Genomic DNA, 135,346 nt, shown 5'->3' on the forward strand with positions numbered 1-135,346 from the left:
GTCGCCACAGCGGAATGAACCACCAACTTATCCAGCACGTTTTTACGCAGCGGATGCCCTTCCAGCCACAATCTCTGGGAAACATGCACACACTCATTTATACACACACTTATACACTACTGACAATTTAGCCTACTCAATTTACCTGTACCACATGTCTTTGGACAGTGGGGGAAACCGGAGCACCCGGAGGAGAGCATGCAAACTCCACACAGAAACGCCAACTGAGCCGAGCAGAGGTTCGAACCAGTGACTTAACAACTTTCTTGCTGTAAGGCGACAGCACTACCTACTGCGCCACTGCGTCACCCTATATTATATTATATTATATCATATTATTAATTTTTGTCCACTTTTCCGGGCCGGGACGAGGGACAGCAGTCTTAGGAGAGAACCCCAGACTTCCCTGTCCTCAGACATTTCCTCCAGCTCCTCGGGGGGATCCCGAGGCGTTCACAGGCCAGCCGAGAGACATAGTCCCTCCAGCTTAAACTTGAAGTTGTTTTGTCTGAAATAATACAAATGTTATTTAAAAAAACCCTTCAATTATTTCTCAATTATACTAAAATAACATCATGCCATATGACACTTTATGCCAGGCAAAAGTATGCAAGGCCATGCATTCCAGAATAATGTCTGAACAATTCAATTCATCTACATAACAAACTAGTGGTAAAACTTATTTCATTATCTTTATCTAACACACTGCTTCTTTTCTTCTTTCTTTCACTTTTTTAATTAACCATTGCTGCCCAGGAATTGCAGCCTAGCCTACATATTTTGCAATCATATTTATTACTCTGAAAGCACTTAACAAATTGCTTCAATAAAGTTTGTGCCAACTTCCACAAACCTAATGATTAAAATAACTGTCGTCCAAAGAATAGAGTTCAAACTTTTAGATAAAACCTGTTTCCATTCATGAGCTGCGTTAAACTGACATGCCAATCAAACAGTAGGTGGGCTGGACTAAAATTATAAAGGACCACTCCCTGTTACACCGTTACCCCCGCCTTCTTCTCCAGTGTAGAACTCCACAGTCCAAACCCAAACTCTGCCATTCTCCATAGCCCGGAGTTACAGGCACACTGAGAGAAGAGAGAAAAATAAACAGCACGAAAGTGAGAAGAAGAGAGAGAAAGAGAGCGAGCAAGTGATATAAAGTAACTTAAACAAGACAAATATAAAGAGAGGTTCCACGCCTCGAGAACGAACGAGAGTACACGAATAAGTTGAGTTCAGAAAGCGTGGTGGAAAACTTCTGGGCTGTGGCAGAAAGCTGTGGACCGCGGAGGATGCCAGAGCAAAGGCGTTGAAGGATTCAGGTAAGTTTGTGTGTCTAATGAGGTTAGATTAATGAGTTATGAACTTCTTACGTTTTACGCTTACGTTTTAGAGTAGTTTTCTCTCAAATCGTTTTATATTCTAGAGCTTTCGTAAATCTTTAGTTGTTTATTAACGCGATATATTTGGTTCTAATGGTAATGTACTATGTCTTACCAACTTTATAATCCTTTGGATGGGTGAACATGAAGGGTGGGTGGGAGTGTGGGTGTGTATCTGCTCTGCAATTGTCATCTGTTGCGCACGTTTTTTCCCCCAACAAAAGTTTATCCCAATATTATTACTAAAGTTCGCCATTGTTCAGCGTTTCGTAAACTTGACCTGCTCAATCACTCAGGATTCATAATTAACGCAAATTTTATTTGGATTTTTGCATGTTATGCAAAAAGATAAACCCAAGTTAAAAGAGTGCAACGTGGATAAGAACTGTGTCTGACTTTGGTTGCATGACTGTAAAATAACACGTATATGTATATACACATGTGAAGAAAGTCATCTGCGCACAGTAGTGTTCATGCGCATACTGTAACTCATGCCACGCTTGCATAGATTTTTTTTTTACTTTCCTCTCAAAATGGGTATAATCCTCCCATACCAAATCTGGTCATTGCTCAAGATTTTTTTGGACAACGTCAGCACATATTCTGCACTGTGGGTGAATTATGTTTCCATATTTTTATCCATACTTATTTTTTATGTGCAAATTAAGCTCGTTTTTAACATTCTTATTGTGTTTTAGAATAAAAAGTGAATTTTTAGATTTATTTGAGAAGCCTGTCCCAGTTTGCCTTGATTTTCGTAACCTGGAGCCCTGGCCAGGGTGTGGGTATAGTGAGTAAGAGGGGTGAAGGGAGGAGGGGGTAATGGAATGTAGTGGTTTGGAAAGACTTACTAATTGAAACCAGGTTTGAAGCACAGAGGAGGAAAGTAAGGCTTGCTATGGAGAAGAAAGAATGAGGTGTTTTATTCACACCCGACTGAGGCGTGAGTTTAGTTATGGAGTCGTTTTGCCGTAGGACAACTGATGGTTTGTTATATAACAGAAAAAGAGAATGAATAGAATGGATAAAAGAAAATGAGAAGGACATTAAGAGGAGAGTTGTTGATAAGTGCTGACAGATTTGAGATATGCATGGAGTGTTGACATACAAAAGGCTGTTTTGCAGTTTGTCTGATTTAAGATAAAAATGTTCCTGAGCAGATTTTTCATCAGTGAAACATTTGGAGCCCATCCCCCTCCTCCTGCCACACCCAAAGCTTTCTTCTGTTTTGTCAGAACAGATGACTCCACAGCAGAATAAAGCATACTGTAACACCATACAGTATTAAATCTGCACCTGATTCATATCTTATTTTGAAAGTCTAAATGCGCACAGCATTTGTATTCTCTGTTTTATGTTCTTTATTAGTAGTTGTGTAATGTTTAGTAGCGTCTCAACCTTGACTGTATTTGAAGCTTTCATAATGTTTAGTTTATAAAAAAAAGAACAGGGAGTTTCTTGCTTATCTCAGAAGATTAAAGATTTGGATGTTGAGTAGAAACACCGTTTGGGGCCCTCTGTGTCTTTATCTGATGCGCAGTTGTCCTGGAGGTTTACAACGGAGGCAAACTTTCTCCTGCTGTGTGTTGATAGGTCAGATTAAAGTGTGCTTCGTAGAACTCTCTATTCCACTGTGAAAACGGAAAGAGTCTGGACTTGCGCACACTTCCTTTGTCGTTTCCTTACACGCTTGTTGAAAACTCCATGGGAGGTGTGGCAGGCTTCACATTTGAGCATTATGTTCCTTGATTATTTGTGTTTTTCAAAAGTGTACAGGATGACAGAAATAAATTCTTCATGAAATTGTGATGATTATCCATCACAGATAAGTTGGCAGCGCACTTGTTTTTATAGATAATGCCTTACAGGATGTGGGGATCATTTGAAATGTTTTGTAATATGAAGTCTGAGCTGAAGACTTTGTAGCATTATCTTGGTACATGCCTTTCTGTTCAGACAGACTCTGGAGTTATCATTATTCCATGGTTGAGAAATATTGGCGTAACGCTAGCACAAAGTTGGACAATGCTGTATGCCTTTGCCAATATGGCTCTGAGTCAGAGTCAGGCATTCTTCTTTCATCATTTTTCCATATTGACAGAGTTGTGTTGTAATACCCGGTCTGGCAAACATATGCCTTAATGACAGGCATATTTGTAAATTTTACTTGAGGTTTTCGTTTAGCTCTTAAAATCTCTAATTTATTTTTTACACAGTCATTTTATTTTTACCCAGTAATCTACTTTTAATAATTTGTGTTTCAGATGATCCTGTTTACCACTTCGATTTAAATGTTACTGACAATAAATAATTTGACTTTTTCTGCAAATAAACATGATGCATACGTTTTTGAACATTATATTGTTTAAATTATTATTTTTTAAAATTATTATTTTAATTTTGGACTTCGGGTCAAGTTTTGCCTATGATAATATGTAATAGACTGTACTTTCATTGTATTTCTGCAATCCAGTTGGATTACTAGATTACATTTGTTGTCTGTCTTGAAATAGAAAATACGATGTGCATTTGATTAAGGCTTAGGATCACATGACAGCAGAATGATTAGTCTGTTTATAGTTTAAAGGCCTCAGTGTCCAAGGCTGCATGTCCATTTTAGCTGAGCTTTAATGCTTCAATTATGTATGAGTCCTTGTGTTTTCAGAAACGGCTATGAAAATAGCTGTTGTTTCTGACCTTTTGGCGATGGTGTATTTTATATGCACAAACCACTATTTATTGGTTATGCTGTAACTAAGGTGAAACGCATGCACTAACTTGCATGCCATGTTGCAATTACTTTCTGGTTGCCACACCTGCCATTGCAGCTTTATATAATAAGCTAATTGTTGATTTTAGTTTGTGCATTTAATTACAATAAGTACACATTAGTATGCTTATTTCTCACATGATGCGTTTTTAACATTTACCATTAGTTTTGAATAGTTTTTTTGTGCGTTCAGTAGTGTCTAAGGTTATTCAGTTATTCTATATCTTGATGTAGACCAAACATTTGACATGCAGCTCATGCTACTTCACGCCATCCCAGTAATGTAGTTATGCAGAGCTTCTTGTTTACAACAGCAGAGGGATACAGGCATAGGTTAGGTTATTCTAGGTGCAGTTTACGTGAGTTTGTTTCTAGTTGAATTGTAGGTAGAGAAGCAAGAAGTTTTCATCTGAATTATATGGATATTTAAATCCACATGCCTGTTGACTTTTACAAAGCTCTTGGCAGTGGCATTATAGACCGAACTATAAAGCCGACTAATGGCGTTTGAAATATAATGCACCCTGAGCTGGACAGGGAACCACCTTGCCATCAATCAGCGCCATGTATTTGATTGCTGACTCATATTCTTTGACTAGGTTTGAAAAGCCTTGTTAACAGGATAAACAAGTAAGCGCATGGACAAAAAAAAAAATGATTCAATGAAGGGATTGACAGACTTTAATGTATCTAAAAGGTTTATGTAAACATGTTTCTAATCTTTCAGTGATCAGGGTTATTTAAGGTAATTGTCTACAACAAGTTTTTATGTGTTCTATTTGTTCCTCTAAATTGGTCATCTTCCACAAAAAGACAGAAAGCTACAACTTTTGCACGAGAGTTTGGTCACTTGTGGGTTTGAATTGTGTCCATGTGGAAGTAAAAGTGGAACTTCTAACCAAAGAACAGTTATTCCTTTTTATGTATCAGCTCTAAAATTGTCTGCCTGCTGCAAGAAAACATGAATGATGAGCCTTTAATGGAGAAATATGACTTGCACTTGCCGCATTAAAATCAATCCTGTAATTTGCTTTGGAAAAACGTGTCTGCTAGGGGGCGAGTAACCAGGCAACTCCTGTAAGCGAAGCCAAAGGCCACAATTTATGTCGTTGCATTGTGTAATGCTCGCTGTGTGCGTGCGTGTGCTTCTTATTAAACATTACAACACTTTAATGGAAACAGTGTGGCATTAAACACTTACAGTGGCTTTTCTATAATTAGTGGTCTGGTTGTTTGCCCGAAAATATATCATTTATCTAAGCCTGAACATTGCTGAACCTTTTTAAATTTAGATTTATAGTTGTGCAATTTCTCCCATTGACTCTGAGGCAGTAAGAATTTTGAAAAAAAACAAAAAAAACAATTATTTTTATGGCATCTTTACGGCTGTGCGTTAATGTTATGAGGGGCTTCTGTTAGTCTTTATAAATGCGCAAATTGTCTTCCTTCCTTAATAATGATAATAATGTAAAGAATTAATTTTCCTTCCTCCAATGGGTGTTAGTAAGTAGAAACCATAAAAGAGTACCCTGTTTTTGTACCCAGCTCAGACCCACTGGGTGAGTTGGGTAGAGAGTAGGACATTGCTATGGAGTTAGTCACTGCAGGAGAGGCTGGGCTCTCTTCCAGTTGGCCTGACGGCTCTATCAAGGAATGCTATGACTGGAGGCCTGGGTGGGGCTCACAGCTCACTGTGCGGGCTGAGAGATGGTGTGCATGTAGTTTCTTTCTTATTGTACGAAGGGCGTGCCTCCTACTTTGGATTTGCAGAGTTTGTCGACTGTGTTGTGCCATAAACTGTGCTCCTTTTAGATTTGCACAGTTGTTGCCAAACGACCTCTGGAAGCATTGTGGTGTCGTCTGACACATCCTAGACCTGTGATTATGGTTGTGTTTAGTTCTAGTACCAGTCTTTCTCATGCACGACAATACAAACTATATATAAGTTTTTTTTTTCCTTCAATTGAACGTTTGCTAAGTTTTTTAATGCTAAGTGGCATTCTTTAACCCCATATGTGCAGAAAGTTAGTTACTAATTATTACCGAGCTTGTTTTTTAACAAACATTTTTGTCCTGATAGCTCCACCTATAGCGAGGTGACAGCAAACTTGATACAACTAAGTACTGGGGCTCGTAGATGTCACTCGTTTGAGTGTACACAGCTGCTCTGCCAAATGTTGTTCTTTGCAAACAGTGTGACAGCATAGTCCAGACTGGCCTTTATCACAGAGAGCCTATTTCAGTCCCAGCTCAGAAATAACCATGCTAATGAAACAACAGGGTAGTGAGAGGTTCTAGCAATTGTTTCCATATAGACATTTAGAGCTGGCGAGGTTCTTACTCATTTGACCCCCCACAAACTCACAAACAAAGCTGCCCCTTCAAAATAGGTCATATTTAAGATCTATTAAGCAAACTTCTAATCAGATGACTTTATTTTCCCCCTTAGTGCAAACTTTATTTCAAAGGAAACAGAGATCTTCTTTGATTATAAGATTATTACCGTTTTCTTGGGGTGAGTTTAAATGAGCACTTTTTTGAAGTTGTTGTTTTTTTGTGAATAACAGTGGAATAGTACCGGGAAACAGTGATATCAGGGCAGGTCCCCGCAAGCATGTACCTGTCTGTGCTGATTCCGGCATTTGTTTGCAGTGCTAGTGTTACATGAAGCAATTTTTTTTCTTTTCTGCTGTAGGGAAAACCTCTACATTTCATGTAACCATATATGTGATCTTCAGTCATTTTTTAAATGATGTTAGCATCACTGAAACCACTTTTAATATATCTTTGGCAAAGTGTTCACAGAAGCAAACATGCTTGTCTTGTCATGCACCCTTGCCTTAAAGGCCTGGAAGACATTTATGAAATGAAACAAATTCCTAACATTTCTCTGGCCTTGACTGGAAAACTTAAAACAGATATCTCTTTGTCCTTGGCCTCCTCCATGCAGAAATTATCAAAAGGGGATGCTAAATTGGACGAGAAGCCACAGGACAGCTTCAAAGACCATGAAGCTTGAAGGACAATTTAACAATTTAAAGATTCAGAGACAGTTGATGGCACTTGCATAGATACACAAGCTCAGTCATTTCTCTCGGCGATGCCTCGCTCAGTCAAGGGAGTATTTGATTTGGTATTTGAAAATAAGTCACTTGACTTGGTCTTTTGAACAATTGACACTTATCAGTTTTAGTCAGCTAGAAAGGTGCATTATTGAGCAAATGTAGAGCAGAGCAAATATTGAACTACATGACAGAGAAAAGGTTTCCCACATGAACTGCCCATCTGAACGTTTTAATTAAATAAAGAAATGGACTTTTTACCTGTCTAAGATTAGAGTGAAGAATAAAGATTCACAATTTGGAATGTGTAATATTAAATAAGCAACTTGACAGCATAGTTTAGCTTTGAGTATCTTTGGCCAAAGAATGTGAGTTATGGGGTTTTTAGGAGATCAAATGAGGATTTGCTCATGTCTGCTTTTACTGTGAGAGAAACTTACATGATCTTTGTTTTGCTTCTCAAGTTTCATGGCATTGACATAACAATGAATGGCTTGCAATATTTCATGTTTTTAATTTACAGTCATTAAACTACTTAGGGCTTATGTCTAAATGTGGAATTTTAACTTGCTTTTGTTACATTTTTCATTTTAGGATGGCTGAAATTCCCATGAATAAAACAATAACATCTTAAAGTGACATTTGACTTTAGTCTGCAGTTCAAACAGTTTCCTAGTGTTCAGATTGCAGGGTGGATTTTCAACCACGTGAAGATGAGTTTACTTTAAGGGAGTGATGCTGGTAAATGTATTTAACAATAGCTACTTATCAAACTTCAAATTTAAACACAAACAAAGCTAATTGTGTTTCAGAGTTTATGAAAACTAGTCTGACTATTAATCAACAGAAATGTCTAGAAGAGATGTTTAAGCTTGTGCAGGCATGTGTAAGCTTCTGTGTTTGGTTTGGGCAAAGGATAACTCCCCATTTTGTGTTCTCATATTGTTACTGTTTCAGTCACTGTCGCCCTCTTAGGGCAAACCAAAGTATAAAACAAACTAGGGTGGGGCTGCATTTTTGAAGGAAAAGGGAAATAAGTTCTGCCTGACAAGACTAGCTTAAGGGCTCGAAACCATGTCTTTTAAACCCTCTTTGATCGAGAGCTTTCAACATTAATGCATTAACATTTGAGATTTTTCCTTTTCTACTGAAAAAAAAACATTTTATATTTAGTTTTTTAATAATGAAAATACTGATATCTATCTCTATCTTTCTTTCTATAGTTACCAGAGAGTTTGAGCATTAGTACAAGTTGATGAGTTGATGTACAGTTATTTTCATTGAACAGTCTGTAAGGAATGTTAATGGTAAATTAAAAGTGCATCTAATTCTAACATGATTTCATAAGTGGCACTAAAGCGATGCCTATACAATAAATGCACAATATGTTAATTTTTTTTATTAAAATATCCAAATACCACTAGAGCACGGTTTATGTATATTGATGACTTATGCCCTTCCTTTATCCCAAATATTTAAATATAGAAATTAGCAAATTTTACTAGTGACTTTGGCCATGTCCTGTTGCATCCTAAAGATGTCATAACCTCAATTTCTGTTTAGATTTTGTAGAGAACAAGGACACAACAAAGACACTTAAATATGGTGTGCCTTTTATTAGACTTCACAGAGCAGCATTATAGCAGAAACTTAAAATGTATTTAGTATAAAACCAATGCTTCACATGATCGTGGGCAGAAGATCTAAAAGTGGTCAACTATGGTATATTAAAATCTTTGCTGTTTTCAAAACCGCACTGCACTCATTACTTATCAGGAATTGCTTTAGCATTCTCATCTTGCTTCAACGACTTTTAGTCTTATTTTGCTTCATACTATGATTATAAGTCTTGAATAATTAACTCATCCATGTACATAATTTCTACTTTCATGATTACACAGTCAGCCACGACAGCAACAAACTATGCCTTTGTTTGTTAATTAATACATGCCCATAGCGGCAAAAACTACATAGTCTGCCTTTAGTAGTTGAGATTTACCCCATTTTTGTCTTGACAACAGACCCCCCCATCCCCCCCGACTCCTTTCTCAGGTTTGTACAACTTTGTCACCTTTTATTGTGACAAGGTCACATTGTCTTTTAGTGTTGTCAGACCGGCTGATTAAAGCTGCATGTTCTCAGAGCCACAGCATATCAAATCCCCTTTTTTTTCAATGATTTATCACAAGTTTTGCAAAGATACTGGAAAGATTGCTGAAAACATGATTATATCTTGGTGTACAGAAGAAAAAAACTGTCAGTATGCATGTCAGATGTGTGAAGTCATATCCCAGGAGGTGTGGTTAGCCTATAGCATGCATAGAAAATTATATATATAAGGATGCAATTACGTTACAATGGTGTGAAAAAAGGATTTATCTGGTATTTTGAGAATGACAACACTTTCAAAATGGTCTCACTTCACTCCGATTCATGAAAATTATTAAAACACTGTAATATAATTGCAATGTCAATTTAAAAACACTTTGCGTCTGCTCACAAACAAACCTTTATTTTTGCTTTTGCTTTCCTGTAAATGTATGAACAAAATGCATAAAAAGACTTAGTTAAGGGAGCAATAGCTTCTAGGATGAAGCTTTTGTCAATCAGTTGCTCAGTAGTGGACTGAATAAATGCAGAAATGGTCTTACCTACTTTGCTTGTCTTTGAGTAGGAATTGCTGGAAATATGTTATGTCACCTAAGATTTATGAGCCAATCTGGTAGTTGTCAGTCAGTACTTTAAAATAACTGGGGGTTTCCTTTCTGCTAGTTTTGTTTGAATCTTTCAGATGCTGCACTGTTACCCGCCATTGCTAGACCTCAAAGGTTGATGTGTCTAAAAGGTGGACAATGATGTGTTCTATCCTATGCGTCTTATGATTGCTCAATCACTGAAGGCAAAATGAAGTGCCTGCTTACATGGATCATAGGAGATATTTGGAAAAGAGCCAGTTGCTTTAAGCATTTACCCTCTAAATAATTCTGTCATAGTGACTCTGTTCATATTATTGTTAAAGCCAATGGATTTATAACCTATCCATAGAAAAAAAGTAAATTTGTTACACTTAGAGGTTTTGTGTTGATTTCACATGGTTAAAATCACAATGTCAAAATATGAACTGCTTTTATTGTTTATGGAATCATGTAGTATTTATTATAAATGTCGTATGCAAATAATAAGCAAACCGTTCAGTGGTTAGCAGTGTCACCTCAGAGCAAGGAGGTCACTGGTTCGAGCCTCGGCTGAGTCAGCTGGCATTTCTGTGTAGAGTTTCCATGTTCTCCTCGTGTTCGCATGGTTTTCCTCTGGGTGCTCCGATTTCCCCCACCGTCCAAAGACATGCGCTATAGGTGAATTAAATAAACTGAACTGGCCGCAGTGTATATGTGTGAATGTGAGTGTATGGGTGTTACTCAGTACTGGGTTGCAGCTGGAAGGGCATCCGCTGCGTAACATATGCTGGATAAGTTGGCGGATCATTCAGCTGTGGCAACCCCATAAATAAAGTTACTAAGCCAAAAAGAATACATCAATTCCTGATAGCGTGAATTTAGATTAAATCATTAATTTGAGAAAGCAATTTCACTCAAATATGTTAGGTGGATAAAAGATAACAACTTCTGTTTCATGCAGAATTGAGATAAAAGTGAAAAAATAGACGAAGAAAATTACAAACAAACATGTTTTTCTCCTCTCCTACCCTCCCACTCTCAGAGTTTGCTTGTCTGGAGGCGCACTGTGAGGAATGTGTTAGAACTGTGAGAACAACTGTTGTGTAAATAGTACTGCAGATCATATAGTTTTAACACACGGTGAAGTAACTTGACAAGCATGCATTGGTAGTGCAGGATTGTTGATAGAGAGTGCAGGGTGTGGCATCATGTTAAGAGGCAGAACACATATGTGCAAGGAATAAAAAAACAACAACCTTTTGTTTAACTTATGTGGAAGTTCTTGAGCATACAGCACTGTACAGCACGTTTTCCTTTTCTCTTTTCATAAATTCTGCTTTTAGCTTGTTGCAGGCTTTGGTTTCACCTTTTCCACATTTTGTGTCTAGCCTTTTTCCCTCTGTGGCCTTTGCAAATTAATTTGCTGAAATTACATGCAGAGACTTGATATTTCTGAAATTCTAAATATTGTGCGATATGCTTGTGCAAATAACCACAAGTTCTTATTTGAAGCATTTAGAGTTTGGGATGCATGGTGACAATCAAATAGAATATAACTTTTTAAATAAGAAACTACTTTCAGGTAAATTGTTTATTTGTTGTTGCAAGACACGTTGTTTTGTTTTCTTTATAGCGTTGTGTTTATTGCTGATGCCATTCTCCCTTTAATATTCGAATGCATTCGATAGTTCTTTAGCATAAATAAAATGTTTGGTGTACAATTCAGTTGGGCCACAATTTTGTGGACTGTGCCGTGTTATTGGGCTGTTATGTCTCCTCGAACAATGAATGGCAGATACGAAATCAAGCTAACCTAAAACTATTTAAAATAGATTGAAAAAATAACTAATTATTAAGGTATTATATTTTATTTGACCATAAATTCTTTGCAGTTCTTTTATCACATCTTAAAAATAATCACATATTTTCGTACCAGCTGTCACAATTTGCCACGTCGTGTTGTTCACATCTTTTATTTTGAGGGTTTACATTAATTCAGTAATGCATTAAGGTCATTTTTTGAGTATACTTACTTTTTTGAATCAAGGAAGCATTAAGATTGCTTGAATAACTCTCATACATCTAAATTCACAAGCTGAAGATTATTGCTATTTTTGTTTACTTATTTTTTTGAACTGCATCAGGCAATGATCCAAGGATAAAATGGGAAAACGCTGCCCTTTATGGTGCATTCTTTTTCATCTGTATGTCTATACTTGTGCATAAATCTCATAGATCTCAATTAGATTATATGCCCCAATGGAATATATTATTCTGACCTATCATCGCAACATAATACTACTTCATATACATTTTAGAAAAGAAGGCCATAGGTTAAATTGACTTAAGTTTTGCTACAATAATATGTCTTTCATTTATTTAGCATTCAGTTGTTTTTTTTTTTTTTTTACCTCAGGTTATACTGATTTTAAAATGCTAGAACTAATTACACACTTTAACTTATTACCCAATCTCAATAAGAATAGGTTAGTGTGTTAGAATGTTTCGTGAAGTATGAATGTAGGTGTTTTCCTATTCAAGAAGTCCTGTGTAATTGCAGGGTGGATGATTGTGAGGGGGTGATATCTATGAAACAAAGAACTTTGTGTTGAAAGCTGGAATGGCAGGCCCTCGAGTTGGCTCCATGTTAAGCAATGTTCATCAAGCAGAGACCTTTAATGTCCAATATTAATTTTAAGAACATTTTAAACATTTTTAGATGTTTCGGTATGTTTATCTATATATAATAACCTGATGTTGATTCATTTAATGACCTTGGAATGCAGGTTTTGTATTGATACTGGATATGAGCATGATACACATATGTAGTCTTGCTAGAAAGATGTAGTGAAACTTCTGTGAGTTCCCAAATTAATACCACGTGTTAACTTACTTTGTTAAAGAGTGTATTGCCATCTAGTGGTCAGCGCTTTATTCAGAAATCCTCACTTACAAATATGAAAAAAGTTTGAATGTCTCATCTACCTATTTATTTATACACAAATCTAATTTACATGAAGACACTAATATTCTTTTTTTCTTATTTCTGTTAGGGAACGAACAAGGGCTGACACGGTCCACACTAGGGGACAGGTGAAGAAGCAACACATTCAAAGGTAACTGTTCATTCTGCATACATGTGTTGTGATGTTAATAGCTATAGCCACTCTCTGCAAGCATTATCTGTCCCCAAAACAAAGTAAGCACTGCTTTAAACACTATTGGTATTTATTTTAAATTGTTTAGTTGTATTATATTGTTTTTCCTCATTTATTTAATACACTTTTTTTTTTTTTAAAGATGGATGATGACCAGGACACAAGGGAAGTACTTTTCCCACAGTGGATGGGCGCTGATAAGCATGGGCTCACCATTGAACAGAAAGGCCAAGGAGAGATTTTTGTCAAAGAGGTGAAAGATGAGTCACCTGCTGCTCACACTGGAAAAGTTCATGAAGGTATTAACCCAAAGTAAATCTACACTTTCTGACTAGGGCTGTGCAATATGTCTTTAGATTCTTTCACAAATATAATCTATTTACAATTGACCCTTCGCTAAGCCACATCCAAAAACCGCCACCCACCAATCGTGGCTTAGCAACCGTAGCTATGCGCAGGGGCTCTGTCAAGCTTTTAAGCGAGGGAAACAGGCCAAAGCGTTGTTCATATGGATTGAGCAGTGATAGACCAACGGCAACAACTCGCACACCTCTTACCCTAAACAGATCTAAACTGTTTCCTACAAAAATACAAAGCAGGTTATTTTTCCCAGATTTTTTTTCACTCGATATTATGAGCACTGCTTCGTTTAAGCCTTCGTCATAATAGTCATACTTATAGTGATCATATTTCCATCTGTTTCAAGCTACAAAAATTACATATCAACATAACAAAACAGAGATGTGATCACAAACTAAGCACTTGCAATCAATATACTTCTATATATACTAATATTTGCTGGTTAAGAAAACCTATTTGTTCACTTCTGCTATTTATACTTTGATTTGCATTTCAATTTATTTATTTCATCCACTTAACTGCAAATTAGAATAGAAACTGTATAAAGAGCACACAAACATACTGACAGTAATAGGTACTGTACATTGACATGGGTCAATATTCGGCACAAATCCATCAATTTCGCCTTTCTGCCTGCTCTTTCTGTGAATTATGTAAAAGCATTGTTCATGTGTGTTTCCTCGTCAGTTAGTAACTCTATATTTCATTGCACAACAATAGTTTATCAGGCTTTTCGGCTAAAAAATAGAAATCACGGTTTAATTAGGCATTATTAGATTATTTTTAAATTTCACCTCTCCAGCTGTGAATTAGCTGTTAGCGTAGGAGGCGGCTAGGCTAACCTAGCTTAAATTTTTATTAAATTATTCTCTAATCGGTTGCAATTATGTCATAAAGATGCCCCTGTAATGCATACTGCAGCATTTTTTTGCCTGGCTTTCACGGATATCTCACTTGTTCGCCAAAACTGACTGTAATATCCCTGGAAATGTCTGACACCGGTGCATACACACTGTAATAGATGTGGCAGACACGAAAGTTTGACAGGCGTAGCAACGGTAACTGAGGAGGGCGGGGCTTAGTGAAGGGTCAATTTAAATAGATTTTTCCGTCACCCAAAAAAACTTAGTTTCTTGTTATAAACCTATATAATTAGGTTAAACATACAATAATTAAATAATTATAAGAAATCAAAAATGCTAAAGTAAAGTAGCTTTCCCACAAGAACATTGCAAGTTGACATTTAAAGATCAAATTGAACAAGATCTGTTTAAACCTGCAAACAAGACTTCTATAATACTGATGATAATATCAATTTAAACCATTTTATAAAGCTACAGTAAAAGTAAACTCATAATTGTAAAATAAGGAACATTTCATGATGATTTATTTTCTTATGATTTTGTACTGTTTATTTCAACATAAACATACATTCAGTGGTTTTATGAATTTTTATTTAGCATTCTATCAGTTTTTATTAATTACACACACTAGGGTAATGGCCTAAATTGTATTGCTTTTATTTGTGTTGGGCCACTGCATCTGGTAGACTACTAGTGCACTGAGTGAGTTTTGTCACAGAACGTGTTGATATTTACAGTACTGAACGTCTTTTTCGGTGGGGGGAATAAAGGAACTCAGAGAAGAGTGACGCATGAGTGAAAAACGATTCATTCAATCAAATCGATAAAATGGATTTATCGCCCAGCCCTAATTCTGATGCATTGCATAAAATTGAGAAAACCTTGTTCTCTGTTCCTCATATGTTCTGGTTCTTGGAGCAGCATTTGGCAGGATTTGTACTTTTTTTGGTCTTGGGCTTTTATCTTAATGTCCTAATGATCTTGCAGTTCAAATTTAACTTGGCCAAAAAGTAGTTTTGTTGTAAAATTCAGTTCACTGTTGTAAACAGTTTAGTTAGAATTTTACATGTTCTCCCCTTTGTCACAGGTGACCAAATTGTGGGGGCCACCATTTACTTTGACAACATGAGTTCAGAAGAAACAGCTGAGCTATTGAAGACTCTAAACCGACATAAAGTTGGATTAAAACTACAAAACAAGGGTGGAGACAAATCACCTTGCCGCTCTCCAATGGGAACGTTGTCATGGGAAGGACGTGGAAGTTTCGGAGGATCAAGTTCAGACATTCTCCTGGTAATGTGAAATTTCTTTTAAATCATGTGTTGTATGGAACTAGTACCATGACCATTTCAATCAGGAATTTTATACAATTTAAATGTTGTTATTCTGTGTTAATATTAGGCATGGGCCAGTAAAAGATTGTGATGGTATGATAACACTGGATAAGAATTCCATGGTTTCACGTTTTTTATGGTATTGTGATTACTGCTCTAAAATAGATTCTTTTTAAATGTCTGGGAAAAAACCTTTTCCCCCTTTGAACACAATATATTAATAGGAGCATTAAATATGTCAGGCTAAATAATTCAAATACGTCATTGACTTCTAATATTTTTATTAGTTTCAAAGACAGTGATTTCTTTACAATATAAATGGCATCTTTGGATATCTTTTCTGCTGGAGATAGTGTTGTACTATAAAACTAAAACATAAAAAATATCTTACATATACCCTAGGAACAGTATCGCAGAAAATTTTGTTGGTTTTAAAACCTAGACTTTTCCAACCACGGTATACCTTGAAAACGGTTATTGTCCCATGCCTAGTTGATATCATACCTGCCAACACTCCAGTTTTTTCATAGGAGTCTCTCGTATTTTAGACCCATCTCCCATTTTGTTCTGTCTCTTGGAAAACTTGGTACAGTCCCCGGATTGCTGACCTTGGTAGTACTGACCAGGGCCCTTAGTTTAAGTTACGATCTCACAACCCCACCCACAAAATTTAAATAATGTGACAAAACAAGCAAGATACTGCTGTATACATACACTTTTTATTTAACAAAAAAACTGACATTTAAAAAATATGTATTCTCATGCATCTAAAGATCCCAGATAACCAATTAATTATGCATACAACAACATATTAAAGCAATATTATTGTGAAGGATGATTATTAAACTATATTAACAAAAATAACAGCAAGCAAAAGAAAGCGAGTAAAAAAACATTGTGCACGTTAATGAAAGGATGATGCTGCAGACACGCTTAATGTTAGGCCAGTTAATAATCTGTTCAAAGAATGGGTAAAGCGAAAAGCGACGGCAACTGCTGCTGCTTAAAAACAATCTTGAGCCCTTGAAGGACTGTGGGTGCACAGGCATCACTCTAGTTTAGTTTCCAGGCTTATAAACTAACAGTCTAATCTGTAGTGACGACGAGCCAGCACTGGCAATTTAAAAACGAGTTTTAGCCTAAGTGGCTAGTGGGAGTGGCTGTCTAACCCACCACAACCGAAATCTACCCGCTTTTGACGGGTTGGTGGGTGTTAATGTAAAGCCCTGTTAATATACATTAGAGAACAGATTTATGCCATGTACCAATTTATTATGGTCAATATTTCCCTATTTGGCTTTTTGATATTTTTTGTTTATTTGTGCATTTCTTTTTTTACATAGTTTTTATAGAAGTATTGTTTAGCACATTACAGGGGGCATCTTATGTTAGGGCTGTGCAATTAATCAAAAATCCGATTTTGATTTTGGCTTCTAACGATTATGAAAAACCATTAATCAAGATAAACGATTATTACATCATATACCGCCCCCTTTCCAGCTGTACAGATTTGTTGCTCTTAAAAGTGCGAAAGACCGCATGCTTCTGTTTGTGTGTGCGGCGCACACACACAGTCAGAGGCATGCAGTCAGCATTCGGTCTTCTTCGCACACAGAGCAGAGCGGTCGCATCTAAAGTCATCTTAACGTGAGCGCTTTAATGATCAAATAGGTGTCAAATAGGTGTCAAAACGCGGTGTTTAGTGATTATTCATATTAACCCTCATTTGTGTAATAAACAAATCAGTTATGGATTAAAAGACATGTGAAAGAGAAACCATTAAAGTGACAGCGCACAATTCCTGCTGCTGTTTGTTTTTGTCATTAATCAAACAACAAAAGAAGAAAATCCCTCACTGCTCTTGACTGAAGGACTTACCTACTTTTTTTTTTTTTTTTTTTTTGCAGTGAAGATGCTTAAAGCACAGTTTGTTTCATATTTTTTTTCTGTTGTATTTATTTCTCATTCTTTTGCAGGGTGGAAAATAACTGTATATATTTATATGCAGTTGAAGTCAAAATTATTAGCCCTCATGAATATTAGCAACTTTTCCTCCCCAATTTCTGTTTAATGGAAAGAAGATTTTTTTTTCAACTTATTTCTGAACATAATAGTTTTAATAACTAATTTCTAATAGCTGATATCATTTATCTTTGCTATGATGACAGTACATAATATTTTTCAAGATACAAGCATTCAGATTCAAAGTGCGATTCAAAGGCTTAATTAGGGTAATTAGGCAAGTCTTTGTTTAACAGTAGTTTCTTCTGCAGACAATCAAAAATATATTGCCTAAGAGGGCTAATAATATTGACCTTAAAATGGGTTTCACAATATTTAAACCTGATTTTATTCTAGCCAAAATAAAACAAATAAGCCTTTCTCCAGAAGAAAAAATATTAGAGGAAATGCTGTTAAAATTCCATGCTCTGTTAAACATAATTTGGGAAATATTTATAAAAAAAAAACGCTATTAATTTTGACTTCAACTTATAGTCGTTTTGAATAATCGTGATTATGATTTTTCCCAAAATCGAGCAGCCCTATCTTATGTAATAATGTCCTTTTTTTCTTGTAGAGTGGGGATGATGAAGACTACAAGAGAATCTATAGCAAGAAGATTAAACCTAGACTGAAGTCTGAGGACCTTGCTGAGGGTGTTGATGTGCGCACAGAACGCCACAGCAGCACAAGCAGTGATGGTTGCACCATCACTACAATCACTCGACGAATAACTACCTACACAGTTGATATGCCTGGGGGCACTAGTCAGCAGATTGATCCCTCAAGTCCTGAGTTCAAAATTCAGCTCTTGCAGCATGAGCAGGAAGGGGGTGATTCTTCACAAATAGGATTACCACACAGCAGCCTTGTTAGCAGTGAACACGGGGGTAAAAATTTAGGGGACATATCTTTTGGTGGGCCCCATGTCACTGGCTCGTCTGTGAAGCACTGTAGCACAGGATCTATCAGAGCAACAAGTGAATTAGATGGCAGTGGGAGAGAGATTACAATTAATGTGTCAGACACTGGACTTTCAGGGGGAAGAGGACAAAGATTTACAGAACATTTTGTAGGGACTGAAACTTCTCTAGAAGGTAATTTCTCTGGTAGAGTAACCACAGGGTTAGAAAAACAAGTGGGAAATATTTCTTCACCAGTAGAAGCTAGTTTTAAAGCTTTAAGTACGAAAGGAGGAACAGTAAAGGGCTCTGTTCTGGAAACGCATGGTTCAGGCTTTTCCATAATTGGAGGATCTAAGGGCAGTATTGGCAGAGAATCTTCTTCTGAAGTACTTAAGGATGGATCTGATGATCTAACCAAGCTGTCCAAGTTTAGCATAGATGTTCAGAGACCCAAAGTAAACATCAAACGTTCAGAAGCCGATATCAGCCAGGGTTCTGATTTTGCTATTCCAGACATGGACAGTAAAGCCAAGTTACCAAAAGTTGAAACTAGTGGATCAGTTGTTCACTCTAAGGAAATTGGTGGTGAATTCAAGCTTCCAAATGTGAAAGGCTCAAAACAGTTTACTGTGGAAAGTCCAAATGTAGAAGCAAATTTTAACAATCAAAATCTTAAAGATGTTAGTCAGAGAGGTTTTAGCTTAACTGGAAATCAGGATTTACCACATCCATCATTTAGAATGAAAGGCACTAATTTAGAGGACTCCAATTTGGGTGCTGATATGGACATCAGTGGTCCAGAGTTTCAGGTTCAAAGATGTGAGATTAAAGTCAAAGATACCCAGTTTGATGTGCCTTCAGTCACTGGCCAGGGAATTTCAATTTCAGATGTAGACTTAACTCTGAAAGAACAAAAAAGAGGTGTTAATGTGTGTGTTCAAAATATTGAAAGCAATGTTATGACACCAAAAGTTGAAATCAAAGGACAAAGTCTTAAAGGTGTAGAGGATGGCTTTATGATGAAGGGTCCCAATATTGATGCAAATGCTGCAAATGCCAAAATAGAGATTAAAACCCCAAACATTGATATGAAGACTCAAGAGTTTAATATTGAAGGACCTGAAAGAAAATACAAAGTTTCAAATGTCAAGGTACCATCAATTTCCGGTACATCTGTGCAAAATGTAAACATCACAGGACCTGCTGGGACAGCAGGGGACTTCAGCATTTCTGCTCCAAAAACGGAAGGAGATATTAAAGCACCATCCATTGAAATCAAAGGTCCAAAATTGATGGGTTCTAATGTAGACTTAAATCTTCCTAAAGCAGAAATAGAAAACAAACAAACAGGCGTAGAAATTAGGCTTCCCTCAAAGCCTGATATTGAGGGAGCTGATGGAAAAATCACATACCCAGAATTCAAGAAGACATCAATCACTGGGCCGAATATTTCTATGCCAGAAGTCAACTTGAACATCAAAGGTCAGAAATTGAAAGGCAGTGTTGAAACATCTGTTCCAAAAGTGGAAGGACATATTAAAGAACCAGAAGTAGCAGTTGAAAGACAAGATGGTCCTGAGAGGGGTTTTGGGATGCCAATATTTGGGTTGAAGGGGCAAAAAGTGGAGGGTCCAGGTTTTGATGTAAAAATCTCCAAAGCTGATGTTGAACTTAAGGAATCAAATTTAAACATTAAAGCTTCAAAGCTTGACACTGAGAGATCTGATGGAACAATCAAAGACAATAAAATCGTTATGCCTTCTGTTTCTGGGCCAACGATTTATATGCCGGGTGCTGATTTTAACCTGACAGGCTCTAAACTAAAAGGAGATGTTGATGCGTCCCTTCCAAAAATTGAAGGAGATATTAAAGCTTATGATATGGACTATAAAGCTCCAAAACATAACATTGACAGACCTGAGGGGAAACTTAAGAGCCCTGAATTCAATATGCCATCAGTATCTGGGCCAAATATTTCTATGCCAGATGTTGACTTAAATCTTAATGGTTCGAAACTGAAAGCTGATGTTGATGTTGATGTTTCTGTTTCGAAAGTGAAAGGAGATATTAAGGTACCTGATGTGGACATTAAACCTCCAAAAGTTGACATTAAGGTACCTGAGGTGGAAATCAAGGGCCCAAAATTCAATATGCCATCAATATCAGACTCAAATAATTCCATGCCAAATGTTGATTTTAACCTCAAAGGCCAGAAGATGAAGAGTGATGTTGATGTGTCTGTTCTAAAAGTGAAAGGAGATCTAAAGGACCCTGGTGTGAACATTAAAGCTCCAAACTTTGAAATTGAGGGATCTGATGGGAAAATCAAGGACTCTAAATTGAGTATGTCATCAATATCTGGCCCAAATATTTCCATGCCAGATGTTGACTTTAACCTCAAAGAATCGAAACTGAAAGGTGATGTTGATGTTTCTGTTCCAAAAGTGGAAGGAGATATTAAAGCACCAAAAATTGAACATGAAGGCCCAGACCTTGAGGGTGGTTTTAAGATGCCAAAGATCAATATACCAAAATTCGGATCCAAGGGCCCAAAAATGGAAGGACCAGACATGGATGTAAAATTCCCTAAAACTGATATCGATATTAAAGCACCTGATGTGGACGTTAAAGCTGCACAGCTTGACATTGAGGGACCTGAGGGAAAAGTCAAGGGCTCCAAGTTCAAAATGCCTTTCTCCGGACCAACAATTTCTATGCCAGATGTTGATTTCAACTTGAAAGGACGGAAAATGAAAGGTGATGTTGATGTGTCTATTCCAAAAGTGGAAGGAGATGTAAAGGTCCCTGGTGTGGAAATTAAAGGTCCAAGAGTGGACATTGAGGGACCTGAGGGGAAAATCAAGGGCTCTAAATTCAGTATGCCATCAATATCTGTCCCGAATGTTTCCATGCCAGATGTCGACTTTAACCTTAAAGGTTCAAAACTGAAAGGTGATGTTAATGTTTCTGTTCCAAAAATGGAAGGAGATGTTAAAGCACCAAAGGTCGAACTTGAAGGCCCAGACATTGAGGGTCCTGAGGGTGGTTTCAAGATGCCAAACATCAAAATGCCAAAATTCGGATCCAAGGGTCCAAAAGTGGAAAAACCGGACATAGATGTGAAAATCCCTAAAACTGATATTGATATTAAAGCACCTGATGTGGACATTAAGGCTCCAGAGCTTGACATTGAGGGACCTGAGGGAAAAGTCAAGGGCTCCAAATTCAAAATGCCTTTCTCTGGACCAACAATTTCTATGCCTGATGTTGATTTTAACCTGAAAGGTCCGAAACTGAAAGGTGATGTTGATGTTTCTGTTCCAAAAGTGGAAGCAGATATTAAAGCACCAAAAGTCGAACTTGAAGGCCCAGAAATTGAGGGTCCTGAGGGTGGTTTTAAGATGCCAAAGATAAAAATGCCACAGATTGGATTCAAGGGTCCAAAAGTGGAAGGTCCAGATGTCGACGTAAAAATTCCCAAAACTAATATTGACATAAAGGCACCTGATGTGGACATTAAAGGTCCAGAGATTGACATTGAGGGACCTGAGGGAAAAGTCAAGGGGTCTAAGTTCAAAATACCTTTCTCTGGGCCAAACATTTCTATGCCTGATGTTGATTTCAACCTGAAAGGTCCGAAACTGAAAGGTGATGTTTCTGTACCAAAAGTGAAAGGAGATATTAAAGCACCAAAAGTCGAACTTGAAGGGCCAGAAATTGAAGGTCCTGAGGGTGGTTTTAAAATGCCAACAATCAAAATGCCAAAATTCGGATTCAAGGGTCCAAAAGTTGAAGGACCAGGCATGGATGTGAAAATCCCCAAGACTGATATTGACATCAAAGGACCTGATGTGGACATTAAGGCTCCAGAGCTTGACATTGAGGCACCTGAGGGAAACATCAAGGACCCCAAATTGAAAATGCCTTCACTGTCCAGGCCAACAATTTCTATGCCAGATGTTGACTTTAATCTCAAAGGTCAAAAACTGAAAGGTGATGTTGATGTTTCTGTTCCAAAAATGCAAGGAGAAATTAAAGCACCAAAAGTCGAACTTGAAGGACAAGACATTGCAGGTCCTGAGGGTGGCTTTAAGATGCCAAAGATAAAATTGCCACAGTTCGGATTTAAGGGTCCAAAAGTGGAAGGTCCAGATGTCGATGTAAAAATTCCCAAAACTGAAATTGACATTAAGGCACCTGATGTGGACATTAAAGGTCCAGAGATTGACATTGAGGCACCTGAGGGAAAAGTCAAGGGCTCCAAGTTCAAAATACCTTTCTCTGGGCCAACAATTTCTATGCCTGATGTTGATTTTAACCTGAAAGGTCCGAAACTGAAAGGTGATGTTGATGTTTCAGTTCCAAAAGTGGAAGGAGATATTAAAGCACCAAAAGGCGATCTTGAAGGCCCAGAAATTGAGGTTCCTGAGGGTGGTTTTAAAATGCCAACAATCAAAATGCCAAAATTCGGATCCAAGGGTCCAAAAGTGGAAAAACCGGACATAGATGTGAAAATCCCTAAAACTGATATTGATATTAAAGCACCTGATGTGGACATTAAGGCTCCAGTGCTTGACATTGAGGGACCTGAGGGAAAAGTCAAGGGCTCCAAATTCAAAATGCCTTTCTCTGGACCAACAATTTCTATGCCTGATGTTGATTTTAACCTGAAAGGTCCGAAACTGAAAGGTGATGTTGATGTTTCAGTTCCAAAAGTGAAAGGAGATATTAAAGCACCAAAAGTTGAACTTGAAGGGCCAGAAATTGAGGGTCCTGAGGGTGGTTTTAAAATGCCAACAATCAAAATGCCAAAATTCGGATTCAAGGGTCCAAATGTTGAAGGACCAGGCTTGGATGTGAAAATCCCCAAGACTGATATTGACATTAAGGGACCGGATGTGGACATTAAGGCTCCAAAGCTTGACATTGAGGCACCTGAGGGAAACATCAAGGACCCCAAACTGATAATACCTTCATTATCCAGGCCAACAATTTCTATGCCAGATGTTGACTTTAACCTCAAAGGTCCGAAACTGAAAGGTGATGTTGATGTTTCTGTTCCAAAAGTGCAAGGAGATATTAAAGCACCAAAAGTCGAACTTGAAGGATCAGACATTGCAGGTCCTGAGGGTGGCTTTAAGATGCCAAAAATAAAAATGCCACAGATCGGATTCAAGGGTCCAAAAGTGGAAGGTCCAGATGTCGATGTAAAAATTCCAAAAACTGATATTGACATTAAGGCACCTGATGTGGACATTAAAGGTCCAGAGATTGACATTGAGGGACCTGAGGGAAAAGTCAAGGGCTCCAAGTTCAAAATACCTTTCTCTGGGCCAACAATTTCTATGCCTGATGTTGATTTTAACCTGAAAGGTCCGAAACTAAAAGGTGATGTTGATGTTTCTGTACCAAAAGTGGAAGGAGATATTAAAGCACCAAAAGTCGAACTTGAAGGCCCAGAAATTGATGGTCCTGAGGGTGGCTTTAAGATGCCAACGATCAAAATGCCAAAATTCGGATTCAAGGGTCCAAAAGTGGAAGGTCCAGATGTCGATGTAAAAATTCCCAAAACTGATATTGACATTAAGGCACCTGATGTGGACATTAAAGGTCCAGAGATTGACATTGAGGGACCTGAGGGAAAAGTCAAGGGCTCCAAGTTCAAAATACCTTTCTCTGGGCCAACAATTTCTATGCCTGATGTTGATTTTAACCTGAAAGGTCCGAAACTGAAAGGTGATGTTGATGTTTCTGTTCCTAAAGTGGAAGGAGATATTAAAGCACCAAAAGTTGAAATTGAAGGCCCAGAAATTGAGGGTCCTGAGGGTGGTTTTAAAATGCCAACGATCAAAATGCCAAAATTCGGATTCAAGGGTCCAAAAGTTGAAGGACCAGGCATGGAGGTAAAAATCCCCAAGACTGATATTGATATTAAAGGACCTGATGTGGACATTAAGGCTCCAGAGCTTGACATTGAGGCACCTGAGGGAAACATCAAGGACCCCAAGCTGAAAATGCCCTCATTGTCCAGGCCAACAATTTCTATGCCTGATGTTGACTTTAACCTGAAAGGTCCAAAACTGAAAGGTGATGTTGATGTTTCTGTTCCAAAAGTGCAAGGAGACATTAAAGCGTCAAAAGTCGAACTTGAAGGACCAGACATTGCGGGTCCTGAGGGTGGCTTTAAGATGCCAAAGATAAAAATGCCACAGATCGGATTCAAGGGTCCTAAAGTGGAAGGTCCAGATGTCGATGTAAAAATTCCCAAAACGGATATTGACATTAAGGCGCCTGATGTGGACATTAAAGGTCCAGAGATTGACATTGGGGGACCTGAGGGAAAAGTAAAGGGGTCCAAGTTCAAAATACCTTTCTCTGGGCCAAACATTTCTATGCCTGATGTTGATTTTAACCTGAAAGGGCCAAAACTGAAAGGTGATGTCGATGTTTCTGTTCCTAAAGTGGAAGGAAATATTAAAACTCCAAAAGTCGAACTTGAAGGCCCAGAAATTGAGGGTCCTGAGGGTGGTTTTAAAATGCCAACGATCAAAATGCCAAAATTTGGATTCAAGGGTCCAAAAGTTGAAGGACCAGGCATGGATGTGAAAATCCCTAAGACTGATATTGACATTAAAGGACCTGATGTGGACATTAAGGCTCTAGAGCTTGACATTGAGGCACCTGAGGGTAACATCAAGGACCCCAAGCTGAAAATGCCTTCATTGTCCAGGCCAACAATTTCTATGCCAGATGTTGACTTTAACCTCAAAGGTCCGAAACTGAAAGGTGATGTTGATGTTTCTGTTCCAAAAGTGCAAGGAGATATTAAAGCACCAAAAGTCGAACTTGAAGGATCAGACATTGCGGGTCCTGAGGGTGGCTTTAAGATGCCAAAAATAAAAATGCCACAGATCGGATTCAAGGGTCCAAAAGTGGAAGGTCCAGATGTCGATGTAAAAATTCCCAAAACGGATATTGACATTAAGGCACCTGATTTGGACATTAAATCTCCAGAGATTGACATTGAGGGACCTGAGGGAAAAGTAAAGGGGTCCAAGTTTAAAATACCTTTCTCTGGGCCAAAAATTTCTATGCCTGATGTTGATTTCAACCTGAAAGGTCCGAAACTGAAAGGTGATGTTGATGTTTCTGTTCCTAAAGTGGAAGGAGATATTACAGCACCAAAAGTCGAACTTGAAGGCCCAGAAATTGAGGGTCCTGAGGGTGGTTTGAAAATGCCAACGATCAAAATGCCAAAATTCGGATTCAAGGGTCCAAAAGTTGAAGGACCAGGCATGGATGTGAAAAGCCCCAAGACTGACATTGATATTAAAGGACCTGATGTGGACATTAAGGCTCCAGAGCTTGACATTGAGGCACCTAAGGGAAACATCAAGGACCCCAAGCTGAAAATGCCTTCATTGTCCAGGCCAACAATTTCTATGCCAGATGTTGACTTTAACCTCAAAGGTCCGAAACTGAAAGGTGATGTTGATGTTTCTGTTCCAAAAGTGCAAGGAGATATTAAAGCACCAAAAGTCGAACTTGAAGGATCAGACATTGCGGGTCCTGAGGGTGGCTTTAAGATGCCAAAAATAAAAATGCCACAGATCGGATTCAAGGGTCCAAAAGTGGAAGGTCCAGATGTCGATGTAAAAATTCCCAAAACGGATATTGACATTAAGGCACCTGATTTGGACATTAAATCTCCAGAGATTGACATTGAGGGACCTGAGGGAAAAGTAAAGGGGTCCAAGTTCAAAATACCTTTCTCTGGGCCAAAAATTTCTATGCCTGATGTTGATTTCAACCTGAAAGGTCCGAAACTGAAAGGTGATGTTGATGTTTCTGTTCCTAAAGTGGAAGGAGATATTACAGCACCAAAAGTCCAACTTGAAGGCCCAGAAATTGAGGGTCCTGAGGGTGGTTTTAAAATGCCAACGATCAAAATGCCCAAATTCGGATTCAAGGGTCCAAAAGTTGAAGGACCAGGCATAGATGTAAAAAGCCCCAAGACTGACATTGATATTAAAGGATGTGATGTGGACATTAAGGCTCCAGAGCTTGACATTGAGGCACCTGAGGGAAACATCAAGGACCCCAAACTGAAAATGCCTTCATTGACCAGGCCAACAATTTCTATGCCAGATGTTGATTTTAACCTGAAAGGTCCAAAACTGAAAGGTGATGTTAATGTTTCTGTTCCAAAAGTGGAAGGAGATATTAAAGCACCAAAACTTGAACTTGAAGGCCCAGAAATTGAGGGCCCTGAAAGTGGCTTTAAGATGCCAAAGTTTAAAATGCCACATATCGGATTCAAGGGTCCAAAATTGGAAAGTCCAGACTTGGATGTGAAAATCCCTAAAGCTGATTTTGAGGTTAAGTCACCTGATTTGGACCTTAAAACTCCAGAGCTTGACATTGAGGGACCTGAGGGAAAAGTCAAGGGCTCAAAGTTCAAAATGCCTTTCTCCGGGCCAAAAATTTCTATGCCTGATGTTGATTTTAACCTGAAAGGTCCGAAACTGAAAGGTGAGGTCGATGTTTCTGTTCCAAAAGTGAAAGGAGATATTAAAGCAACCGAAGTAGATATTAAAACTCCACAAATTGACATTGAGGGACCTGAAGGAAAACCTAAGGGCTCTAAATTCAGTATCCCATCAATATCTGGCCCAAATATTTCCATGCCAGATGCTGATTTTAGCCTCAAAGGTCCGAAACTGAAAGGTGATGTTGATGTTTCAGTTCCAAAAGTAGAAGGGGATATCAAAGCTCCAAACGTTGAAATTGAAGGCCCAGATATTAAAGGACCTGAGGGTGGTTTTAAGATGCCAAAGATCAAAATGCCAAGATTTGGGTTCAAAGGTCCAAAAGTGGAAGGTCCAGATGTCGAAGTCCCCAAAACTGATATTGACATCAAAGCACCTGATGTGGACATTAAATCTCCTGAGCTTGACTTTGAGGGACCTGAAGGCAAGGTCAAGGGCTCCAAGTTTAAAATGCCTTTCTCTGGGCCAACGATTTCTATGCCTGATGTTGATTTTAACCTGAAAAGTCCAAAACTGAAAGGTGATGTTTCTGTTCCAAAAGTGGAAGGAGATATTAAAGCACCAAAAGTCGAACTTGAAGGCCCAGAAATTGAGGGTCCAGAAGGTGGCTTTAAGATGCCAAATATCAAAATGCCAAAATTCGGATTCAAGGGTCCAAAAGTTGAAGGTCCAGATGTCGATATAAAAATTCCCAAAACTGATATCGACATTAAGGCACCTGATGTGGACATCAAAGGTCCAGAGATTGACATTGAGGGACCGGAGGGAAAAGTTAAGGGCTCCAAGTTCAAAATACCTTTCTCTGGGCCAACAATTTCTATGCCGGATGTTGATTTTAACCTGAAAGGTCCGAAACTGAAAGGTGATGTTGATGTTTCAGTTCCAAAAGTGAAAGGAGAGATTAAAGCACCTGACGTGGTTGTTAAAACCCCAAAAGTTGACATTGAGGGACCTGAAGGAAAACTTAAGGGCCCTAAATTTAACATTCCATCAATTTCTGGGCCAAATATTTCTATGCCTGATGTTGACTTTAACCTGAAAGGTCCAAAACTGAAAGGTGATGTTTCTGTTCCAAAAGTGGAAGGAGATATTAAAGCACCAAAAGTTGAACTTGAAGGCCCAGAAATTGAGGGCCCTGAAAGTGGCTTTAAGATGCCAAAGTTCAAAATGCCACATATCGGATTCAAGGGTCCAAAAGTGGAAGGTCCAGATGTCGATGTAAAAATACCCAAAACTGAAATTGACATTAAGGAACCTGACTTGGACATTAAAGGTCCAGAGCTTGATATCGAGGGACCTGAAGGAAAAGTCAAGGGCCCAAAATGGAAAATGCCTTCTTTCTCCAGACCAACAGTTTCTGTGCCAGATGTTGATTTCAACCTGAAAGGTCCGAAACTGAAAGGTGATGTTGATGTTTCTCTTCCAAAAGTGGAAGGAGGTGTTAAAGCACCAAAAGTCGAACTTGAAGGCCCAGACATTGAGGGTCCCGAGGGTGGCTTTAAGATGCCAAAGTTCAGATTGCCAAAGTTTGGATTCAAGGGTCCAAAAGTGGAACGTCCAGACATGGATATGAAAATCCCTAAAGCTGATTTTGAGGTTAAGTCACCTGATTTGGACATTAAATCTCCAGAGATTGACATTGAGGGACCTGAAGGAAAAGTCAAGGGCCCCAAATTGAAAATGCCTTCTTTCCCCGTGCCAAAAATTTCTATGCCAGATGTTGACTTTAACCTGAAAGGTCCGAAACTGAAAGGCGATTTCGATGTTTCTGTTCCAAAAGTGGAGGGAGATTTCAAAGCACCTGATGTGGATGTTAAAACTCCAAAAGTTGACATGGAGGGACCTGAAGGAAAATTTAAGGGCCCTAAATTCCAGATGCCATCATTTTCTGGGCCAAATATTTCTATGCCTGATGTTGACTTTAATATCAAAGGTCCAAAACTGAAAGGTGATGTTGATGTTTCTGTTCCAAAAGTGCAAGGGGATATTAAAGCACCAAAAATTGAACTTGAAGGCCCAGACATTGAGGGTCCTGAGGGTGGCTTTAAGATGCCAAATATCAAAATGCCAAAATTCGGATTCAAGGGTCCAAAAGTGGAAGGTCCTGACATGGATGTGAAAATCCCTAAATCTGATTTTGAGGTTAAGTCACCTGACTTGGACATTAAATCTCCAGAGATTGACATAGAGGGACCTGAAGGAAAAGTCAAGGGGCCCAAATTTAAAATACCTTCTTTCACTGGGCCAAAAATTTCTATGCCAGATGTTGATTTTAACCTGAAAGGTCCGAAACTGAAAGGTGATGTCGATGTTTCGGTTCCAAAAGTGGAAGGAGATATAAAGCTCCCTGGTTTGGATGTTGAAGCTCCAAAAGTTGACATGGAGGGAAGTGAGGGAAAACTTAAGGGTCCTAAATTCAGTATGCCATCAATATCTGGCCCAAATTTTTCCTTACCAAATGTTGACTTTAACCTCAAAGGTCCAAAACTAAAAGGTGATGTTGATGTTTCTATTCCAAAAGTGGAAGGAGGTGTTAAAGCACCAAAAGTTGAAATTGAAGGCCCAGACATTGAGAGTTCCGAGGGTGGCTTTAAGATGCCAAATATCAAAATGCCAAAATTCGGATTCAAGGGTCCAAAAGTGGAAGTTCCTGACATGGATGTGAAAATCCCTAAAGCTGATTTTGAGGTTAAGTCACCTGATTTGGACATTAAATCTCCAGAAATTGACATGGAGGGACCTGAAGGAAAAGTTAAGGGCCCCACATTGAAAATGCCTTCTTTCTCTGGGCCAAAAATTTCTATGCCAGATGTTGACTTCAACCTGAAAGGTCCGAAACTCAAAAGCGATGTCGATGTTTCTGTTCCAAAAGTTGAAGGAGGTATTAAAGCACCAAAAGTTGAAATTGAAGGCCCAGACATTGAGGGTCGCGAGGGTGGCTTTAAGATGCCAAATATCAAAATGCCAAAATTCGGATTCAAGGGTCCAAAAGTGGAAGGTCCCGACATGGATGTGAAAATCCCTAAATCTGATTTTGAGATTAAGTCACCTGACTTGGACATTAAATCTCCAGAGATTGACATTGAGGGACCTGAAGGAAAAGTCAAGGGGCCCAAATTTAAAATACCTTCTTTCTCCGGGCCAAAAATTTCTATGCCCGATGTTGATTTTAACCTGAAAGGTCCGAAACTGAAAGGTGATGTTGATGTTTCGGTTCCAAAAGTGGAAGGAGATATAAAGCTCCCTGGTTTGGATGTTAAAGCTCCAAAAGTTGACATGGAGGGAAGTGAGGGAAAATTTAAGGGTCCTAAATTCAGTATGCCATCAATATCTGGCCCAAATTTTTCCTTGCCAAATGTTGACTTTAACCTCAAAGGTCCAAAACTGAAAGGTGATGTTGATGTTTCTGTTCCAAAAGTGGAAGGAGGTGTTAAAGCACCAAAAGTTGAACTTGAAGGCCCAGACATTGAGAGTCCTGAGGGTGGCTTTAAGATGCCAAATATCAAAATGCCAAAATTCGGATTCAAGGGTCCAAAAGTGGAAGGTCCTGACATGGATGTGAAAATCCCTAAAGCTGATTTTGAGGTTAAGTCACCTGATTTGGACATTAAGTCTCCAGAGATTGACATAGAGGGACCTGAAGGAAAAGTCAAGGGCCCCACATTGAAAATGCCTTCTTTCTCTGGGCCAAAAATTTCTATGCCAGATGTTGACTTTAACCTGAAAGGTCCGAAACTGAAAAGTGATGTCGATGTTTCTGTTCCAAAAGTTGAAGGAGGTATTAAAGCACCAAAAGTTGAAATTGAAGGCCCAGACATTGAGGGTCGCGAGGGTGGCTTTAAGATGCCAAATATTAAAATGCCAAAATTCGGATTCAAGGGTCCAAAAGTGGAAGGTCCCGACATGGAGGTGAAAATCCCTAAAGCTGATTTTGAGGTTAAGTCACCTGATTTTGACATTAAATCTCCAGAGATTGACATTGAGGGACCTGAAGGAAAAGTCAAGGGCCCTAAATTCCAGATGCCATCAGTTTCTCGGCCAAAAATGTCTATGCCTGATGTTGATTTTAACCTGAAAGGTCCGAAACTGAAAGGTGATGTCGATGTTTCTGTCCCAAAAGTTGAAGGCGGTATTAAAGCACCAAAAGTTGAAATTGAAGGCCCAGACATTGAGGGTCGCGAGGGTGGCTTTAAGATGCCAAATATCAAAATGCCAAAATTCGGATTCAAGGGTTCAAAAGTGGAAGGTCCGGAAATGGATGTGAAAATCCCTGAAGCTGATTTTGAGGTTAAGTCACCTGATTTGGACATTAAATCTCCAGAGATTGACATTGAGGGACCTGAAGGAAAAGTCAAGGGCCCTAAATTCCAGATGCCATCAGTTTCTCTGCCAAAAATTTCTATGCCAGATGTTGATTTTAACCTGAAAGGTCCGAAACTGAAAGGTGATGTCGATGTTTCGGTTCCAAAAGTGGAAGGAGATATAAAGCTCCCTAGTTTGGATGTTGAAGCTCCAAAAATTGACTTCGAGGGAAGTGAGGGAAAACTTAAGGGTCCTAAATTCAGTATGCCATCAATATCTGGCCCAAATTTTTCCTTGCCAAATGTTGACTTTAACCTCAAAGGTCCGAAACTAAAAGGTGATGTTGATGTTTCTGTTCCAAAAGTGGAAGGAGGTGTTAAAGCACCAAAAGTTGAACTTGAAGGCCCAGACATTGAGAGTCCCGAAGGTGGCTTTAAGATGCCAAATATCAAAATGCCAAAATTCGGATTCAAGGGTCCAAAAGTGGAAGGTCCCGACATGGATGTGAAAATCCCTAAAGCTGATTTTGAGGTTAAGTCACCTGATTTGGACATTAAGTCTCCAGAGATTGACATTGAGGGACCTGACGGAAAAGTCAAGGGCCCCACATTGAAAATGCCTTCTTTGTCCGGGCCAAAAATTTCTATGCCAGATGTTGATTTTAATCTGAAAGGTCCGAAAGTAAAAGGCGATGTTGATGTTTCTGTTCCAAAAGTGGAAGGAGATATAAAAGTCCCTGGTTTGGACATTAAAGCTCCAAAAGTTGACATTGAGGGACCAGAGGGAAAACTTAAGGGCCCTAAAATTAATATTCCTTCAATATCTGGCCCAAATATTTCCTTGCCAACTGTTGACTTTAACCTCAAAGGTCCAAAACTGAGAGGTGATGTTGATGTTTCTGTTCCCAAAGTGAAAGGAGATGTTAAAGCACCCGATCTGGATATTAAAACTCCTGAAATTGACATTGAGGGAGCTGAGGGAAAAATTAAGGGCCCTAAATTTAGGATACCATCTGTCTCCATGCCAAAGATTTCTATGCCAGAAGTTGATTTCAATCTGAAAGGACCAAAACTGAAAGGTGATGTTGATTTTTCCGTTCCAAAAGTCGAAGGAGACGTAAAGGCACCTGATGTTCATATCAAGGGTCCAGAGGTTGACGTAGAGACACCTGAAGGAAAAATCACAGGCTCCAAATTCAAGGGGCCATCATTTTCAGGTCCAAATATTTCTCTCCCAGATGTTGACTTCAACTTGAAAGGACCTAAACTAAAGGGTGGTGTTGATGTGTCCGTTCCAAAAGTTCAAGGGGATATTAAAGCCACAGATTTTAACATTAATCTGCCGAATATTGATGGTGATATACCTGAAGGAAAAGTAAAGGGCCCAAAACTTAAGATGCCATCTTTATCCGGCCCTGAAGGCTCCATTGAGGTTAATTTACCAGAAACAAATGTGAAAAAGCCAAAGTTTAAAATGCCAAAGTTTAAATTTCCGTCATTTGGGCACAAAGGTCCAAAAGTGGAAGGCCCTGATGTTGATGTAAAAATTCCTAAGGCTGATATCAAATTTAAATCACCAGATTTGGACAATGAATCTCCAGAGCTTAACATTGAGGGACCGAAGGGAAAAATCAAGGCCTCCAAATTTAGTATGCCAACAATTTCTGGTCCAAAGGTTTCAATGCCAGATGTTGATCTAAACCTGAAACGTCCGAAACTGAAAGGTGACGTTGATGTTTCAGTTCCAAAAGTAGAAGGAAATATTAGTGTACCTGATGTGGATCTTAAATCTCCTGAAGTGGAATTTGAGGGACCTGAGGGAAAAATTAAGGGCCCCAAAGGGAAAATTCCATTACTGTCAGGGCCAAATATTTCTATGCCACACGTTGACTTCAACCTCAAAGGTCCAAAATTGAAAAGTGATGTTGATGTTTCTGTCCTGAAAGTGGAAGGAGATATTAAAACACCAAAGATTGAACATGAAGGACCAGACATTGAGGGTCCTGAGGGTGGCTTTAAGATGCCAAAGCTCAAAATTCCACAGTTTGGATTCAAGGGCCCAAAAGTGGAAGGTCCAGACATGGATGTTAAAATCCCCAAAACCGATATTGACATTAATGCACCTGATGTCGACATTAAAGCTCCAGAGCTTGACATCGATGGACCTGAGGGAAAAATCAAGGGCCCTAAATTGACAAAGCCTTCTTTATCTGGGCCAACAATTTCTATGCCAGATGTTGATTTTAACCTAAAAGGTCGGAAAATGAAAGGTGATGTCGATGTGTCTGTTCCAAAATTGCAAGGAGATATAAAGGTCCCTGGTATGGACATTAAAGGTCCACAAGTTGACATTGAGGGACCTGAGGGGAAAATCAAGGGCTCTAAATTCAGTATGCCTTCAATATCTGGCCCAAAAATTTCCATGCCTAATGTTGACTTTAACCTCAAAGGGCCAAAACTAAAAGGTGATGTTGATGTTACAGTTCCAAAAGTAGAAGGAGACATGAAGGCACCAAAAGTTGAACTTGAAGGCCCAGACATTGAGGGTCCTGAGGGTGGTTTTAAGATGCCAAAGGTCAAAATGCCAAAAATTGGATTCAAGGGTCCAAAAGTTGAAGGTCCAGATGTTAATGTACAAATCCCTAAAACTGATATTGACATTAATGCACCCGATGTGGACATTAAATCTCCAGAGCTAGAAATTGAGGGACCTGAGGGTAAAGTCAAGGGCCACAAATTAAAAATGCCTTTCTCCGGCCCAACAATTTCTATGCCAGATGTTGATTTTAATCTAAAAGGTCTAAAACTGAAAGGTGATGTTGATGCATCTGCTCCGAAAGTGAAAGGAGATATTAAAATACCCAATGTGGATATTAAAGGTCCTGAAGTTGACATTGAGGGACCTGGGAGAAAATTTAAGGGCCCTAAATTTCAGATGCCATCAGTTTCTGGGCCAAATATTTCCATGCCTGATGTTGACTTTACGATGCCAGATGTTGATGTAAACCTGAAAGGCCCAAAACTGAAAGGTGATGTCGATGTTTCTGTTCCAAAAGTTGAAGGACATATAAAAGCACCAAAAGTGGATATTGAAGGTCCTGATTTTGATGTAGATGGTCCAGAAGTTGGCTTTAAGATGCCCAAATTGCCATCACTTGGCCTTAAAGGGCCAAATGTGGAGGGCCCAGAAATTGGTGTGAAAATCCCTAAAACCAATATTGATGTCAAGGCTCCTGGAGTTGACATTGAATCTCCAGATCTTAATATTGAGGGACCTGATGGAAAAATAAAAAGCCCTAAATTCAAGATCCCGACAGTTTCTATTCCAAAGGTTCCCATGCCAGATGTTGACTTTAACTTGAAAGGTCCTAAACTGAAAGGAGATGTTGATGTTTCTGTACCCAAAATGGAAGGAGATATTAACGGAGCAAAAGTTAAATTTGAAGGCCCAGGCTATGAAGGTCCTGAGGGTGGCTTTAAGATCCCAAAGATGCCATCATTTGGACTTAAGGGTCCAAACGTGGAAGGACCAGATGTTGACATAAAACTCCCAAAAGCAGGTGTTGATGTTAAAGGACCTGAAATTGAGGTCAAATCTCCTGATCTTGAAATTAAGGGACACGAAGGAAAAATTAAGGGTCCTAACTTCAAAATGCCTTCTTTATCTGGTCCACAGATTTCTATGCCAGATATTAATATCAAAGGCCCCAAAGTCAAGGGTGATATGGGGATTTCTGGACCGAAGACTGGAGGTGACCTAAAGTCTGCAAAAGTGGACATTAAAGGTCCTCATGTTGATTTAGAGAGCCCTGAAGGTGGACTAAAAATGCCAACGATAAAAATGCCAGCATTCGGATTCAAGGGTCCAAAAGTGGACGGTCCAGATATTGATTTCAATCTCCCGAAAACAGATGTTGATATGAAAGGACCCGAAATCGACATTAAAACTGCTGATCTTGACACTGATGGACTTGGGGGTGGTCTAAAGAATGTGAAGTTTCCAAAATTTAAAGGTCCTCACTTTGGAATCAAGACTTCGGGTGGCAGTCTTTCAGTTCCTGAACAGGATGTTGAGGCAACCATAGATGCCAAAAGCCCTGATGTTACCCTCAGTGGACCAGATGCAAACATCAAAGTGCCAAAAACTAAGAAATCTAAATTTTCACTTGGAGTTAGGAGCCCAAAGTTAGATGCAGATATCCCTGATGCTGGTGGTAATTTTGAAGGACCTGACATGAATGTAGATGTCAAAGGAAAAAAGGGTAAATTCAAATTGCCAAAAGGGAAAGGGAAGTCTAAAACATTTGATGCTGATTTAAAGACGGAAATGGTCGAGTTGGAGACAAATGAACCTGAAATTCACATAAAGTCCACCAAAGTAAAGAAACCTTTTTTTGGAAGGTTACATTTTCCTGATGTGGAATTTGACATAAAATCTCCAAAAGTTAAAGCTAGTTCATCTGCATCTGGAACCATGAAATCATCAGATGTTGATTTGCCATCGGCAAGCCTTAAAACTGACATTCAGACACCAGATGCTAGTTTGGACAGTCCAGATTTGAAAACGAAAGGGGCAAAAGTAAAAATGTCAAAATACAGCATGTCTAGCTCCAAACTAAAAACTTCAGACTTGGATGTTAGAGATGCAACATTGGAGATTCCAGAGAAGACCATGCATTCTCCAGATGTCAGTGTAGCAGGATCAGGGATTAATGGAAAACGCAGTGCTAAAATTGACATAGAAGGAAAAGTACAAAGTGTTGAGTCGGCAGTGCCATCTACAAATGTCAGCGGGGGGGTTATAGATGCTGATTTAGGTATCGCTGAACAGAAAGGAGTAAAAGGGAGCATTGGAATAGCTGGCTTTAATGTAGGAGGACAAAAGGAAGATACTGCAAGTGGGATAGGCTTGAAGTCAGATGCATCATTATCTGGTGGGATAGAGAATCAAGAAGGTAATTTAACATTTCCTAAAGTCAAAGTACCAAAGTTTGGTATTGCATTGCCTAGAGTAGAACCAAGAGAAATGCGAGAAGATATAGGTTCGGGTGAATTGGCTGGTGGAGCTAAAGTTAGTTCTCAAGGTTTAGAAATGCAGAAAACTGATGTCAAAAGCAGTGGTGGCAAAGTGAAAGTAAAAATGCCGAAGCTGTTTGTCAAATCTAAATCTAAAGGTGGCAGTGCAGCTGATCTAACTGTTGAGGGAGAAGATGCTGATGCTACTAGTAAAGGTGCTGCTAAAGTGTCTAAGGAGTTGAGTCTTAGTTCTGGGGAACTGACAAGTGGCAAGTTAACAGTAGAGGAAAGCTCTGGATTTAAAGTTTCTCCAAAGAGTAAATCTGCCTCTCTTGACTTCTTTAAAAAGTCACGACATCACTCATCCTCTGTCAGTGAAGAGGGAGCCTTAGCTTCACCTGTTTCTACTGAAGGGCACTTACAAGCAGAAGCTGGCAATGTTTCTCTAGATGTTGGAGACACTAAGGTTAAAGGCAAAAAAGGAAAGTTGAAGTTCTCTACAATTGGAGGTTTTAGTTCAAAAAGTAAAGGTTCATATGAAGTGACTGATGAGAGTGAGGCTATGACTGAGAGTGCTAGTGGGGTTGCTCAGCCTTCAAAGAAGTCCAGAATGTCATCGTCATCTAGCAGTGATAGTGGTACAAAAGGTAGTATTCGGTTACCACAACTCGAGATATCAGTTTCACCAAAAAAATAAGTTTTTACGTTGATATCTAGGCACAGTTCAAATACATTTATTTTATTATGTCAGTCTAGATGATTATCGTAAATCTGGCTTTCATTGTAATTATAATGCACTGCCTTATAAACTGTTTCTTCAGTTTCCAAAAATGCTCTTTACAGGCATTGATATTATTTGAATCACAATTTAACTGTAAATAAGAGAAAACTGTAGGTAATTTTAAATTTTTTTTGTAGATAGGAAATTCAGATTCAATCCAAAAATGTGTGTACTTAATATAAAAAAGAAATCGATGCGAGTTGTCATCAGATAATGTGGTATATTTTTCTATGTTTTGACTTGGTTTTGTGACTCCTTTCTAAAATTGTCTAAACACGTTTACATGCAAGAGGCATGATTTTAATTAAAACTGAAAGGATTTTATGACTTCAACTTCACATATATTTAGTGCTGTATCACATGTACTTATCACTGATGAAAATCTAATTTTAAACAAAGCATTAGTAAGCAGAATGAAGTTTAAGGGCTGTAAAAATTGTAAATAAATTGATTCAGAATAGATGCATGGGATTATATTACTTTGTGTCCCAAATAATATGGCAGTTCAGATATTCTGTTATGAAATTTACACAGAGATTATTATCTTCTAAAGTATTTATATCTTTTCTATAATTGAATTGCTTTAAAATGCACACATGGAGCAGCTGACAAAGGGCTGTGACTGGCTTTGATGTTTTAAATGATTTCAAAGGCATTTTAGTTGTATCTTCCACATTTCTTTACATCCAATTGACTCTCTCTCTTCCTCTTACTACATTAATGAAATGTCGTGCTGCAAAGTGGTGATTATACCTACAGAAATGCTAATGATTAAACAATATTTTTTAAAAGGCTAAAATGTACATCACCTTTGTAAATAGTGGGACATTTAGGCTGTATGTTTCTAACTTTTTCTTGTATCTGTTGCAAAAAAATTTAATAAAGAGTTCAATTCTAAACATGTGTTGAAAGTTGTTTACACTGTTTGCATGACAGTACTGTTTTGTTATATAAAAAAGGCTTCTATATAATTACACACAAACCATCTGATGGATAAACTTTACCTAAAACTAAAAACTATGTCATTGTTTAATCCCATTTTACTTTTTCCAAACCATTTAACTTTCCTCACTTGAACGGAAAAAAAGATATATTTTGAAGAAAGCTGGAAGCCTATAACCATTGACATCCATAGTATTTTTCAGTTTTCTTTCGTCTTTTCTGTTATGCAGAATAAAGACATAAAGGTTTGGAACCACTTGAGGATGATTAAATGGGGAATTTTCATTTTTAGGTGAACTACCCCTTTAATATTAGCATTGAAGGCTTTGGAATAGGATTGCATTCGTTCAGCTTTGGGTTTATCCATCATTCTTTTAGCTTTCTATGAAAACTTTGATGGGAGCCATCACTAAGAAAACAGGAAATAGGCTTTCCTGTACTGGCTCCAACCAGGAAATCAGGAACTTCCTTTGAGGGAGTGTAGTTTTGTTTTGTATGCAAATGTTCGTTAGCAGTACTGGGATGAGAAAGTTAAGTCAGGCAGTATTCTGTAGTTAGAAGCTGAGGAGTACAGACAAACACATTTTTCTTTTGTTCAAACGGTAAGAAGTCTTTTTTTTACCATGCAGTTGCTATTCAATTTAACCATTTTAACGGATGAAGGTGGATTTATTTAATTTTTGAATGTGTTTGATTCTTTGGTTTGGATTTTAGACCTCTGCTTTGGTATTTTTTATATCTGATTACTCTAGTTTGACATTATGGAATCTCTTTTTTTCATTTGTGCTTTGAGGTATATAGTTTAGCTTTGATTCTTGTTTTATTTCAAAGACATAGCCATGAAAAACGGTAGAGAGATGGGAGAATAGGCTATATATAAATATATATATATATATATAATATATATATATATATATATATTATATATATATATATATATATATTATATATATATATATATATATATATATATATATATATATATATATATATAATAATATATATATATATATATATATATATATATTATATATATATATATATATATATATAATATATATATATATATAATATATATATATATATATATATATATATATATATATATATATATATATATATATATATATATATATATATATACATATATATATATGATAATAAAAATTGTGGTAATATTTACCTAGTAATATAAACAGTCCTAAATAACCCGTGGGTAAGGCCAGACGGAATCTGCGGACATTTTTTGCTATTTCTGCACAGAATGTGTTAAAAAACCTGCAGATTTATGTGGAATTATTTTGTGAGTATCATAACCAAAATATTTTATTATATAAAATAAAAAGTAATAGCTTTCAACTTTTAACAATGCAAATCCCATAAGATTCACTTTATTCTGTGAAAAAAGCAAGTGTTTCATATAATATCATACTAAAAGACAGAAAATACTTTACAAACTGTTTTAAAAAAATCATATGAATATTTTCATATGTCAATATTATTACTGTAATTAATTAAAAAACTGAATAAATATAAGTTTACACACATTTAAACAAATAAATATACAGACTCAATGATGGGCTAAAAATCTGCGTAATTCTGTGCACACATTCAGTCTGGGCCTACCTATCGGTCATGGGTTAAGAGTGTGATTCTTTATTTATTAAAAACATAACTTTCTTAGTCCAGAAATGTGTTATACATTTCTTACAGGAATTTAGGACATTTAGGGTTATTTAAGGACATTTTGATTAGCAATAATGCGTTGAGATTTGAAACGTATCGTGCAATATTGGCGTGAACGTATTTCATTCTCCTGGCAGACATAAATCTTTCAATGTTGAAATGATAATTTAGACAAAGTATAAAATATTAAGAATGATATTTTGATATTATATAATGATATGCTTGGCCTACAGTATATTAAGATAGGACTATACAAAAAAAAAAAAAAAAAAAAAAAACACTCTGCACTGTGTTCTTGCATTTAATACTGTTACCAAATTATACATGCCCCCTTATACATACAGAGCTATGCTATGCTGTATACAATCAACTTGTTGAAACATGAACAATGAATTTGTTATTTTCAAGATAGCTGATATATTAATTCAAGCTTGTAATGTAGTTCAGTTTCAGACTAAGACTGCATTTATGTTGCTATTTTTTTTAAAAATTTGATTTATATTTGTGCTGTCGTTCAATTTTCACGGTGAGCTGCAGCTGCCTTATGTCATTATTATTCATAAACATGTTTTTTCTCTTTAAATTAATAAATTAAAAATCAAACGGCATCAAAATGTCGCCATTGAATAATTATATAGGTTCACATTATTTAGCAGATACCTGCAATTACAGTATAGCATCAAATGAGATTAGTTTGAGCATCCAGTGGAAATTAATTCATTAGCCATATGGCTTTCGTCACCTGCTGTTCGTTGCTCACATTAAGGTAAATAAATGTCCAAATTTCACAGGGTGTTGTTAATTTCACAGTTTTACACAGCTGAAGAAAGAACAACTGAATGACTAAATCCCCATCAAATGTTTAATTCATTTTTTTTCTTTTTGGCTTAGTCCCTTTATTAATCTAGGGTCGCCACAGCGAAATGAACCACCTACTTAACCAGCATATGTTTTTTACGCACAGATTTCCTTCCAGCTGCAACCCAGAATTTGGAAACACCCACACACACACACTCACACACACATACACTATTGACAATTTAGCTTACTCAATTCATGTGTACATGTCTTTGGACTTGTGGGGGAAACCAGTGCACCCGGGGGAAACCCACGTGAGGGGAACATGCAAACTCCACACAGAAATGCAAACTGACAAAGCCAAGGCTCAAACCAGCGACATTCTTGCTGTGAGTCGACAGCACTACCTACTGCCCCACCGTGTGATGATACATACACAAAAACAAAATTCAATTATCAAAGCATAAAATAGATTATTATTATTTTTATTATTATTGATGTTGTTGTTAGGATAAGTGAGGGTGCCCTATGTGTTATAGTGTCAAGTATCAGGCCAAACTTTATTGTAATGAAAGTGACGTGAGCCAAAAAACATACATTGAACTGAACAGTGGATTTTTTTCTCAGCCATGTGCACGCAGATCCACCGCAACAGGCGTCTCTAAGCCATTAAAATGGCTTTATTCCATTCATTTAAATGTTTAGTCAGTTCCCTAACGATTTTGCGATTAGATCCATAAACATACATTTTTTATCATGCCCTATTTAAAATTCACTTCGGCTCCTCCCCGTTGCGGAAGCTATGACCGCGGCGGCGCAGGACAGGTGTGTGTTCATCAGTTGTAAAAATATCAGCATTTTTGCAATTTTGTCATAGATACGGTTTTCAACATAAAATGCTTTTCAAAGTGAAGGCTGGCCTGACCACACTATACCTTACTGCTAGTTTTCACATTCTCTATATTCGCCCCTGATGACACCACAGGTTCCTCCAGCAAAAATATAAGATATCATATGCATTGTTTGTGAAAACGAAATAACGCCATTGGAAAATGTAATAAAAAACGTATTACTGTATGGTAATTCAAACAAGGCAAAATGATTAAAGATGTCAGGAAACACTTTTGATTAGATCAAGAGACAGAGATCTGTTTTTTTTTTTTTTTAAATAATGACTCATCCTGAAAATACATTTATTAAATTATGCACGTGAAATTCATTTATTGACAGATTTGTTTTGTGCACTTCAAATGAGTTTTTTTTTTAGAAAGTTAACGAATTACTCAAATCCAGACAGGAGTGTTTTGCTTGAAATATTCAAATGATAAAATAATAATAAAATAATAATAATAAAAATGAAATTATAACAATACAAAAAAAAAAAAAAAACTCTTCATGCTTCAACATGTACAAAACAAAGTTTGCCTCTAGTTTCGAATCGAAAGATGCATTTTGCTTAACGCAAGAGTTTCTATCATTTAAGGAATCTGTATCAAAATTTGTCCATTAGCTTATATGTATATTTAAGACTCTCTTTCAGGCTCTATTTTTACAGTGGATGCAATATGTATATTTATACAACAGTTCTGTCTGGTTCTTGAATATGATTGGCTGATAGCCGTGCAATATTTTGTCAGAAACATCACACAAAGGCCTCTTCACCCTTCCCTATTACTCCGCCCACATACTGCCAGCCACAAGCACGCTACAGTTTGACAAAAATTACTGTTGTTAGTCAACAAAATGTACTTTTGATGCTTTTTTTTGTCAAGAATGTAATTGTTTAGATTGCAACTATGCAGTTTACTTGTAAGAATAGCGCCTATTTTAAAATATTTACAATTTCTCGTCGGTGGCCAAAGATGGTTGATGTTGTCTATCCACAAGATGGCGCCAGAACCGCATAAGAAGCCCTTGCTTTTTGTGTTTTCCTGAGCGCAAATAAGAAGCTGAAAAACGGAAGTGTCACGGTTTTTAAGGTGAACCGAATAGAGTCAATAAGAAGCTGAGAATAAGAAGCTGGCTGTAGCGTTCTTTTATTTCAATAATGTAACATTTTATTTTGCGATGGATGTTTGAGTGTATTTTTCTTTTCCTTTTGCCTACTCATTGTCGTTGACTGGCATGCATGTAGTCGACAGCACTTGGGAGAAACGCAGAAAGGCCAATATGAAGAGCGAAATAGTTTCTGTCTCCTTTTATTATTCCATAAAGTCTCCGGGTAAACGCTGGGACACCTGGCACCCGTCACAATACCGACGGCAACAGAGAAATACTGTAAACTGTAATAGACTGTAGGGAGAAATTTCTGTAGATGGATGGCATTTCATGTCACGTTCAGCCTTGTAATCTTAAAATGTGAGCAAAATTCAGCTGCTTTGTCATCACCTTAAGGGGGTCACACACCAGAAGCGCCGCTTCACATTACGCTATAGTACTGGTATACCACCAGTGCTGATATACAACCATATTACACTGCTACTCGTATGAGTATATATATATATATATATATATATATATATATATATATATATATATATATATATATATATATATTAGGGCTGGGCGATTTGTCAAAAAAAATCTAGGTTTTTTATAAAGTTTGACCGATTCGCGATTTTGAATTTCTTTTTTTATTGTGTAACCAGTCAACTTAAAACATTACAACAACATGGCTGAAGTAACTTGAAAAACCATCTGGGTAAGGAAGATTGTTATTTTAATGGCCATGCCATACATAAATTGGTCAACAAGGTGTAAATAAATGTAAAACAAATTCAGGAGTTAAATATCGTTGCAGAAGATTTTAATAAAAAATATGTGTGTAAATATTGCAGTTGCAGAAATACAGAGGTATTTTTTTGCAAGGTTTGCTGAGCCTAGAAAAGATAGGCTGTCAGCTCGGTTTTGAATTTGTCATCTTCTGATTGATTGACAGGTTGTGATGCTGCTGCCTTTTTCTTAAAAAAAAAAAAAATACAGTGGAAGAAAAGGACTGAACATGGAAACTGTAAAGCCTAATTTAACCCAATGCGTGAAGTTGTGGATGTATAGCAGGAGCAAATAAAAGCACTAGATGTGTGTCTAGTATAAAATAATATATTTAATAAATTTTTCTTTTTTCCCCTTTTAAATATCAATCATTTGATGCGCTTTGCAGCTCTCTCTATATTATGCTGCCTGATCTGTCTGGTTTTCAACTAGGTCCGCAAAATGACGTCATGGGGCGGGTACTTTCATTTTCACTGCTACAGCTGCTGCTTACCTCTGCTCATGTTCAAACCAAAAGATCAGCGCTGTTCGAACTAAGATCGACGTCGTTTTTCACATGGCAGGTTTTTACGTCCTTCATACATGTTGAGATCGAGTTTATCAACTTAATGAGGTAATATGTCTTGACAATCCACACAGTGACTTAGCAAAGCGTGAAGTCATGTAGGATTTTACTTGTTGCATTGGTCTGAATGTAAATCCCCTCGTCAGGCAGTGCTGTGGTAGTGTGAGAGAGGACCAAAGCATGTTTGATGCAAAGGTATTAACAAAAGAAAAATACACAACTGAAGACACTTAAATGCTTGTATTTGTTGTATTTGCACCAGCTCTGCGTTGCATGCCCACAACTTCATGCATTGGGTTGAATTAGGCTGTCCAGTCTTTGCGTTCAGTCCGTCACTACCATCATTGAAACCACGACAGGCAGTCAAGCCGGTCGCACACCAGAAGTGCCGCGACACGGCGTGCACATGACAGTTTAAACTATCACACACCAGACGCGCACATTCGCATGATATTTAAACTGGAACTAATCGGATGCCGCTCTGTGGCGCGGCTGAAATATGAACTGCGTCCTGAATTGTTGCTGGGCAGCGCCGGTGTGTGTATAGAATTCTATAGAATTTTTGTTTAGAATTCAAAAATCTATGATGCTGCATGGTGCTACACGGCACGTCGCCGAGTGGCGCTTCTGGTGTTCGACCTGCTTCATACAGAGAGTAAACCAAACCGCATTTTTGCCATCATAATGTATCAAATATTTTTAGAAAAAAATCTCGATTTCTCGATTTAATATAAAATTAAATCGTTGTCAAAACTTAAATTCAAATTAATTGAAAAAAAAACACCCAACCCTAATATATATATATATATATATATATATATATATATATATATATATATATATATATATATATATATATATATATATATATATATAAGCAATAGGAACAGGAAGAGGTTAAGAAGGAAAAAATAAAAAGGATTTATTATAATACTCATTTTGTTTAACTTAAAAGCCAAGAAAAGTCCTTTAGTTCCTAGTGTATTGTATAAAAAAATTTACCACTGAAATCTTACAGCTGCTGGTTGCCCATGTACAAACTGGGGAACATAAAATTCTACACTTTGAAAATAAACCTACATGTGAAGTTAATAAATATGAATTGCCCATTTCGAATAAACATATTTTTAATTATGTAAAATATAAGGTTTAGCTTATAAAAGTCAATGGCATATACAGAAATTAAATACAGCTATAAAATCTACTTCACTTTTTATTGTATTTGCATATTGATTAAAGTTACTATAGTTATTTAGTGAAGAGCAGCAAACAAATTTCTCATTGTGTTTAGTTTGATAACAGAGGTGTTAATGTAAGAATGCACAGATCTATAATAAAGCATTCGACTACTTTAGTAATATTTTTTTGTTCATTTAAGAGAAAATTTGTTGTGTTTAAAGTAAAACACGCAGGACAGAGCAAAAAAAAAAAAAAAACACGAAAAAAAGAAGCACTTTTTCAAGGGTCCCTTACTGAGAGCTCCGCTCAGCATGAGCTCTCCTGGCTAAACAAGCGAAAAAAAGAAAAAGACAGCTGTGAAACATAACCAGCTTTGTCTTTTTGGAGGAAACACACTTTAGATCTTTTTAGGATAAGAGGTTTTTGAGTTATTGCCGTCTATCACTAAATGTGTCAGGAATATCGATAACAAAACCAACTTAACCACGCTCATTTCTGGCGCCCCCCTGGATGTACAGCGCCCTTAGCATTTGCCTATATGCCACAGGCCGGCCCTGGTCCTCAGCGCAGATTTGAAAGACGACGTTGCTTCTTCGTACTGTTGCCTCACTTCGCCTGCGCTTCCTTGTAATGTTGCCCTAACCTCACTTCACCGCCGCTTGCCATGTTAAAATGTGGAATGATGGTCAAGCGCCCCCTAATTTTAGAGCATAGTGATTGGACATTTACTCGCGGGGAAGAGTTTCCTCATCTCAGCTCATGGACTTACAGGCACACACAGTCAAATCGGGGAGATATAAAACACACATAAATTATTTAAACGCAAAACCGAGAAAACCGCAATTCACAAGCGTGTATTGAAATGTAGAGGTCGTACCGTACGGTTCAATATTATATTAAGAACCGTGGCATGTCTATAATATATAAATAAATAAATAAATATATATATATATATATATATATATATATCATCACCATTGAATTATAAGGTTCTATCTGCTTTCTGAATGATTTTGAGATATTGAGCTTCAAAGTTTTGTGTATGTGTGTAATATTTATTTTTCAAATAAGTCTTAAAATGTAAAGGGATTATAAAAAACTTCATATAATGTAAATAAGTTGTCATCTAATAAGAATATGTCAATAACTCAATTTTAAAGGAATGAAAGCTTAATGAATATTCTCACCATAATAGATGCCATAATCTAAGGTTAACATATTTTCAGCTAAACAATAGAACAGCCAACTAAAGGCACTGCACATTAATAAATCATTGACTATCACCAGTATAAAAATAGCAAATATTTGGATACAAATAAAGTCAAATATCTGATGCTGCAGCACATTAAATCAACATTTACTGAAAGTCTATCAGACGAACAATCTTTGAAAAAGTAGAAAACTGTCACATCACATTGCACATCAGTGCTTGATTACATAGTGATGAAAGAACAGCATTGCTTTAAATGCATTTCAAGCACACTGTATAAAAGTGAGGGTTTTAATATTTGGCTTGCATTATAAATTAACCAGGAATAATCAATTATTCAGTTAATAATCAGTTAATCAGACCAAAACAGTCTGAGCAAGTGAAACTAGCCCACATTTTTTCTTGCATATTATTTAGTGTTCAAACAGCAAAAGGTGTTTTGTACTGTATACTTTATACACTGTATAAGTTCACTAATAATTTACTGCATACTATTCACGGTCACATAGTGTGGCTTTTTCCTGAACATTTACTTGAAATAAAACACTGACTGGTTCCCTGACGAAGAAGTCAAAACAGTGATACTCTTTGGCGTTTATCTGTCACTACAGCACGAGACAGACAGTGAGAGAATAATTTTTCTGCATGGTTTACTTTGCCGAGAGGCTGAGACTGTCTCCCTCGGGATCCCGTCAGATGCGGGGACTGTGTGAGAAGACATGCCTATGTGCATGCGTGAGCGAGAGAGAGAGCTAGAGCGAGGGAAAGAGCATGTGTGTGCACACATAAAGGAAAGGGGCAGAGTGTGAGTGCGAGCGCAGATGATGCTGCTTGTGGAAGGACATGGTGCTGCTTTTGGCTTTCCTTCCTGTGCTACAAGATTTTCTCCACTAAGCTTTGACCTCTGTGTTCTGTCAGTCTGGTATCTCACCTTCTCGGGTAAGAGCTGTTCTTTATTTGCTGCTGGAATGAAAGCAGGTTGCTGTAAACGTTCCTCATGTGTGTGTGTGTGTGTGTGTGTGTGTGTGTGTGTGTGTCGCATGTGCAGAGAGACTCAGAACGACAAAGGGAAGGGAGGAGGGTGGAACAGGCAGAGGATATCATGTGTGTGCTATAACTAAGGACAAGAAGCAGACAGAGTTGGAGAAGACAGGAGAGAAGACACAAGGCAGAAGCTGCAGACATCATCTCTTTACTGGCCAGAACGGACAACAAAGACAAGAGGGGTATAGCCTCTGAAGCTGGCGATCTGCCTCGTTATTTCACCGATTCCATGTGCCACTGACATTGCATCGAAGGCAAATAGGATGTCTGTCTCTGGAAAAAAGGAGTTTGACGTGAAGCAGATCCTCAGGCTCCGTTGGCGCTGGTTCAGCCACAGCACTCAGACCTCAGCTGGGAACGGGGGCTATATTCAGCAGGAGGGTTTTGATCACCGAGGAACACCGGTCCGGCTGAAGAGTCACTCTCGGGACAGAGGAGGACTCCGTAAGAGCAACAGCCCAGTGCACAGCATTCTGGCTCCGAACCCTGGACCCACATCTGTTTATGCCAGGCCGGGCAATCAATCATGGCATCAGCAAAACATCATCCAGCAGCTCCAAGCTAGCGAGGAGCTTCCCAAGAGCAACTCACCTTGCAAAGAGGAGGCGAAGAGCGGCCATGAGGATGTAAAGAGCAATTCAGAGGATCCCTCTGAGGAGGAAGCCACAGACAGGTAAAAAAAAAGCTCAGACATGTGAAAAGGTGCCTGCTGTTGTCAGCCAACTCACACATTCAGGGTGCAAGCAGCTAAGTTTCGCCTGTAGGCATAAAAGACGTGCAGATTTTTGATGGAAATCCTGTTTTTTGCCCTTCATGCGGTAATAAAAACAGGCAGCGCGGTGCTAGGAGATGAGCGAGGTGTTATTTTGGCACAGAGTGGATTTACGGTAAGCCTCAGGGAGCTTCAAGATTGAGTACAAGTACAGTATTTAACTGTCACTCTAGTCAAGCTCATTACGCCAGTGAAATTTGCTCAGAAATGACAGTTTGTTTTATTTTCTTTCGCTGTGTTGCCAGTACTCAGGGCCGCCGCTAACACGGCGGTTTGGTCTTCTGAGAATATCGTTTTTCAATCAACTCCACCATTGCATCTGCCACCACTGTTCACCTGGGAATAGTTCATTCACATGGCATACGGGTTGTAGAAGCATGGCTCTGAAATAACCATAGATAAATTATTCATCAAGCAGACACATCTCACAAAACACAGAGGAAAACACAGAGGCGTCTGGATATAGCTGGTAGGATAGCACACTCTGTAAGCTGAGGTGGTTCGCTCTTCATTTCAGTAGCCTGCATTTTCATGACCTGAAGCAGGAATATTTCATGGCATGTTAATGCACGGACCGTTGGACTTTTAAATGTTACAGAGAGCATGCCATGATGTTAGAGACCATTGGTGCTATTGCTATAAATTTTGTGAAGGGCAACCGGATGAATTATATTTAGTGGGGATGATATTTACACATCAGTGCAGTTCAGAGAAAGACAACATTTAATTGGCTTGCTTCAATCGATCACAATTTATGAGATTATAAAGCCCTGCCTCCACAGATGCTTTCAATTCACATCTTAAGTGCTGGACGCTAAGGAGAGAAGCATCTTTTCTCACTGAGTGGATTTGTCTAGCATAAAGTCACAGCAGAATAAGACAGAAACTAAACATTTTCTCAGATAGGGATGTGGAGAGACTGACCTGCACCAACCCCGTCTTTAAATTAATGTGCCCAGACCAATATTCATTTATTCATTCATTTTCTTTTCAGCTTAGTCCCTTTATTAATCTGGAGTCCCACAGCGGAATGAACCGCCAACTTATCCAACATATGTTTTATGCAGTGGTTGCCGTTCCAGCTGCAACCCATCACTGGGAAACCTCAGATCAATAGTGCAACAGAATCTATATTTAATGAACAGTTATTTTTACATACACCTATTTAAAGCCCTTCTTTAGATGCACAAAGCTGTAACTGTTGATCACATTTTTTTTTATTTAGAATTCTATTCCATTTAAATAAGTCTTCATTGAAATAATATATATTGATATTAATTCATTGGCATTTTAGATATTTAAAGGGATAGTTCTTCTGGGATAGTAAATTAGTCATCATTTACTCGCCCTTTATGTGTTTCAGTCCGTTTCTTAGTTCTTTTAAACACACAAGAAAAGCTATTTTGAAGAAAACTGGAGATTTGTAATTATTGAGATATTGTGTTGTACTACTACTATGGAAGTCAATAGTAGTAGGTTCTCATCAGCTTTCTTTAAAATACCTTATTTTGTGTTCAAAAGAAGAAACTCATAAAGGTTTGAAACCACTTGATGGTGAGTAAATAGTGAGTACATTTTCATATTTTGGTAAACTACCTTTTTAATTATGATCACTTACACGTATCAATGCTTAATGTAAAATGTACCCACATAATATTAATATAAACATATCATTGTTAGGCTAATTAAAGAAATAATTTGAAACAAGTTAAAATACAGTTGAAGTCAGAATCATTAGCCGGCCTTTGAATTTGTTTTCTTTTTTAAATATTTACCAAATGATGTTTAACAGAGCAAGGATATTTTCACAGTATGCCTGATAATATTTTTTTCTTCTGGAGAAAGTCTTATTTGTTTTATTTTGGCTAGAATAAAAGAAGTTTTTAATTTTTTTTAACACCATTTTAAGGTAAAAATTATTAGCCCCTTAAAGCTATATATTTTTTCTATAGTCTACAGAACTAACCATGGTTTTACAATAACTTGCCTAATTAACCTAACCTGCCTGGTTAACATAATTAACCCAGTTAAGCCATTAAATTGCCCTTTAAGCTGTATAGAAGTGTCTTGAAAAATATCTAGTCTTATATTATTTACTGTCATCATGGCAAATATCAAATAAATCCGTTATTAGAAATGAGTTATTAAAACTATAATGTTAAGAAATGTGTTGAAAAAATCTCTCCATTTAACAGAAATTGAGAAGAAAAAAAAAAAAACGGGGGCTAATAATTCAGGGGGCTAATAATTCTGACTTCAACTGTATATATTTTTTCTCAGTATCTCGAAAACACTGTTATGTCCTCTTTAATTTTTTCCCCCTTTTTTGTAGTATATATTTTTAAATGTGTAAATGCCTCTTCATTTCCTTTCTTGCATATTCTGCTAAGAAGCATTGCCTGGCCATGGTTTATGCCACCCATTAAAGCTCTGCTATACGTCCTTGTATAGACACATCACCCATAGATATTTACAGGTCTATCAATATTTTAGTGTGTATTTTAACAGTACGAAAATAGAATCAATTCAAGTCAAAGGCTATAAATAAAACAGGTAAATCAGGCAAGATTTTTCCTTGTTAAACCATCTTCACATCAGTCCTATCAACATTGCCTATAAAAGCAAGACATGAACTCTCAAACATCAAGTTTTGACCCTTTAAAAGCTTATGTTAATTACTTTGCTGGTCTGAAAGCTTTCTTCGTGTTAATAGCCTTGTCTACTGATTGATATGGTCTTGTGAATCTAAGTCCCATGACTGTATTCTTCATCTACCATGTAAAAGACTTATCTTCAGACGCAAATGACATTAGCAGCAACATTAAAACAAATTGCAAATTTAATCCTGTACACTATTTCTTACCCTTGAAAATGAACGGCTATGTTTTCATAAGTACCACAGTGAGGCTATCATGCGTTGTGTTATGAATATTTAATCAGAGAATGAGTTCGAAACAAAAGAGATTTGATCCCTTAAGACTTCCACATCACATGCTTTAAATTATCATACCTAAGAGCCTTTAGGTATACAATTATATATCTGCTGGTACATTTGTTTGTTATTCTGTGTTTTTCTTCCCTCGTCCTTTTATCACTTATCATTTAGTATGCGTAAATAAAGCATAAATTTGCCTTACAGGCACAATGTGATGGAAATGAGGCCTTTAATGTGCCTCTAGACTACAGATTTTGTTGTGCATCTTTGTGGTGAGAGCTAAAAAAAAAAAAAAAAAAAAGATTTACTGGTTATTCGTTTTTATACCCCCTATGACATTTAATAATAAGGGAGATCTAAGTAAACAGGAAGCTGCTCTTTTAATGCAATGACAGAGTGTGATCATAATGCAGAAAAAAATGTATATTAAATTAGCTTGTCCATCTTTCAGCACAATCTTTTCAATATACACACACGAAGGAAATGTTCTGTTCTTATTGTTATCATGCAATATAGCAGGACTTCAGTTCGCTTGCTGATCCTATTTCCATTTCCTCCATTTGCTGGAAATAAAAATGATGAAAAGAGCATGAAAGAGCCTCCATTAACATGCCGTGTCTCAAAACAAAACGCACAGTTTGTTGACTTTCACATTTATTCATATTGTGCCAAACAAGTCAAGCTTAATAGTATAAGCGATATAAGACAGTGTAAGTATATTCATCTGATATAATGCTCACAGATTTCATTACCAGCAAAACGTCAAACCGGGGGAACATCAAAACCTTGTGAGGCAGCCAAAGCAGTAATGAATAAAATATTTTAGGGAAGAAATTAATCTGGATTCAGCCTAGAAGCTGTATTACTATGGGAATTGATGAAAAGTGCTGAATACTATGTTTAGAATGCTTCTGTCTATCTTCTTTAATATCGAGGCTGCAGACCTGCTCATCATAAATAATTCAGAGAGGTTGATGAAACATCTATCTTTTTTAACTTTGTTTGTTCAAAAGGAAAGCGAGATGAAGAGGTTTATACAGTAATATATGCTGAAATTACAGAGGTCATAGTGATTTTTAAAACGGAACTAAACCAGTTGGCGTTTCTGCTGAAATCAATGAAAGCATGAATAATGTTCAAAATGTTTATAGTACCCTGAATTACTCTATGAAGAAACCTTAATCTATGTGCTGACAATAATTTAATGAGCTGTTATTAAAGGGCAGTTATTTTACCCCTTTTTTCAAGATTTAAGATGAGTGTTTTGTGTCTCCAGAATGTGTCTATAAAGTTTCAGCCCAAAACACCCATCTGATTATTTATCATACCTTTAAGAATATTGGATTTTTTTGCTCTGAACACAATGTAGCTGGTTTTGTTGCCTGTGCCTTTAATGCTAGTTCTTCCCGCCCACTGTTCCCACATGCCTGTTAGATTGTCCCCCATTTTTGGCTGCGTCAGATAAACAGCACAGTGACAGACATGAAAGGAGCAGATCTCATGTAACATTTGCGCACGTTTTGCAATTTTGCACTGTTTTTGCACGGCAAATGTGACAGGATACATATTAATATCCACTGCTGTATAGATATCCGTTATGTTAATGTAAAATAGAAACCTGATTTAACGTCCACAAACTGGGATTAATGTGTCGTCTTTTATAATTGTTCTTACATGTGGCTGTGGTGATAAAGACGGTAAAATGGCTGTAGTTCATTACAAACATGCTCTGTTTTAACAACGTTTTAAACCTGTAAAACTCATTCTTGTTCACATTTAATGATGATTGATGATCACAGTGAGCTCCACAGTTCTTTTAATCCCAGTTGCTTTGCGCACATCCTGTCTTGTGGATATGATTATAAGTTTTATTACGGAGACATGTTAATACAGGGGGGTCAATCAATTCAATGGCGGGTAAACCGCACTCCTACCTCACGTTGTGGTGGGCCTCAAAATGATAGGGATTTGGATCCTATTTTAACAAGAAAATTTTACATAGAAACTTATTGTCTTTATATCTTCCCAATATGACAGTGGACACACTATACCTGCACACAGTTCTGTACAAACAGCTTCCAAAATATAATTTTTATCACAGGTGCCCTTTATGGTGACAGTTGACACCAAAAAAATTAAAATTTGGTTTCATACCATTATGAGTTTTTTCTTCTGTTAAACACAAATGAAGATGTTTTGAAGAAAGTTGGAGACCTGTAACCATTGACTTCCATAGTATTTATTTTTTCTACAATGGAAGTCGGTGCTTACAGGTTTGCAGCTTTCTTCAAAACATCTTCTTTACTGTTAAAGAATCATTAAGGGTTTGGAACCACACAAGGGTGAGTAAATAGTAAGTAAAATTTTTTGTGGATTATCAAAAACTGGAGAGGTTAAAAAATATGAACAAAAACGCCAACCTTTGGAACATATACCAGCATCTTACTTAATCTAAAATCTAGAATCTACAGCTACAAATATAATTGGGATTTAAAACCAGATATTGACATCCATGTGGAATTAATTCATATTTCTGTCCAACGGCTGTTTCTGATCTTTTCCAAAAGCTGAGCATAGAGAGAAATGCTGGTGTCCTACATATCCCTGCGGGCGTTGAGGGCTTAGGGCCATGCCTGTGATCTGTGTTACCATTTCTTCAACTACTCTGACAGCCGACAGCGAGCCGCTTGCAGAGGGTCATGGGGTGCTCAACTACACATTGTTATGTGCACGTTTAATGTTCATATCAAGCATTCTCATGAATAGGCAAATAGGCAAAAAGTCAACTGGTTGGTGTCGGAAAGGGAATAATCTTGAGGTACATTTTACAAAAAAATGACTGACTATATATCTCTGGGCCTCATGGTGGCACAGTGGGTAGCAAGATCGGCTCACAGCAAGAATGTTGCTGGTTTTAACTCCGGCTGGGTCAGTTGGCATTTCTGTGTGGAGTTTGCATAAAACATTTGCTGTATATATAATAATTTGGTGGTTCATTCTGCTGTGGCGGCCCCCTATTAATAAAGGGAATAAGAAAAGAAAATGAATGAATGAATAATATATCTCTACATTTGAAGGTGGTGTATTTCACCCACAAACAAAAATTATGTCATCATTTATTCACCCTGTACTTGTTCCAAACCTGTTTGAGATTCTTTTTTCTGTTGAGGACAAAAGAAGATAATTTGAGAAAAGCTGAAAACCTGTAAGCATTTACTTCCATAGTAGGAAAAATAGTACTATACCCCCCACCCCCAGCCCAAGTATTTTCTTTAGTGTTCAACATTAAAAAAATTACCACAAGGGTGAGTTAATGATGAGTTCATTTTCATCTTTGGGTAAACTATTCTTTTTAGTATATAGCATGTGTGATAAAAGCTTTTTAACATGTTCTTGAATGTGCTGTTCTCATTTCATCAAAGTTGATTTAAGGTTAGGAGAGTTCAATTGGAATTTTGCCTTTTCTCACTGTAAATACTTGCAAGTATTTACATTTGTTTTTGGATTTTTTTGTAAATCTTTTGCTATAGGCTATACAAATATATGTTATTCAGTCCTTTAAATAATGTACACAGTATTAATGATTTAGTATACAGGTCTATCTTGAACAAAAATAATCACTCCCAGTTCTGTGTTTACATTTCATCAATTCTAAGCTCTGAAAGAAAAATACAATATGAAAAATGTGTTTAGTGCATTGGTACTTGAGCAGTCCTTGTAAATGACATGCTGCCTATGAGAAGAATTTTGGCCCTGACCCTTTAATAAGGAAACAGCAGAGACTTGAGTCAGCAGCTGTTGTGTTGAATGATATCTCAATTTCCTCTCAATTGCCTTGGAAAATAATGGCACCATCTTGTCTTAGGATGAGTAGAGCTTCATTTCAGGGCGAGATTTATAGTATCTTCACAGAGCATTGATAAGTCAAGAGACATTGTCCAGGTGGAGGAATGGAAATGTAGTTTGAGGAGAGGAAAAAAATTATAAGAGGCAAACTTGATGTGAAATGATTGCTAGTTGGTTTGAAGTATTGAAATCATTGTAGTATTTCTAACAAACAAGACTTTTTAGAAGAGAGTTACAATCTTCATAAATCAAGACTTTGCCTTGCAGCTTGATTTTTTTGTGGCTTATTGATTAATCAGTGAATTACGTTTTAATGTTTTCAAAAGGAAACATCACACAGTAGCCCTGGAAATATCTTAACTTCACAAGAGGTTTATTAAAACTTTAATAAAGGGCAGCAGCGAAACAGAGAACATAGAGAAATTTTCAAAGGGTGCCAGCATGTAAACGCATCTAATGCATTAATCTGTGTATAGTTTGAGATGGCAGCAGACTGTTGGGTTGAAATCTCAATAGCCTTTATAATTAGTTTCATACCAAGTTTGCATAAATGTCTATAACAAAACACTGCTTTCATCTGTAGTGTTCTCAATGCTTTTACTGAAGCAATCAGGCATCAGCCTAATGCTTAAACATTTTATATGCACATTCAGAAATGTATGTTTTTCACAGTTAAAAGTGCCACATAAGCGACGCAGTGGGTAGTGCTGTCGCCTCACAGCAAGAAGTTTGCTGGTTCAAGCCTTGGCTTGGTCAGTTGGCATTTATGTGTGGAGTTTGTTTGCTATCAAACAGATGCGTTATAGATGAATTGGGTGAGCTAAATTGTCTGTAGTGTATGTGTGTGAATGAGAGTGTAGGATTTTTCACAGTGATGGGTTGTGGCTGGAAGGGCATTCCCTGTTTAAAAACATATGCTGAATACGTTGGCGGTTGATTCTGCTGAGATGACCCCAGATTAATAAAGGGACTAAGCTGAAAGGAAAACTAATAAATGAATGAAACGTGCCACATACTGAAAGTTTTTATTTCTGCAGCAGAATGTAGTTTGTCTTTGGAAATACAGCGATTAGCATAATTATTGATTATTCAGGATTTGTTGTCACTTGAGATCAATACATTAAAGCTAAGCAATAAATTATCCTAACACTGCTGAGTGTTCCATATTCAATCAAATTATCATTCAGCTTTTCAACATGTCTATTAGTCTCAGCATAATTGGTATATGTTCATAATTTGCATCTGCTGCTGAGAGAGTAGGAAATTAAAAAAACTGCACACTTAGCAAACATCTGCCTTCATTTTTCTTACTGAATCCGATAGAGGAAAAACATTAATTTTACAACATAACACATTCATGCATAGTGCATATTTTAACCAGTCCATTTAAATTTCTGCTTTAAATAATGGACTGCATGTTGGAAAGTTCCTCTGTCAAAACTCTCTTAATAGCATGTGATGGCACTGGTGTAACACTTTAATTCTGTAGATTTTCTATAGGTTTTAATAACCCTTGAGTTAAGTACTATTTAAATTAGAGACAGTTAGCTGTGATGAGACATTGCACTCTGAATAAACATACAGTAGTTTGAAGATAAAGAAAAAAACAAAAAACAAAATCAATTGCTAATAAGAAAAGGTCGGACCTGGAGGTTCTGTTGCACTTTGGAAAGAAGAAAAAAAAAAAAAGCTTTCATCTTCGCACCTGTTCAGCTTCTGAGGCCACTGTGTGTGGTTATGTTTACAAATATTCTCAGTTATCTTTGTTCTGAAGTGCAGAAAATAGGAACAATCCTGAAAACAGCAGCAACAACAAAAATTAAAACAACGTCTGCGGGTATTGTCTTTTTGTGAATAAAAACCTTAATAAAAGGCAAAGCAATGAATTGAAGTAAAACACCTTCGGTGCACTTCACTATATTTTAAGTACCACAAGGACAGGGTTATTATAGCTCTATATATGAAGACATATTGATATACCATGTAATTGCGTTTCCAGCCTTTCTTAGTGTGGTATGTTTAGATTTAATACATTCTAATTAAAGTCTTTGAAGATCTGTAACCTGTATTGCTGCTCAAGATGTTATTGTTGTTGCCTCATTAATAATGCATTCGCAGAAGTTGTTCACAGAATGTGGAATACTAACAGCCAATTTCAGGCAATTAACCTTTATCTTAAAATGAAATGTATCATCAGTTGACACTGTGTCGGGTGCTGGAATGTTAAATAATGATTATTAAAGAACAGTCTGTAGCATTACCACTGTGTATATTCATGATCTAATGAAAATCTTAGACGAAATCTGTTGACACATCCTTCCTCACTTCAACATAGAGATCTTAACTTTTAGAAAGTAATCACAGCCACACTTTTGATCTATTTAGTCTGGGTCGAAAGTTTGCTGGCAGGATTCGACTTTTAGATAAATGGTATGTTGAGAAAATGCATTGCAAAAAAAAGCTTTTCTTATATAGGGTTTTTGTCTTGTTTCTAGTCCAAATATCTAAAATTCTTAAATCAAAAAGCATTTTAGACAGGAGCAAAATATTGTCCTCTTTTAAAAAATAATTAGTAAAAATTAAATGTTTTTTTGTTAAAACAAGCAAAATAGGGTAAGCAAAATAATCATGTTTTCGCTTTGAAATAAGATTAAGTTGCTTACCCTATTGGCAGACTGCATACTTTAAAAAAACTCACTTAATTCTGATATTATTTCTCAAAACAAGACATTTTTTTTTTTTGTCTAAAAGATGATTCTTAGTTTAAAACTTTTTTAGATATTATATTTGGACTCGAAACAAGACCAAAATATTTAAGGGCACCTATAATGAAAATCATCTTTTGAAAGTCGTTTGGACAGAACTTTGTGTAGGTATAGTGTGTCCACAGTCATATTAGATTAATATAAATACAACAGGTCTATTTTTTTTTATTTCCTGATGTTAAAATAGAATTCAAATCCCTCCCATTTTGAGGCCGACCACAGCGTGACATAGTGTGGTTTCCCTGCCCAAAATTGATTGACAGCCGTGTATTAACACGTCTTCATATTAACATGTATAATCATATCCACAAGACAGGTGGCACGCAAAGCAACCAGGATTCAAAAATCTGTTGAGCTCTCTGTGATCATCAATCATCATCAAATGTGATCAAGAATAAGCTTTACAAGTTAACCATGTTTTTAAAACAGTGCATGTTTGTGATGAAGTACAGCGATTTTATGGTCTTTAAATCTGCATCTGCATGTCAGTACAATTATAAAAGGTTTGTGGACATTAAATCAGGTTTTATCAGGTTTGTACATAAACTCAACAGATATCCATACAGCAGTGAATATTAACTTGTATCCTGTCACATTTGGTGTGCAAAAAAGTTAAACGCACACTGTGTATGTCTGTGTGTGTGAACTTTGTAACAACATTGTGTAACTCATCGTTGCAGAAAGGCTTGAATTAACTCCACAACAAATACATCAAATACTCATTGGTAAAGTTCTTACTGTAGTATTTCTCACAAACATTACGTAAGACCTGTTACTGTGTCTGTCACTGTGCTGTTTATCTGACGCAGCCGAGGCAGAGATTGAGGCACACTCTGACAGGCATGTGGGAACGGTGGGCTGGCAGAACCAGCATTAAAGGCCCATGCAACAAAAACTGCTACAATGTGTTCAGAGCAGCAAATTCCAATATTCTGAAAGGTATAATAAATAATCCGATGGGTGTTTTGAGCTGAAACTTTACATACACATTCTGGAGACACAAAAGACTTATCTTAAATTTTGAAAAAGGGTTAAAATAGGTGCCTTATATGTAAAAAAGCATTTTTGAGGTTATGTTGATTATACAGCAACAGAAGCTTTGTGTGTGCAGTCAAAAAGGCCCATAGCTGCTCTTATAACTGCTCTTCTAAGCCTTAGCTATGACTTTTCTTCTTAAAGAGGTTAGGATGGCTAATTACAACAAATGTAAACAGGAGATGTGTCTTCTTAGAAACCAATCACTCATTCGCTAATCCCTAGAGCATGGCAGTTGAGTGCACTGTATTAGCAAAGAGGAAGTGAAAATGAATGAGCGAATTCGGATGCTGATGTAGCCTAAATAGCATGAGCCAGTGAGCAGACAGATTTATCATGAACATATACACCTACCCATAAGACTTGTTTTCTGTATGAATTTTTGTCTACATCCGAGTCTTTTTGTCATTTGTCATTTTTATTGTACTATTTGATAAGTTAAAAAATAAAAAAAACATGCTTGTTATGCAGTGGGCTGGGGTTATAAAGAGATAACTGACACTCAGTGTAAAGCACTAAAGCGTCTACAACTAGGGCTGTTATATGTTTAATGTCTAACTTTATAACTTTATTTTGGGTGAGGTATAAAGGAAGATGGTCGTTGTATTTTAAATACAGTATGTTAAAAATGTTTTTTTGCTACATTAATAAAAAAGTAAGAAATGTAAAAAAATGAGGACACATATTTGTAATTGTTCCTTTCCGTCTATTTTAGGGGTTCCCAAACTTTTCAGCCCACGACCCCCATAATAACAATGTCAGTGACTTGCGACCCCCAAAATTCTATGAGGTGGTTTTAAATATATAAACCTTGCACACAACGGCGCACACATACCAATAGACCCAAGTCTATTTGTTGTCTAATTTTGGAGACCATCCTCCATGGCCTGTATTTATTTTTAATGTACAGTACGTGAGTGCAGTAATAATGTCAGAAAGTTTAACTTGCCATAAAATCAATCTGCTGCATCTGACACTATTGCTGTGTCTTTAATATAATCACCCCAGGGGTTGCAAAAAAATTGAAAGGCTGATGGTTTTTTATTTGCATGTAGTTTTTAATGTTTATCATTAACATATTAACAATGTTACTATTAACTATTATTTTGTTCTTCAGTAGCTTATGGATAAATTATGTTAATTCTAATAGTTCGAAAATAAAAGAACAATAATAATTCAATTTTTGGAAATTGCCAAATTGGTGGAGTGGAAAGTCAGTGGATGGGGATGATTGGAAGGGCATGATGGGTAAGGACCGATGGAAGGAATTTGGCCAGGACTGCAGGGAGAACATGCAAACTCCACAAAGTAACGCCAACTGACCCAACCAGGGCTTGTACCAGCGACCTTCTTTCTGTGAGGCGAAAGCACTAACTACTGCGCCACAGCGTCACCCCCACTATTATAGCATTAACTGCAAAAACCAAGCAAATGAGACACTGAAAACTCTGTCATGAGCTGCTCAGGTCAAAAGATCCCAGTGCTAATTCAATATAGTTACAATGCTTTGTGATTTGATCAATGTGTTAAATCACATCATGTTTAGGCATCGTTAAATTTTTGCCCCTGTTTATGCCCAATCTGATGAATGACATTCAGGAACAGAGAGCTTTCTCTGAATGCTGATTTATCTCTGAAACAGAAATTCTCTTTGATTGCTGGAATTGAGCAATTTGAGCTGAAAGAAAATAGTTCCTTCGGCACAAATCCTGGGGCTTACATGAATACAGATCCATCTTAAAAATGAGGTTGAGCTCCCCCTGTATTCGCTACATCAGACCTAAAGGACACTGGGTAAAAATGCTGGAGGAATGAAGCCCCAGTTAAGCTGTCTGAGCGATAAAGATGATTTCTACACACGGCTTTGAGCGAGCACAGATAGCTGTAATCCTCTTTTAGAAGCGAGGTTCATTCATCTTCTTTTAGTTTATTGTTATGGAGTTGTCTCGTAGACACACAAGCCATATTATTAGGATTCAACATTTTACTATGAACTGGCGAATTGTAGATATGCCAGGTGCTTTAATAGATATGCAAGGCACCCTGGCCTGCTGTTTTTCTCCACCAACCCCCACTTTTTTCAGCACTGCAGGTTAAAGATTTTCAAACATACTCAGTATTTTGTTTTCGCAGCATTTGGATGGTGCTGTTTATAATTCATAAGCTGAATTATGCTACATTGTTTACAATGACAATGGAAGAAAATCTTTCCTGTTCAACGATGTTTTGGAAAAGGAAAGCAAATTGAGAAGCAGATGAAAACCTCACAGACACACAGCAGTGGTTTCAATATTTTGTTTTAAGCAGGAAAGCACTGTTGAGCATTTTCAACAAAATGTATGCACTGCGCATCGCTGAGTAACAAAGAATGCTTCAGAAAAGTGGGAAAGAGGCATTGACGTGCTGTTCTGTGAGGAATAAGATCCTGCCAAATAAAATCACTTAGGGCTGCTTCAGTTTGTTTGCAACCAGCTAGCAGCTATTTCTTGAAAGGTTAACCGAACACATGCGCAGAACACACGTGGGCAGATATGCTGACACATATTTTGTCATAAGATCCTTGAAGAATCCTTTATACCTGCCTCCTAGCAAAATTCGGGCTTGACTGACAACCACTCTCACAGCTGCACCATTGAAATGTCAGTATTTTGATGCAGTTTATGTAGATTTTATTGCTAAGCTAGTGCGCTTTAACATGTAGCACTTTTTAAAGAAATTATTCAATGCTGATTTACTGACGATAAGCATTCCTGATAGAAAGAGAATGATGTGTGCAAAATCTGATTTAAGGGAAAGTTCATCTGAAAATTAAAATTTACTCACTATTCACTTACCCTTTTGTGGTTCCAAACCTTTATGTGCTGCTTTCTTTAGTTCAACATAAAGGAAGATATTTCAAAAACATATAATGGAAAAAAATATATAATGGAAGTCAGTGGTTACAGGTTTCCAGCTTTCTTCAAAATATATGCTTTTGAAAGAATATTCAGAAAAAAGTCAAAAAGGTTTGAAACAAGTAGATGGTGAGTAAATGATGACAGAATTTTCATATTTGGGTGAACTATCACTTTAAGCACATGCTCTCTGTGTTAGGCTCTTCAAATAGCATTTGGAGAGCCGTTTGGCAGCCTCTTGTCAAGAAATACTCAGGTAACATGTAACAACTGCCCACTTATTATTGATCTGGTTGAATGGAGTGATACAGTTCAAGTTCAATAACTGCTCTGATGCCGTAGTGATATGGAGATATGATGGGTTATGTAATGCCCCACATAACACAACAAATAGACTGCTATAAAAGTCCTCTGAGTTCATGGTTTGAAATACATCATAGAGCAGTTTCAACTGCCAAGCTGTTCTGTTCATAATGCAATAATGATATGAAGATTTATGTAGAAAGAAGAGCTACTTGAAAACCAGTGTGTAACAACAAATAATAATTAAAACAAATAAATAAATACAACAAAGACATAAACCGGTAGAAAATAATGATAAAGAACTATAAAATTAAGACTGTAAACATTAACTTCAATGCAGCTGTAAGATTAATGTGTATTAAACACAGCGTGTAGGAAACAAAGGTTATAAAAATGTGGTTTTGTTTGCTATATATCATGCCTCAGGTGCACTGTGGCTCGTAAAGACCCTTTATATAAAAAGCCAATTTCACAGGCAGAAAGAAAACATTTTCAGTAAATTTACAACCTTTCAGAAAGTGATACAGAAGCAATTTGGTTCTCTGATATTGGTAGACATAAAAGTCTCCTCAGCATTCCTTTGAGCAAAAGTAATGCATCTAGATTTTACAGCCCCTCTTATGTTGGCTTATTTCCTATTCAGTGCACCCAGCTCTGTGCCAAAATGTAGTTATAATGTCACTGAGATAAATTACCCATCTATTTAGCATAAAAAACAACCCTATAATGACCAGCAGGAGTCTGGGACTAGTAGTTTGTGCTGGCCACAGTCATGATGTAAACATGCCATTATAGATATCTAAATGTATAGCAGCCGCTAATGCTTCCTTCATAAAAAAAACAAAAAAAACAAAAAAAAAACATCTGGGCCTTTTGTAAATAATGTAATGTAAATGTAATGTCTTCTTTAAACAGGCCATATGTAGAATTTAATTAGTGACACCGGGTGGTGCAGTGGGTAGCGCTGTCGCCTCACAGCAAGAAGGTCAGTGGTTCAAGCCCCAGCTTGGTAAGTTGGCATTTCTGTGTGGAGTTTGCATGGAGTCTCCAGGTGCTCCGGTTTCCCTCACAAGTCCAAACACATACGCCATAGTTGAATTGGGTAAACTAAATTGTATGTAGTGTACAGTATAGGTGTATGTCCTGGTCTTCCAGGTTGGGGGTTGAGTGTTGGGCTAATGACTCACCTCCTTAAAATTAGATGTGACAAAACACCAACATGGTGCTGCTAAATATCAGCTTCGATATAAACTTGGGAGGAAATAAGTATTAGTGACACCAGTAGCCATTACGTGAACTTTATTTCTCATGCTAACACTTGTGTGCTTGTAACATACAACAGACAAGTCAAGATTAATATTCTCAAAGATCATTTTCGTTCTTTAATTAGAAATTAAAAAAGGTTGGAAATACCTTGGCAGGAATATGCTTAAAACGAACATCCCTGCCGCCTTCGCTATATTTGCTATACTACTACTACTACTACTACTACTACTACTACTACTACTACTAATAATAATAATAATAATAATAATAATAATAATAATAATAATAATAATAATAATAATAATTTCCTTACATTTATATAGCACTTTTTTCAAAGAACTTTACACATTTTTGGGGGAAATCTCCTCATCCAACACCAGTGTGCAGCATCCACCTGGATGACATAACGGCAGCCATATTGCACCACACACCTCACACCAGGTGATTGGTGGAGAGGAGACACTTAAGACAATTATGATATGGGGATGGCTAGGATGCTAAGGTTAAACCCCTACTCTTTTTCGAAGGACATCCTGGGATTTTTAATAACCACAGAGAGTCAGGACATTCAGATGTCTCACTGAGAAGTATAGAGTCCCCCAAAATATACTAGGGCGTTAAGAACCACACAGACCGCAGGTTGAGCACTCCCTGCTGGTTTTACTAACACCACTTCCGGCAGCAACCTAGCTTTCCCATGTGGTCTCCCATCCAGGTACTGCCCTGTTTAGCTTCAGTGGTTGATGATGTGAAAATTGCAGAATTGCTATATATTGCTATATGTGCTGCATATTTTTCTCTTAATTAAAAATACACACACAACAGTAATAACGGTTGAGAAAACAGCAGTGTAGAAAGCATCTGATTAAATAGGCGAGGATATGTTTGCACAGGCTCAGCAATTCATACGGATCATGTTGACAACAATACTTTCAATTACACTTATGATTCATTCATTCATTCATACATTCATTCATTCATTCATTCATTCATTCATTCATTCATTCATTCATTCATTTTCTTTTCGGCTTAGTCCCTTTTTTATTCAAGGGTAGCCACAGCGGAATAAACCACCAACTTATCCCTTATCCAGCATATGTTTCACACAGCGGATGCCCTTCTAGATACAACCCAACGTTGGGAAACACCTATAAACTTGCATTCACACACATAACACTATGGCCAATTTAGCTTATTCAATTGACCTATACTGCATGTCTTTGGACTGTGGGGGAAAATCGGAGCACCCGTATGAAACCCATGCGAACACGGGGAGAACATGCAAACTCCACAAAGAAATGCCAACTGACCCAGCCAGGGCTTGAACCAGCGACCTTGCTGTGAGGCAATCGTGCTACCCACTACGCCACCATGACACCCAATTACATTTATGATGGTGTGCTTAAAGTTTAGTTTGATTCTTTGACACATTGCCGGTATAGACTTTTTCAATATTTTCAGCTTTATCTTGAACAATGTATAAGCCTACATTTCATAGTATCATGAATGAAACGCATGTAGACATTAGATCTTTTTGATTTTTCTGTTAAATTTCTGATAGGTCTCAATTTCTTTAAAATTGAGTTGCTGTTCACGTATTTGTAATAAAAAATGCAACATAAAAAGCCCCTCTATCACTTGATTTTCTTTCAAGCAGAAAACTAAAACACCACAATGAAACAAAATGATATTTTTTCAGAATACCAATCAAGCGAGTTTGCTTGGGCACATAAAGCTCCAAAACCAAAAATAAAAGCATATTTTGTATCTCTACAGTCTACGTGAAATACCAGGCTATTTAGTATGATCTATCATCCAGACAGCCTGAGCCTGACTTTGCATGTGGCATTAGATCAGAGGAACCCAGGACAATTTTAAATGTTTAGAAGTCAATCCCCCTTCGCTTGTAAATATCAGTGCGATCACCCACCCCTGACAGCTGACCAGAGAGATAAAGATAATGTATTCCGTATGAGAGTCACCTTGCTCATCAAGCCAACTCACGTCAAAGCAGCTCCATCTTTTAAAATGGGCCAACTGACTACTTATCACAGATATTCTGCTATAAAAAGAGCGCAGAGGTGTGTACTCTGGAATTAATGTGATTTATATGGCGGTATGCTTAAAAACTAACTCATACGATGGAGCACGTCAGCCTTCAAAGTCGAGGACACAAGGGTGAGATTCTGCTTTATGTTTCGCCTCTAAGGACGGAGTCACAGTTCACAAAACCATTGATCCAGCTTTCACAGGGATTTACTCTGTAATTAAAACTTTTACGAGATCATAATGTTTTATGCAGTTTTTAATATTCAGTCGCAGCTTTATAGTTTTGCTACTCTTGTTCAATGAAGTTGACACATTGTTTGGCAGCAAGTAATATAACCAGTTATACAAAGCAATTCGTAATTATTGCGTTTTTGAAAATGCCCTTCTCTTTGGCATTTATTAAAGAAAAGTAATCAAAATGCGCAGCTCTACTACGGTCCCTAAGGTAGCTGGAGTTTTTGAACAGTATTGTGGACTGGTTAAATGTCAGCCACAGATTTGTTCCGTGAAGGACAGCAAAATAAAGGGTTTAGATTGTTTGCTGTGAGTCAGAGGGATTATTTAGATGCAGCACAATAGCTTGTAATCTACTGGTCTGCGGGGAGAGCAGCTCAGAATTTACATTATCAAGGCTCTGTGAAGAGACCAGATCCTCACAAAGTCCTGTGCATCCGAAAGAATAAATATATAAATAAAAACACTGAAGTTTGTGCAAATGGTAATCTGCCCCTTTGGAAAACTCTGGCTTTCAATCCACTTATTTACGGAGGTTTAGTGCTAATGGTTTCAATTTTAGCTCTGACAAGTGTGAAGGAAGATATACATATAATCGCTTATGTCCAGCTGAGAGTAAAATAAGTATTTTTTATTACTTCCGCACAATGTATAATTCATGCATATAATAATTCACATTTTGTGCAAATAGACTTCATAAATAAAACCCTAAATAGCATACAACCGGGTATATGCACACAGACACAGTAAGCAAAGCCTCAGGGATTCCGGTGAATTGTCATCCAATACAAAATTGCTGCGTTTAAGATCTGATTTCTTTAAAAAAACAGCGATCTTCACTGCCTGATAGGTATATGATATAAAGTGGATATCAGACCAAACAAGAAGCGCAGCATTAAATTATATTTTTCTGCACCATGTCTTTAAAATATGGAAATTAATTTTACCCCAGTATTTTTAAGGAAGTTTTTGCCCTAGCCTGCAAATAATAATGGCATCTGCGTTTAAACTGTCTTTCTGCTCTTTTATGCTTTAACAACCAAATGTCTATTTAACTGACTATTTTTGAATTACATTACAACATTGATGCTTTAAAAGGTACCTTTTAAAATTGAAAATAATAACACAAACATTTCACTGGAAGTTTATCATTGGCTGAACAACACTAGCATATAACCCATAGTGAAGGTAACAGTACTTATCAGTAGGTCTAATTGATAAAGAAAAGCTAGGAATGTGTTTCTTTTGTAATGATGTGAACAGCATGCATGTGGCAAAGCCATTTTCCTACTATAATGCTGTTGAGGAAATTGAAAGAAATTGATACAAATTTGTTCATGTCATATTTATTAAGATCGTTCTTGCTTACCGCTTTTTAAATAATATACAAAATTCATATTTGAAATCCTGTTTAGATTTCATGGTTGTCAATTGTTAGAGATCCATTAGCTCTGCATGTTTAAATAATGCATTACCATTGCCTAGCACATATTTCAGGAATATGTACACAAATAATTCAGTAGCTTATACAAAAAAATGAAAATCAACACAAGGGTCCAAAACAGCATTTATTATACAAATCACTCAAACTAAATTATAGAAGATTGGACCAATTGATTGTGAGCAATATGAGTTATATAAATTTTCTCTTTGTTGTCTTTGAGCAAACAGCTATTGGAGCTGTAAGGATACTGCAGTTTGAAATGCACGCCTGTGACTCATACTTTGCCGAAATGCTCTTTTCTCCAACATGACCTGTCAGTCAGCAGAACTCTGTGGAGTCTCAGAACTGGTGGGTCAGTTGAAGAAAAAATAAAAGATAAAGTCACAGGCGGACACAGCAGCTTGTGCAGGTAGTAGTTTAGTTCTCCCTATCACCCGGGTAGATCAAATAGTCCCATCAAACTGTCAGAAGCCCAAATCGCAGAGTCCCAGCTCAACTGCAGTCTTCCTCTGTCCCACAGGTTGGCTTTGAGCAGTTTCTCTAGGATGAGCTCCAACTGCTCAGATGAGTTTTTCCAGGCCACAAATCATGCGGAACAGACCTTTCGAAAGATGGAAACCTATCTTCAGCACAAGCAGCTGTGTGATGTACTTTTGATAGCTGGAGATCACAAGATCCCTGCACACAGGTGAGTATTCCCCAAATCAAGCCATCTTACCTGCAAAAAAATCTTACTTTAAGTGGAAAAACAAACTGATGAACAGGACAGAAGTGAACACTGCTGAAAATGTAGTGCACTTCTACTCTAGAAATCAATTAAAATCAATATTCATTCTTAGACTAATTCAAACTATTAGTATAGCCACTTAATACATCAAAACATATGTTTGAAAGGAGACTGATCAGTCATTTAATCAATTATTCCTATTTCAAGCATGAAAACAAACACTAGAATACACAAGATATGACTTCTACAGTTTTGAATGGGAAAAAGTGTTACGGTCAATATGGTGAATGAAGCCCCACCTACTAGTACATGAACCAATCATTGATCATTATAGACTGATGTTTCTCCGGGGAAGAAGCTCGGACCAGACGAGTGCTTTTACAACAGTTTTGGTGGACAACAAACAGGCTGGAATCTCAGCGAATACTTGCTTTACAGACATAAGACATACATCCACATAAAGTTTGAAATCTGTACTTTTAAATTAACCAACTACACTTGAACACAAAAGCTTTTTGGTTTTGTAATCTATAAAAACGAACACGAGGTACAGTCCGTCCTGTTAAATGCACATTACATAAAAGCTACTACACAAACGTCCACAAATCTGTAAACAAAGGCTGCATTTACATTGCACTGTTCAAGTGACTCAATTACTATTTTTTTCTCCAATGTGGCACAGATCAGATATGGCTCATGTCCTGTACGTGTAAGAAGGAACAAATGACATGTATTCCGATTTACTAAAATCAGATTCAGGCCTTGTTCATATGTGGAAATTTATCCTATATGAATCGGATTTGTGTTCTCGTGTCTGCAGTGTAAGCAGGTCGGATTTTCACCTGTCAATGCGAGTCATGCATCATTAAAAACCATAGCGAATGACACCAAGTCCGACACTTTCATTTCAGAACAGACTACAGCAGAGTCCCAAACCTTAAACCTTATACACGAGCTCTTAAACAGCTTTTATATTGTTATATAGTACAGGTATTTAAGCATGTTTACGAGAGTGAAGAGCGCAATGTTTGCCACATAACAAATAAAAACTAAAATAAAACTAGTGCATAGCTACATCACGTGCATAAATCATGCCATGGCCATTACATTAAGATGCCAAAAGGTTTACAAAAAGCCTATATATCAAATAAAGATGGACAATTGAAAACATTTCTTTAATAAACTATATTAAAACAGCTTGTCTAGAGCTGCGAACAGATTACATACAGGAATAGAGAAAATAGCACTATTTAATAATTAGCTGTTAGTCAGCGCCCACTCTTTTTTTTTCCTGGTCATTGCGCCTTTGCCATGTGCTGTGTAAATGCAGACAATCGAATATGAGTCATCTTTAAAAGATGATGTAAGCAGGTCCTCAAAAAAATCGGATACAGTCACAAAATCGGAATTGACCATCAAGATCTGCAGTGTAAATGCAGCCAAAGAGTCACTGTTATTTCACCGTCAAAACCAAATTGTGAATTACTTCAGAAGACCAGCGTGATCTAACAAAGTATTATTTAGATGATGATGATGTGTATACGGCCATAAATGAGGTTGGTGTCGTGATCTCGTTCATTTCGAGTGTGCCTGCACTTTAACTCAAGCAACCTGAAAAATCTTAATTTTGTTTGATTTGAATGTTTAGAAACAAAACTTATGAGACAGTTGTTGTTTATTTTTATTGGTAATTCCAAATATGTATTGTAATCTTAAACTTGGCAAACAGTTTTGGATTTTTTAATGTTTTCCCACACACAGAATTCCTGAGCATACTGCCCGAGAGGTGTTTTAAAAATGGCCGTCGAGTAAAATTACTTGTCTTAAAGGGACTGCGATGAAAAGCAATCATTCATTGTATAAATTATAATTTTTTTAACTAAATGTATTTTAACTTTTGAAGTCAGTTTAATATAATGCAAGTTACTTAGAAAATGTATTTGACATTGTAAAAAAATTTAGACAGCAACTAATTAGGAGGCAAATAATGCGTTTTCAGTGTTGAGCTCTCTCAGCTATGTTTTTTTTTTTTTTGCAGCATCCCTTTACCTCCCTATCACCTCTATTGTATTACATTGTCATCAAACAAAGCAAAACTGTTTGGGAGGATATTCTTAAACCATTAGTTTTCTTTTTTTTAAAAGCTTGGGTATGTTGTTTAAATTTAGAATAAAGTTGTACTATATGGGTTTGAAACAACTTAAAAGACATCAAGATTGTTTACTATTCATTTGCAGTGGGCAAGCAACCTTATAAAATGCTCTTAGTTAACTTTGTATCTGCTGCCTTAACAGGCCCAAAAGTATGCTTTTATCTATGGAACACAAAAAATGAATTTTCACATTGTTCATGAAATAAACATGAGTCTTCATTATTCAGTAAAGCTGCACAAGAAACATAAAAGAGTTTCATGTGATTCATGAGCTGCATTCTTATATTGTCTTCTGAAGTAATATGTTAACTTTGAGAATAGTACAAAACAGTTGATCATTTACACATACAATTTTGTTTCAGGCCCTTAAGGAGTTTATTCATCTTCATAACAAAATATAGCCTCAGTGGCTTCTTGTGCATCAAGCAAACTTAATTGCTTCATCAGATCATGTCGCTTCGGATGTCTTGGATAAATCTGCTCAATTTTTACATTTCAAAAGTGTTACGGTTGAATCAACTTTCAATTTATGAAAATGTTTTAGGAAAATGACTGAAGTCTTGGTTCTGGAAGTATTTTTTCTTATAGAGTTTAAAATTACATACATTTCGTTAAACTGTTGCAAACCATTAACCAACCAGCTAAATGGCGAATCACAACATTATAAACATTTGTTTAAAATGTAGAAGTATTTAAAATTCTGAAAAAAGGTATAGACAGTGTATCAAATGGCTTTAGGATAAAATAAAAGAATAGAATAAGAGAAATAACTGCACTAATAAGAAGGATTGCACGACACATTTAATTTAAAGGAGTAGTTCACTCAAAATTTTAAAATTCTGTCATCCTCAACTTTTTCCAAACCTGTTTGAGTTTCTTTATTTTGCTGAACACAAACGAAGATATTTCTAACAATTTTGACACCCAGTACCCTTTGAATTGCATAATGTTTATTTCCCTACTATGGGTGTCATTTACTATGTGTTACCAACATTCTTGAGTGTAGAAACTGAAAAACGTTTTTAGGACCAAATGGTGATTATATTTTTATTTTTGGTGAAATACCCCTTTAAAAACAACTTTAGAAAATATTAACCAATTAATTTAAAATTACAGAATGTATTGATACAAATGTATGTAATTTTTATAGCAAAAATAAAAATATTTATTGGGCTGCTTCGTGATAGGGCTAAAGATCTTTTTTGTCATGCTTTGTTGTGAATCTTTGATTGGTGGCATTTTACATTATCATGGGTAATGTAGATCTGTTTGCTTGGATTCCACTGTTTAATACAAATAATCTGAAATGCCAACAGATGGGTTGGAATGTTAATGCCTAGGATAGGTTCAACAACAGCATAAATTATATATTATCAGCTTCTAAGCTGCAAGTCTATCTGTAGAGTTTTCTCAGTTACTTTTAAAAATCAATTTCTCTGTGGAGAAAATGAATGGTGTGTGCACTTGTGAGATCCCACTGTTGGATTTTATACTTCTTCCAGCAAGATGTAAAAATGTGCTAGAGTCTGAATCTCACACAAAGCTGTATACCTTAAAAAAGGGAATTATAGCACACATGATCTATTTATTTTATAAAATGTCATGGAAATTTAATATTTTAAAGCTTTCTGTAAAGTATTGTGATAAGTAATAGTGAAAATGAAAGATTACTCACCATTTACTCACTCTTAATTTTGGTTCCAGAGTTTATTTAAACTGTTAAAGACAAAGCAATATATTTTGTAAGAAGCTGAAAACCACTGACTTCCATAATAAGAAAAAAAGATACAATGGAAGTTGATGGTCACAAGTTTCCTGCTGTCTTCAGAATATTGTATTTTCAAATCATGAAGGTTTAGAACAAGTAAAAGCTGATTAAATGATGACAAAAAATTTAAACAACATGTTCAATTTGTGTTTTAAGAACAAATATGCAAATTACAGCACCAAGAGTCAAAACTCTGCTGCATGCTCCATTTCAAACTACTGAGCATGTTGAACTTTCTTCAAGGACTCTAAAACAGTGTTTATTTAGAGAAACCTCTCGGCCGCTGAGTGTTTTGATGCTATTCTGCTGGAAAATTCTCTGTAGCCAAAGCTCAGCTGCGTGTCCCAGTTTGACACGGAGCTCAATCAACATCACCCCAGAGCTGCATGAAACAACTTGGTGAATATAGCTGCTAAAATCGCACTGAGATCAATCTTTTTGTAGGGGAGGAATTTTCTACAAAGACAACTCCCGAGATGTTGTTTGACTACATCATGAAGTATGCGGTCACACATATAAACAATTTGCACAATTATTTGCAGACTTGTCCTGAGTGCAGTTTCAGACTACTTTGCTGCCATGTTCACCAATGATGTGAGGGAGGCCAAACAAGAGGAAATTAAAATGGAGGGTGTTGATCCTGAGGCGCTGAGAGCACTGGTTCATTTTGCATATACTGGTAAGTAGCTACAGTACATTCCACTTGCAATATATACTTTAAATATGCAGTACACAGCAAAAATGTCACAAATGTTTCCCACTGTTTCATTGATGCCAGTGGCCAAAACAGAAATTTACAAGCCTAAACTAACTGTTTAAACTTCTTATGTCTACACAGGCTAAATATAGTATTTCATTCCTAGAACAAATCTGAAAAGTTTCCTGCCTATTTTGCTCTTTTCTCCGCATTTGCAGGAGTCCTGGAGCTAAAAGAGGAGACGATTGAAAGTCTTTTAGCTGCCGCTTGTCTCCTCCAGCTCTCACAAGTTATTCAGGTCTGCTGCAACTTTCTGATGAAACAACTGCACCCGTCCAACTGCCTGGGGATTCGTTCGTTTGCTGATGCTCAGGGATGCACGGATCTTTTAAAAGTCGCTCACAACTACACTATGGTAGGACCTGGCATACAAAGTAGCTTGGATTGTTTATATGATAAATTAGCTGAACGAATTGCTTTGTCCTGACTGCTGCAGTAGTTGTAAACCTTTCACAATTATTCACACAGTAGTGATTCCAACAGTATGATTAAATGGTGCAGATTTCACAGTGAGCATTACTGTAATCTTTGTATATTTACAGATTAACTATATTAGTAAGTCTACAGCACTACACTGGCAGTATTCCCAGCATGCACTCTGGCATGAATAAATTATGTGAATGCACTGTTTTAGTATTCGCTGGTTTATGTTGCTGTTGCTATTGTTGTTTTGGCTCTTTATAAACTTATTTTGAAATGTTGTTTCAAATTATGCTTTTTAATTATTATCATCATTGCCTTTTGTTTTATAAACTGTTGATGACTAGTTTGGGTATGATTCTTAGTATGTGATTCTGAGTGGTGGTGAAAAATCAATTCTATATAGATTCAGAAATCTTCAAAATTTATCTCCATTCACTTTTAAATCAATTCTGAGCTTAGTTTGTAGCAGCAGATGATGCAGATGATGTCATATTCTATACAAACAGCAGTGCTCTGCTTGCGTCTAATTCCTCACAACTACCAACTTAACCTAAATGAACCATCAATAAAATTAGGAAATGTGCAGCTGTAAGCATTTGGCGGTTCAATCCACTGTGGCGACTCCTGAAAAAGCAGTGAATAGTCAAATAAAAGGGAGTAAGAGGGAGAAAATTAGGAAGCACTGTATGTAGGATTGAACTTGTGATCATGTATGTATATATATATATATATATATATATATATATATATATATATACACACACACACACACACACACACACACACACACACACACACACACACACACACACACTGTACAACTGCTGCACCTAGGTGCACCTGTACAACTGCTTGCTATCACAAATTTCCAATCAGCCAATCAAATGGCAGCAACTCAACTCAATAAATTTCGACATGTAGACATGATCAAGATGATCTGCTGCAGTTCAACCCGAGCATCAGAACTCGAAAGAAAGGTGATTTAAATGACTTTGAATGTGCCATGGTTGTGCCAGATGAGCTGGTCTGAGTATTTCAGAAATCTCTAGGATTTACAGAGAATGGCCCAAAAAGAGGAAATATTTAGTGAGCAGCATTTCCGAGGGTGCAAATGTGTTGATGATGCCAGAGGTCAGAGGAGAATCGACAGACTGGCGACAGTAACTCAAATAACCTCTCATTATAACCAAGGTATGCAGAAGAGCATCTCTGAACACACAACACATAAAAACCTTGTGGCGGATGAGCAACAGCAGCAGAAGACCACATCGGTGCAGCTAAGAACAGGAAACTGAGGCTACAATTTGCACAGGCTCACCAAAACTGGACAATAGATAATTGGAAAAAACATTGCCTGGTCTGATGAGTCTCCATTTCTGCTGCCACATTCAGATAGTAGGGTCAGAATTTGGCATCAACAACATGAAAACAGGGATACATCCTGCCTTGTACCAACGGTTTCGGCTGGTGGTGTAATGGTGTGGGGGATATTTTCTTGGTACACTTTGGGCCCATTAGTACACACTGAGCATTGTGTAAATGCCACAACCTACCTTAGTATTGTTGCTGACCATGTCCATCTTCTGATGGCTACTTCTAGCAAAATAACGTGCCATGTCATAAAGTGTGAATCATCTCAGACTGGTTTCTTGAACATGAAAATGAGTTTAGTATACTCTAATGGCCTCCACAGTCACCAGAGCTCAATCCAATAGAGTACTTTTGGGATGTGGCGGAACTAGAGATTTTGTATCATGAATGTGCAGCTGACAAATCTGCAGTAAATGTGATGCTATCATGTCAACCTGGACCAAAACCTTTGAGGAATATTTCCATTACATTGTTGAATCTATGCCATGAAGAACTAAGGCAGTTCTGAAGGCAAAAGGGGAGTCTAACCCGGTACTAGTAAGGTGTACCTAATAAAGTGGCTGGTGAGTGTATCACAATGTATTGTAATATTTATACTATTTTCTAATTAAAACACCCCTCATGTGGGGTTTCATAGCTCTCTATCTGTATGTCCTGAATCCTGAATGTCTGGGACACTTCACAACATTTTGACAGAAAGACTAGCGTGCTTTTTTTTTCTTCTTTTTGACAACAGCTTCAGTGACGTCTCCCCATAGTTCAAAAATGGGGAAAAGAAACAGAGACAATGCCAGTGGTACCAGGTGGACTTATGTAATGTAGCAAATGTTTGTTGGGCTGTTTTGACAACAAGACAGCCAGTACAAAACAAGGCACTTTATTAGCTGTTGTTTGTTTACACTCTTGTTTGCTGTAGCAGTAGCAAGGTCCGTTGTCTCAGTGTTATTGTGTACATTGTTGTAGATGGTAAAAAAACTGTTCAAAATGCAAAATGTTTTGTAACATGTTTATTTCTATGACATGACGAGAATTTAAGATTCAAAGCCACATTAATCAACAAAGTGCATATCACAACATATGAAAGATCACTGCAAACTTCTTACTTGGAGTAGTTAGTTTAAATATCTAAAAAAAAATTTAATTTCTGAAAGAATGTCAAATTAAGTGAGTTTTTAACTTAAAACAAACAAAATAACCAAAGTAAAATAATCTTGTTTGAAAAATATTTAACTTTCCACATTAGCAGATTATTTAGAATATTTTAAAGAAAACTAAAATTTAATTTGACTTCTTTTCTTTTTTTTTTTTTTTAAAGAAAATACTTTTTAAATGAAGAATGTTTAGATACTTAGAATAGAAACAAGACAAAAACTCTCACAGTGCACTGTGAAGTCTGAACTTGCCATTGCTTGCATTGCGTCTTTCTAACCCCATATGATTGATCCTTTTCTGTGGAACACAAAGGGAGAAATTTATGGCAGAGATTTTCAAGGCAAGATTTTGAATAAATTACAGAATGGAATGTATTTTATGACTTCGGAGTGCTTGGAATGGAGTGCATAATACATACTGAATTTTTAAAAACCTTTTTCCACCCTAGTGTTGTTTTACTTCTGTTGTACAGTATATACAGTAGTAAGACCCTTTTAAGTTGTATTTCACTGACCAAACTAAACTCATAAGGGTTTGAAAAATAAAACCATTAGGATTGATAAATGACAGAATTGTTATATTTTGTCACCTTGGAATTATAAGGTTCTATCTGTTTTCTGAATGATTTTGAGATATTGAGCTTCAAAGTTTTCGCAGTCCATAGCAAACCGTTTCTGCGTAACATTTGTTTTTTTTTTTTAATAAAAAGTCTTGAAATATATACAAATTATAAAAAACTTCCCTAAAGTAAATATGTTGTCATTTAATAAGAATATGTAAATACCTCAATTTTGACAAAAATGTCAGATAGAACTTTATAAATCTAAGGTGACAATTTGGCTGAAATACAAAAATGAATTCTTGTTAGTACCTAATTTTTTTCTCTGCATGGTAGAAAAACAGCTTCAAACCCGAGTGACTGACACAGAAAATCCCAAGCATAAAATTTCTCGATGTGACATTTTGTATCTCTGCATGCGGTCAGTTTAAAGGGTTGTGCAGAGCTCTTTGATGTGTGAGAAATATAGCAAAAGCAGCTTTCAGTTGAATAATGCCAATACATTAAGTATTCTCAGGAGCCCAAGGATCCACAGAACACATTTGCTTGATGGGCATTTCTCTGCCCAAGTGCGGAAACAACTTAGGAAGATAGGTGTTATCTCCTGAAGGACATCTGCACAGGCTGTTTACAAAGGCCTTTCCAGTGCAGAGAGGTTAATCTAATCAGGGGACACAAGCAGGAAAATTTCCTGTTCAATCGCCTCGGTAATGAACCCAGCGTTAACAGAGCTTCCTGGTTTGCTCACCATGGTGTTCAGATTAAAAAAAATGTCTATTTTGATAAGCTTGTTTTTCCTCGTTTCTGTCTCCTCCTGGCATCCTGATGTCTTTTTGAGAGAAGCAGCAGTTACACGGCTTAATATCTTAGTTCAAGATTCGATGGCCTGTAGCATGCTGGAAGTCTAGGTATTTTTTTTCGACTGTAAAAAGAAAAATTAACTGTCGTTTTCAGTCATAAGAGGAAAAAAAAAAAACATTTGCAGAATAAAGCAACTTAGATGAATGACTGACAACACAAACACTGCCCCCGGTTATATTAACCCTCATGCATAAGTTTTGGCACAACCCATTAAATTCTCACACCCTCCCTTACGATTGGATCCATTTAAGTCTTATAGAGCCTTGTGCCTCTCACGCTAATTTGGGTGCAGGACCTGTTACTTGTTGTTCAGTTGAACGCCCTCTCCTAAAATACGCCCGTGAGAAGCTTTTAAACGAATGTTTGCAGTGATTCAGAATTAATGTATTCAATTAATTGCCAGGGTGCTTGTGATGGTAATTACGAATAATGAATCTATATCAGTGTCGCCAGAAGAAGTCGAGTTTAAATCTATATTGAGGAGGGGCTGAAAATCAATGCATGGCACTCATTTAATTATGTGTGTCTGAGCTAAGCTTCGAGAGCCCATGCATGGCTTTAGAGAGACGGTGCTGTTTAGATCTGATTAATGATCAATAGGATGTTTACTACCCTTATTTGCAGCAGAATCAATGAGGATTACTTCGGATGCACAAAGGAAACTCTGAAAGTGCCATAAGTAATGAACAAGCTTGTTAGAGAGATTTCCGGCATCTTCTTCTCATGCTGCCAGTTGAACCTTGCAAAACGGTTTTATCAGAGGGCAGACTTGGACGTCCTTGAGGGCTCATCGGAGCAGATCATTATTGCGCTGAGATGAATGGTGAAGAAGATCTGAGCGAATGGCCTTTTTTTTGCTTTACATTTTCTGCAATGCATCATTCAAAACGAGATGTTATATATTTAGTGTCAGTGCTCTCCGCTTGTTAAGTCATGACATATTGAATATTGTTTCCGAATGCTGTCTTTACCATTTATGAGCACTATTCGTTTATAGCACAACATTAAAGGAAGCTTTTAAAAACAAAGTACACACTACCTTATCTAGACTCACTTAGAGGAAATATATATTACTGTACTAGCTGGGCTCACATCATCTTGTCATTATCATAATTTTGTGTTATCATAATTTGTAAGTATCATAATTTAAACCTGAAAACAGTGACATGTGAACACCAGGTTTAGAAACTACTACACGATATACAACTACCAAATATAAGTTTGATATTATTTGACATTTTCCAAACTTGCAGCTAATTCCTGATGAAATACATTGCATCACATATATGCATGTGTTAATGACCCCTCTCTCTTGCTCTCTTTTTAAAATTAGGAACATTTTCTAGAGGTCATTCAGAATCAGGAGTTCCTCTTGCTGCCCACAATGGAAATTGTCAAGCTTTTGGCAAGTGATGACATCAATGTTCCAGATGAAGAAACTATTTTCCAAGCCCTGATGATGTGGGTTCGCCATGATGTGCAGCATCGACAGCAGGATCTGGGAGTGTTGTTGGCATATATCCGACTTCCTCTTTTACCACCCCAGGTTTGCCAAAACAAGCAAATATAGCCGACAATACATTGTTTGAGTCAAAATAATCAGTTTTTTTCTTTTATGCCAAAATAAATAAATAAATAAATAAATAAATAAATAAATAAATAAATAAATAAATAAGCATAGATTATGTTTTGTAAAGACATTTGCAACACAGGCTCATTCTGAAAACGTAGTACTATGGACGTTTCTGAAGGCCGGTGCATTTCATTTTTTTAAGCGAATGATACAGGGCGGTAATGACGCCTTCTTTTTCGCGCTTACCAGCTGGCCGCTTACCTCCATGTGGAGGGCTTTCCTACCGCAACCAGTTTGTCCAGTTAGCTCGCCGTGTACGTTGGTGGACTTGAGACACAGAGATGATTTGTCCATGACATCAATGACTGGGTTTGAGTCCAGGGAAGAGCGGTTCCAGAAATCAGGTAAAACAAAAACAGAATCTAAAAAAATAAAACAAACAATTGAATAACAGGGTGAGAGTGTAATAAAAATCAGATGAGGGCTTTTCTTTTTCTGGACGGCTTTTGTAAATCGTTGGTTGGTTTTAGGGAAGTAAGTGGGTGGGTCAATCGATAAAATTGGTTAGGTTTAGGGTAGGAGGAGGGTGGGTCAGTCGATTGGCCGGTCGCCCAGTCGTGCATTCAGTCATTCAGTCAGTCAGACTGACGGTCTATCAACAGCAGCCTCTGGTGGGTTTACGCGAGAACAGCGCGAGCGCGAAATGCACTTCGAGAGAAATTTGAGATGCAAAAAAAGTGCACACAGAAGCCTCTCATGGATTCGCGAAAACAAAAACTGCACGTATTTTCATGGTCTCCAGAAGTGTTTATGTGACTACGTTTTCAGATTGGGTTGAACATTTTGTACGTCTTACTGTAAATGTATTCATTTTTTTTATTATTATTATCATTGTTAAGGGCTTAATTCAGATCATTTTCAAAATAAATTTTTCCCATGTTTAGATGTTTTGAAACCTCAGATTCTAGATTTTCTAATACTTGTATTCCAGTCAAATATTGTCTTATTTAAACAAACAAAACACACATCAATAGGAATCTTATTTTTTCAGCTTAAAAAATGCACCTATCCAGGGTCACATATACAGTTTTGAAGAGAATTTTAGTTTAAAAACCTGACAGTATGCTAACTAAAGCTGAAAATTATCTCTTGTTAGCAATCATCACCTGAATCTTGTTTATTTCCTTTTTAATTTAGCTTCTTGCGGATCTGGAAAACAATAAGATGTTTTCTGAAGACCTGGAATGTCAGAAGCTCTTGATGGAAGCCATGAAATACCATCTTCTGCCAGAGCGCCGTCCCATGTTACAGAGCCCAAGAACCAAACCACGAAAATCCACTGTTGGATCACTGTATGCTGTTGGAGGAATGGACGCCTCTAAAGGTTCACATATAACTATTTATTTCTGTAAAAAAAAAAAAAAAAAACATTTAAAAGCATTATCTCTCATTACAATTAAAATACATTTTAAAATAATTTTTCAGCATGGGTCATGCTCATTTTCAATTTCTGTCCCCTGTTTTACATCTATTATCAAAGCATTACACATTTCTAACCAACAATAATCAGGTCTTCTGTCGACTTCAGGGTCTACAACAATAGAGAAATATGACCTTCGCACAAACAGATGGATCCAAGTTGGCGTCATGAATGGACGAAGACTTCAGTTTGGGGTAGCAGTGATCGATAATAAACTCTATGTGGTAGGAGGACGAGATGGGCTCAAGACCTCAAACATGGTGGAGTGCTACAACCCAATAACTAAAGTGTGGTCCACCATGCCTCCAATGTCAACCCACAGACACGGATTAGGTAAGTTCTTTAAATGTTTCAGATGTTTGTCTAATCTTATTAGACAAACACACTAAGGGCTCTATTTTGATGGTCCATGCGCAGAGTGCAAAACGCAGGGCGCAAACGCTTTCAGGGCGTGTCAGAATGCGTTTTTGCTAATTTAAGGACGGGAAAATCCGCTTTGCGCCATGGCGCATGGTCTAAAAGGGTTGAGTTTATTTTCTTAATGAGTTATAGGTGTGTTTTGAGAATAAACCAATTAGAGTCTCATCTCCCATTCCGATAGGTAGAAATTCCAAGAGCCAGCTGCGTCGCGCTATAAGCGCATTCGCTATTTACAGGACGTAAAGTAAGTCAAGGTGGAAAAACCTAGCATTTCACAAGCAAACAGTTAACAGTTTTTTAACAGAAAACTGTTAAACAGAGCATCTACTGCGTGAGAATGAGAGATAATGGATCACTTTCACTTTCGCTCTTGGATAGGGAAACCTTTATGCACAGACATCAATTAGTCTATAAATAATTACTTGCATTTATTAAGCACAAATATTCATTTCAAAACTATTTCTAAATTCAGTTCTAATTTCCAGCAAACGAATAAATGAACAATAATAACAAAGTGTGTTCAAAAAGCAGTGATTTTTTCATATTTATGTAGGCTAGAAATAGTATGTTTGTAATATTTTAATCCTTTATATTTATATCCTATATCTATTCTTATTATATCCTATATATATCCTTTATATTTAAATTTTTTCATATGTAAAGATATTTGCCTATTGCTCTCTTGTGTGTATTAAGCAGTGTGTAAGCGAGGCGCAACTCTGCGCCGGAGTTTGGACCGGGTTTGTTTTGGTCTAATGAAAAATCTATTGTAGTTTCTCAAAATAGCGACGCGCCAGCAGTGCGCCTCAGAACGCCTTCCTTTTTAGATCAGAACGCCTATGGACGCACATATGAGCGCTAATGCATTTGGTATTTAAACAGCATAGCGCCTCAAAACGACTCTTGCGCCAAGCTGAAACTACCAAACAAGTATTGCGCCGCGCCCTGTGCCACATTGCGCCGGGTGTATGATAGGGCCCTATAACTTTCACTACAACTATATATTTGTTTGCCATAATTTACATTGATTTGAGTTACTATAATTTGAGAAATCTCTGGTTAAAAACCTCTTATTTATGTTCTAAAGATGAACAATTTAATATGGCTTTGGAATGAGATTAGATTTAGTTTTGGTTTGAACTAGCTCTTTATGATAATAATCATATTAAAGATATTCTATACCATTCTCACATTTAGAACTGCATTCTGTGAGCTGCAATTTGTAAGGCTTTGCTCATGAATAATAATTAGCCATGTTCACCCAGTTGGCCTAACTTATTAGCTGAGAGGAATACACTGCTAATCAGCTAGTGAAGAAGAAGAAATCCTACTATTATGAGGGCATACAGTTCATGGATGAAAATTTATTCATTTATTAAGATAATTGGCTTTACTTTATAGGCTACCAAACCATGTCTGCATGACTCAATTAATATTCATGCATAATAGCAGTTTTATTCATATTCACACCCGATTTGTTTTGGTTAAACAGTAGCTCGATGGAGCATGCAGTGGAACCGAACACAGGCATCAAGATGCGTTTCAAGATATTTTACCTTTTAAAATAGGTCCATGGTGTGAGGCACTCAAAACGTGACTGAGAGTATTAAATGCAGATGAAATGCAAGGGCGCATCTTTTGATGTCTCATTTTAGTAAAAGCAGTCATTTTTAGAGGGAAATTTAATTTGTGCGTAAAGTAAGACATTTTATGGAGATAATTATATGGCTTACTTTAAAGCTCGTAACATTGTATTTGCTTGTTCAATCTGGTCCAGTTTTAAGGGGCAGAACAAGCCAGACATATGGATCTATAGAGGAAGGTAATAACACAACACGTCAGTGCTTTTAATCAAATATTTTTATGTACACTATAGGTGTGATTTAAGCTTTTTTTACAACATACACTGTTTGAAATGGTGCCTGCTTTGATTTAATAATACTGTAGTATTTATTTTAAAATAGATGGTTTGCTGTGAATCAACAAATCAGAGTTTAATATATGATTTTAGGCTAATTTCTAATGTAAGTCCTGTGTAAATTCTAAACACAAGCATTTGTAATAAAAATGACGAAACACTGCAAGTTGTTTCTGATTGGCATGGTTAGCAAGGCATTATAAATAACCAATAGGGTGCTAATTTAATTATGATTGGATTACATTTAGTAGCGTACACTTTCATGAAAGCATATGCAGTTGATTTGTAAGTGTTATTATAACCTATATTTAACCCTTTATCAGTTGAATGATATGGTAAATTTATTTATCGACATTATTTAAAGTATCATTCTTTTTAAACTCAGCATGAAATCAAAATATAATATGTTTATTTTGCTAGCACACATTGTGGGTCTTAAAGCTGATTTATACTTTCACCTGGCACCATCGCGGACCATTCCAGATTTTTTTAAATCAAACTTTGATGCATCACTTGCTAATGTTCATATCTAGGACAGTTCTACCAATTATAATTTGAATTTTAATGACAAAAGATCATGGGTTTCTCTACAAATATATTTTTTCATGATGGTAAGAATAAAAGCAAACAAAGTGTACTCTTACTAAAAAAATACATTTATATTTAGCCCACTTCTAATTCACACATTTCTGTCTGGCTAGTTTGTGTCCTCTACTGGTCCAACATTCCTGACCATTATCATCAATAAAGCCCAGAAAAACAGGGCATTAGTATATTGGAAACCAAAAGGATCAAATCAATGACTCTATAAATGTTCAAATATTTCTTTCCAGTTATCGAAGAAAAAAAAAAAGTTAATAAATGGTTTTAAATTCAACATTTTAAAATGTAATTCAGCGCAAAATGGGTGAGGCAGTGGCACAGTAGGTAGTGCTGTCGCCTCTCAGAAAGAAGGTCGCTGGGTCGCTGATTCGAATCTCGGCTCAGTTGTCGTTTCTGTGTGGAGTTTGCATGTTCTCCCTGCCTTCGCGTGGGTTTCCTCTGGGTGCTCCAGTTTTCCCCACAGTCCAAAGACATGTGGTACAGGTGAATTGGGTAAGCTAAATTGTCTGTAATGTATGAGTGTGTGTGTGTGTGAATGTGTGTGTGGATGTTTCCCAGAGATGGGTTGCGGCTGGAAGGGCATCCGCTACGTAAAAGCTTGCTGGTTAAGTTGGCGGTTCATTCCGCTGTGGCGACCATGGATTAATAAAGGGACTAAGCCGACAAGAAAATGAATGAATGAACATCAGCGCAAAACCTGTAAATGATGGAAAAACATATTCAGTAATTATGTATTAAAACCACCTGGGTCTTCACTTTTGCTTAGGCTTCCCTTTTCGGGTTAAAAGCAATTCTCCCTTGGTGTCACAGTAGCACAGTGGGTAGCACAATCGACTCACAGCAAGAAGGTCCTCGGCTGGATCAGTTGGTATTTTTGTGTGGAGTTTACATGTTCTCCACGTGTTTGCGTGGGTTATAGGTAGGTCACTATAGGTGAATTGGGAAGGCTAAATTGTCTGTAGTGTATGTGTGTGAATGTGTGTGCGGGTGATGGGTTGCAGCTGGAAGGACATCCGCTGCATAAAACATATGCTGGATAATTTGGCAGTTAATTCTGTGGTGGAGACCCCGGATTAATAAAGGAACTAAGATGAAAAGAAAATGAATGAATGAATGAAACTTATCCCGTTAGTTTTTCTAAACTTTTTAACAAAATCTTTCTTTGTTTCCCACGTCTGTTGCAATTTCTAGGCAAGAATTAATGGCAATGGTTATTCCTATGATCACGCATGGACGGATCATACTGTAGATGTCTGTACAGGCATACCTGTTTCAGACAAAATGTCTTCAAAGTGATTCATATTCAATTCAAACGCGGCGCTGCATGAACAGTTTGCTTAAGACCTAAACTATATGCGCTCCGTCAGCCCAAATCATGATGCTCACACCCAAAGGGAACCTCCACAAACACCATGATGACGTCACAGTCGCCGCACACATTCAAGTGTCAAGTATAAATCAGCCTTTAAGGTGAACAATAGATCTGTTTGGCTAATCTTTAATCAAAATCTGACAATTTGCTTACTCTCTGGAATGGCAGTCCTTCTCTGGTGATGTCAGTTTAATTACATTATCAAAATATGTTTAGCCATGCCCCTCCAACTGTTTGTTTGCTGCAAGTGAAAGATGAGCGGAGAAGTACAAAAATAAAGCTCGCCTTCTACTCAGTATTTCCCTTTAGTTGGAAATACATCATCATAATAGAATAAAAGTCCAAATTACACACTCCAGTGTTTTTTTTTTCCAATAAGTATTGCAATGAATGCCTCATAAAGGGTTATTATATGTAGTTTGCAGTGTGAAGTACTGACTTTCGTGACACGTTTTACTTGTTCCAATTGATATGCAAAACACTAAATTCACTAACCTTAACATAAAATTGAAATTCATAAAAAGTATATGTTGCATTTTAAAACAAAGCAAGCATTTATTTCAGTAGGCAAGGCAAACTGAGCATAATATGAACTGTGTGACTCCAATGCCAAACAACAATAAAATAACTGTACAGCCACACATCAAAACTGCCACATATAAATTAACAAAAGCAATCTGGGCTACACATAAAAATGTATATAAAAAATACAGCAGGTACTTTAAACTCATAGTGGAGAAAATGCACTGCACAGTAATCCCATAAAAATGACAGTCAAAGGTTGGTCATTGAGGTCTGCAGTGTGCATAGCAATATCAGAACTAAAATGTCGGTCAAGAGACGATTTATATGTCAAGACCCCAAAAGCGACAGCCAGAGATTTATAACAGAAACATGAGAGACCTTTTCTGTAAAGGGAGCGGCGAGATGCGCCATGAATACTTAATGCTTACCACAGCATCTCACGGCTCTTGTCCTCGAGCTGGACTGAAAGAATGATTTAACTACTGATATCTGGTTAAAAGGGAAGTGCTTTTGATGTTCGTTAATATTAACACCATTTCCACCATTTGCCAATTTAGCTAAGGCACAAAGACAAATCCAGACAGTTGCAGAGGGATTGTGCATTGTCTGATGGACGACGTGCACCCGCAGAAGCTTTATCTTTTTCTGTTTTTTATTTATTTCTTTGGGAAGGAATTGCTGTGCTCGAGGGCCCCATGTATGCAGTGGGAGGTCATGACGGATGGAGCTATTTGAACACAGTAGAAAGGTGGGACCCGCAGGCCAGGCAGTGGAATTATGTGGCCAGTATGTCGACCCCGCGCAGCACTGTCGGAGTCACCGCTCTCAATGGAAAGTAAGGAATTCATTTCTGCACCATGATTGTAAAAATCACTTTTCCTTACAGAATATCTAAAAAATCGAGCATAATTAAATTCACTCTGGGTCTAAAATAAATGCCTGCCAAGCGTAAAATGTGAGTTTAAATTGGTTTTGGCAGGTATATCAAATGATGTTAATCGCCAGTTCAATGGTAACTTTTTAAATTAAGGCAAGGCACCACAGTCAAAATCAATGTTTTTGATGCATCAGCCTGTTTTGAAATTTTATATTATAGCTTTTTTAGTCTAATGTAAAGAAAATACCCAAAAACCTATAAGAGTTCTTTTTGTTAAAATTTTTCAATTACATTGTTTGAATTAAAATTGAACCTCACATTATTCAATGTTGATTTTTTGTGCTAGAAAGATATGCAAAACAGAGCATTTTCATTTAAACCATGCGTCACTTGCATATTTCAACTTAACATAAAAATATAAATATGTAAATATTGTAATATGTAAATATATTTATATATATATATATATATATATATATATATATATATATATATATATATATATATATATATATATATATATATATATATGTGAGCAATATCACATGAGTAGCAGTGTGATGTGGCTGTATATCGACACTGGTGGGAGGCTTTTGTTACCTTAGTGTGCCACCAGTGATGATACACAGCCACATCCACTGCTACTCGTGTGATATTGCATTTGTACAACAGTTCGACGGCATAATTGAGTATTTAAAAAAGAAAATGAAAATAAAAGAGTCTAAAAACCTTTTTGTAAAAGGACCTACTTTCTTCCACGTTGTTACTTCACTTCTGTCACTTTAGAGCTAGTGTTTGAATGATTCTCCTGCATAATGTCAAAGTGATGACAAAACAGTTGATTTAGCTCACATTTAAAGATAATAAGGCTAAATGGCATAAAATGCCATCAATCTACAGACATATCTCCCAGTAATTCTCTGTTGCAATCAGGATATCACAATAATTAACCCTGAAAAAGCTGAAGGAGCACAATCACTACCAGATTACTGTTGTATTTGCAATAAGGAAAAATGCTAAACACATGCAGGCATTTCTTCTTTCTTTCTGTTTACTGAACTAGTCTGCATTCAGTATAATCTCACACTCAACAAACTACAATTACTATGGTATAAAAACAACACTACATCAAAAAAAAAAAGAGAGAGATCGACTTAGAAAATCACTTACCAGATTTATAGTGATTTGATCAGCTGTAGTTTAAAATTACACTGGGTTTATCCTCCTCTAAGGGCTTATTATGCGGTCTCTTTCACCATCTTGTGGATGGTGCTGCATAGTTGCAACCCTAACAACTACATTCTCGCCCATAAGTACAATTATGTTGTCCAGCAGCTGCAATATTTGTCAAACAGCTGTGAGTTTATTGATCTGCTTTCACTCTGTGTGGTCAGAGTAAGACAGAAAGGTGGAGAGGCTGTAGTAGTTCTGGTATTGCAGAATATCACATGACTATCAGCCAATCCCATTCGAGAACCAGACAGCACTGTTGTATATAAGTCAGAATTATTAGCCCCCCAGAATTATTCGCCCCTGTTAATTTTTTTCCTTAATTTCTGTTTAATGAAGAGCAGATTTTTTTTAACACATTTCAAAACAAAATAGTTTTAATAACTCATTTCTAAAAACTGATTTATTTCATCTTTGCCATGACGACAGTAAATAATATTTAACTAGATATTTTCAAGACACTTCTATACAGCTTAAAGTGACATTTAAAGGCTTAACTAGGGTAATTAGTTTAACTAGGCAGGTTAGGGTAATTAGGCAAGTTATTGTATAATGATGATTTGTTTTGTAGACTATTGAAAAAAATAGCTTAAAGGGGCTAATAATTTTGTCCCTTAAAATGGTTTAAAAAAAATCCGCTTTTATTCTAGCAAAAATACAACAAATAAGACTTTTCCACCCGAAGGCAGGGAGTACATGCAAACTCCACACAGAAACGCCAACTTAAACTACCTACTGCGCCACTGCCTATATATATATATATATATATATATATATATATATATATATATATATATGTGTGTGTGTGTGTGTGTGTGTGTGTGTGTGTGTGTGTGTGTGTGTGTGTGTGTGTGTGTGTGTGTGTGTGTGTGTGTGTGTGTGTGTGCGTGCGTGTGTGTGTGTGTGTGTGTGTGTGTGTGTGTGTGTGTGTGTGAAGAGACATTACATTATTATATTAATCTGTTTGCAGTCTCTAATAGTAGAAAAGAAAGGTATTAACATAATGAGAGTCGGGAGGTGTTTCATTCTGAAAGTAAATCCAGAGAAAAATGAAATATATATATGTTAATAAATATACATATAAATATTCATGTAAATAAATGAAGTATTAAGTCAGATTTGAACTCTTGATGCACTCAGAACAGAAGAGTGAAGAAAGAGTTTTCTGTCAGTATCAGTTTGTGCAGTGTGGCGTGACTGATCTCTTTTCTCCGTGGATCCTCCTCATGATGAGGTCTGAATTAGGTTCTGTATCCAATATGCAGCGTAAACCTGAACTGCCTGACGGGAGTTAATGGGCTTTGAGACCACAGAATCTCCAGTGACTTTTGCATTGAAGTCACCGAGCTGCTGTTCGCTCTGTCCAAGAAAACACAGGCAAATCCATGACAGACGACTCATGGGGCATTTCTCTATGCAGGTCAAAAACAAACCCTTAAGAGCCCAGTGTCCTACTTCTCTAAATGATAAATTGATCAGTCTTTGCAGCAGGACACATCATAGGTATCTTTTCTAGTTTCTATAGGACAGGGGTTTCAGCCTCATCTGACCCAGAGATGCCTGGAAAAGGTTTTCTGCCAACCAGAGAAACCTCTAATATAAATTTTATATTTTTATATATATATATATATATATATATATATATATATATATATATATATATATATATATATATATATATATATATATATATATATATATATATATATTAGAGGTGGGCCGTTATCGGCGTTAACATGCTGCGTTAACGCAAGACTCTTTTAAGTTGGGTTGGAAGCTGGGTCAATTCTATGCAAGCTATGGTGACTTTCACCTTGATATTTTAGCACGGATGTATACCTGACCGGTGAGCCGTCTGATGAAAAAGTGCCCTTTTAAATCAAATAAGCAGGATGCCTGACTTTAACTGCAGTTTGGCAGTTAACTCATAAACATTTCATTAATGCCCCGTGACAAACTGGGGTATTAGACGCAAACAAGGAGTAAGGACTGTTGAGAGTGTTATGAAATTGAATAATACACGCCAAATGGAAAGAAAAAAACATCCGCGTTTCGCGATGTGCGTGTGTGGGTTTGTGTGTGTGTCATAGTAGAACAGTTTTCAAGCAGTTTGTAATGCATTTTGGGTACAGGAGATGAGTCCCTGGTCTAATGCACTACCTGACTTGAGAAACCCATTCTCAAAGACTTATTATTTTGATAGCACACATATTCTGAATGCATTCGGCAGAATTCAAATGAGCCATTTTAATCTAGATTAATTCCCAGATTAATCTAGATAAAAAAATATGTACATCTTTGGCCACCTAAAATATATATAATAAATTCTTTTGTAATATACATTACAATGATTATTCATTCATTTTCTTTTTAGCTTAGTCCCTTTATTAATCCAGGATCACCACAGTGGAATGAACTGCCAATGATTTTTATAATAATAACTAAAATCAGGCTTAAATGTCCCCTGAAGCGGCTTGAAATCTGCAGCATATATTGCTCCTCCCCCTTAAAAAAAAAATTGCCAATGGCATTTTGTTTATATCACAGCATTTGGGGTGGAATTCAGATGGATCTGATATGTTTTTGGTCTGTGCTGGATGAGAATGGACCACATGTGTTAGTGAGAGTGCTTTGGCAATTTGCATGATATTAACTCAAAACCAAACTTTATTGACTCTAATGAAAAGCACTTTTGCAATATCTGAATAGTTTCTGCCCTATAAAGTGCACTATGTTCCATTCAGCATATAGACAGTTGTGATTGCGTGTAACAAAATTATTTTTGAATTTCCTGGTTAGGCCTTTCACAATTAGTAGATAACAGTCTTGTGTTATTTTATACAGCAGATTGTTTCAGACTACCATAATGGCTGCATTTGCTTTAAACAGCAACACAATTACAATACAGATAAACAATTCTTTTCAGATTGCATTTGTACTGCATCTCAGACTTCAAACACCATCTATAGCTTTTTAGTAACAGATATTTCTATTTTTTCCCTGTCATGTGTGTTATTAAGTCTGTATGTTACATGAACTGTATGGCATTTTGTGTCTTAGGCCAATTTGCTGAGATTGTTTACAGAATGCAATAACATGAATGCAATAAATTTAATATTTAAAGTGTAAAATCACAACTTAAAAAAATCAACTAATCTCAATTTATAACAGTTAATAAATAAAAAAACACATTTAACATACAAGTTCATGTTTAGGTTTCACAGACAAACATGTCATGTACAGTATGATTAACATAAAAAAATAGCAAAATTACAATTTACATATACAGTTGAAGACAGAATTATTAGCACCCCTTTGAAATTTTTTTTGCTTTTTAAAATATTTTCCAAATTATGTTTAAAATAGCAAGGAAATTTTCACCGTATGTCTGATAATATTCTTTTTCTGGAGAAAGTCTTATTTGTTTTATGTCAGCTAGAATAGAAGCAGTTTTTATTTTTTTAAAACCCATTTTTAGGTCATAATTGTTAGCCCCTTTAGGCTATTTTTTTCAAAACTCTACAGAACAAACCATCATTATACAATAACTTGCCTAGTTACGTTACTCTGCCTAGTTAACCTAATTAACATAGTTGAGCCTTTAAATGTCACTTTAAGCTGTATAAAAATGTCTTGAAAAATATCTAGGAAAATATTATTTACTATTATTTTTCCAGTTATTAGAAATGTGTTATTAAAACTATTCTGTTTAGAAATGTTTTGGGAAAATATCTCCGTTAAACAGAAATTAAGGAAAAAATAAACAGTGGGGCTAATAATTCAGAGGGGCTAATAATTCTTACTTCAACTGTACATATTCAATTATTGGAATTACAAATCTGCACATATATTTTCAAATATAATAACTATATATATTATGTTTATCTGTATATATTTTTATATTTTGTATGGGCCCCAAAACAAACAATTAATCAATCGCATAAACACAAATTCTTAGACATATAAGTGCTTTTTATTTTTTATTTTAAGATAACAAAGTTACTTTTAAAAGTAATGCATTACAATATTGAGTTACTCTCTAAAAAAAGCAACTAATTGTGTAACTTAGTTAATAGTAATAGTAATGCATTATGTTACTTCTAAATTACTTTTGCATTACTTTTTCTTTCCTGGCTGAGGCTTGATCCCTTTCAGAACTTGCAGCTCTGCATTCAACAATGCATTGTATAACATACACCTTAATTTTCTTTAAAACACATAAAAAAATATTAATGTAGGATAATTTTATCTTCTGAGAACTTTCTGACCCCAGTGCTATATGTGCCATATATACAAATTATTGGAAGTTTAAAGCGATATGTTTACTACTTTTGTACTTTTTGTGTCATTAGTTAAGTAAAATCACTGCCCATTGAGACAATTCTCTTTTCCTTTTTTTGATGCTTTCAAAATAATAAGAATACTTCCATTGCAGAAATGTAAGGCTCTGGCCTGCCATCTTTAATTCTGTCTGTTCCCATGTGGAGCGCATTCTCTCATTACTTAGAAAAGTAACTCATTATATAGAAAAGTTCTATTATTACATAACTCCATTATTTCTAAAATTTTACACAAACACTGCTTGTCGGTCACACAGCTGCTTGGTGCCGTCTTGTGTCTAAATAATATGTAAGTCAGTATATGCTCCATTCCATTTTTGCTTCTGTCAGCTTTGTGTTAAAAGATTTATATACTGTTATCTTTCAGAACAATGTTTTGTGCCTAATTTTTATGTTTTGTGGCAAGTAGCCATGTAAAAATAAAAATAATCCAGACAGTTGTTATTGCAGAATAAAGCCCAGTTTTATACAAAAGCCTTGTCAGCCTTTATTACTTTATACATTTTATTTATAAAATTGAGACAGTATTAAATTCACAAATAAAAAAAGAAAATAGTGATTTTAAAATTTACTTTAAACACTATTTAATGTGTTCTGCATGATTTTTTATTTTCCCACTTTGTATTGGAAACTAAAACTTATCTCTTTTAATGTTGCCATTCCTTTTCAAAAGGTTCAAAAGATGTTTAGGGACTGAACACCCTAAAACTGCTGCAGGTTTAATTTTGTCTTCGTTGTTGCATTTTGCACTTCAAAATGTGCCACACATTTTCTATTGTTGACAGGTCAGGACTGCAGGCAGGCCAGTCAAGTACCTGTATTCTCTTCCTCTGCAACCGCGGCTTTTTAATGTGTACAGAATGTGGTTTTGCATTGTCTTGTTGAAATATGCATGGGCATGCCAGGTAAAGAAGGCAGCATATTGTGCTACAAAATCTTTATGTACTTTTGAGCATTAATGGTGTCATGAATGGTGTCATCTTTGGTCCATCACATGACTTCCTTTTTTCCAAAAAAAAAAAAAAAAAAACTAAAATACTTATTCACCTAACCACATAACACATTTCCACTGCGTGATGGTCCATGCCAGATGCCTCGGAGCCCAGAGAAGTTAATGTCGCTTCTGGACACTGTTAACATAGGGCTTCCTATTGGCACTGTACAGTATTAACTGGAATTTGGGGGTGTAACTACACATTGTGTGTTAAAAAGAGCATTCCTCAGCCTCCTAGATTCATGTTTAGTTATTTTACCTTAAAAGCATTAAAATAAAAATTATTCATTGCTATCAAAGTGAAATCACTAAATCTACACACATGAGCCTAGAAAAAATAGACAGACAGACAGACAGATTGATTGATTTGATTTTTCTGTAACTGTTTTAAAGCATACTGGCTAACAAATTACTAACAAATTACACATCAACTTCCATGATCTACAGTAAATGACCCCAGTGTTCTGATGATTTAGTAAAACCTGTATATATTTGCAGGTTGTTTGCTGTGGGCGGACGCGATGGAAGCTCATGTCTGCGATCAATGGAATGTTTTGATCCTCACACCAATAAGTGGAGCATGTGTGCACCCATGTCGAAGAGAAGAGGCGGAGTGGGTGTGGCCACATATAACAGTTTCCTGTATGCCGTCGGAGGACATGACGCTCCAGCTTCAAGCCATTGTTCAAGACTGTCAGACTGTGTAGAGAGGTAAACTATCATAGCAAAGCATCTGAAAAAAAAACAAACAAAGCCAACACTTAATTATCTTCATTAAAATGACAACATAAGTCCACAAAATGCAGGCCTGGTAGATAGTTATGACTGCCAAATACTATAATTTGCACATTTATTTGAGATTTTGGACACACCTTACTTTCTTGTGAAATCCCTGTTACCTTGTTATTGAGCAATGTGGTTGAAAACCACAGTGAATTTGTAATCTGGTGTTATACACCTCCTGCTGGTGATGGTCCAAACTACAGCAAACAACTGCTGCAGTGAGGAATAAAACATGAGAGTCGATGATGACACAAAGCACACGCGCTTACACACACACAACTATGGATTAAAATGAGACCACTTGAAAATTGTCCAGGTTACTGTTGGGTGGAGAGAATTTATTTACTACACTGTTATAAATTTTATGATCAATTAGTCCTGACAGCATGTTTTTAGGTCATAGTAACTTTTTAAGCTACGCTAAATTTTTAGTTACGCAGGCTGTTTTAAGTCAGTTTAACATACTATAAGTTTAATAGACTCAAGGATAAAGGCTAATTTGATTCAGCTTAAAGCATTAAGGCAACCAGGATTTTTTTTTTTTTTTGCAGTGTAGTTTAAAAAGTCCACAATAAATTATGCTGTCTATTAAAAATCTAAAACAAAAAAAATTGCATTATTAAATTAAATATAAATAAATTAATAAATAAAAAAAAAAAAAATCAATGAACAACTACCATTAGAACTCCAAACTCATTTAACCTCATTACTCAGTTATTACTCTGCATGTTGAAAGCACAATATACTTCATTGTTAGGGATGATAATCACAGGGCTTGTGTGTTCAAAGGCTTCCACTGTCTAGATTACAGACTCGCTGCTTTTTAACTGCTCTATGCAATTATCTCTCATTTGATTCAGTGGCTTGTGCACAGGTTGCTGTACTGAGTCTCATACACTCAATGCTGCATTTACAGGTATGACCCTAAAACAGACACATGGACCACAGTGTCCTCTCTGAGCGTCCCGCGGGATGCAGTGGGGGTTTGTCTTCTGGGAGACAGGTTATATGCAGTCGGAGGCTATGATGGTCAGTCCTACCTAAACAGTGTTGAGTCCTATGACGCACAGAACAACGAATGGACTGAGGTGAGTGAACTGAGTTTCTGTTACTGGTGCATTTAAAACAGCAGCCTGCAACATATTTGATTCAAAGGGTTCACAATAATGTTTTTGTTTTACCGAATAAGCATTAAATAGTTAAAAAATTATTAATAAATAGATTGTATTTATCATTTCTGCCTATATAAAAATGATTTAGAGATTGTCTTGACTAGAGAACATAGGGGTATAAATATGAATCTACACAACGTTTGCAGTTTTGCACATTTTAATTAGTCTTTGTCAAACAGATACAGTCCTTAACATTGAGAACCACCTTAAATAATTAAATAAAGAAAACAAATAATAGAAAATAAAAAAACAGAACAAAATAAGATGCAAGGGGGTGTATTAAGACAGAATATTTAAAAATGCTTTATTTATTATAGACATTTTGTCAGCTTTAATTTTTTTCTTGAAGTTTAGTGTATATTTATTCATTCATTTATTCATTTTCCTTCAGCTTAGTCTCTATTTCAGCGGTCACCACAGCGGAATGATTCGTCAACTATTCCAGCATATGTTTTACACAACAGATGCCCTTCCAGCTGAAATCCAGTACTGGGAAACACCCATACACACTCTCTCACACACACACACACACACACACACACACACACACACACACACACACACACACACACACACACACACACACACACACACACACACACACACTACGGCCAAGCTAGTTTATTCAATTCACTCATACTGCATATCTTTGGAATGTAGGGGATCGGGACCACTGGAGGAAACCCTTCTTGCTGTGTGGTAACAGTGCTAACCATTGAGCCACCGTGCCTATTTATGTTTCGAAAGATACACAGAAAACTGTTGTTCAAGCAACAAATAATATTGTCTGAATTTTGGTTGATTTAATTCTTTTTAGATTTATACACCCACAAATTAAGTTTACCCAAAACATTCAGTTTACCCAAAATTAATATTCTATCATTTACACACTCTCGACTTATTTTAATTTGTTTCTGACAACACAAACCACTGACTGTTATTCTGAATCTTGGACCTTAATTATGAAAGAAAAAAAATTACCAACGTAAAGGCCTGAAGCACCAAAAGCGGCCCATATTAAAGTTCATTTTAACAGTATTTTGCCCGTTTTTGTCCATGAATTTTCTAATTTTTCAAGAAAGGCTAGAAAAAATTGTGAAGCTCCATATTATTATTATTTTTTAATTGTTTTTTTTTATTCAAATGGCCAAATTCTGACTAAGGAAAGCTGAATGTGCTGAGTTTGTCTAATAAATGACAACAGGCTACATTTTTTTCTAAAAAATATATATTGTAATAACTTTGTATTATTTATTTCTTTACTAAAAATCTTTAGTAAATATTTTGGTGTATTAAAATTTGACCATACAACAAGCTAATCTAGCTAGAAATAGTGCTTAAAATGTCAATAAATGGAATATTTAAAAAAATAATAATTAAGATAATTAAATAGAAAATAATAACTACGAAAAAGCCTACTTTTGAGAAAAAAAGAACCACCTCTTTCACCAGGCATGCAGGCTATGGGCCAGCAATACATAATTTCAATTTTACAGTCCCCACATTTATTAATAGTTAATTATAAAAGGGGAAAAATATCCTGCATGTATGTCCTGCAAACCCTTACAAAATCAATTTGATTAAATGCATACTTCTGGAAGTGGTCGAAAGTGGACAAGCTCAAAACATTTTTGCAACATTCATTTACTAGTGTCTGCTATGATATTTGCATAATGATATCTAATTGGCTGATGCCTGTGTATGGAAATATTTTAAACTTGTGGCACAAGCACTGCCTCTGACATGATGCAACTAACCCATAATTCGATTCAGCTGCATGATATCACACATTCAGAATAAAAGTCTTAGCTAAGTCCACAGTCTTTGCTTCCATTGTGAATGGACCTCTATTGATAAAAACTAAATACCAAAATTAATATGCATAAAGGCAGTTTTAGCTTTTATTGTTTGACACTCATTTGCATTGTATTATATTCTGTGAATCTTACTGTAATCTAAAATTTAATTTCTGTTTAAAGTATTCAAAATTAATATTCATTTAAAAAACAGTATGCCAATATTTAAAATTTTTTTGTCTATGTATTTACAATGTTGTCTGCAAAGAAGTAACACACCTAGAAATGTTCTAGAGCAGAGATGCTCAAACTAGGACTCGTGGGCCAAAGTTGACCCATGGTAACCTTTGATTTGGATGATGGGGATGGTTTAGAGCAGTGGTCACCAAACTTGTTCCTGGAGGGCCGGTGTCCTGCAGATTTTAGCTCCAACCCTAATCATACACACCTGAACAAGCTAATCAAGGTCTTACTTGAATCATCCAGGCAGGTGTGTTGAGGCAAGTTGGAGCTAAACCCTGCAGGGACACTGGCCCTCCAGGACCGAGATTGGTGACCCCAGGTTTAGAGACTATTATGTCAAATTAAATGTAACCTTTTATTTGTTTGTTTTATTGTTAAGCTACAAAAAGCTGACTGAAATTAAATGTTTTAATTTAAATGATGTCAATTGATCAGATTTAGTTTAAAATGTACATGCTGTCACCTGATGGATCAAATCAAAGCAAAGGCAGATTCTGCTTGACAAGTGTATTCAGCATTGAAATCCACTTTTTTAAATGTGACTGTTTCTGTTTTTATTGAATTAAGTTATCATTTATACACTTAATACAATTCAAAGTAATGTTTTATATTTATTCTGAAATATTAGGAAATAAATTAGGAATGACCTATGGCAACTTTAATGTAAAATAGTTTGGCATATTTTTGGTACATCTTTGGTCCACGGCTATTAATGATATTTGGTTTTTGGCCCTTCATACAAAAAAGTTTGGGGACCCCTAGAACATCGAACAAGTCAAAGCAGCCAGCTTTCTGAATGTTCTTTGAATGCTTGGATGATGTACGTCTGTGAACAGGAAGCAAAAGTATTTCCTGCCATTCATCCAGCCATTTCCACTGTGACAATAGCATGGAACATTATGAGGTTAACCACTCTTTCCTCAGACAGCACGAGATACAAACGCTCTATTCAAGTCTAGTTTGCCTCCTGTTTAAACTTCCCATGGCTCTCTCTTGCTCGCTCTTTTATAAGATTACCTGTGTTATAGCAGACACTGCGGAGGAGGCTGGACACTGGTCATTAACCTCTGTCTCTTGTTTTTCTAGGAGGTTCTTCTAAACATTGGAAGGGCAGGGGCTTGTGTGGTGGTCGTCAAACTGCCTTGAAGGCTCAGAGTCCCCGAACTGTGACCTCTAAAAGAGGCCTGCGATGTCAACACTTGGAATGCTCTTTTCCCGTAGTACACAAAGATCATCAAAGCTATCATCGACACTGGATTGACCTTAACAGATTGCAGTTCATTCTGTTTTTTCGCTTGGCACTATTACAGATGAGAAAAAAGGAAGAAAAAAATGCTCTTAAGATTTTACTTATACGAGACAGTTTCATGTTTTATATCGAGAGAAAGGAATACTTTTAAAAATGCCTTTGAGTTACGGTTTTCCATTTTAATATTTACATCTTGTTAACCCCATCACATTTTTGACATTGCTCTCTTTTATCTATATGAGAAATCAAATGTATTTTAAAGACAGCAGCATACTTGTTTACTTGTGAAATTTTGTGAAAAAAATGTATTTTGACCTTAGATAAACAATTTTAAAAGACCACTGTGAATACTTCAAAATGTACGCTCGCAGCTACACTGCAAAAAAATGCTTTTCTTACTTAGATTTTTTGTCTTGTTTCTAGTCCAAATATCTACAAATTCCTAAATCAAGAAGAGTTTTCTAGACAAGCAAAACATATTGTCTTTTTTGAGAAATAATATGCCAATATTAAGTGAGTTTTTCCTTAAAACAAGCAAAATAATCTGCCAATGGGGTAAGCAAAATAATCTTATGTCAAAAGAAAAAACAAGATTAATTTGCTTACCCCATTGGCAGATTATTTTGCTTGTTTTAAGGAAAAACTCACTTAATATTGGCATATTATTTCTCAAAACAAGACAATATGTTTTGCTTGTTTAGAAATTGCTTCTTGATATAAGAAATTTTAGATATTTAGACTAGAAACAAGACAAAAAATCTAAGCAAGAAAAGCATTTTTTGCAGTGTAAACATTCTGGTTTGCCCAAAATGTTTGTGGACATTCATTCACAGAGTTCTCATCTGAATACACTTTTTGTCTGAAACTAGATTCAGCACAAAATAACTTTATAAAGTTTTTAAAGTAGAAAAAATAAGCAAAACAAAAAAACACCAAAGTAATTAGCATGTGTTGGTAAGTCATGATTTTAATGGTAATAAGGTTTACAGTAGAAAATATACTATTATATCATATTGATATTTCACCTATATGTAAAGGTTTTGTAATTTGTATTGTATATAGTCCTGTGTACATTATCATCATGCATATTGACAAACTATATGTTTGAATGCCATTATTAAATATTTTAAAGACCCAATGAAATCATTTGACAAACGTTTGTTGAAATATACCATATTTTAAGCAGATATTTTGTGGGATATATATATATATATATATATATATATATATATATATATATATATATATATATATATATATATATATATATATATACAGTTGAAGTCAGAATAATTAGCACCCCTGAATAATTAGACCCTCAGTTTTTTCCCCCCAATTTCTGTTTAACAGAGAGAAGATGTTTTCAACACATTTCTAAACATAATAGTTTTAATAACTCATCTCTAATTATTTTATCCTTGCCATGATGACAGTAAATAATATTTTACTAGATATTTTTCAAGACACTTCTATACAGCTTAAAGTGGCTTTTAAAGGCTTAACTGTATTAATTACGTTAACTAGGCAGGTTAGTGTAATTAGGCAAGTTATTGTATAACGATGGATTGTTCTGAAAAGAAAAAAAATTAAAACTTAAAGGGGCTAATCATTTTGTCCTTAAAATGGTGTTTAAAAATACAATAACTGCTTTTATTCAAGCCAAAATAAAACAAATAAGACTTTATCCAGAAGGAAAAATATTATTAGACATGCTGTGAAAATTTCCTTGCTCTGTTAAACATCATTTGGGAAATATTAAAAGAAAAAAATAATAATTCAAAGGGGGACTGATAATTCTGACTTCAACTGCATGTATATATATATATATATATATATATATATATATATATATATATATATATATATATATATATATATATATATATATATATATATATATATATATATATATTCAGTAGGCTTTAATTGTTACACAGCTATGAAACATCAATGCATTTCTGTGATAATTTGTATTACAATTACACTAGCAAATAAAGCCCTGACACACCAAGTAGAAAGTCTGATTATCTCTGGTATACCCATTTTGGCTGTTGCAGACAAAAGATGACCAACATGAAATAATCATGATAATTTTTTTTTTTCATGGCTCCTGTGATCCTACATTATACAATAAGAATAGTTCAAATATAGTTATGTAAAAGTCATGCAACCAAAGATAGTCAACCTGAGCATTTAAACATGTGAATACATTCTTTATGATGTGAGCCATCTAGAATGATGAAAGTGATCAGCACTGTTCCTATTCAAAATGGTAAGCAAGCATTGCTATGTGGCAGCGCCTTTGAAATTGTATACTGAGTAGGTACAAAATTAGAATTTTTACTTTCTTCACTACTGTTTTGTAAAAATGTTTTGCATACTATGAATATGGGTAGAATGAAGGAAATTTGGACTTACTATACCTACAGTATTCCTACTTATCTATTGCCATTTGTTGTTTTATTTCACTACCCCTTCTGTTGCCTTATTGGATAGTAGGCTACAAAGCACATCAGAATCTCAGTAAGAGCAAGTCATGTAAATGAAATAATTCTATGAATTCTGACTGTTTAGTTAATGTACTATACTTTATAGTATGGACATATTTGATTTCAAATATAGCCCAATTTCATTTCTGATAACTGCAGACAAGCATTGTTTTCTTTATGCAGACTGTATCTGCAAGTTGGTTAGCTGACACAGACACAGACACAGACACAGACACAGTCACGTTTTGGTGCATCATGGCCCAAGATGACTACAGAAATAAATGACGTGCATTAAATGCCACACAACTCTTGATTTCATGGGGTCTTTTACCGCAATGTCAATTCAGCCATTGCAACTGAGTTGTAAAAATGACTGCTTTGTGCTGTACTGACATTCATTTGCTTTTTGACTGCCATAAATTGTTTTATTGAAGAGCCTCATTAACTGGAATGTAACATGCTAATCAATACTAAGTTTACTTGTGTGATGCATTTGTAATACAGAAATGCTTTCATTGATTTTTTTCATCATTTTGTATGGCATGCTGAAGAAGTTAGAAATAAAACGTTATTCTCTTTTCTGAGTATTTATTTATTTTTTATCTGACTGGGTTTTGCTGCAAACCCTAATACTCCAGTGGCCTCCAGTGGTGGTCTCTTGTACAGCATTGGACTTATATTGCCTCATCTGTGGTCGCCTTGCAATGTCTGTGAAACTAATAATGGATTCTGTTTGAAAATGAAAAGGTAACAGCCGAGTCATCTGCAGCAAAATCATCTAGTCACCAACAACACTGGTAGTTTATGTTAAACATCATTGATTAGAAGTCAAAACCCAACGACAAAAGCAAGATTGCTGCAATGGTCAATAAATCTAGTACATGGGTAGAATCATTATTCTACATGGAGGACGTCCATAACTGGATCAATATGAAACGAAAAGAGGCAATATCATTTCAATCAAACAGACTTGCAGACCTGCGAGGTTCACCTAAGAGGTTCAAGGCTGGAAAAAAGAACTTCAATTGTTGCGGTGTAACCTTTAAAAAATTAATACGTTATTTGTTGATATCTGAAATGTCAAAAGATGAAAGTGACGTGAAAGGACAGAGGGACGTCCAAAGCCAGATCGTATCTTATAAAATGAATAGATTGCAATTATATTCTTTGTTCTCCAACAGAGCAAGAGCAAAACAAAGACTGAACATTTCAAAGGGAATAAAAATTGATTATTAATGCAACGCAATTGCTGCAGCACATCAGAAGAAGGATGGAGAGGGAGAGCAAAAGGGCAGAAAGACTGCAGGTGTTGTTTTAGTCCCTCCAGATGTTGGAAATGGCAATATCTGAAAAGCCTTCTGAAATTACCTGACCTCCAGTTCATGGCCTCATGGAAAGCCGTGTCTGCTTCATCCAAGCTGGAACTGAGAAATCAATGGCGAGACCTCTGAATGAAGGTAAGAAGTACAAAAAATATATCCACTCGCAACATTTCACTTCTCATCCATTTTTTTCAACCCAGCTCTCAAATTGCGGGAATATATTCTGAAGCTTTTTGATTTACAATAATGCAGCAAATGTAGCTCAATTTCATCTCGCAATAAAGCTGTTGATGTGATTTTTTTGGACATTACAGAAAAGTAATCTAAGTTTCTGTCGATATCACTCAGACCATCAAATTACTTTGCATACTGATTGCAGAGCTCAAATAAGAATTCAATATAAACACGACAGCCTGGACTGCATCCAGTAAAACTTCCAGCAGACCTTGCAATGACTTACAGTGAGAGACTGAACACGGCTCCTAAGAACATGGCTTTACATTTTGATGTGTTTGCATAATTGTGTGTTTACAGCAGATGGTGCTGTTGCGCTTCTAGTTGTTTTATTTTAAGTTAAAGTCTAAAAAAATTCTAACGGCCAGCTCGCTATCCCTGCTATGAACAATCAATGTCAACTTACATCAACTAGGTCAAGGGCATGTAATTGAGATAATTCTGCTGCATAGTTATTAGGAAAGGCTGATGAAATACGAAGAAATGATATATACTGTATACCTAAAAATGTCTACACCCTGCTTCTCATTATAACAAATCATACTTTGTGATTTGCAAAAAACAGTGAGTCAAAGTGTAGATGCCTTAGAGTTACACCTTGGCACCCATAATTTATTGTCAACCAGAAATTCCGCTATTTTAAAGTCCCTGAACAGATCGAGAAAGAGCATCTTAGCATCTTAGACACTTTGTATTCAAGGAATTGTTCACCAAAAAGGAAAATTCTGTCATCATTTACTTACCTTCATGTCATTCAAAACCTGACGGTGTCTATTTTTTCATGAAGCACAAAATTGTGGGAATGATCATTATACAGCTCTTGATTTACAAGGACAATAACATGTCAAGAGAATGTCAAGCTCTAGCAAAAATATGCCACATCTATATTAATAAATCAATGTAAAAACTGGTCCATCTTTCTTGCAAAAACAAATTTTACAGATTAATAATCAAGCACACATTATGCAGTGTTTGACTTTTTTAATGTGATTATTTTCCTTTACTTTTAGTTGTTCACTTAGGCCTTTTATCCAATCATTTTTCTCAGCCACCTGATTTTCTCTCGCTTGCCACTGTCATCTTCTGTCTTGCTTAATACAGGTCACTCAACATTCAGAAATTTCTTAATATTATAACAGACTGAAGAAGCCAGGAAGTGTTTTACAGTTCAAACTTGTATTTAATGAAGTTTTTTTTTTGCACGTTGCAGACAGAGTAATCCTTGTGCTCGCTGGCAAGCAGCAACTCTCTCACCATAAAAAACATACCTGTCTTATGCAATGGGAACCCCCCCCCCCCCTTCCTCTCGAGTGTGCAGATTCACTTTTCCTGAAAATCTAGCCCATTAAAACCCCACATTACAAATACAGATACATTCCAAAATAAAACACAGGAACTGTCTAAAACCTTTTCTAGCATGCTACAATATCATATGACTGCAGTCAATGTTGGGTAACTTAAAAATAATGAATTACTAATTACTCTATTAAACTAGATTTATTTTAAAAAAATAAAGAAGATAATTAAGTAAGAAAAAATTTAAATCCACAAATAGTATCAAAGAAACAACGGCATATTTTATACATAACATATTGTCATTGTGTTGTCAGACAAATGTAACCTTTGAAAAACTTATAATATAATAATTACTATAAAAAATCTCTCTCTCTCTCTCTTTTTCTCTCCATATATTGTCATGAGTTGGCTTCTCACTCAGTTAATATTTACTTAAACCATGTGCGATTGTGATAATTTAATTTTCCAAATAAAATTAATTATTCAGCAAAATATATGAGCATAACAGAAATACAATTTCTTCTCTTCTCTGAATTGAGTACTCGGTTTCATTTATGTATATAATTTAAGGCACATACTGTAACTGTAATTATAATTAAATTAAGTTACTGAAACCCCTACTTTACATTTTTAGCAGGTAAGTAAAGTAATTACAGCTGCTAATTAGCTTATAACTAATTTCACCAAACACTGACTGGGCAGACTGACAGCATTATATGAGAAAAATACTTGAACCGATACTATACTGTCTTCTGCAGATCTGCATCAAACTGAATCACATCCTGCAAAGCTAACACTGGATGAAGACACTGCTGCACTACTGAACTTGTTACACTTGAAGTGTGTTTGAAAGATGATAGAACATTGTAGCAGTATGGTAAATCATGCTTTAAATGTGCTAGGAGTGTGCAAAAACACACAGTGTGCTAAACCATGCAAGATATGTGTTAAATCATGCTAAAACATGCTAGCATTGTGTTAGATTATGACAGGAATATAAAGGTACAGTAACAATTTCCTTCCTATTTCCTCACATTCAAGTGGTTTAACTTGAATTTCTTTCAACTGCTGTAGAATGTTAAGGAAAAACAGACATTGACTTTTATACCATTTTATTTTCTTATACTGTGGATGCCAGTGGATGCTTTCCACAAGAACATTCTTCAGATATATCTTCCTTTGTGTTCAACAGAAGATAGGTCTGAAACAAGTGGAGGATGACAATGACAGAATTCTTATTTTGGGTGAATCTGTGCCTTTAACAATATGTTCAAATGTTATAGCAATGCCTGCAGAAACATGCCAGCAATCTGTGAAAACATGCTAGCATTCTGCTAATATGTACTAGACATTTTAGATACACATGCCAACATTATGTTAAAAGGTTTGTTAATGGGTTAGATCACATGAAACTATTTTCAAACTGTTTTAATAAAGTTTCTCAATGTTTGTTTGAACCCTTTTCATGGGTGGATTTTACCATTTTCCTTCTTTGACACATTATGTATTGTCACTTTATAAATAAAGGTGACTTTTTGTGTGGCTTATGAAGAACTTCAGGAAAAATTCTGAAGAACACATAGTCCTGAGAAGATGACAAGGAAACAAATTATCACCATAAGGTCGCAGCACAGCACAAACTCAAAACAACATCCTCTTAAAAAACAGTTCACCCAATAATTTATGCACCCTTAAGTCATTCCAAATCTGTAAGATTTGTCATGCTGTTGAAATAAACAGTGACTGGAGATTTACATTTTTAAGTGCTTTCGGTTTTGTTTTCATTAAAATATTTTTTTTTCCTTTTTGCCTTTTTGTTTCTAAACGTGTTTTATCATAGTTACTTATTTTTTTAAAGAGTAAAGTGTTGAAATGTTAGCAATGCTGGAAAAAAAAAACATGCCAGCAATCTGTGAAAACATGCTAGCATCTTGCTTAATTATACTAAACATTTTAGAAAGAATGTTAGTTGACATGCTAAACCAGTGGTCACCAAACTTGTTCCTGGAGGGCTGGTGTCCTGCAGATTTTAGCTCCAACCCTAATTGAACACACCTGAACAAGCTAATCAAGGTCTTACTAGGTACACTTGAATCATCCAGGCAGGTGTGTTGAGGCAAGTTGGAGCTAAACCCTGCAGGGACACTGGCCCTCCAGGACTGAGATTGGTGACCCCTGTGCTAAACCATACATAAAACAAATATATATTTCAAACTGTTTTAATCAAGTTTCAATTTTAATGTTTGTTTGAATCAGTAGATATTACTCTTTTCCTACTTTGACACAATCTATATTGCTCTATACAACTAAAGCTAGCTTTTTCATGGCTTGCAGAAAACTTCTGAAGAACATATAGCCTTGAAAAGATGAATATTCTAGGGTTATGAATCAGACCTTTATGGTATGCATGCATATATTGTTCCTAAAACAAATATTACAACTGTTCAACAGCAAAAATAACAAAGGTTATTTATATCCTGCAATGTCAAGGCAAATAGAAAATTCCAATAAAGCAACATTGCAATGTATTTGATTTTCTATAGAATGTAGGTCTACATATTGAAAAAAGTTAGTAATTGCTGTCAAAAATGTCAAAAGTGACAAGCGATGTAAGAAGCACTGCTGCGCCAAAACCACCTCATTTGAAAATGTCTTAATTGCTATTCATATGCTCTCAAAGGTATTTTCTGCCGTGCCAGAAAATGACACACAGCATAAGAGGCAAACGTGATGTTCGTCAGATGTTTTGAGCCTGAAATGGGAGGTAGAGACTTTGTCTCAGAGGCTGAAATGATGCACTGATTGTCATTGGTTTTAACGAGATGTGACAGGAGGAATGTGCAGATCAACAAGCTTGAGAGAAGAAGAAATGAACCCATCCATCGCTTGCTTGTACAGGCTTTGTGCTGTCTTTGAAATTATGCATGGTAGGCCTGTCCACTGACTTCAGATGATATAGACTCAGTCTTTCCATTGTCAAAATTTACATTTTCCTTCTTCTCCCTCAAAGGCAGTCTTCTGATGTCAGGTAGACTGCTGCCAACTCGCCTGAGAGCCCAGATTCAACATTTGTGGATTTTTCACCGGAATGAATGCAATTAGACTGCTTTGTGGGTGTAAACTGTCCCTAAGCATAAACTACGACACAGTGCAATCTATCATTTTAATGGGCTTCAACTTCCAAGGGAGACATTCTGTAATTCAGTGACTACATACTCTGAGTCACTATTACAAACACAAGAGGACTCAACCTCCACAAATATGAATGCCAATTTCCCAGACAAGCTCATAAGTGAACTTTTAACAGAGGTATGAGTGACAAGCGTTTCAAAATCACCCAAAAGAAACCTTGTGTATGAATCGCAGTGGACTTTATTTTGCAATGCATTTCTAATCGTCTGTAACGTCTGAAACAGTGAAGACACAACTAATCACACTTCAGCAAGGAGTGCATGAAGCAAAAATACATCAACCTTGACAAAATGTCTCCATCTGAGCTGAGCTGAAAAAACTGATTGCCTTTAAATATCCTCCCAGGAGCTGAAATGATCAGAAAAAGTCTTCGCCAAAACTCAGGAGCAAAGAATGGGAAACATAACACTAACATAAGGCCAAGTTTAGAACCCCAAACACTTCTAACAACTTTAGAAACATTAGTAAATAACAGGCTGCAATTACATCAGAAATGCTCCCCGGGCTGTGTCATGATTATTAATTAAACACCCTTCTAGATTCATCTTTGTCTGCTGTCTGACTCCAGATTTAGGAACAGTGACAAGCTGAGCGCAAATACAATATGTCTCACATTTTCTGAGCTAACAAAAATATAAATAGCTTGAAAAAGAGGCAAGAAAACAAATTATCACCATAAGGTCGCAGCACAAAATCAGATAGCAATTTAATCAAACTTCCCCTTAAAGGAACAATTCACCCAAACATTCTGCCATCATTTATGCACCCTTTAGTCATTCAGAATCAGATTTTTCATGCTTTTGAAATAAATAGAGAATGTATATTCATGTTTTCAAGTGCTTAAAGTTTGGTTTTCACTTTTGTTTGGCCATTTTAGCCTTTTGTTTAATTGGTTGTTGGGGTTTCTGATTGTCAGTTACTGATCTCAGAATATCACTGAGCCCAGGGCTTCCTCTCATTTGAAGAGCGAGAGGAGAGTTTGAGCTCGGGTAGGTCTCAAGAACTCCCCTGCTTGTGAACTGCTGAGATAAATCTGACTAAGAGTTGCCTTAAGATGCTATTTTGAAGTAGTTAATTTACTTGTGGTGTATTTGTTTGGGTGGTGGGAGGAAACTGGGAAACCCGGGGAAAACCCAAACGAACACGGGGAGAACATGCAAACGACTGGCTCAGAGAGGAGATAAACCACTGGTGTTCTTGCTGTGAGGCAACAGTGCTAACCACTTGGCCGCTGTCCGCCCTATCAGAGAAGGGGAGGAGTTGGGGTGGAAGGGGGAATTCTTCAAGACGAAGTTGACTGGAGTAGAAAGCTCTGGTAATTTACAATGTGTCAGTATTCTTCCGATTGGTGCAATATACTGAGCTGATGCGGTACCAGACATGTTTAATCATAAGCACACAATCCTCTCGAAATTAGTTTGTAAATAAACCACACTTTGTAAGGTGGCCGAAAGCTCTTAGCTGCTGCAAGTTAAGAAAACACATGCAAACAGATAAACACAAACAAACTGAGAAGACATGTTCATTAGTTTGACAACATACATGCATGCAAGTTCTCACAATATATGCTAATACAGAAACATGCTGCAAATAGGCCACAGAAGTTCCCAGTGTCAGGGAACCTCGAAAAATGATGAACCTGGCTGCTTCCTGTTAAGAGTCACAGGTACTCTCGGAGGACAACAGGTAACATCCAGGTTTGTTGCTTTTTGAGGTCTCTCGACACATTCTATTGTGGTCTGCTCTATTTGCAGTACATTTTTGCATTCACGTGTGTTGTGAGACTTTGCGTGGACATGTGTTGTCAAACTGATGAGGATGTTTTTTTTTTTTTTTCAATTTGTTGGTGTTGTTTTCTATTTGCATGTGTTTTCTTAACTTGCAGTGCATTTGAGCTTCCTTTGCCACCATCTTTTCTGTTCTATATAAATAATCTTCTTTTGTTTTGGTTGAAATCTATAATAAAGTTGATCTGCACTTTGTTAATCTCATCTGTTTTCCTCCTCCAACCATTAGACATGATACAATTCATTAGCTATATTGCAAAAGTCTTATATGATGACATTTACTATTTTTATTTTTAGATTAAAGGCAACTGGGAGGGATTCTGGAAGCCGTCCTTTGTCAAATGCTAGCTTTATATATTTTTAAAAAATTCTCTGGAACATAATTAAAATAAATTGTAAGCACATCTCTTTTTGTGTCGTGTCCTTTGGCAGCCCAAATAAAGAAACAGAACAAGCTTTGTTGAAATAGCAGCCTTTGGACGGCATTTTAGCTTTCTCTGATATAACATTACATCAACCTCTGGCCACAGCCTGTCACTGTGCAGGGTGTTTGTGCAGTGTGTATGCATATAACCTGAAGTGTTTGTGATCTCACTAACCTGAATGTATTTATTTGTAGTCCCCAAACAATCGCTGTGTAGGATTTGCTAAGCTAACTCTGTAAAAGCCAATGTTTTCCTTTGCATTGAGCTTTTAGCGTATTATATTCAGAGATGTTGTTTATATTTACACAGCTACATTACACATGAACTAAAGTTTAAATTAATTATTTTAGTGGAACACCCCTTTAAATTGTTTATGGTTGACAGTTAGCTTTCTACGACTCCCACATGGTCGCCCACTGAAGCTAAGCAGGGTTGTGACCGGTCAGTACCTGGATGGGAGACTAAATTGGAAAGCTTGGTTGCTGACGGAAGTGGTGTTAGTGAGACCAGCAGAGGGGCCACCAACCTTTGGTCTGAGTGGGTTTAAATGCACCAGTATAGTGAAGGGGACTCTATACTTGACTAACTGCATCTTTGTTTAATGTTTATTGCCTTTTTTCATATTTATTTTGTGTTGTCATTTGTCACTTTATGTACACTGTAAGCTTCTGTAGCCAAAACAAATTCCGTGTGTCTGTGAAGCACACATGGCAATAAAACTGATTCTGATTCTGATACTGCTGAGTGGGTGCCATCTTTCGCATAAGACATTAAACCGAGGTCCTAACTCTCTGTGGTCCTGACTCCCTGAGGGTAAATAGCCCATGTTGTTTTTTTAAAAAAGGCAACGTAGTGGCGCAGTAGGTAGTGTGGTTGCCTCACAGCTAGAGGGTCGCTGGTTCGCTTATTCAAGGCTTGGCTGGGTCAGTTGATGTTTCTGTGTGGAGTTTGCATGTTCTCCCTGCGTTCGTGTGGGTTTCCTCCGGGTGCTCCGGTTTCCCCCACAGTCTAAAGAAATGCGGTACAGGTGAATTGGGTAGGCTCCATTGTCTGTTGTGTAAGAGTGTATGTGGTTGTTTCCCAGAGATGGGTTCGGCTGGAAGGCAATCCGCTGTGTAAAAACATGCTGGATAAGTTGGCGGTTCATTCAGCTGTGGCGACCCTAGATTAATAAAGGGACTAAGCCGACAAGCAAATGAATGAATTAATGTCTTTTGAAAAAGAGTAAGAGTTTAACCCTGGCTTCCTGGCCAAATTTTCCTACTGGCTTCTGTCCTCCTAACCATTCCCACATCATAATTGGCTTCATTACTCTGTCTCCTCTCCACCAATCAGCTGGTGTGTGGTGTGCGGTCTGGCGCAATATGGCTGTCGCCGCGTCATGCAGGTGCATGCTGCACACTGGTGGTATATGAGGAGATTCCCCCAATGTGTAAGGGTGTCTAGAAAAGTGTCTAGAAAAGTGCTATATTTGTAAGGAATTATTATTATTATTATTCGCTGATAATCTTCCCTGAGTGACTTTTTGACTTTAAGCCAAAAATTATTTTGACACATGCAGTCATGAATCTGATATCCCAAGGACTCTCATAAATGTGTAAAGGAGAGCTTTCAGCAGATGTATGTCAATATTTTCAATAAAAAACAACTTCAATGCAGTATTAGTACATGGCTTTAGAAGACTTTAAATATACTGTAGCGTATGAATCATGTACTAAATTTATAGATACTTTATAATGTGTTTGCATCCTTTCTAAAGCTTGAAAAACCTCCATTTATTGTAACTGCATGACAAATAAGACGATGCAGTAAATTTTCCCAAATTTGCTTGTTCCAAGAAAGAAGTCAGATTTGCAACAACATAAAATAAGCAGTGAAAGCATTCTTATTTTGGGCTGGACAGTCCTCTAAAGCATAAGACTATAAATCCATGAATATTAAATAAATATATTACTGAATCAGTTGATAGATCAACACAAAAAACACCCTGAGCGTCTCTTTTGCTCTGCACAGCTGTAAAAAGTAGAGAGAGCTTAATCACCACCAGTTTAGGCGAAAAGTAGGCATTCTACCGAGACCACATTGTTAGCTGCTTTTGTTGGTGAAGATGAACTACCCATGACAATTAAAGTTCCAGGCCATTACTTTGCTGAATAAATGGTTACCCGCAATGCTTAACTGTTCTGAAAAGACCTCAGGCTGGGTTTGTCTAGTTCCTTGTCAATTCCCAGAGATATTTCCTTTTTCTATGTGTGGAAAAAGCCTAAATAACAGGCCATCATCCTGTTAAACAAGGCACCAAAACAGCTCTGTATGCAGAAAGATCATTATTACTCTTATGTAACATAATTTAACAATAAATCATATCAAACCAAAAGACCACACCGCTTTATTATCCCTTAGGAATTGTGGTACAATCTGCTCCGACTGAATCAGACCTAACCTTTTAAGCACTGTACACCTGCACATTCAGATGCAAAGCAGGTCACTTACAGTTATTCACATCGGCCACTGTCCCAAAATATTCCGAGGATAATCACAGAAACCAGAGCAGAGGTGGCAGTGCTTAACCTTTGGGTCATAGTCTATAGCTGCCAGCCAGGGGATGCAAGTACTGCAGCATAGCGAGCTAATTTAATCACTTTTGGATCGTTTTGTAGGTGGAATCACTGTGGGAAACTGCTTCACACCGTGCAAAGCCCAAAGCTTGAACGCACCGCCAGAAGGTCTGCTCACGGCAGCACATACTGCACCTGCCTGATCCAGGTTCAGAGTCTGGATTTGAGCCTATCGCTGTTAACTACTTCAAAAGATTAATTTGATCTTACCGTGCATTTCGCAAAGGCGCTATGGTGCTTTGCATAAGTCGATATACTGTAGTATAGCCTTCAGCTTCAAAATTTGAGAAGACAGATTCTCTTTAAATTCAGCCTCGAAGCATCTTTCCCCACCCTCATTTTTAATGTGTTTAACAAGCTTTATATAATTTGTGGAACCGAGTCATTGTGTAGCTGGGAATAATAAACTTTTAGTCTGTGCATTCTATTAATTGGGTTTTCCCTATACAGATTATGTAATGTACAATATAAAATATGTAATTATTTCAAGAATCTATCCAATTTAAAAAACAGCATTACTAATGTTTAAGAAAAACTTAATAGTTTACTGTTTGCAATTCTAAACAGGTATTAAAATACACTTATATATACATACAACTATTCTGTCTGTCTGATTCTTGAATCTTAGTTGTTTAGATTGCAATTATGCAGTTTATTTATAAGAGTAGTGCCTTTTTAAAAATATTTACAATTTCTGAGAGAGCTTGTCGGCGGCCATTGGCCTGCCATTGAGTCAGTAGACCAAAGACGGTTGACGTTTTCTATCCAAAAGATGGCGACAGAACTGTATAATAAGCCCTTACGCTTAGAAGATTATAACAGTCTGATTTCTAACTACAGCTAATCAAATCATTATTAAACTGGTATGCATACCTGCCAACACTTAAACCGGGAGTATAACATATTTTAGACCAATCTTCCGCAACCATCTCGTTTTTTATTTCTTCCGAAGTTCTAAAAGTAATTAAAAACTGTAATTATTTTTTTGGAACTGTTATTAAGATACCAGGATAGATTTCAGCTATTGCAGCGTTTAGACATCTGTCCATGTAATGTTGGTCTGAGTTATTAAACCCAAATTTGTAATAATGATATCTGAAACAATCATGCATTTACATTTCATTCAGAATTTTATTTTATATACTATTACTGGGGTTTCTGGGGTCTCAGACATATTGTACAGACATTATTCAGTTTCACCAGAACAGGCGATTCAAGTGTCTATAGAAATGGAATTTCTGTACTGTGAGTGTAAAAGAAAATTTTGATTTAATAAAAACAGACCGCAAGTCTTTTATTTTGTATGTCCTGGCTCAGTATTCAGAAAGCAAACTGTTTTCTTGACTGAATGTTCAAACAGCACACATGCGCGTCCTTGAAAGTTAGCTTCCCCACCACGGTTCACACATGACCTTCATACAGTACAACATCTCACTACTCGAGTCTCCATCGACCTTAACCCATTCATCGCCCTTGGCAAAACACAAACATGTACACACATTAATCTTTTGCCCCACACAAAACAGATTTTTTTTCTTAGTCCTTTGATTTAGTCTGAGACAAACTCTTTGAATGTGCAAAAAGACTGCAGAATCTCCAATAAGGGCAACCAATCATTCCTGGATTATATTCAGACAGGCTCATGAAAAAGGTGAAGGAAAGTGGAGGCAAAGTGAAGGAGTTCTGGTATTAAAAGCCTGATGAAGGAATGATTATTACAGACTCAATGGCACTTGCCTCTGACCTTCTTTGTTATTACAGTCCTGGGGTTTGACTTCAGAGAGCCCCACACAGCAGTTCATGTCTAGACAATCAATCACGGGTCTCTTAATGAAATTAGTCAGTTGTCTTTTATCACAAAATTGCAATTATGTGGACATAGGGGTGAATTTTAAATAATTTTTGTAATTTGCTTTGAGTGGATGGTGCAATTCTTGTCCCCGGGCTCTTTGTAACCTCTAATACGAAATATTCTATGACTTTCTTATTTTCCTCCCAATTTAATGGTAACATTTTAAACCAGACATCATTATTATTATTATTATTCATTCATAATGGTAATATAATAAATTTGTCCTTGTTACCCTCAAATTCACATTGTTAGAAAAAATCCTAAGAAATACCCAAGACTGTGCAACAAACTTTTTAAACTAAAATAACTCCTATTTGTGATTAATTTATAATAACTATTATTTTAAATATACAATAGCAATTAATTCAGGACTAGATCTTAGTTAAATTAAGGTATTTAATAAGCTTTAAAAATGTTTTAGAAAAGTACATTACTAAAGTGCATCTTGCTCTATACTGACGTATTTTTTTATTCAAAACATCTCAGTGTCACAGGTTATTTTTGATATAAGACAGACCAAACATGCATTTTAGTTTATGATATTTGTGATGTTACTTAGTCTGACATAATCTGAAACACCAAGTCCTGCTGGATAATACCTATATAAAATAGATAATATACAATTAAAGCCAGAAGTATTAGCCCACCTTTGATTTTTGATTCTTTTTTAAATATTTCATTTGATCTTTAACAGAGAAGGACATTTTCGCAGTATGTCTGATAATATTATTTCTTCTGGAGAAAGTCTTATTTGTTTTATTTCGGCTAGAATGAAAGTGGTTTTAAATTTTTTAAAAACCCATTTCAAGGTCAAAATTATTAGCCCCTTTGAGATTTTTTTTACAATAGTGTACAAAACGTCTGCTGTGTCTTTCATACCTGTCATTCACATTACAATGTAAATGTAATCCATAGTATTACAAATAGGAATAAAAGGGTGTAATCCATAGTATTACAAATAGAAATTAAAAGAAAAATATATGCAATATAAACTGATATACATTTAGCTTAATTAATAAATTAAAAACCCAATTAATAGATTAATTAAAAAAGTACTTCATAAATAGAATTCAAGTTTAAATCTTAAAATTGCCTAAAGGTATTTTTTGTTTTCCTGTTTGTTTATTGTTGATGATTTAGTTTTATTTTCTGAATTTTGTGAATTGTGAAGATGTATATTGTTACTTTGCCCTTAAGAGGTTAAATTTGAGCTCACCACTGACCTATCAGGTGAAAGGAAATGCGTGCAGCGGAACGACGTAAACAACGTCAGTGACGTCAGAGGAAGAAACGGAAGAGAAGCGAGCGCATGGAAGCTGAGATCGGAAAGCTAATCCAGCGAGAAACGAGTGAAATCCTGTCTTTTAAACTTGACAGAACGTCTAGAAAGATATTGATAGTGATTCATCGGACCTGATTGTTTGTTGATCTTGCGATATTAAGTTGATATTGACGCGGATGCAGCGAGGACACGGATCGCGGTTGTCATCGCGTGCAATGAGATGGCGGGCCACCCAACGGATCTCGATTGAACACATTCACGGTGAAATTGCAGCGATTGCACCTGTTGTTTAATGTTTCATCTTCATGACAGAACTGTGCTGGATGACAGAGTAAGCTGGCATCACACTTTCTTCCTTTTCACCTGTACTGTGGTATGTTCTGGGCAGCAGGACGGTAGGACTCAATTTATGGATTAAAACCGAAACAATACTTTTCCTCGTGATTTCAGAGACTGATATATAAAGTCTACAACAAAGACTGTTGGAATTAGCCTTCATTGAACTGTTTCTGAGAGTTATATTGTTTCATTATTGTTTTTCATTTGCACTGTATTAGTGTGAAGACAAATTGTTATTTTATTTCATAATTGTGATTTATTGATTGTCATTTGGGGTATTTATCTTTTGTTTTGCAAGCTGAGTTGAAAATTTGAGTATTTTGCTTAAACTAACATAAAATTAGCTGATACTACATGTAGTTTACTTCTAATAGAATAAAGTAATATAATTAGGACACGTCAATTAGCTATAAATAAAAATAGGTCAAACGTTGTACTTAAAATAAGCTAAAATATATATATAAATCCATAAAATTGAAATAAATAAACCAGTTTGTCAGAGAGAAAGAAAAGATTAAATAAGAGGTTTTCAAGAAAGGAAAAAAAGAGACAATTCTTTCTTTTGTTTATTTGGTTTTCATTTTTTATTATCATTAAGAGGGTTTATTGATAACCAAGTTTCTTTTCTTTGAAAGAAGTTGTTCTTCTTTATTGTTTTCTTTTTCCTCTGGAAAGAGAAATTAAGACAATTATTATTTTTATTTCTTTCTTTATTATATAAAGTTCATTATAGTTGAAACTAATCCCTGTTGTCTGTTCTCTTTAGTCGGTCTCTCATTTCTGCTCCTACGAACCTACAGTACTGGTCCACGTTTTCCCTCAGGTTCACGCAGTCTAAGCAGTTGTAGTGACGTGGGTGACCTGAGGGTGGCGCTACAGTTTGGCGAGCCAGCCAGGAGCAGTAAGTAGAGAGTGACTATAGTAAGAAATCAGACGTATTTAAATAGACTTTACAACGTAAAGATGGAAATCATTGAACAGGAGAACATTAAGGTTCCAAATTCACTTATTGTAAGCGGAACTACAGACACAGAGAGTGATATTGATCTGACCGAGCATCTAGGTAAATATGGGTGCATAAATAGAATTGTCCGCATTGACAGTCCTGGGTCCCCCCATCACAAAAATGTGATAGTTGAATATGAGAGTGGAAGTGCAGTGAAAATCCTAGAGCCCCAGTTACCATTCATTTTTGAAAATCCACATCAGGCTGATATTCAGTATGAGATCAAAGCTTTGTCCAGTATTTATGTTGAAACCGTCACTACTAGTGCCACCAAGGGCTATATGGAAAAGTTGAAAAGCATTGCAAAGCTTAGTGGTAGGCGTTTTGAGGACCTCTTACAAGAAGAGCTTTCTAAATGCAGGGAACCCGTTGCACAGGCTGATGACAATACTACAGATGTTGCCTCTGATTTGCGCTCAGGTATTCCTCAAGTTAACCCTGTTCAGGAGAGCCAGGAAATGCCTATGGGTGCTGCATTTGTTCCATTAGTTGGAACGAATGTTCCTAATGTGAATCCCCCAGAGATACAGCGTGTTGTAGTTGAGCATATTGTGAAGAGTGAAGAAGCTACTTCTCACATGCATGCTCCTCTCAAGCTAAGATTCTTTTCTGGGCGGTCCCCTCGTCCAGCGAATGAGGTAGACTATGAGATTTGGCACAACAGTGTAGAACTCATGCTACAAGACCCAGCCGTGTCTGATTTAGTCAGATCTAGAAAAATTATTGACAGCCTTCTACCTCCAGCATCAGACATTGTGAGGACGCTAGGTCTGCATGCAACGCCTAGAGCTTATCTTGATCTTTTAGATTCAGCTTTCGGAACGGTGGAGGATGGTGACGAACTCTTTGCTAAGTTCTTGAGCACAATGCAGAATGCAGGAGAGAAGCCATCACAGTTTTTACAGCGATTGCAAGTAGCTCTTGCACAGGCTATTAGAAGAGGTGGTGTGCCCTCTAGTGAGGCTGATCGACACTTAGTAAGACAATTCTGTAGGGGTTGTTGGGACGATGCCCTCATTTCAGAATTACAACTAGAACAAAAGAAGGCCAATCCCCCTTCCTTCTCAGAATTGTTATTACTGTTGCGAACAGCAGAAGACAAAATTAGCACAAAAGAGCTCCGTATGAGAAAACATCTTGGTGCATCCAAGCTGCGAACATCCTCTTACTCTGTGTGCGCTTCATCGGATGAGGTTGTATCGACTCAGACTATTGTTTCAGATTTGAAAAAGCAAATTGCAGAGCTTCAGAACCAAGTTGAGGGTTTAGCGAAAGCTAAAAAGCAAGCTCAGTGTGCTCCAGAGGGCAGAGTTTGTGACTTGCAAAAGCAAGTAGTAGGGTTGAAGGGTCAAATTGTTGAAGCTAAGCCAAGCAAGTCTGCAAAAACTCAATCTGCTACTAGGATGAACAAAACCCAGTCCGTGCAAACAAACTTGAGTGAAGTTGTAAGCAGTGTCCCTCTTAAGCAGCTGAGTAAACCTAAGCCGTGGTACTGCTTTCACTGCGGTGAAGACAGTCATATTGCTTCTACATGTGATCGTGATGCAAATCCTGCTTTGGTAGCTGCCAAAAGAAAGCTTTTAAAAGAGCGGCAGTCGTCCTGGGAGGCACAAATGGGGTCATCCCTTCGCACTCCTTTAAAATAGAATCAGCTCCAGTTGTGGGACAAACGGGGGCTGAAAAATGTAGCAGGCGTCCCAAGAATAGTAAATTTTGCAATCACCATGCTAGCAGTAGAAGCAAACCTTTTATTTTGCCTAAGGGCTTGGTAGGGGCAAAATGCACTGCTGAAGTCTCTATAGCGGGTCAAAAGTGTAGTGTTCTTTTTGACACAGGTTCGCAGGTAACCACTGTTTCTCAGACCTATTATGAACAGAATTTGTCTCATCTAGAGATAAAACCGCTTGAACATCTTGAGGTGGAAGCTGCAAATGGACAGTTTGTTCCGTATCTGGGCTATGTTGAGATTGATGTAGTGTTCCCAAAAGAATTCCTTGGAGCAGAGATCACACTTACCACTCTTGCTTTGGTCACTGCAGATACTAGCAGTAATGTCCAGTCTCCTGTTCTTATTGGTACAAACACTCTTGACTTAGCCTATGAAGTCCAGTTTGATTCTGAAGTAGCCCAGCCTTCACATGTTTTACCGTATGGATTCAAAGTCGTTATGAATGTTCTCAGACACCGATTCAAGCTAAAAACCAATAGCATGATTGGACTTGTTCGAGCCCAGGGTACAAAGCCTGAAGTTGTCCCTGCAGGACAAACTCTTGTGCTTGAGGGTTCAATACATTCCAGAGAGCTTTCCTTTGATAAGTGGGTTCTGATGGAGGCTCCTCTTCAGTCTTCCTTGCCTGGAGGTCTTTTGTGTGCATCTTCTCTTGTCACTCTTTCCCAGAGATCATTTCAGAAAATCCCAGTGATCCTGAAAAATGAAACTGAGCATGACATTTTAGTTCCTGCAAAGAGTGTCATTGCAGAATTGTATTCACTGCAGAGTGTGAATGTTAAAGAACCTGCCACAGAGTCCAACAGTCAGGGTAAAGAGTTACCACCGTACACTTTGGATTTTGGTGACTCACCAATACCTAATGAGTGGAAGGAGAGAATTTCACAAAAGTTGTGTGCGATGTCAGATGTTTTTGCTCTTCATGATTTAGATTTCGGCAAGACTGATAAAGTGACGCATCGCATAAGGCTACATGACCAAACCCCATTTAAACAGAGAGCTCGCCCCATTCACCCGCAAGATTTTGATGCTGTGCGGAAACATCTGCAGGAGTTATTAGATGCCGGTGTCATCCGGGAGTCGGAGTCCCCTTTTTCTTCACCGATCGTAGTTGTTCGGAAAAAGAATGGGGATGTCCGTCTCTGTGTTGACTACCGTAAACTTAACCTGCAAACGATCAAAGATGCTTACGCTTTGCCAAATATGGAGGAAACTTTTTCCGCTCTTACTGGTTCTCGCTGGTTCTCTGTTTTGGACCTCAAATCTGGTTACTACCAGATCGAGGTTGAGGAGTCCGATAAGCACAAAACCGCTTTTGTCTGTCCGTTGGGTTTCTGGGAGTTCAATCGAATGCCGCAAGGGGTTACGAATGCTCCCAGTACCTTTCAAAGACTGATGGAACGGTGTATGAGCGATGTTCATTTAAAAGAGGTCGTTGTTTTTCTGGATGACTTGATAGTGTTTTCTGACACCTTAGAGGAGCACGAGCGTAGGTTGTTGAGAGTGTTGCATCGCTTGCGGGAGTTTGGGTTGAAGCTTTCTCTGGAAAAATGCAGATTTTTTCAGACTTCTGTGAAATATCTTGGGCACATAGTGTCTAGCAGTGGTGTAGAGACCGATCCAGACAAGGTTGCGGCACTGAAAACTTGGCCTGTTCCGAAAAACCTGAAGGAACTCAGATCATTTTTAGGTTTTTCAGGGTATTACCGCAGATTTATTCGCGATTATGCTGCCATTGTGAAGCCTTTAAATGATTTGACGTCAGGGTATCCGCCGCATAGAAAGAGCTCTAAAGTTAGGGAACGGAGAGATTACCACAATCCCAAAGAGCCCTTTGGGAGCCGTTGGTCTGCAAATTGTCAGAAAGCGTTTGAAGCCATCATCGAAGCACTTACTACTGCTCCAGTGCTTGGTTTTGCCGATCCTAAACTTCCGTATGTTTTACATACGGACGCCAGCACTGTGGGGTTGGGAGCGGCTTTGTACCAGGAGCAAGAAGGGCAGTTAAAAGTAATTGCTTATGCCAGCCGTGGACTTTCTCGAAGTGAAGCCCGATATCCCGCTCATAAATTAGAGTTTTTGGCCCTTAAATGGGCGGTAACTGAAAAATTCTACGATTATCTGTACGGTAACCAATTTACTGTAGTTACCGACAGTAATCCACTTACTTATGTATTAACCTCGGCTAAGTTTGATTCTACGAGCTACAGGTGGCTTTCCGCTCTTTCAGCATTTTCCTTTAAATTGCAGTACAGAGCTGGAAAACAGAACATAGATGCTGACAGTTTGTCCAGACTTCCTCATGGTGCTTTAAAAAATGATGTAGCATCTCAGAAGGAACAGGAACGAATTCGTCAATTTGCACTGAACCACCTGTTTGATGATGTCCAGACCATGTCACCTGAAGTCATTCAGGCCATATGTGATAAGCACATTGTCTATTGCAAGTCCGTGGATTGTGGTGTTACTCCTATGACTTTAGTTGAGTCCCTTGCAATCCATGTTGATGCAATCCCAGGCAGTTTTGATCATGATAAGAATAATTTTGGTTGTCCGGTAGTGCCAACATTTGGAGAGAATGATTTAAAAGAAAAACAAAGATCTGACCCCATTATCCGTGAAGTCATTGTCCAGTTAGAAACAGGTGAGACAATCCCTCCTTTAGTACGGAAAGAACTTCCTATGCTCTCTTTGCTTATGAGGGAACTCAGTAAGTTGGAGTTGCAAAATGGAATCCTCTATCGGAGGAGGCATGATGGAGATACCATCACTTATCAGCTAGTTCTTCCTGAGTCTTTGCGTAGTATGGTTTTGACATGTCTACATGATGACATGGGGCATTTGGGTGTAGATCGTACACTGGACCTTGTGAGATCTAGGTTTTATTGGCCTAAAATGCTTGTGGATATTGAAAGAAAGATCCGGACCTGCCCTAGGTGTGTTTGTCGTAAATCTTTACCAGATCATGCTGCACCTTTGGTTAATATTCAAGTGACTCGACCCCTTGAGCTAGTGTGTATGGATTTTTTGTCCATTGAACCAGATTCCCGAAACACCAAAGATGTGCTGGTTATCACAGATTTCTTTACCAAGTATGCGGTTGCTGTTCCAACTTGTAATCAGAAGTCGCGTACGGTTGCTAAAGCTCTTTGGGAGAATTTTATAGTTCATTATGGAATTCCTGAAAAATTACACAGTGATCAAGGGGCCGACTTTGAGTCAAAGACTATAAAAGAACTATGCGAATTGATGGGAATTCATAAGATTAGGACAACCCCTTACCACCCCAGGGGGAACCCCGTCGAACGATTCAACCGTACTCTTTTAAACATGCTCGGTACTTTGAAAAAATGTGACAAAGTACATTGGAGTAGTTTTGTGAAACCTCTTGTTCATGCGTATAACTGCACCAAGCATGATTCTACTGGGTTTAGCCCCTATGAATTAATGTTTGGAAGGCAGCCGCGGTTACCTATAGATTTGGCATTTGATGTTCCGCTGAACAGAGAGGAGTACAAAACTCATTCGCAGTTTGTGCATGATTTGAAGTGTAGGTTGAAAAAAACGTATGATTTGGCAATGAAAAGTACTGCTAAAGTTGGAGAAAGAAACAAAGCTCGTTTCGATAAGCATGTTGTTGAATCTGTTTTAGACATTGGGGATAGGGTCCTGGTAAAAAACGTGCACTTGAGGGGAAAACAGAAGTTGGCAGACAAGTGGGAATCACTTGTATATGTTGTTGTGAAAAGAGCGGGTGATCTCCCAGTGTACACTGTCAAGCCAGAGGGTAAAGAAGGCCCTCTAAGAACGCTTCACAGAGACCTTTTACTGCCTTGTGATTTGTTACAGTTACCTGAGGAAGTACTTGCGTTGCCCAGTACTCGGAAACGTCCTCCAACTCGTAAAAACCCCTGTAACAAAGTACAAGACCAGGTAGATTTTGACTCTGATGATGATGACAGCAGCTTAGAGCTGATGCACAGTGATCTTTTAATACCGACAAACATAACGTTTACTGAGGTTTATGAAGCTGGAACCGGGCCACAAACTGAGGTTCCCTCAATTCCAATAGTTCAAGACACTGTCGGTCACATTTCAACTGAAAATCTACCTGTTTCAGCAGACAGTCCCATCGAATGTTTACCTGAAATAGAGAATTTTCAAATAGACAATGCACCTACCTTGAATGTTCTACCTGTTGATGATCCAGATGTTGTGGAGTCTGATGAAAACTTACATGCAGAGGTTCCTGTCAATTTAGGTGACCAGCAAATACCTGTAGGGGAAACTGTAAAAGTTAGTGAGCATGTAACTGAAACGAAGAAACATGAAAATGATGGTAATGTTATCAGGAAGTCTGATAGAGTTAGGCAGAAACCACGGATTTTTACTTATCCTGAATTGGGTAACCCGTTGGTCTCTATAGTGCAGTCTCTTTTTCAGAGTCTTAGCACGGCTGTGACTGACTCCATCATTGAAAACAACAGCTTTACAAAGGCAGCTGATGCAGTAGTCACACAGCCTGTTAGTTTCATGCACAGAGACGTGCATAGAGTTAACGGGGGAGGGTGTAATCCATAGTATTACAAATAGGAATAAAAGGGTGTAATCCATAGTATTACAAATAGAAATTAAAAGAAAAATATATGCAATATAAACTGATATACATTTAGCTTAATTAATAAATTAAAAACCCAATTAATAGATTAATTAAAAAAGTACTTCATAAATAGAATTCAAGTTTAAATCTTAAAATTGCCTAAAGGTATTTTTTGTTTTCCTGTTTGTTTATTGTTGATGATTTAGTTTTATTTTCTGAATTTTGTGAATTGTGAAGATGTATATTGTTACTTTGCCCTTAAGAGGTTAAATTTGAGCTCACCACTGACCTATCAGGTGAAAGGAAATGCGTGCAGCGGAACGACGTAAACAACGTCAGTGACGTCAGAGGAAGAAACGGAAGAGAAGCGAGCGCATGGAAGCTGAGATCGGAAAGCTAATCCAGCGAGAAACGAGTGAAATCCTGTCTTTTAAACTTGACAGAACGTCTAGAAAGATATTGATAGTGATTCATCGGACCTGATTGTTTGTTGATCTTGCGATATTAAGTTGATATTGACGCGGATGCAGCGAGGACACGGATCGCGGTTGTCATCGCGTGCAATGAGATGGCGGGCCACCCAACGGATCTCGATTGAACACATTCACGGTGAAATTGCAGCGATTGCACCTGTTGTTTAATGTTTCATCTTCATGACAGAACTGTGCTGGATGACAGAGTAAGCTGGCATCACACTTTCTTCCTTTTCACCTGTACTGTGGTATGTTCTGGGCAGCAGGACGGTAGGACTCAATTTATGGATTAAAACCGAAACAATACTTTTCCTCGTGATTTCAGAGACTGATATATAAAGTCTACAACAAAGACTGTTGGAATTAGCCTTCATTGAACTGTTTCTGAGAGTTATATTGTTTCATTATTGTTTTTCATTTGCACTGTATTAGTGTGAAGACAAATTGTTATTTTATTTCATAATTGTGATTTATTGATTGTCATTTGGGGTATTTATCTTTTGTTTTGCAAGCTGAGTTGAAAATTTGAGTATTTTGCTTAAACTAACATAAAATTAGCTGATACTACATGTAGTTTACTTCTAATAGAATAAAGTAATATAATTAGGACACGTCAATTAGCTATAAATAAAAATAGGTCAAACGTTGTACTTAAAATAAGCTAAAATATATATATAAATCCATAAAATTGAAATAAATAAACCAGTTTGTCAGAGAGAAAGAAAAGATTAAATAAGAGGTTTTCAAGAAAGGAAAAAAAGAGACAATTCTTTCTTTTGTTTATTTGGTTTTCATTTTTTATTATCATTAAGAGGGTTTATTGATAACCAAGTTTCTTTTCTTTGAAAGAAGTTGTTCTTCTTTATTGTTTTCTTTTTCCTCTGGAAAGAGAAATTAAGACAATTATTATTTTTATTTCTTTCTTTATTATATAAAGTTCATTATAGTTGAAACTAATCCCTGTTGTCTGTTCTCTTTAGTCGGTCTCTCATTTCTGCTCCTACGAACCTACAGTACTGGTCCACGTTTTCCCTCAGGTTCACGCAGTCTAAGCAGTTGTAGTGACGTGGGTGACCTGAGGGTGGCGCTACATAAACATGTTCATAGAAAAGAGCTCCAAATGTGCTGCATAACAGGGATGACCCTTAACTTGCTTCTAAGTCCATTCAGTTTAAGTAAAGTGAAAGAGATTTGCACTTCCTATATAATAGGAAAGTTTTACTTAAGGGCCACCATAACTTGGTAGACTGCATGGTATATAATTGACAGAAAATTATGCTCAGAATAAAAGAGAAAGCATTAGAAGATGCAATTAAACTCAGCGAGAGTTAATAGGTATGATGCCGTGAAGAGGGACAAATTGAAAGGCATGCTGTGTCTGCCAATGAGGGATTTCTTGCCAATGCCTTTGAGCTTTTCAGTCACAGTCCTGTCACAGGGAGTTGAGCAAGAGCAACCAGCATCCTCTGTGACAGAAAGCTACTTTCATTGTGTTTCAAGCTATAACACTCTCCCAAAACATGCCCTTCACAGTGTTTTCAGGGGAAAAAAGCACCTGGATCATGCCTTGCCACTTGGAGGATGGGCTACATAAAAGCTAAATCTCCAGCGTGGCATGTTAAGCTCTGATAATCTGCCGCAGTGCACACAAGAAACACCACAGCATAACTAGGCATCACCAGGACACGCCACCTGCTTGGAATATCAGAAGGCTTAATTTTAGTAGACTTTAAAAATAAATGTTTTTTTTATTGGCATGTAGTTCCATTAACAAAATCTTAAAAGAGAAATTGAGTGCACTGATTCAATACTTTATAGTGCTGTCTTCTTTGACATATACAGTATAAAGTGGGTATAGTGTAGGAAAGTAAAAAATAAAAATAAAAATAAAAAGATACACAGTTTTATATGCTCAGTCACAATCTTAGAAATTGCCAGTAGAAGCAAAAGCAAGGTTTTGACCATATTTGGAAAGGTTGTTAATTATTAATGAGCTATTCTCTGACACATGGCAGTTATTGTCAGTGCCTGCTCTCTCTCTCTCTCTCTCTCTCTCTCTCTCTCTCTCTTGCTCAGAAACATGCATGCATGCACACAGGCACACACATACATTTATTTAACAGTTCAGAACACACATGACCCAAGGATTAATAGCTTTTTTGGAACTTTTTAATATTGGTCAATCCAACACTAATAACTGCAGAGAGATAATTGCAGAGAGATCGCTTCCCACATCATTCAAATCACATGTATGAAAGAATTTTGTCTTCCCAGTAAAAAATAATGATGATGGAAAAAGTTGTGGTGGGACCTAAATGCTTTCTCAGGTTATTAATTAAAGATGTTTTTTTCTGCTATCCCATGATGCCCCGCGAGAGAATTCTAAAAAGGAAGTGAATCGACTCAACTGAGGCAGGTAGGTCAGGTGATCATGACTAAATAGCGGATGTAGTGCATCTGAATTACATTCATACTTTTCACATTCATACTGTATGCACTTTTCTAATGGCTGAGTAGTGTTTAAATTCAAATGCAGTACCTATTTAACGAATTTGGGGACCACAAAAAAATACAAATACTGCTATTTCTTCTGTTTCCGTATTTTGGCTACCAAAGGACACAACACACAGAGAAAAGTGCTCACAGTTTAATTTAAATTATGTTCCAGATAATTATTTTTTATATATATAGCAAGCATTTGACAAAGAAGAACTTCCAGAACCTCTCACAGCTCAGTGCTGGCTTCAGCTAAAACTCCTCAAAGGAGCAGCTTTAACAAGCAGAAGCTGTGGATTGTGAGCCACAACATGTAAGTAAATTTATTTGTTAAATTTGATCTATGATTCAGTGTCTAGCGTTAAAGGTATGTTCTAGCAAGGATGTAAACAAGTGGAAATGCTGTTTGGCACACTAACAATTTTGCTAAAAAATTCATATTTATCTGTCAAACCACTGTAAACACCTACAATCTTCACCAGCGCTGCAGTGTCTCTCTATGCATGTCTCTCTATACAGCCGCATTCCCAGGATTTGTACATCTCAGATAATAAAATTGCAAAAGATATGTGATTGTTTCATATTACTTACACATGCTTAGTCCAGATATATGTGAAAGACATGTAACTTGTTGAGTTAGGTAATAAAAAATACAGGATAGCTCGCCTCATGTTGCAGCAGAAAAATCAATCAAAGCTCATACGGGTCGCATCCCACATCTTGCTCTTTTTCTTCTGTCAACAGTGTCACTGTACTATACAGAAGAACAACTTAATTCGAGCATCAGAGTAAGAAAAATAAACATTGGTCCCGCGCACATGTGTAACATGCGTCTACACTGTTCACACATGAACACACAAACTCAAAATGGTGATTCTCTTAAAGGAGCCACACCCTATTTTCACAAGTTACAGACACTTCGTCACTTTATGTCACGTTATTGACATATTCTTATGAATTGATAACTTATTTACATTATGGGATGTTTTTTTTATAAGTTGTTTACAGTTTGAGAATTTTTATTAAAAAAACTAATGTTACACATACTGTTTGCTATATAGAATACAAAAACTTTGAAGCTCAATATCTCAAAATCATTCAGAACACAGATAGAACCTAATAATTCCAAGGTGACGACTTGTAAGAATGTATTTTAGAGAACAGAAATGAGGTTCATCCTTTTCTGTCTGATTAAGGCTCAAACATATACTGCTAACAGCTACTCTGACTGACAGCACAATATGTTAGCTGACCAATCAGACTCTCTTGAGGGCGGGCCTTTCAGAGGAACTAGGGAATGTTTTCATGTTAGCAGAGTAACTGCATATAATCAAAGTAAGATATATGAAAAAATACTGTGATTTTCTACAAATGAAGCATAAGCACACAATGCTTTTAATCGTATAAACACAACCAAGCCTTACCACCTCTTAAATGCATTAAGTGTAAAGCTGCACAAATAAACATTAAACAATTGTGATCTCAATTCAAGCCTGGGCAACATAAATGATAATGATTTGCATATTTTTATCAATCTTTCGAAGTGCTGCATTCAAATCTGTGTTTGACCGAGATGTTTTTACACTTCTTCAGTTAGTTACAAACAATTAAATAACACATAAGTACTGGCATAACAGTTCAGATGTAAACAGTGATGTTCATGGTAAAATCACAGTTTATTGGAACTTGACGATGATGAATGTTGTAGCAATTACATTGATTAATTAATAGGTGGTGAGAAACAACCATCAAAATTATGTCCCTGAAGAGTTTTTTAAAAAAATTATCCACCTATAATGAAACATGAAGTTTTATGTGTGAATGGTTGAATCGTTAATTGAAAATAAATATGATTTGATGCAATGTTAGATTTCTATATTTAGCATTATCACCCACAGTAGCAAAGATCTTTAACCGTATAGAATATTTCCCTTTTTTATCAGCTGGTTCTTTCTTGATTTTTATTTTTTATAAAAAAACCCAGTTCTAAGTTCTGTTTGTTAAAACCAATGGTTTGTGCAGTAATATTTTTGTATTAATGGAAAGCAAATTACATTTGTCATTTTTTGCTTATCCAAAAATGGTCTGATCCATGACTCAAAAACTGTATTGTGATCCGAACCATGAAATTTGTGATTCGTTACACGACCAATATATATATATATATTGAATGCACTTATTACCCTAACCTGCCTAGTTAACCTAATTAAACTATTTAAGCCTTTAAATGTCACGTTAAGCTGTATAAAAGTGTCTTAAAAATATTTAGTAAAATATTATTTAGTGTCATCATGGCAAAGATAAAATAAATCAGTTATTAGAGATGAATTATTAAAACGATTAAATTTTAGTTATGTGTTTAAATATTCTCTATCTCCGTTAAACATAAAATGGGGAAAAAATAAACAGGGGGTCTAATAGTTCAGGGGGGGCTAATAATTCTTCTAATAAAACTTCAGTTATATATATACAAACACACACACACACACACATATATAAACACATACAACAAAAGAAGACACATCTTTTCAGTGGCTCTTTAGCAGAATTACTATTAAACCTTTAAGAAAGGTTTATATTTTAGGGAGTGTGCACCTTGGCATTTGCACAGAAACTCTAAAACATATTTGGGGAACACATTGGTGTGAAAATGTTCTCATTTAGAAACTTTTGAGATTGTTGGTGTAAATCAGAAATCCACCTGGCCAATGTCGTTCCTCTGTTCCGGTTAGAAATCATCCCTGTTGACACAGCCAACTCATGTCATTAATATCATATTCAAAGGCATCACAGCAATGTGAGTCACGTCAGTGCCAAGAATGTCCTCCAGAAGCGTGCATAAATTACTTTCAGTGGCTTGCACTGGGTTGGTAGGCAAGTGATCCATCTGCGCTCGTAACAGCTGAGGCTCACTGCAACGACAAATCGGAGGGCAAGGCTTTCTTCCAGCATGCTCCCATAAGCTTAATAATGTGCCATGTGGAGAATGATGTAACATAAAGACACAGCAAGATGTGCTGCGGCTCAGAAAGATGGACTCAAAGGAGCTGATTACTGTGGATCATCTTGAACGCAACAAGCACCCGAATCTCCAGCGAGACTCAAAATAGTGTTTGACGATGGTCACAGAAACAAGAGAGGGTTTAAAACACTCACAACTGCACTGAGTGTGATCATTACAGCAGCTCCTTAAGGAAAACCAATGGCAAGAAAGTTTTTCGTTGTTGTTGTTTGTGGTGATATCGCTTTCATTTGAATCGTTAGGGCCATCATATCATATAGCTTTATTTAAAAATAAGCAATGCTGTAAATCCAAAAAAATAGGTACATTCTATGCTTCTTGTGTTAATTAGGAGAAGACTGTCATCTTAATTTACATCACATTAGGACAGATCAGCTCTCTTTTGTCACATTCTTTCTGTGGGCTTGCTTACCATGTGATTGGATATTGGCCTTCCACAAGATGGCAACATTGACTCATCCTGCAGCTTTTTATAGTGCGCTAGTCTCTTAGGCAGCTGACGAACCTGTGAGTTTATGCTGCTATTCCACCTGCTGTGAGAGCAGGAAGAAAAAGCGCTTGGTTGTTCTTTTCCATGTGTCCTTTTCACTTCAGGCTGCCAATATTTGCTAAGGTATTCTGATTCCATTACAGAAGAAAAACATTGCTTTAGTAGGATGTTGTGAGATATAAGTTTCTCGCACATTGTGACCACTTGAATCTCTAGAGTACCCAGGTAACTAAATTGTCAGGCATAAAGATCTGAAATGAAATCAGTTGTAAATTTCTTCCCTGCATTCCACCTCAATCAATATTGAGGGAAGAGAAAAAAGTGCTTTGAAAAATTGGAGGACAGAATTAAACATGAATATTGCATAGCTGAACTACGTGGGCTTCCCATAAATCATAAAACAGTTCTGTGCTGAAAAGAATTCCTTCTGTTTTCTTTTTAACACTTGTAGTTCCACATCAGAATTTACTTCACAGGATTAAAAGCTGCTGGTAAGGATTAGGTCTGGCTAAAATTAATATTTATTAATTTCGCAATTTGCTTTTAATTCCGCTTCAGTAGTTTTCAAAAGTGCAGAGTTAATAATTAATCAAATTAGGCTGGTACCTCTTCTTAAAAATATTGATCAACGAAAACTCCTTGAAGTCGGCCTGAGGCGAACTTTAACAGCATGTGGATCTACCAGTGGTAGGGACATTTAACATAGATGAACATCTAAATTATTCAAACAAAAATGAATTAAAGAAATACATTTATACAATCCTTGAAGCTACAGGATTAAAGATCTGAAGACTTTAATGGACAGCGCCAAACTTTTCACATTTACAGAGCACAAGTCATGTTTCAAATGTCAGGCTCATTCCACACAAACTGTTAAATTTAGACCATTTCAATGTGGTCAAACTGTAACAAGAGGCAATTCAATCATAACCTAATGTTAAAACAGCTATCATAACATTATTTATCAATATGTGGCTCTTTCTGGATTCTTGTAAGCTATAGAAATTAAAAATGTAAAACAGGAAATACATTGGACCTATTGTTTTTGTTTACACCAATCAAAATGGTCTATAAGAGTCCTCAAGCATACCTTGTGTTTGTTGCACTAATATTTTAGTAATATTTTAGACACAAAAAACATACACAGAGCTCCCATTATGAGACTTAACAAAGGTTATTTGGGGGTAGTTTTCCTTCTGTTTGATAAAAGATGTGGTACCTTGTGCTTTGGACATCGCAGAGGAGGTTTTAGATAAAAAAGGCTTTTAGCCACACTAGTGAATAGAGACTAGAGCTCTAGAGGGCTTTGAGGAATGATGCTGTACTATCACAGCATTAAAATGTAAAGGCTTCATATACTGTAGCTGCATCAATATATAATGTTGTGAGTAAACAGAAAGGGTTTTAAAAAAAAGTATAACATGACTGTGGTTGGCATTAGAAAAAAACTTGTATTTCATATCATCTCCTTTAACACAACGCTAAATAATTAACATCTCTGTAAACTATCTGCTGCCTGATCAAATGCAGATGATTTGTGCACTGCGTTGCAGAAAATGCTGCCAAGATCCTTATCATGTGCCGTTACATTTCATTATCTTTGGCCTCTCTGGACAAAAGGCAAAGAGAGGACGCTGTGGCATTTCATTTTATACTCGATCTCGTAACCTCCAGATGTTCACCTCTAAAACATTTCCGCAGATACAGGTAGAGCTTAATGACCCGAAAATCGCCTGGAGTTTGGGTAATGAAGAGCAAGCCCTGTTCGCTTTTAATTGGGACTTTGAATTGAGATTGCCAGGTAATGTGCTCCATGCATCATGAGATTAAAGAACAAAAATCTGCCAACAGATATTTTGTTTGTATGAAGAGCAGACCTTCACGAACCGCACTTCATATAATTGTGAGGGGAGAAGTGCTGTGTCAAAAAGGTGAGTCCGCCAAGACCACATATCAGCTGCAAAATGTCAACCAGAATTGTAATTATTCAGGGCTCTAAAATTAGACGTCAAGATTCCCGTGACAAGGACTGAGCACCAAGGGCCCATTGCGGCAGATTATAAAACACAATGCCCTTTGAGTCAAGCTTGTTATTCCTTTGACTATTGACTGCTTTTTTTGATAACGCTGTCAGTAGGAGATGAGCAGTTTGATCAGATGTCTTTTGAACCTTTCTTCTACACAGATTACTTGTATGATTGCTTCGACTGGACAACAGCACGGCTCTCAGGTCCAGGGTGAATTAGGTTAGGAATAATTGACAGCGGACTGCTGAATTACTAGAAAATAATGCACATCTGAGGACGTGATGTGGCTTTGACACAAAGCAGACAGTTATTATTTCTAATGATTCAGTGGAACTGATTATTTCAATTAATACATTTGTTCTGCTAATACTACAATTACCATAGCTAAAGAAAACGTTCAAATGTTGTATACAGTGCCAGATTTACATTTGGGCTAGATAGGGCTAAAAGAGGAGCCCTTGAATGACTGGAAAATGGGCATCTTGATGCTGGGAAATGCCTCTTTGCGTAATGCATTCGGTTGTCAAAAATGTGAAGCATTTGGCTTTCTAGTATTCAAAATCATGATTCAACTTCTCTGGACTAGGGTTGCTGGCCCAATATGAATTTTGATTAGCCCTGGTTTAGCCCCCAATAGGGTGACCAGATGTCCTGTTTTTCCAGGGACAGTCCCATGTTTCATCTCTATTTTTAGTATCCCGTGAGAACAGCCCAATCACAGGTAAGAAAGCTTGACATAGTTTAAAAATTACAATTCAAACACGATTCTTAACTTGGATTAAATTGCAGTATCAGAAGCCAGGATAGGTGGAATCATGCTAAATGAACTCATAACTGAAGAACTATCTTGAGCCATGTGCTCACACACAATTCTTCTCTCAGATATACAGATGAAGTCTAATATTGTTAGACACCCTGTTTATTTCTCCCCCAATTTCTGTTTAACGGAGAGAAGATTTTTTCGACACATTTCTAAACATACTAGTTTTAATAACTCATTTCTAACAACTCATGTATTTTATCTTTGCCATGATGACAGTAAATGACATTTGACTAGATATTTTTAAGACACTAGTATTCAGCTTAAAGTGACATTTAAAGGCTTAACTAGGTTAATTAGGCAGGTTAGGTTAATTTTGGAAGTTATTGTATAAAGATGGATTGTTCTGTAGATTATAGAAAAAATAGCTTAAAGGGGCTAATAATTTAAACCTTAAAATAGTTTGTAAAAAAATCAAAAACTGCTTTAATTTTAGCTAAAATAAAACAAATAAGACTTATTATCTTATTATTATTGAACATACTGTGAAAATTTCCTTGCTCTGTTAAACATCATTTAGGCAATATTTGAAAAAGAAAAAAAAAATCAGGGGGCTAATAATTATGACTTCAACTGTACATTGTAAACAAGACAGTGTGAGACCAAAACGAGACAGTGTGAGACCAAATCAAATATTCACACAGTTATCAAAATCTCCATAGTGTGGACTATATAGATAGGGCTGAGTGAAATAGACATTCAGAACCTATAATCGATCTAATTTTTCCCAGTAAATTAATTTAATTACTTTCCCTACCGTGTGTGGAGTCACATGACCATAATCTGTTAAAGATGATTTATACTTCTGTGTCAAATTCACTGAAATTGTCTGAAAAATAATTAATTTTGTTCCCAAAAGTGCAAGTTATCTATTTTCACTTTTTTTTATAAGGAAAAGTGACTGTTGGTTTAAGGCAATATGTGTTTTAATTTCAGTTGTTCAACTTTGATGTTCGATAAATAATCATAAATAGTTTGTTTCCTTCAATTATTTTAAAATCAAGCAATGCTTCTTTCATTCCAAAGTATCTTAAAACTTGTAATATGTGAGCATATTTACTGAACAAAACCTGTCCATGAACTATGAGGGCAGAAAAATTAAATAAATAAAATAATTGTTCATTAGTTTAAATCAAGTTGAAATGTTCAATTTAATAGGATATTGATTTTATACTGTAACAAATCCAGGGTTCCACACAATTCATTCATGTTGTCCCAACACAAATCGATTGAGTTAACACTTTTAACAAATGTATGTGGATTGAACATAAAAAAAAAATTAAGTAGTTTGAATGAGGAAAAAAAAAAATTTTTTTTTTTTGAGTTTAGGTCAAATCCCCCAGCTCTCTTTATATAAAGCATATACAGATGATTATGGCTCAGTTTTTTAGATCAGGGTTGTCTAAAGTCAGTCCTGGAGGGCCAGTGTCCTGCTGACTTTAGCTCCAACTTGCTCCAACACCCCTGCCTGGAAGTTTCTAGTATACCTAGTAAGAGCTTAATTAGCTGGTTCAGGTGGGTTTGATTAGGGTTGGAGCTAAACACTCCAGGACAACGGCCCTCCATGACCGAGTGTGGACATCTCTGCTTTAGATAAAAACTAATATGACTGCAAGGGAAAAGGATGCCTGATGCTATTCATTCACAAAAGCAAATTTTTTGAAGTTCCCATGGATTTTAAAGGTATCATCATAGGGATTTCTGCTCAGCTAAAGTTTCCAGGAAGACAGTAATGGGAAGAGCCTTTAGAATGTATTTATTTTTAAGTACTCATTTCATTTTAGAGATGTACTGTTTCATTTTCATGTCTGGAGTTATTGGATTCATGCGATCAATTATACATAAATAAACATTTTGTATGTTAGGACTTTACTAAAAATAAGAATTAAGTATAATAATCAAATATCAAATTTGAATTAAATTGTAGAAAAATGTATAATAAAAATCATCTGCATATTAATACTTCTATCCCAACCACTACTACCACTACTACTCAATCATTTTCTTTTGGCTTTGTCCCTTTATACAGGGAAATGAACCACCAGCTTATCCAGCATATCATTTTTTTTTTTTTTTTTACAACGGATGGTCTTCCAGCTGCAACCCAATATAGGGAAACAACCATACACTCTCATTCACACACACCCATACAATTTAGCCAATTTAGTTTATTCAATTCACCTATACTTCATATGTTTGGACTGTGGGGGAAACTGGAGCACCCAAAGAAAACAAATTCCAACAAAGGGAGAACATGCAAATTGCACACAGAAATGCTAACTGATCCATCAAGGACTTTAACCAGCGACAACACTGGTAACCACTAAGCCATCGTGTCTCCCTTACTACTACTACTACTACTACTACTACCACTACTACTACTACTACTACTACTAATAAAAATAATAATAAAAGCAAAATAATAATAATAATAATAATAATAATAATAATAATAATAATAATAGGAAAGAAAGAAAGAAAGAAAAAGATGCTTTTGGCATGGAAATAAAAAAGGGGGTCTTTGCTATAGCTCCAGAGCCCAATGTCTTTTTAATCCAACCCTGGCTGTACATCAAGACATTTGTCAGATTTTTTGCACATCATCCAATGCATTTTGTTATGTTTTATTTTTATTTTTAACTGTTGGAGGCTGTAAAATAACTAAAATAGATTGGCGTAAAAATATGGAACTGTAATGTGGACAAAAAGACCAGTCTGCAAGTACTTTAGCCATGCGTTTTTCAGAAAATAATCAAACACTTTATAGTGTCCATCAGCCAGTCAGTATCAAGTATTTCACAACTCCATAGTATAATGTCCAGTAATTACATGTGCAATAACTTTGTCAGTCCTCTAAAGTCATGACGATTGTTCCCCTTCAACATAAGAGCTTAACGCAGAATAAAGTAGGTTTCTCTTGCTAGTTAAGGGTGCTTGTGTGACAGGCAGCTGGTGACAAGCTGAAGCCCAGATGCTGCTGCCCCACCTCTGCTCAGCTGTCCACACTGGAGACGGCTTTGAACAGCCTGTTACCTCCACACAGCACCAGGGAAAGCAATCAGCACCACTGGAGCACTTCTCTTGGACCAGATGGTGAGAAAGATGAATCACACCATTATATTAGAGCCCAATGATTCCTTAGATTAATCTAATTATACCCCTTCTTCTACCTTTCTTCAATCACTAAAGATGTCTGATGGCAACGCCACTCCCTCCATACGTTTTTACAATTATAATGATTCTATCTCATACAGCGTTTGACCTTAGTTTCTTGCAATAATGGATCTGAAAATTGCTTCTTTAGAGTTTGCCCATGTATTCATAGACATCTAACAAGCGTTACGGTAGCTCATGAAGAGGGCCATTCATCTCAGTAAGAATCTCTGAAATTTGAATCAACTCAAGTTTTCAAAAGGAAACGCTGAATCCGTTTTCTTAAGTCTCTTTATTTTTTAAAGGAATATTTTAGCCTAAAGCAATCTGTCATCACGCACTCAACCTCATACTGGTAGTCATACTAAGTGTTCTTGTAATACATGCAAGCTAGGCTCATTGGAAATACATGCCTGTGGTGACATTTTTGAAAAATGATATCAAGTTGCTTATGGCACATTTTGCAACTCTTTTAAAGTGAAAATGTCAGTGCCAAGAGTGCATTCAGTTTTATCCAAAAAAAAATGTGTGAACTTGTCATCTTTTTGTGATGATTGGTTGTTAAACGTATTATGGCAGTTTGCAAATTAAAAGTCCAGTGAGCGGTGCTGAAAGGTTAATGCTCTATATGAGATGAAAAAAAATGTAGCTGAAACAACCGTTCTATTTTAGCTTGCATCACAAAGTCTTTATGAGCTTTTCGGTTGTGAAGCTTTGTAGGATTTGCACTCGAGCACTACAACTTTACTATGTCAGAGAGGTCTGAACATGAAGCTGCTTATAAGATGCAAAACTAAGTGCTGTTTTAGAGACGGTGTATTTTAAAAATCTGCTGATAACATTTGCTTAACAGATTTTCCATGTGTTTGAAATGACCAATACGCAAAATAAGTAATTAATATTTTATTCTATTTTTACACAATGATAACAACAGCATAAAGCAAAACATGCTATTTTATTCATGTCAGTTTTGTCAGAACTGTAATTTCAATGCAATGCTTCACCTGCAGTGTCAATCATCTTGCAAAAAAGAAAAGGTAAATAGTATGTAGTCGTTCATGTTAAAGGTATTGCATGTATGTTTTTGACTCTTCTAAAGCCAGTGGCGGACCCAGAGGGGTGTCTGGGGTGTCCCTGACATCTGATTGGCCACCCTGCTGGCAGTTCCTGATGCTGACATCTCATTTGTCTACAGAAGTTTTAGAATTTTGCCAGCAAAGCTCAAGCTATTTTCAAATCAAGTAAGACAAATAATAATACATCATAACATAATATTTATATTATGTTTTATAGTGTGTAAGTTAAGGAGGCACATATGACATCAGCTATTTAAGATTAGAGAGATCTATTCGCTCTTTAGACAGTTCATGCTATACTTCGTCTGTGCTAATATTACATGCACATTCAATGTATATGTACTGTAAGATATTATATTTTATTTATGATGCTC

The 135,346-nt window shown here is 36.6% G+C and overlaps 2 protein-coding genes across 5 annotated transcripts; both read left to right on the top strand.

Moving 5' to 3' along the window:
• Positions 1 to 1,056: 1,056 nt before the first annotated feature.
• On the top strand, positions 1,057 to 38,059 carry ahnak (AHNAK nucleoprotein). The gene is made up of 5 exons (XM_005173182.5): positions 1,057 to 1,325; positions 12,946 to 13,008; positions 13,193 to 13,349; positions 15,361 to 15,566; positions 18,186 to 38,059. The coding sequence occupies exons 3-5, from the start codon at positions 13,193 to 13,195 to the stop codon at positions 37,074 to 37,076; spliced, it is 19,254 nt and encodes a 6,417-aa protein (XP_005173239.1). The 5' UTR covers positions 1,057 to 1,325; positions 12,946 to 13,008; the 3' UTR covers positions 37,077 to 38,059.
• A 349-nt stretch (positions 38,060 to 38,408) lies between these two features.
• klhl4 (kelch-like family member 4) lies at positions 38,409 to 98,387 on the top strand. Of its 4 annotated transcripts, none has more exons than XM_073921459.1 (11): positions 38,643 to 38,704; positions 67,420 to 67,587; positions 72,089 to 72,225; positions 72,462 to 72,658; positions 78,003 to 78,215; positions 79,440 to 79,626; positions 79,831 to 80,055; positions 85,233 to 85,395; positions 92,500 to 92,712; positions 93,701 to 93,872; positions 97,082 to 98,387. In XM_073921459.1, exons 2-11 carry the CDS (start codon positions 67,445 to 67,447, stop codon positions 97,139 to 97,141), a joined length of 1,710 nt encoding a protein of 569 aa, XP_073777560.1. In that variant the 5' UTR covers positions 38,643 to 38,704; positions 67,420 to 67,444; the 3' UTR covers positions 97,142 to 98,387. The 4 variants fall into 4 exon arrangements, with proteins under 4 accessions (NP_001314940.1, XP_073777560.1, NP_001103927.2 ...); XM_073921458.1 differs by lacking the exon at positions 38,643 to 38,704 and adding an exon at positions 47,439 to 48,029; NM_001328011.1 differs by lacking the exons at positions 92,500 to 92,712; positions 93,701 to 93,872; positions 97,082 to 98,387 and adding an exon at positions 47,361 to 48,029 and having other exon boundaries at positions 38,409 to 38,704; positions 85,233 to 85,563.
• The last annotated feature ends 36,959 nt before the right edge of the window (positions 98,388 to 135,346 follow it).

The sequence above is a fragment of the Danio rerio genome, chromosome 14 (genome assembly GCF_049306965.1).
Source record: "Danio rerio strain Tuebingen ecotype United States chromosome 14, GRCz12tu, whole genome shotgun sequence".
In the NCBI taxonomy this organism is placed as follows: domain Eukaryota; kingdom Metazoa; phylum Chordata; class Actinopteri; order Cypriniformes; family Danionidae; genus Danio; species Danio rerio.

Excerpts from the sequence above, each read along its gene's own strand:
- ahnak (XM_005173182.5), top strand. The coding sequence starts at position 13,193 with ATGGATGATGACCAGGACACAAGGGAAGTACTTTTCCCACAGTGGATG. Across the intron at positions 13,350-15,360 it reads CACTGGAAAAGTTCATGAAG|GTGACCAAATTGTGGGGGCC; the intron begins GTATTAACCCAA and ends CCTTTGTCACAG. Across the intron at positions 15,567-18,185 it reads CAAGTTCAGACATTCTCCTG|AGTGGGGATGATGAAGACTA; the intron begins GTAATGTGAAAT and ends TTTTTCTTGTAG.
- klhl4 (XM_073921458.1), top strand. The coding sequence starts at position 47,620 with ATGTCTGTCTCTGGAAAAAAGGAGTTTGACGTGAAGCAGATCCTCAGG. Across the intron at positions 48,030-67,419 it reads GAGGAGGAAGCCACAGACAG|GTTGGCTTTGAGCAGTTTCT; the intron begins GTAAAAAAAAAG and ends TCTGTCCCACAG. Across the intron at positions 67,588-72,088 it reads CACAAGATCCCTGCACACAG|ACTTGTCCTGAGTGCAGTTT; the intron begins GTGAGTATTCCC and ends AATTATTTGCAG.